At 36.8% G+C, this 144,179-nt stretch overlaps 5 protein-coding genes across 8 annotated transcripts; 4 read left to right on the top strand and 1 right to left on the bottom strand.

The window, feature by feature from the left end:
- Positions 1-6,203: 6,203 nt before the first annotated feature.
- tacr3 (tachykinin receptor 3) lies at positions 6,204-38,731 on the top strand. Its single transcript, XM_005807189.2, has 5 exons — positions 6,204-6,832; positions 11,851-12,039; positions 13,806-13,956; positions 37,762-37,958; positions 38,390-38,731. Exons 1-5 carry the CDS (start codon positions 6,465-6,467, stop codon positions 38,712-38,714), a joined length of 1,230 nt encoding a protein of 409 aa, XP_005807246.1. The 5' UTR covers positions 6,204-6,464; the 3' UTR covers positions 38,715-38,731.
- Positions 38,732-59,542: 20,811 nt separating this feature from the next.
- Positions 59,543-66,484, top strand: bdh2 (3-hydroxybutyrate dehydrogenase 2). 2 transcript variants are annotated; one of them, XM_005807162.3, is made up of 10 exons: positions 59,543-59,620; positions 61,018-61,097; positions 61,711-61,789; positions 62,759-62,855; positions 63,145-63,253; positions 63,588-63,648; positions 63,765-63,878; positions 64,654-64,712; positions 64,849-64,941; positions 65,088-66,484. In XM_005807162.3, exons 2-10 carry the CDS (start codon positions 61,026-61,028, stop codon positions 65,139-65,141), a joined length of 738 nt encoding a protein of 245 aa, XP_005807219.1. In that variant the 5' UTR covers positions 59,543-59,620; positions 61,018-61,025; the 3' UTR covers positions 65,142-66,484. The 2 variants fall into 2 exon arrangements, with proteins under 2 accessions (XP_005807219.1, XP_023188979.1); XM_023333211.1 differs by lacking the exons at positions 64,654-64,712; positions 64,849-64,941; positions 65,088-66,484 and adding an exon at positions 64,226-64,371.
- Positions 66,485-66,668: 184 nt separating this feature from the next.
- On the top strand, positions 66,669-77,960 carry LOC102220359 (sodium/hydrogen exchanger 9B2-like). Of its 2 annotated transcripts, none has more exons than XM_014471803.2 (13): positions 66,669-66,835; positions 68,924-69,188; positions 69,480-69,681; positions 70,020-70,190; positions 70,860-71,002; positions 71,376-71,503; positions 72,377-72,552; positions 73,015-73,121; positions 74,073-74,222; positions 74,426-74,534; positions 76,079-76,215; positions 76,414-76,636; positions 76,974-77,960. In XM_014471803.2, the coding sequence occupies exons 2-13, from the start codon at positions 69,066-69,068 to the stop codon at positions 77,033-77,035; spliced, it is 1,731 nt and encodes a 576-aa protein (XP_014327289.1). In that variant the 5' UTR covers positions 66,669-66,835; positions 68,924-69,065; the 3' UTR covers positions 77,036-77,960. The 2 variants fall into 2 exon arrangements, with proteins under 2 accessions (XP_014327289.1, XP_023190148.1); XM_023334380.1 differs by having other exon boundaries at positions 66,670-66,835; positions 76,414-76,597.
- A 584-nt stretch (positions 77,961-78,544) lies between these two features.
- On the bottom strand, positions 78,545-85,726 carry cisd2 (CDGSH iron sulfur domain 2). The gene is made up of 3 exons (XM_005807163.3): positions 85,545-85,726; positions 80,007-80,221; positions 78,545-79,807 (listed from the first exon to the last, which is right to left on the bottom strand). The coding sequence occupies exons 1-3, from the start codon at positions 85,645-85,647 to the stop codon at positions 79,718-79,720; spliced, it is 408 nt and encodes a 135-aa protein (XP_005807220.1). The 5' UTR covers positions 85,648-85,726; the 3' UTR covers positions 78,545-79,717.
- A 1,986-nt stretch (positions 85,727-87,712) lies between these two features.
- On the top strand, positions 87,713-110,787 carry suclg1 (succinate-CoA ligase alpha subunit). Of its 2 annotated transcripts, XM_005807165.3 has the most exons (10): positions 87,713-87,802; positions 91,256-91,356; positions 94,225-94,341; positions 94,536-94,748; positions 95,119-95,176; positions 96,683-96,766; positions 100,609-100,760; positions 103,533-103,721; positions 104,270-104,288; positions 110,380-110,787. In XM_005807165.3, the coding sequence occupies exons 1-10, from the start codon at positions 87,769-87,771 to the stop codon at positions 110,385-110,387; spliced, it is 975 nt and encodes a 324-aa protein (XP_005807222.1). In that variant the 5' UTR covers positions 87,713-87,768; the 3' UTR covers positions 110,388-110,787. The 2 variants fall into 2 exon arrangements, with proteins under 2 accessions (XP_005807222.1, XP_005807221.1); XM_005807164.3 differs by lacking the exon at positions 104,270-104,288.
- Positions 110,788-144,179: the final 33,392 nt, after the last annotated feature.

Here is a 144,179-nt window from a genome sequence, read left to right as displayed (position 1 = left end):
CTTTGTTATGACAACTTGACATTAACCAAGAAATCATGATCTGACATAAATTTGTTATAAAAGTATTATTGATTAAACTTTAGCTTTAATAACATAAAGCTACATAATCTTTTCTGTCAAGTTGTCATAATGAAGACATTTTGAATAATGTCAACTTTGTATCAAAAGTGTCATGATTTACCAAATGGCACTTTATGACAACAATTATAAATATTCATGGAGACTTACTCATGTTCATGACAGGTGTCATGACAGTCTTATTCACAAGCCGTCAAAGAAAGTGTTACCAACTTTGATTATTCATTGAGAAGGATAAGCAAATAGCATTTCATTTTAAAACATGAAAAAGTTTTCTGTTAGACCACGCACACCTACTTCCCCAAATTCTCTGCACCAACTTTTTCAATGCCCCGTCGCTATGGAGACCTACTGGTCCATGGCACATGAAGTTCCCCTCTTTGTGATTTTACAATCTCCTGGTCCTTTTCAATCAAGGTTTACACACAACAAAACAGCTGAATACTTACTCATTAACTGCACTGAAATGTTATCTTACAGGAGGTACAGGTCTGTAGAATCTCAGGTATTTCGACAAAATGGACTCAAATGTTATCTTTGCGCTTAACTCTTGTGCTACAGTTTTTGTTCCTCCTTGTCAGACAATTTTGTTCATTTTCTTCCTTTGTTTATCTCCAGCCTCTTGTCTGATCTGTCACTTCTTTCTCTGCCCCCCCTGTGAACATTGTACATTTACCTATTATGTCATCAGACTTATATAGCACTTTTCTGGACCCTCCAAGATGCTTTATAATGAAACCAGTCATTTCCGTTCATGCACACATTCACACACTGATAATGGTAAGTTACTAGATTGTAGCAACAGCTGCCCTGGGTCAGTCTGACAGAAGCAAGTCTGCCAAGTCTCATCGTTGGCCCTTCTGACCAACACCAGTAGGAAAAGTGTGGGAAATGTCTTGCCCATGGACACAATGACAGAGGCGGACAGACTGGGAATCAACCCAGTGACCCGCTGGGTGACCCGCTGGGTCACTGGGTTGATCAATATTTGACTCCTACTGTCAAATATTGTATCAGAAACAATAAAAACTGTGCCTAATGACTGTGAGAGACCAGTAATACACTATTTGCTTTTTAAGCCGTATTATGCTGATTGTTAATATATTCTCTCTTTGCAGGGGACTGGAAACAGCATGAAGCAATCTCAGCTTATCAGAGTTACAGCTACATGAACAGACAATGATGGGCTGTCTATGATTGTGCTGTGGCTAACTGTATGATTAGGAAGGTTGCCAAACTTAATAAGTAAGCAAAAGGCAATTCATAGGAGCTCCTGCATTGACAGTGCTGAGAAGCGTTCTTTAAATAGCACAGTGTAGGGTTTGTTAAGTGGCCAGCTGCTAAAGTGGCAGCCAACAATTAAATTAGTTCTTGACAAAATGAAGTTACTGATTAATGCTCACAATCTCCAGTCTGTCAGTTTATATGGACTGTCATGGCTTGGTAGGTTTAGAGTTGTCCCATATTCTTTCCACTTTTTGAGAATGAAAGGTTCAGTTTGGGATATTGTTTTGTAACCTAAATCTGCTTTAAACTTCTTCACACCTTTATAAATGATCTGTCTTTTGTATTCCTTGGTTTTCATAATGCTGTTTTTTCATTAATGTTCTCTAGCAAACTTTTGAGGGTTAAAACAGAAGAGACGTGTGATTTAGTTTTTGTTTATCGGAGTAATTGAGTCTGCGGAGTGAAAATAAAGGCTCAGCATTTCTATTAGGCACTTTTTCATTATATAGCCATATTTCACATTTCAGAAAAATAATAAACTTGTCACAAACAGTTCACAAGCACATGTCCCAGACTTCATACAAATAGCAGGGATTCATTTCGTCTAAACATATGACTAATTGCTTATTTGTGATATTTATTTTCTGCACTGGTTTATGACTAGCAGTGGTTTTCATTAACAAACTCCCCCAAAGTTACAAGTTTCTGTTATGAAATTCATCTGGAATCTACGTCAACTAATACTATTTCTTTCAAGCAGGCTAGATCAGAATATACATCTGCCTTTTTCATACAGCGTCTCTCATTCCGACATCTGATGTGTTTCAGTGACTCTTTAAATTATAGGTATTACAGATTTTGCTTCTGCAACAGAGCCCTCCCGCAGTTGCATTTTACTCCAGCATAATTGGTTACGTTCTGTAGGTGGAATTCAAAAGTGTGATTTAAACAGAGAAACTAAACTTGTAGAAAGGAAATGTAATGTATAATTCTAATGGCCCGGATGATTTGTGTAGCTTTCTACTGAGGTAATTTCCACAGAAGCGTACTGTTCCTGCAGCACTGGGTTTTGCAGAACAAATAAAATGTTCTGGCTGATGATAACCCCATGAAATACAAGTCTGTGTTAGATGCAGTCCATTTAAGGTTAAAGTTGGTGAATAAAACTGTTAGAATTTAATAATATAAAACTGGTATAGCAATCTGCTAACTTTTTGGCTGACTAATTTTTAATCAGTATTTCTGAGTGGAAATGAGGCAAGTTAAACAGCAAAAAGACAAATAAATATATCAGATACATTCAGGTTTATATTTAAAACTATTTTTGACCAAAAAGTCTGTTAAAAATAAGACTGGCATCTCTCAGATGATAAAGCAATGCAAAGTAGGAATCAATTTTGAAAAAAAAAAAAAAAAAACAAGAACATTTTGTTTATATTCAGTTAAAGAAAGGTATGTCAAACATATGTACACCCTATGTTTGTTGACATAATCACAATCAATCCCTCCTTGTAATTGTAGTAATTGCACTTGCATATTCTAATTGGTATTTTGTTGATGAAATCCAAGTCTTTCAGGTTGGTCCTTTTGGCCATTATTAATATTTAGCTCCCTCAACAAATTCTATATCAGTGTCGGGTTCAAACAGCAAATGGTACACTTTTGAATGTTTTCACCATCTCCACCCAACTGGCATGCACCTCACGAAGAATCAAACGCACCTATCCCTTTCACTTCTCAAGCTCAGCAGCCAAATCTATAAGGTAACTTGGCACACCTGTGCTCACAATGATCTCTCTTCAGACAAAGAACCTCAACTTAAAGCTTCCTCAAAGACACCACTGGTAGGAATGGACATTATTCTCAGTTTACATCATTCAACTTGCATTCAGAAGGCCAAAATAGATGCTTGATGCAATGCTTTTCATGTGTTTGGAAACAAATTAATTGCACTGTTTGGAATAGTTTATTTTATTCATTCACTGTTAACTTACAAGTAAATTATTAAATCATCACTTGAGAAATGAGTAAATTATTTAAAGTTAAAATGAACTCATTGTTATTTGTAATTAATATTTCTTCTATTTGAAGGGTTTTCAACCTACTCTTTGACTACTCTGAACTACTCATGTGAACCACTGCTCATGTGACATGTTTGTTCATATGCTGTCAATGAGATCAGGGGTCTCAAACTCCAGTCCTCAAGGGCTGCAGTCCTGCAACTCTTAGATGTGCCTCTGCTGCACCACACCTGAATAGAATAATTAGGTAATTAGCCAGGCTGGGAGAACTGATCTACACAAGGAGAAGGTAATTAAGCCATTTCATTCCAGTGTTTTGTACCTGTGGCACATCTAAAAACTGCATGACAGCGGCCCTCGAGGACTGGAGTTTGAGACCCTTGATCTAAAGAAAAGAAAAGATAAAAGATGTCACTGAGATGAGTTGTTCCTGCATCTCTTTGGAGGAAGAAAACCTTTTCAAGTTTGGGCAAAACCTGAGGTGGCTTAAGAGAGCAAAAAACTTGACAATCAGATTCAAGTCAATTGTCAACTTGGATCTTGCTATTACAACCAGTCAAAAGAAAAATGTCACATTAAATTATTATTCTAAACCTATGAAAGTAGTTTGGATTTTTCTCATAGACAAATGTATAGTAGAAAAAAACTGGGATGGATGGATTTTATTTTATTTTTTACCAAAATAAGAAAGGTAATGATGTTAGAATTAAACTTTTACCTACAATACTTTTGAAAATGTACGTTTGATTTGAGTAAAAAATTACCTTCCAAAATTATTAGTAAATTATTTTTACTTTTTACCTTTAAATTAACTTTCACTGACATCCTCATTCACTGCGAGTCACCTTTGAATGAAAGCATGTTTCTTGATGTGGCTTATAAAGAGTAAAATCACCTGTGGGCTGCAGTCAAAAGCTTTACTTGACTGACTGAATTTATTCAGCCTGGAAAGAAATGCTGGTAACCCACACTATTTATTCCGGTTGCTACGTAGGCGGATGAAGAGCCTTTATCTAATGTGACCAGTTTGGTGTCTGTAGGGGACTTCAGCTTGTTTATGTGTGCTGCCCTGGCAGAAAAGGCTTCACTCCTGCTCCACCATCAGTTGTACTTTTAAGATGGCTCCATACTAAAATTGATACTGCAAGTTGCATACAAATACAGTGTCTTGAAAAGTCTTTAAACCCCTTGGACTATCTCATATTTTATCACTTTATGTCCATAGAAGTATTTTTGTGGAATTATGTGTGATACACCAAGTCAAGGTATCGCATAATTATGAAACTGAAGGAAAATTACATGCTTTTCAAGGTTTTTTACAAATGTGTACCTGAAGGCTGTCACATATGTCTTAAGTCTTCATTTATCAGTACTTTATAGCATCACCCTTTACTACAATTAAACCTGAAAGTATTTTTAGTTATGTCTCTACCAGTTTTCTTCATTTAGAGATTAAATTGTTTACCCATTCCTTTTTGAAAACTAGCTCAGATGGATCAGCTGGAGAACATCTGTGACCAATAATTCTCAACAGAGTAACAGAATCTCAATTCAATTCTGGTCTCGACTTTGACTGGACCATTTGGACATATGAATGTACTTTGATCTAAACAATTCTACTCCAGTTTATCTGCTTCTATAATTGTACGATTTTCTAGCACTTTTAACAGTTTATCATCTAAATTATAATTTGTTCTCATCTGTTAATTTAATTTGACATGTTTAGTGTGGCCCGTGGTTCAATGTCTCCTTTAGCATTAAACCTTTGTGTTACACCTAACTTTAGGAAAATAAATGACATGAATGAAATGAAAATATATCACAAAGATTGATTAAATGATTGTAGAACCTGGTTTCCAATTTTTCTAAAGAGCATGATTCTGCCACCATGTTTACATTTAACATGGTCTGTTCAGTATGACAGTTTTCCTCCACACATGTTGTTTTAGATGACTTTTGGTTTCATCTGATCAGAGAACGTTCAACATGTTTGCTGTTTCAACTACATGACTTCTGGCCAGTGTTAGATTCTTCCACCTGTGTCACACTTTTTCCATATCTGGATAATAGATTGAACAGTGTTCTGTGAAATTATGCACTCCATTTAGATGGACTCCGGTTACTAGTTAGATGACTTCTGAACATGGATGATTGAAATGGATTTTGCTTGCCTACATACAAGCACAGCTCAAAAGAATAGACTATCAAGAAAAAGTTCAACAATTTTTCAGAAAATGAAACTGATGTATAAATTCATTACACAAAGCATGAAATATACTGCTCAAAAAATAAAGGGAACACTTTAAGTGTTAAACACCTGTTTAAGTGTTCCCTTTATGTTTTTGAGCAGTGTATTTCAAAACCTTAATTTGGATAACTGTGGATTACAGAAAATGAGAATCCATATTTCAGGTCTCAGAAAATTAGAATGTTACATAAGAATAAATAAAGGATATTCAAAGAGAAACGCCAGGATTCTGAAAAGTATGTTAATTTCTCTGAACTCATTGTTTAGTTTGTGGCTGTAACTATGTGAAAAGGTTCACATCAATAAGACTTTAGCAAGGAATAAGGTGTAAATTTACTTTGTGATAATAAATTAGAGGATTTCTACCACAATTAACTGTTCAAAAGGTGTATTAGAAAAAAAAGTATTGCTGCCACATTTCATATCCTGTATCTGGAACTCTGCTGTCACAACATCATTTTGGAGATAAAGAAACCTCAGTGTTCCGTGACAGATTATACACTGCGGAGACAGACAGCTCATGTTGTTTGTTATTCATGAAGTTTGAAACAGCAGCCACACAACTATCGATCAATCTGTTTCACTGTTCGGCGCACTTGTGCGTCACTTCGCCTGTTGCTGCGGACGGAGAAGGCTGTGTGTTCACACCCACATTCAACAGGCACCGGATCACAGCTGGTTTACGCACGGATTGGAGAGCTGTCCAGAGCGACTGCAGACCGACATCGAGGAAGATAGGGACTCTTTAATTTGCGCGCAATGGCGCCTATGCGCAAATCCTCTTCTGCCAATCCAGTTTTGCGCTTCAATAAATAGATTAAAGGACAAAAAAAAAACAACATATATTGATAGATTAGATCTTAACTGAGTTCGGATAAAAGCAGAGGAGGATGGGGACGCCATACAACGGATCCAATGTAACATCGAATTACACCAACCAGTTCGTGCAGCCGCCGTGGCGCATCGCTCTCTGGTCGGTCGCTTACAGCTCCGTGCTGGCGGTGGCCGTGTTTGGAAACCTCATCGTGATATGGATCATTCTCGCCCATAAGCGGATGCGGACGGTGACCAACTACTTTCTGCTTAACTTGGCCTTTTCGGACGCGTCGATGGCCGCTTTTAACACTTTGATAAACTTTATCTACGCTGCCCATGGAGACTGGTACTTCGGGGATGCCTACTGTAAATTCCAAAACTTCTTCCCAGTGACATCTGTGTTTGCAAGCATCTACTCCATGACTGCAATAGCTGTGGACAGGTGGGTCTATGGAAATTAACATTAATAATAGTTCAGATAATGCAGTGATTCTTAGTCTATGTTGTATATTAGCAAGTATGGTTGCATTAAATTTAATTATGTAGGGCTACACCAGGGCTGGTAGAAAATTGAATTGAATTAGACTTGATTATTTCTCGTATTCAATTCTTGAAGATAAACTGCGGTTTATTCGGCTTTTATGTCTTTTCCGAGACTTCGGTTTGAATTGAACTTCCCAATTATCTTCTTGCTCTCTTCATTAGCCACCCTGATGTTTATTTTCCACTAGAGGACATCCTCTCATGTTTTTTTTTTTTCGGTGTTTTTTTGTTTGTTTGTTTTGTTTTTTCACATTTTCCCCTATTACTACCACAAACGTAGAGTGGTTTTATTGAGGTTTAGACAAACATAACATGTTGAGCAAATTGGAAGTTTAAGTAAATTATTACTTTTGTTTGACCTTTTTCTATAAAGAAAAGAAAACTGAGAAATGCAAAACTCTTTACTATAATACCCCTAAATAAAACCATGCCCATCAAATTGCTTTCAGAATTCACAGAGTTAGAGTCCGCCTGCGTATTATTCATGTTAACACAGCTGTTCCAAGAAGGCCTCAGAGGTTTGTTAAAGAGCATCACTAAAGAAACAACATCACAAACACCAAGAACCACAGCAGACAGGTCAGGAACAAGTTGTTGGGAAGTTTAGCTCTTAAATCAATATTGCAAGCATAGAATAGAGATCTGGTCAGTAATCTGAAAATTAAAAGTGAATGGTATAAATGTAAACCATCACAGCTATGACCGGGCAGGTCATGGTTGTCCACCTAGAAAGATTGGCCAATTAAGGTTTACATCTTGGGATTATAATCCGTTCACAGCAGAACAATTAGTTGTGCTCTCTACAATTAAGGCCTTTATGGAGGAGTAACAAGAACAGAGCCATTGTGGAAACAAAGCCATTTGATTGTGAGGTGTAAGAGACTCAGTGAACTTGTGAAAGAAACTGCTGTGGTCAAATTAGACTGAAATGTTGCTCTTTGGCATTCGTACAAAATAATGTGCTTGGAGTAAAACCAACTCTGCACACAATTCCTGCCTCAACACATGGTGATGACTGTCGGTAGGCTTTCCTTCAACTTGGACAGGGAAACTGGCTGATTGTCAAGTAGATGGAACTAAATACATGAAATCTCTGGAGAGAACCTGATGCTAGACATAAATAGAGGTTTATCTTCAAGCAGGAAAACCTCATTAAGAGCCAGAGTTACAGTGGGAAGGTTTAATTCAAATCATAGAAATTAGTTAAAATGGTCTAGTCAAAGCCCAGCTCTAAATCCAACTGAGAAAATGTGGCAATTCTTGATGCTTGCTGATGCTCACCACATACTCTCACTGAACTTGAGCTTTGTTTCAATGACAAATGAATAAAAAAATCAGCAAAGTTATATCAGAAGGTGGTCTTACAAATCTTAAGTCAGGTGGGCTGCATACATAGGCATGTCATACCTTTTAGATTTTTATTAGACAATAAATGGTTACAATAATAGTTGAGAATATATTTATTTTTGTTACACCACAATCAGGCTGAATCAGTAGCTTTGTGAATGGGAGTTTGTGCCAGCATGTTAGAAAAGATTTCCCATTTTTAACGCTCTAAGCTTTTTGTTTTCTGTCACATGCAGTCATCCTTTCTTCTCTGTTTCTTATTGCTCTGTGGTTTCCAGTTATTTGGAAATTCAACACTTTCAGCTGGGCTTTAATTACTAAACTATCATAATTTCCCCTATAGGGGACAATAAAGATCTATTCTATTCTATTCTATGAAAGCTTCATCTATTCGCCGAAGATGAAGACAAAAGATGCAAAGAAGGAATAGCAGTGTTGTTAAGTTTGCATGTTGAGCGTGCTGTGATGTTGTGTGAGGTGTCTTCTCAGCACAGTGCTTCCCCTTGACACAAAACAATGTATTTCCTCGAGCAAAGCCTGTTTTGGCTCCTCTACTGCAACTACAATTGGTATTTTTGGCCTGCAGTGCCCCTTGAATCTCACAGTTTGTTTACTGAGAAAGAGAACATTGCAATGACCTAGCCTACATGATGCAGATGTAACCTCCGGTCATGCTTTCCTTAACCCTGGTATGGCGCTGTCTCCGCTCTGATGTCTTGAAATGGCAGAAGCCACAGTTCGTGATCATCTGTGAATTTGTCCTTCCTGAAATCTCTCTGCAGGCAGGCGCTTTTATGGGGACTGCTGCAAAAGACAAGTTTTTGCATAAAGAGTGAATTTACAGCCGGTATTCCAGCTATTTATTGCAACAAAGTTATTGCACATACATATACTGTCGGCTTGAGAACAGCACTCCCTCCATAAATAGTGATGCTTAAATTGTTTATAAATATAGGCTTAATTATGAGTGTTTGAAGTAGATGATACTTATAGAATTAAATAAAACTAATACATATTGAAAACATTACAATGTAAAGTTTCTAGTGAAACCTAATCAGTCATGCACATTCATATTCAGCTGTGCGGAACAGTTTCAACTCATATGAACCGTCCGCTTCAGTTCCCTCCACAACCTTTCCTCTGGATTTAGGTCAAGAATTTGACTTGGCCATTCCAAAACATTAACTTAATTCCTCTTATCTATTCTTTTGTAGAACCACTTGTGTGTTAAGTCTCATGTTTCTTTTACACGACTCACATTCTGATGAGATTTATTTCCCAAACAGATACCATTTCTCTTTCTATCTTACCAACACAGCTTTGAATTTATGCTTTGGCTAATGCTCCCAAACTATTTTTGGACAAAGCTAAGTTTTATCCAAAACAATGACACTAACTCTGTAAATTTCACAAATTATACAAAGTTCTCCTCCTCTACTCTGTGTTGAACAAAACACTCAGAGGCAAAAGGTTGTTCGTCCTGATCTGAATACAAAATCATTATTTTGAACATTCCTCCGATATGAACACTTTGTGATCAGTAATACCTTTTATTATTGTTATCTTACTGCTTTGATGTTGTTGCTTTTTTCACAGTCATGCACAGTTTGGTCCTGACGTTAAATTCATGTTTTACCATTAACATGACACTATGTAAAAATGGAAATTCATGGTCCTTAAGTAATTATTAGGGATGACCATAAGTTTTGATATCATAACAAACTTTGTCTTTGGGAAAGATATCTCTAGTTGTGGAGTGTCACTAATGTGAAGTTTTTCTTTTATTTGTGCCTAGTCAGCCAGAATGTTCATTAATGAGCTTCACACACATATCTGGATGTACAGATCTGCAATACTGAATAATCCTGCTAAAAGTATAACTATTGCATTTTTTTAACAGCACTTACTAATTAAGTTCTCCATCTCACAAGGAAATCAATGAATGGATTTGAATTAAAACAGTAAATTGTAGAAAATCAGTATTTCAAGCTAAAACTAAACCATTTCTGTTTTTAGCAGGAACGGCTAAACCAATAAAAATGTGCATCAACATTTCAAAGACGACTTGACCTTTTAACTGAAATGTTTATTTTAAAAAATGCCTTTATTTTTCTTCGACAACAAAAATGTCAGTAAACAAAACAATTTGACTAGAATTTGAGAGATGAATAATATTTAAGCAAAGGAACCCATCTCATCAAATTTGTCACTGATTTTAAATAGACCGTTTTTTTTAGAATTGGACCAAAACATGACTAAAAGTGACTAACTTTGCAGCTGTTTTCAGTCCATCCAGATTGCTTTTCCACTATCCCAAAGGAAAAGGGGTCAATTTCTGGTCAGTGATCTTATTCAAAGTTTAATAAATATTCAATAATTTGCCAATTCAGGGCTTGTACAGAAAATATGGATAAAAAAGGGGACCATTACTACAATGTTTTCCAGTGTGAAAATCTAAACCAGGGTTGAGTCTTGAAGACTTAGATTTTAACTGATTGCATAATGTTTAGCTGCTAGAGTGAGCATCTTCCAAGGTAACTTCTTCTAGGTTCACAACATCGTCTTCTTGAATATTTCATTCCCACTGGCCAAATTACAAATTCAGAAATATTTGCTATTCTACTTGGTGAATATAACTTATTAATGTCCTGCAGCCTAAAAACAGTGTAAATCAGTGTATGTGCTTCTGGGTGTTTCTGCATTTTATTTCAACTGAAACTCTAAAAGTTACCAGTTACACAAACCCCATTTTGGACGCTGCATGATTTTCAAACTGCTGATCAAAAAGCTTCAGAGCTGCAAATTCAGTTTCACTGAGGAGGTAAAAAAAATTGGCTTTTTCTCTGTTACCAGAGCAGCTCCCTGAGGGGCAACAACAAAGATGCTTCATCCAATCACAAGCAATTGTGTGAAACTACATTACACTGGCCCCGACACTAGATCCCTAATCAAGTATTTGCAGCAGGGTGATTTATGAACTAAGATTGAAAGACAATGTTGGCTGATGTGATGGAGTTGAAGGCACTGAGAAATACAGCAGTAGTTATGCAGCACCAGTATATGTAATGTTTTGAAAGGAAAGCCTCGTTTATTTTCCTGAAAGCAGAGCAGCAATGCTTCTCCCCACTGTGCTGCACAGAATAAAGCACTGTTTTAAAATACACTCCAGGTGTATTGCACCCAATAAACTTGCATGTGAAACCTTATGAAATAATCATTTTTATGGAAATTATGTAGCTTCTCAACACAACAGACAATGCATACAATAACTACAACAAACAGATCCAACATTTTTCCTTACAGCTCAGTGAAAACTGGTACATTAGGTCATTCCACCCGGTCAAAACCTTACAAAATTACATCCGTAACAGGCTGCTCTGTTTTAATTTCCTTCTTCTTATTATATTATCATTTTCACACAAATTTCTTATTTCCAGAAGACACAATTTTGTGTGTGGAATATTAACACACATTGAGTTCAGTAAGATTAAATCCATTAATCAGTAATTAACTATGTTGTGTGTCCAAGCACAAAGACCATCTTTAAAAATGCCAACCTTCTTTCCGCAGATACATGGCCATCATCCACCCACTGAAGCCCCGTCTCTCAGCAAAGGTCACCATGGGAGTCATCGTCAGTATCTGGAGCATGGCAGTGGTACTGGCTTTCCCTCTGTGCTATTTCTCCACCACTCGAGCTCAACCGCACAGAACCATCTGCTATGTCGCCTGGCCTCGCATGGCAGATGACCACTTTATGTGAGGAAATATAATTTCAGAAAGATTATTTGTTTCTCTCCATGTAATTTTCAGAGGTTTATAGGTTTCCGCTTGAGCTATGGTGGTGGCTTTAACTCAGCCACCACCATAGGGATACCTGATATTTTTTTTAATCAAACTGGTAGAAAGAATGTAATTATATTACATATGATGATAACATATAACGCTATTAGTTTTTGACATTTGTCTTTTTCTTGTGAGAAAATGTTAAAATACAATCTTAATCAAAGGTTTGACTGAACAATATGCAACATTAATTAAAATTAAACACAAATATTTGGTGCACAGTCTTAAATTTATTGGTAATTTCTTTGCTTGATCCACACCAGAAGGATAGTTTTATGTTCAGTGGGAATCATTGTCTCGTCGGAAAGTCCATTTACTGTATGTCCAAGTTTCAACCATCTGGCTAATAATTTCAGGTGATGTTGAAGATTGTCATCTTTCTTAATTATCTTGCCATCTGTCTGCAATGCACCACTACCACTGATAGAAAACACACCTCGTCATGATGCTGCCACCATCACAATTAAGCATCAACTTTGCTGCTCAGCAAATGCTTCCTGTTCAAATAGCTTAACCATTGTATCCTCTGATAAATGTTTTTCTGAAAAGGTGTTTCACAACTCCTTCTGGGAAGCTGCAAATTTACTTGAAAGGGTTCTTTTTTTTCTGATGCCATCTAATTTAGAACTGCTTTGATGTTAAGCTTTCTTCACTACGACACTCATATTCTAACATCTTTCACTTTATGGTCAGCTTATACTTGGTGAATCATGGATTATTCTCATACTTTCTTTCTGAGGTTGATCGTTTTTGATAAAGTGGCATAAAGAAAATCATCAAAGCTAGTTTTAGAATAGCTGACCATGTTGGTATTAAGAATGGAAATGCTGTTATCAGAATCCCTACTCAAAATAATTTGTGCTCTATGCCTAAAAGCTGTGCCAGGAAACCTGGCAATTTAAATAAACTACAGAAATGATCAAGAACAGTGGTCAAATATCCATCTGCAATTATGCCAGAAGCTTCTCAGTGGATAAAAAATGTGTGATCAAGATGCCACTTGAAAAGGAACGTTCAATCCAGTGACGTGCAGTTAGGGGAGGCAAGTGAGGCAGAGCCTCACCTGTCATAATGGAAAAATATAATGATAAAATAGTTTATATTGCTATTTTCACCCTGTGGTTTGTACTGTAAAGTATTATTTTTTTATTTAGCTGGCATGTAAAGAATTGTCTTTTTGCCCTCCAACGTTGTCCGCATGCGCGAAATTTCAGGTGCAGTTGGTCTACATTTGTATATCTGATTATGATTAAGTCAGTGCCTCACCAGCTTTGCAGTGCCTCACCACACGTCACTGGTTCAATCAAATAACCGTGAGGGTTTATAGTCAAGATGAAGTCTTGTAAGCTTCTGATCAGGGCTGTAACAGGGCATTGTTAGGTGTGAGTGAATTACTGCTTAAAGTGGAACATAAAAAAAAAAAATCTAAGCCAGGAACAAAATTAATTCTGTCCCACCCGCCACGTACTCTTGGTGCTTGGCTTGCTAAATTGGATTGCAGATTTTGAAATGGGAGCTGAGTTCAAAAGGATTGTAACCACTCTGTAGCAGTGCCATCTGTGATTGCTCTACACTTAAACTGATTAGCCAGTACTTGCAAAGGATTAACCGCAATGTTTTAACATCAACATTTTTTATGTTCTCCTACACCCTGTGACATTTCCTTTCTTTCCCCTCAGGTATCATATCATAGTGACTGTGCTAGTATATGTGCTGCCCTTAGTGGTGATGGGCATCACTTACACCATCGTGGGGGTGACACTGTGGGGTAGTGAGATTCCTGGAGACTCATCTGACAATTATCATGGACAGCTCAGAGCTAAAAGGAAGGTAAGCAAGCTTAATGATGGTTTTTGCTTTTGGATGGAATTGAAGCATGTCTTGTGTTGCTTCAAACGGCAGCGCAACTGAAAGCTAAAATGATGCAAACGGGGAATAAACTGTGTTTATTTGCCTGTAACAGACTTTCAGGTAACCTGCTCTTCTAATCTTTAATCATAAAATGAGCTAAGATCAAGATATTTGGAAGCAGTACTTTGACATTTTGTCATGATTCAAGCATACCGAATAATTACAGGTCTCTGGACAATCCCTTAGGAATTTGCATTTAAGCTTATTTGTCTGAATGCATCTAGTGTGGCTGAAAGCATTCATTCTCCATTACCTTTTTTTGCAACATGTTTCATGAAAGTCAATCCTACAGATAAAGACATGAATACAAAACATCTTAGTAAAATTAAAGGTTAAACCTTAAGGCCCTATGTAAGCTTTTTGTTACGTCGTTAATTGTGTTAATATTTCTTATGTAAAAGCACTAAGATTTTATTAAAACTAAAAAAAATTACTGCACCAAGTATATTCTAGACTTTGATTGCTTCAGCTAAATTAAGCATACATCATCTCACGTCCTTTCAGGCGTATTAAAAAGAGCTGTAATTTAGTAGACTGTGCTAAAATATTTAACAATGCAGGCCACATTGACGAATGTTCCCACCTAAAAGTGCAAATGTTGGCTCTGGCACTTTATGGCAATCATAAATCTGTTGAAGAGGCAGGTATTGCTCTGTCAAAATTTCAGAGAACAAAAGCTTTAATTCAACAGACCCCAACTTATATGATTGTCATTTACTGTCGATGCAACTGGACAGGCCTGTCTTCAGGGTTTATGAGTTTGTCTGCATGTCTAGCACCTTCTCCTCTATCCTGAGGAGTCAGCATCTGCTTACAGACATGTCTTCATTCTGGAGCTGTTGGCAACTATTACAGAGAATAAACACATGTGAGAAAACTCTGGAGCCTGATTAGGATAACAAATAATCGTACTTTCAGCATCATTGTTGTACTCTCTCTTTAAAAGTCATTGTATGAAACCATGTTCTTTCATGTCTTCTATTAGATTAAAAACAACATATTTTTCTTTGGTTAGCTTAATCACATCTATTATTCATTAAATTTTAGGTGACATTATAAAGGACCCTGATTTGTGGCAATTATTAAAACTGAAAAACTTCAAAACAAATGTGTTAGTTTTGTGTCTTAAGGGGAATGTTTTAGGTGTGGTGAGAGAAAAATAAAGCTCATTAAGCTTCATGAATATTTGTAAATGACTAAGTCAGTTTATGGCGGAAGCATAGAAACGTTTGAAGAATGATTTATTTCAGCTGTGTGAATATATTAGTGACTGAACAAAATGTTCCATAGGTCCAACAAAGTCCTGTTTGTCACTCTCCTGACAGCGGCAGCATGACTCCCTTGGCCCCAATACTGAAGTCACAATAGGTGTTGGCATATTGCACCGCAAAATGGGATAATCCCCAAGAGTGTCTTAAGTCATCAGTCAGTTATGTTTATTTAATCAGATGTGATATCTAGGTGGTAATACATATATACTGTATATATATATAAAGTAACAGAACACCATATAGATATTCTGTTTTATCAATAGTTGCTTATGTGTTGATTTCAAAGTTCTTTTTATTTATCTCTGAACAAGAAATCTATTTATAAGCAGTTAAATAGCAACAGCTAACCATGTTTTACAAAAATAAACTGATTTATAGCATTCCACCCACTGAGGTCTGAGTGACGTTGTTTCATTTAATCCAAGATGTGCTTTAGCGCAGGAACATGAAATCATTTATTATATCATATGTGCTTCAGGCACCCCAAAGGACTAGCAGCAGCTCTGCACTCATATCTTGGTGGCTTTGCTGCTGTACCATACTGTTTCCATTTTCGGATGACTAGCCAGCAGTGCTCTTTACTCTTAATAAGTTTTTTTCTTACCTAATCTTGCTTGAACATCCCCACTACTTCATCCATGATCTGACTGCTGTGTGCTAAATCTTCATGATGCCTTTTATTCACTCCAGTTTACAATTATTGTACTATGATTTTGTGTTGGCCTGCCACAGAAAGCTGCTATAAAATATAATAAATGTCTCAAGGCACCATACAGAGTCTAAACTTTTATCACCCTATGCCCGCTTTATGTTCTGTGGGAATCGTTGCTTGTCTCCTCATGGTGTCCATTACGTTTTTAGAGAATGGTTCTCAGGGGACGTCTTGCTGAGAGACTGAGCAGATCAATAAGTGACAAGAAATTATTTTGTGCCTCGATGTGTGTGCTGCTCCTTGTAGAAAGGGTTTTGATTTAATTCCATTTTGTGTCAGCAGTATATGCCAAGTATAGGTAGACGTATAGGTCAGTAGTCAGGCTCTGAACAGAAGAGGCTTAAGAAAGAAGAAAACAGCAGTAGGCAATGCTGTCAAGTGTCAACAAATTAGGCATGTATTATTTTCTGGACTTACAGTGACGTAAATTAATTTGTAAAGAAAAATAAAATTCAATGACTGCTCAAGGCAATTTGTTTTATATAGTTAAGCAGTCAAAATGATTCATATTCTGGGTAACTGGCAATCTGTGTACTGTCTCATGGTTCAGATTCCTTCATTTATAACTGGTTTTTCTAATTATCTGTGCTATTTTGCCGATTTTTTTAAAATCATTGTGACTCATTTATTGGAGAACAGAACATGCATTGAAGAACATTAATCAAACTGTATCTTTTAAAGCCATTTTAAATAACATAGAACACGAGGTTAACATTCTGATGTTAACCTTCAGAACCTCCAGGGTTGTCTAATGCACTATTAGGGTGATTTTATCTTTTGCATCTCTCAAAAGATAAAATAATGTAAAAGAAATGTACATTTTTCAAACAATAAGTTCAGCTTTTCTTTGCATTTTATTGCATTTGGCATGTCAAAAGATATTTTTTGTTGTATCTCATTATTGATGATCAATTCAAATAATCTTAATTAGCATTATAACAACCAGACCTTTTTTAAAGTAATTTCTCACCAACATTTTGCCTGCTTCACTTCAATCTTGAAACGTTGGAAGGTCATTACCGTAACCCTCAGCTGCATCTACTGAATCTCTATTAAAGTCTGTACTTCTTTTGTTCCACTCTGAAATTTTACCTCTGAAATAAAAATTCAAATCCAAACTGAAGGAACATGACAATATAATGTTAAAAACTACCACTAAAACAGGCCCCAGTGTGAAAAATGTCAAACTGTAATATTTCTTCAAGTTGGCAATAGTTCAAAAAAAATTATAATTTTCTCAGCTATGACTTCTGGAAAACAAAAAGCCCTTTGCAAAGATGCTTAATAGAATAGTTTGTTTTGTGTAACACACTGTACTGTTTGACATTTCATTGTTTCACCATCTTAAAAATATAAATTTTGTATAAGGTTTCAGAGGACTAGTTTGTTTTTCTGGGTGTTCTTGTGTAATGACCTCTCAGTTTTATATGTGGTCTCTAAAGTTCATATATTCTTACCGTACAATGAGATTTACTAAGGAGGCATCACTGCAAACAAGAGGCGATAGAGCTTCACAATCAGAGCCTGATAGTAATGGAAAAAGCAGCCTGATGAAATCAGGTCAGCCGTTACTGACTTTGTGGAATAATATTGATCAGCTTTATTTCTCTGTTTAATACTTCTTTCAGGCATTCTGTTACTTTTTCTATGAATGTACTGTGATAATAATGAGCTGTGCCACAGAAAGTCTGTTTCACAAATAATTTTTTGTGACGAATAAGGGACTGTGGGGCTTCTTGTTTGGGAAGAGATCAGGTTAGGCAGATATATTTTCTGTTTGTGCCTCAGTTGCTCTGAAGCTCAGCAGTACACAGAAACAGCAGTGCTTTGGGCCAAGTACCAACATCGTTATCCTAACTAGTACACAGGAAAAACGCTAAAGATTAGTTCAGACAGCAAAATTTTGTGTGTTGGAAGTTTGCTAATGCTTAATGGAATCACCTTTGTTTCATCTGAATAATCTGTAATAAGTTGATCTTTTGTGATTAACTCAATGGCAAATAGTCATTTGATATAATTTCTGCAAAATTCCCTATAAGAATCTCCATTTTGGTGCAGCGGTCAGTCAGTGCATCACAAAATAGAAAAACTATCATTCTACCTTTAAAGTCCTTCAAGGCCAATGCAAATTGTCTGTCATCTATTTAGATTTTTTTTATTTGCAGTGTAACCAGATCAATTACTATATTAGCACAGTGATGTGTAGCATTGTGAGTTGGCAAGATTTATGCAACATACCCGATTTGAATCAACAAAACTTGTCGAAATGCTGATTAGAAAATTAAGCCATTAATTAACGGGAACACATCCAAGTAGGAGGGCTGGTAAACAAGGCTGCTGAAGAATCTTACATTTAAAGAACTGTCCATGGCTCCTACTATGGGAGGAGATTGTGCGGGTGAGAGGCTGTGGAGTTAAATTAAGCTATCAGCTGCACATGCAAACTTTTTAGATTACGTTCAACACTCGTGCTTACTGCATGTGCAATTTTTTTATGCTCTTGCAAAATTAGCACTTTTTATTAGGAATCAGACCCAAAGGGATTGTGTTTGCCAACTCCTTATATTGGCAGAGCAGAAGATCTGAGACTGTCTTTCATTGTGGATTGTGGCTGGATGATATCTTGGTTCAGGGGTGCCAGTGGATTTTTGTCTGGTTTTCTGGAGTTGTGTCTGCCCTGTCGCTAAGCTTCATTCCACCTGAGTTGTACTAAATCTAAAGAGAAAGTTTTGAATCTAGGTAAACTTGCTTGGCTCTCTTAGATACTTCTCTCTGCCCTGATGTACCTTAAGGCCTGCCTCAGTGGGAACACACCATTAAGCAGACCAACATCCCACCTGTGGATCTGATACACTTTTGACATATATATTTTTTACTTTTATAAAATAACATATGGACTTCATCAGTGACTATGAGTGATAATTAGAGACCATTAAATAGAAAAGGAAGAATACCTGTGGTATTGACAAAAGAATATTAGGCAACTAGAAAATTTCGGCAGAAATTTAGCCGGGGCCTGCCAAGGCGTGCCCGTCGGTTTGGGCCCGGCGTTGTCACGCTACAAATTGGCATCGATGCTAAAGAACGCTGCAACGTAATCAATAGCATGCTGAGAATCACAAGAACGTTAAGTAAGGCGGACGTGCACCATTCAGTATGATTTAAAATGTTGTCAAGGCTTTTATTTTGGAAGTTTTGTTAAACTTCATTTCAAAGGGCCAAACTAATCCCATACGTAATAGTCCTTGGGTTAAAATAGTTATATAATGCTCAAAACACAAGTAGTAGATGTAAAAATATTAAAGGCTTTTATTTTGAAATGTTTGTTAAGCTTCATTTCAAAGCGCCAAACTAATCCTATGTTTATCAGTGCTTTGGATGAAAAAGTCAAATAAAGCCAAAAAGAGCAATTACGTCATGTAAAAATATTCAAGGCTTTTATTTTGAAATTTTCAGTATGCTTCATTTCAAAGGGCCAAACTAATACCATGTGTAACAGTGCTTTGGATGAAAAAGTCAAATAAAGCCAAAAAGAGCAATTACATGATGTAAAAATATTCAAGGCTTTTATTTTGAAATTTGCAGGATTCTTCATTTCAAAGGGCCAAACTAATACCACGTGTAACAGTCATTGGATAAAATCAGTTATATAATGCTCAAAACACAAGTAGTTGATGTAAAAATATTCAAGGCTTTTATTTTGGAATTTTTGTTAAACTTCATTTCAAAGGGCCAACCTAATCCCATGAATAACAGTCATTGGATAAAATCAGTTATATAATGCTCAAAACACAAGTAGTTGATGTAAAAATATTCAAGGCTTTTATTTTGGAATTGTTGTTAAACTTCATTTCAAAGGGCCAAACTAATCCCATGTATAACAGTCATTGGGTTAAATCAGTTATATATTGCCCAACAGAGCAAATATCTGATTTAAAAATATTCAAGGCTTTTATTTTGAAATTATTATTATGCTTAATTTTAAAGTTCCAAACTAATCCCATGTGTAACAGTTACTGAGTTAAATCAGTTATATACAGCCCATAGCAGAAAGTAGTTGTAAAGGCCAGTTCAGTCCTGATCTGTTTCAACTGAGGGTTCCACTATAGATAGAACTACAGTGATGCGTATTTGTAGTCCTAACCAACAGCCAATAGCCTCTTGAGTTCCGTTGCTATGGTAAATAATGGTCTCAGCAGGGTGTGAACTGGTAGTGACAGAGCCTGAGACAGCCTAGAGAATCCTGTCGCATGACTTTGCTCTGAAGCACCGTGACAGAAAACCGTACGGTCTAGATAAATTTCGAAAACATTTTACCGGAGCAGACATGTGTATCAATGTGAGGACCGACTTTGATACCAATCGTGCGATATTTGTGGGCGTGATGGCGATTTCAAAATTATTTTGGGCTCAAAAAAATCTCTTCATTTCTCACTCTAGCCGAGATCTAAAGGCCCTGGCTCTCACTCTAATTTTCGGAAAAATGAGAAACTTTGGGTCGCTTAGAGACAAATTGTGGACAAACCGTAACTGGTATCGACGAGCCGTCTTCACTTTCGAAGAGATCACAGACGTATCTACAAAATGAAATTTGAATGGCATTTCTACGTGAATTCGTGACGACACAGAAAATCCTCAAAAATAGGGTATTTCTAGGATTTTTCCCATTGACTTATAATGGGGTTTTTTTCGTAGTTTTTTGCGAATTATGTCGCCACGTTAAGCCCAAATCCCACCAAAAGTAATAGCTCCAATGGCGTGAATTTTCTGCACGTTTTGATACCTCATTTGTAGGTGTGCACGCAGCGGTATGAGCCGCATTAACGGTTACGGATGAAAAATAAAGAATTGGGAGAATAGTAATAGGTTTCTGCCATTGCTTTGCATGGCAGGCCCCAAATATTACCACATAAGTGCCAGAATTTGTTCACTTTCTCACAATGCTGACAAATTCCACTTGCTTGGATTCATTTATTTTCCATGAAGCAATAGAAGCCTTCATCCTTTATTTATTCTCACTGATGTTGGATAAAAGAAAATCACTTTTGATTTAATCCACTCTGCCACCATCACTATGCCACAGGTGCTCTATTTTAAGCTCATGCCTGGGGCTCTGCAATGGAAATGTCATTTTAAGAAGGAGTAATAATGAACCGTCTTAAAACAGTTCTTTGAGGTGTTCTGCGTTTGAGCTTTTACTGCAAACATTTCTGATTGCCCATTACCTTCCTGATTAATTTTGCCTATGTTTGAGGGGATGGGTGGAATAGATTACATTCCTAAGAGGATTTTTTTTCTCATAAGAATTAAAATGCTAAGCCATCATGTGTGCCACTATCAAAGCAGGACTGACTGTAATGATACATTTCTTACTGACAGGTGTTAGTACATGTCTGTGATGAAGCATAGAACTGTATGAATGACCGGTGGCTAAGGGTTTTTTTTCTTTACAGGGAGGTTGATCAAAGTACACTAATGTGACAATATTATGAACTGCGATTGTTACATAACCAGCTATTCGCCGCACCAGAAATTACAAGAGGTGAAAATAAAATAAGCCGTATTTTAAACTTTAAGCACAACAGATTTTAGCAACAATGGTTGGATTTTTACTCTCAAATAAATCTGTCACTACATCATGCAGTGGCTTGCACATATGATTGGTGCGCCATGAAGCGAAGGTATTTGAATGGATAGCTTCATCCGTGTGGAGTAGTTATGCTGATGATTGCACAGGAAAAGCCCAGGATTTGGGTGAACTGAAAATTGTAGGCAGACTAACATGGTGGAGAGAGCGAACAGCCAGGCAGAATAGCTGCAGTGGCAGCGGTCCTGAACCCAAGAGATAAGAGTTCATTTTCAATCAAAAAAAGCACAAAAATGTTCACTGCACAGTTGAGCTCTACTGAGTCCAGTGTGATGCTCAACAGAGTTTAACGGCAATTTGGAGACGAGTGGTTAGAAATCCAAGGCAGATATCCTGCAGGGGCCAGGTAGATTGATAACCGCTGCTTCAGTATCTAAATACCACACCCCCACAACATCCCCGAGGAGCACAGCGGTGGACAGACAGACGACACAGGGGGAAGGAAAGCTGAAGGGATAGAAATTAGGAACCCTGGAAATAAACTGCTGTGACTGTGATAGTATTTCCTCCCCAACCTGGGGAAAGGCTCAATTCTGTGCAGTTCAGCTGAAGCAGCTTCAGAGAGTATGGAAGATATTCTAACCATATATCTAAATTCTTTTTTGTGTGTGTGTATTTTTTTTTTGTTTTTATCTTTTTGTAGGTAAATGCTGTATTCAAGCAAAAAAAAAAACTATTCTGACTATCACAATTCACTCAAAAATCACTTAAAACAAACTCTAAACTTTACCAGTGGGAGAGTCTGGAGATGAAACAAGATTAAGTAAAACTACCAGAACTCCAGGGTATCACAGTATTTGCACCAAGACCTAAAATATGACTTTGATTTTCTTTAATGAGAGAAGCAACAAATAATTTAACTGCTGCCAATATGATATAATGATTAATGTACAATTTGAAATGTAATCAATGAAACATTAATCAACAATCCGACGTGTAATGACGGCACTTGACAAAATGTAATTCTTCAATTGTTGACTCTACTACTACTTTGTATGTTTGTGTTTTAATGATATAAAGCACTTTGAAATGCTTTGTTGCAGAAAGGGGCTATACAAATAAAATGTACTAACATTCAGAAATGTTAATTCATTAAGCTATGATATCTATACCACTAGCTTTATGTGAAACATATAAATTGGTTTGTTTTGGTGAGTCACTTCAATATTTACATAGTTTCTCTGACATTATGTCAAGTAGATGGAAAATTTTAGCCGTTTTGAAACTTTTGTACACTTCACATGGATAACAGACCAACTCCTGGTGAAGGGTTTGTTGCTTCATCCAAAAGTTATTTCATACCATAGAAACAAACCATGTACTTTAAATATTTTGCCTTGCGGCTTTGCTCTCTATTAAACCTAATTCACAGAAAAGAGTAAAACTAGACTACTATTAAAGAGTGCCTGCCAGAAATCATGGCTCTTCGTCCTCTAAGGCGAAAAGGAGAGGCACTTTCTTGCTTGAAATTCACCCATAGCTCAAAAACCATCCTCAGTAATAATATGAACAATTTTTAAATCCACCACTGAAGTTTACTGATGCTTGCAGGTTTTCTACTGACTTGTATTGCTGGACTGACAGCTACTTTTCCAGGAAAATATTCCTTATTTCTGTGAAATGAAGCCAAACTTTACTAGAACAACAGGACCGTCCAGTCCAGTTTGATCCACTGAACATATTAGTTTAGTGTTTAGTGGATCAATAGGTGTTACAAAGAACATAAGATAGTCATTGTTGTTGTTAATTTTATTGCCGAGTGCTTTTACACGTCCGGTTAAACTGTAAATAAGGTAAGAAAAAACAAAACATCAATACTTAGTATTGCAGAATTCAATCAACACAAACTTAAACATAGATTTATTAGCTAGGCTTGACTAACCAGTTATAAGGCAGTTTATTCTTAGAACTCTTCGTCATATAATAAACATCGGCATTCAACTATCAGAGCAGCAAACACAGCTAGCATTGGGCTAATTAGCACTAGCAAATTCAGCAAGCTCACGCTTAGAACAGATAACAAAAAAACTCATCTCCCCACAGCTTACAGCATTAATATAACTCACCACGTTGGGCAACACTCATGAACGCCAGTAGAATATGATTTTTATTTTAGCTTCAGCTTGTTAGCTTCAGCTAACGGCAGTCTCGGTGTATTACTGGCCTGCCGTAAGTTTCTTCTCTTGTTTCACCTCCCCTCCACAACCAATGCAAAAACAACTACAGAGCCCCCTAGCGGAATGGGAGGAGTGAATCCAACAAATAGGCAATCATATAAAAGAAACTAATCAGAAATGCTTTAAAAGTGACTAATTCTAACAGTTACCAACGCCAATATAATGAATGTTAAATATATTTAGGTGGTTAAATAAAATAATAAATGAATAAAAAATAATAAATAAAAATGCTTTTTTGTTTTCTCAAAAACTAAAACAAATCCTGGTATTCTTAAATCAGTTGATGTTTCAGTAAATGTTATTTATACAGTGCTCCAAATTTTTTTGTGCAGTGATAAACTTATTAAATTTATTTGACTGCATGTCTCTCTTGTTTTAATCTCTGAGAGTTTAAAGATTTGGAACAGAAACGTTCCAAATGTTCCAAACTAATCGCCAGACCCATTTTGCTTCCATGTGAACTAATGGGTATTGATTTACTGCATTAATGAGGAAACTAGTGATGGGATTTTCGGCTCCTTTTCGAGATGCGGCTCTAGTGGCTCTTCTTACTGTGGTGAGCCGGCTCTTTCGGCTCCCAAACGGCTCCCCATATAAATTTTTGACATTATTAATTAATTAATAGCTTAAACCTAATTTTATAATATTTTGTTTCATTATTGACATTGTTAAGCACTTATGATGAGTAAAAATGCTGCATAACAATGCTATAGCAATACCGATGCGTGTGATGTCCGCATGTGGCTGTGCAGGTTGTTTGTCGAGCCTGCACGATAGGAAATGCTGACTTTGCACAGTCTGCACTGCCCTGGAGCTTGATGTAGCATTAAAATGAGTCCAAATCTTGCTCCGTTTTCTGTCACTCATTTATTTTCACCTATTCAGTTCTCACACTGACTCCCCTTCTTTCTGTGCTTCTTGACCGCTGAGTGAGTGTCTGTACATAAACACCTGCCGACGAACGCTATACAGCTTGGCCAATTGCCTGCCGTTTCCACAAAAAAAGTGGAGATAAACTTTTTTTTCCAGTGTTTTCCCGCCACATTATTAATTGAAACTATGTGTGATTGGTCAGATGTGGAGCACACGCTTGACATGAGGGCAGTGGACCAAGGGAAAAAAACTCTCCGCTGTAGCACTGGCAGAAGAGCAAAACGCGCAAGGAGAGGGAGAAGTGGGGAGAGACAGCGAGGCACCGCAGGACAAAAAAAAAACAATGTGGGGAAAAACTATCGGCTCTGGCACTTGCAGAGCACAAGTACAACGGCAGGGAGGCGGAGAGACAGCGATGTACTGTAGAAAAAAACCCGGCTCCCAAATAGGATCCTAAAACGGCTCCAATTGTGGAGCCGGTTCCAATCATTCACTTCAAAGAGCCGGCTCTTAGAGCCGGATCGTTCGCGACCAACACATCACTAGAGGAAACATCAATCTAGTAATGTGCCAAGCCTCCAGACTATACTCTAACCAAGTACAAAGTTAAGGCATTAAAAAACTCATTAGCATGTCAATGACATTAGTTTTTGTTTTTCTAAATTAGAGCTTCAGTAAAATGTTCCTTTATGTTCACAAATTTCATTCCCACTCCACCTTTCACTTTGCTTCCCTCCTCCCAGCAGTGACACTAAACTAATCTATTGCCGTGGTGAAAATGTCGTTTAAAGCTCTACTCAGCCATCCACACCATCATTTAGTTGTTGAAGGGAGGCAGATTGATAGAAAACAGAGACGTTTTATGTACATTTATACCTGCTAATTGTCTTAGATGATACTGGATGACTTTGACTGGTTCTGAACACAGGCTTGAGTATTTTAATCAGTATAAAATCATATTCTACACATTATAATCATATATTACACATTATACAGCCACACACTTTAGAGTATTTCGTTTTATAGGAGAGCAACACACAAAAAGGCACAGAATTCTATGGAAAGAAAACTGGACTAGATTTTCAAAACTAAAAAAGAAAAAGAATATATAAAGATGTGCGAGGCATATATGTGAATTCAGCTCCCTGAGTCATGACACCTTTTTCTGCTATTATAGCTGGAAGTCTTCTTGGTACTTCTCTACCAGCTTTACACATCAAGAGACAAATTTATTTTGCCCATTCTTTCTGGTAAAGTAGCTCCACCTCACTCTAAAGCTTAATGGAAACTCATTATAAAAGTATTACTACAGATTATCAGGGGTCATTCTGACAAAAAGAATTGCTTTGATTTAAACCGTATGTTTAGAGTTGCTAGCCTTCAGGAAAGTGACCACCCGCACAGTTTTGTTTTTTTCCGATATTGCCCTGTATTAAACTGCCTGCATCCTCCTACCGACCATGTAGTCGTCTCTGCCTGCTAAGGAAAAAAAGCAGACAGAGACGTCTCTGTCAGCAGATTCTCCCACTTGAGCTGTGGATCTCTGGAGCTCCAGCAGTACCATGGTTCTGCCATTTTATGTCATTTTCTGCTCTCAGGCTGATTCTCAAGTGTCACTGAACTATTTTATGCCATTCCCCCCCTCAAGCTTTGCACAAACAAACAACTCAAGTCCAGCTACTCAGTGAGGACCTTGACATTTAATACAAAAGTTCATACCATAGTCATTTCTACTTGCCTTTCTCATGCAGCAAATCTCAAATTTAGCTTATAACTGCACTTTCATCTTTCAAAGTGCAACTTTGAAAGATGGAATTGCATTAAGTAAATGCAATTCCAGATTGCATTTACTTAATGCAATCTGTGAAAAATATTTTTGCCTTCAATTCAGAAGCATAGATAGAATTAGATTGTTTTTTTTCACAGGTATTTCACCAAACACCATGTCACAGCGTGTCTGCGCCAGCCACTTATACTGAGAAAATTGGCATGAAAAAATATATTTTTTTTTAAATTACTAACTTGTAATTCAGTTTTGTTTCTTGTCTGTGCTCAGAGTGAACCTAATAGCTGGTGTTTTGTTGAAAGACTCTATTTCACATTTACATTTAGAAGATGTTGCTGTGAGACACCAGCATGAGTGCAAGCTATAACCCTGGGCGACAGAGGCTTTCCTAATTTTCAGAGGATTTTGTTTACAAACAAAAGTGTCCTAGTGTTTTTACTCATTTAGAATAAGCCTCATTAAGGTGAGGCTCATTTCCTCGTTACGAAGAACACACCAATTAAATAAAGAACTGGAGTAAAGATAAACTAATTAAAATAAATGGTGAATTTCCTTTTCAATAGAAATAGTGGCACCGGTGCATTTAATCTGTGGAAGGAAAGGATAGATGCCAATTGGAGTAATACGATTTTTATTACTCAGAGAAAGAATTTGCTCTGAGCTCAGTTATTAATTCTCAGGTTTTCTAGTAATGTGAGAGGTTTACGCTCCTAGACCATGACTGCCTTTTGCAAAGCTGAAATTATCTAATTATAGTAAATATGTTTGATATTCATAAAAAATATCTGTTAACTGTGAATGCTTATAATTATACAGAAGGCTTTAAAGAACCTAAAACGGAAGACAAGATTGATATAAAAAATCTCATCTTCAGTTTTGTACCCAAGGATACAAAACACTTTATTGCTTTCATTAGTTTTTTCCAGATTCCACTTAGGCTAAAATTTTCCTTTGATTATTGCTTTTAACTTCATTGTATTTCAATACATACAGAAAGACCTTGAGCCACATACAATTTGCCTTCTCCATGAAGTCATATAGTGTCTTGGTTCATGTTTTCTTATTTTCGCTTGATGCTGAAAGCTATGCCATGTTCCAATAAATTAAATGGACAAATTTAATCTCAGAGAGGCCTGTTTTTGGAAGTTTCTCCTGTGAGGCAATGCCATTTCAGAATCATTTAGCTTAATTAGGCTTTCTGTTCTCTAAATGCCAGAAAAACGAGACACATTTATAAACTGTAAGTTTGCTAAGCCTTTAAACAATTTGGAAAAGCCCAAATGATTATGTCATGGCTTTGTAAGCTTAGATGGAGGTACACACGATGCATGTAGGCAGCACCTCAACCCCATCATTAGAAGGACAGATTTTCAGAAGTGCCTCAATCTTTTTATGGCCTGATGTCTTTAGGGAAAAAATACATTTTCTCTACTCATTGATCACTTCTGCACCTGCTGTGTCGGTTGCTGAAGTGAGTTACAGTCATCAAAATACATGCAAATTGTTCATATTTGCTGGACGTCATGGGCTTTGCATCCATTTACTTAATGCAATCTGTGTTGTGAATGCAGTGTGTGTGATTATTTTCAAAAAATGGACATATAGTAGCATAAGTTCTCCACCTAACGTAAAGCTTTTCCCACAGAGATATACATGCTTAGAGTTTGGACAGTAACTTGCAGGTTTAACTGTAGTTTGTCACTTTCTCTAGACACTTCACTTTCTTGAATTTTTTTTTGTCTCTGTTAAGCTCATTGCAAAAATATTATGGATATGTCACTGATCAAACTTCAGCTTTGAATAATTGTATATTTAAGTTTATTTTTTTACATAATTCTATCATCAGATGTTTTACAGCACCTCATCCTATGCTTTTTAAAGATACTTTATCACATCTGAAGTCCCTGGCTGGTTTAGTGGGACAGAGAGGGCGTTTCGGGTTAGTAGCTATTGGGACATTCACACTTGTCATTGAAGTCACGTGTCACTGACCCACCTGCTCATCCTGTGGGTCGTATGGGTCATTGACACCCATGAATTGTTTACCTATCCAGCCAACATGTGAAATATATTTTGTCACGTTTCAAGGTGTGAATACTGCTGGGAAACAGAGGGGGAGCTACATTAAGCATTGAATGGATGTTTCAATCTCCACAAGATTACCAGGCTTTTCCCAATGATAAATTACTTCCTTGCCTGCTCAGTTAAAGCATTTGTCTTTTTTTTTTTTTCCTCACATGAAGCGAGGCCTTGAGAAAATAATTCTGTTATTTTATGTGCCTCTGCATTAGCAGTTAAGCATCATCAATCTAAAGGTCAGGGCATTCCTTCCATTCTGTAGGCACCATGAGATAAGTAAGTGAAATGCATTACCTTATGAGAACTTCATGAAGTCTATTACAGGATAGCCAAAACCTGCATAAAATATTTCCAACAACAGTACACTGATTCTATTGCCCTTTAGCCTATATGTGACTAATTTGGTGTTATTGTTCATTTAGGAGGCCTATTTGTGCCCAGGCTTTGGCTTCTTGGCAGATTTCTTGAGGTGTCGTTTCAATATTTCCAAATAATGTTCTTTTTGTCTTGGTGCAATCTATTTTGGGAAGTGTGCCAGCCCCTCCTTCAGCAAAACAGAACAAGATTAAGTATGGCATAGAGTTTAAATCGGGCCCAAAAAATCCAACCTGACGCAACACTGTGTCCAAGCCCGATCCAACAGGACTACTTAATTCTAATCAAAGGCGAAAGTCTTAAGTAAACTAAACAGGAAAGAAAAGTGCCACATTTGCTCACTTCTGTTTGAAGTGACCAGGGCCAAATTCAGGGTTCAGGTCGCTTGGTCTATAAATCTACACTCTAGACTGAGAAGCTTCTCCTTTCATCCTTTAAATGTAGAAATGGCTAAACAGTTTGTTAATATTACAGTTGATAATATTGCTGTAACTGTAACACTAGCAAAGCTCCTGCTTTGCTGTGTTACAGAGACCAGAGGCGGTCACTGGTCACACTTGCTGATGGTTTGATTTCTGGGTAGCATCCCATAATTCTCATAAAGACCAAAACACTTTCATTATGTCCAGATACATAAACCTATAGTTTATGTGTCTGTGAAAGGGTAATGACCTCTTCATTATGACCATGTTTTCTAGCATTGTTTTCTATGAATCCACCCCAAAGTTTTAAATGACACAAACTCATGAACTTGGTTAAACTGTTCAAATTCTAACAATTAGGAGAAGCGGTTGTCTAAAGAGAGCAATAAAAGAAATTTAGGCACTTAACAGTATAAATGCTTTAGTAATGAAGTAATTATCCCTGTTCATCATTCCTGAGTGTGAGTGTCTAATTATTAGCTTTTAAATATTAAACTTCATGAATTAGTCTGAGCTGAAGTCTATCAAATGAGACGTGAAGGATCCTCAAATTCAGCATTGCCATGACCTCAATGACTGACAACCTACACCAACATATTGCTTTGACATTTCCTTTTTTTTCTTTGTACAATTTATCGTCACTGGCTTTAGGATTCATAAAACATGAACATAGTAAAAGAATGTTTGACACTGGCCCTCTGGGTTATGCTCCACAGTATGTAAATTTCTTTTTATTTGTTTGCCGCCCATCTTTTATTCTCTGTGCTCTGACTGAACTCATTTCATCTGAATTTAAGGACCAATTTAATCACAAGATCAAGGAAGCACTCTGAAGAGGCACAGAAATATATTCAGAGGATCCTACACTTGCAAAGCAAATTAGTGCATGAAAGTAAAGTGGAAAAAAATTATACATGGTTTTCAAAATTTTTTAGAAATAAAATTCTGAAGTGTGTCTATAACCACATTTTGCTTAAGTCTTTGAACGTGTCTCCATCAGCATTTGTGCATCTAGGGACACATTTTTTTGGTGATTGTTCTTTGGAAAAAAGCTCAAGTTCAGTCACATTTTAAAGAGAAAAACTGTGAGCATTAATATCGCCAAATGTTTTCTAAGAGGCCAAGGCACTTCTTGTTGATTAACATGCTTTGGTCTATTCCTTTCCATCATAGCTTCGGCTTTATGATTAGTGTTATTATCCTGCTGGAAAGTCGACCTCCACCTCGGTCTCAAGCATGGCAGAGGTTCTCCCACCAACATTTTTAAATATGAGCATGATGTGTTCAAGGTTGTTAGTTATCCATCACACAAACTGGTACGACCACAGCGATGCCTTCGACATGCCATCAAACCTTAAATAGGACTTCTGATGCCTTTTTTGTTGCCACTATTATATAAACGATTTGTGGAATGTGGATCTGTGCAGCTTCTCAAGAGTGCCAAGTGCTTCTTGGCTGCTTCTCTGTAAATAAATATCTACTTGTGCTGCCTGTCAGTTTAGGTAGATGGCCATATCTTCTTAAGATTGCAGCTGTGCCACACTTTTTTCATTTTTAAAAAGAGAATGGCAAAACATCAATGTTAGGATATTAGTTTATGAGCTAATGTTGCTTCAAGCTTCTGCACAACTTTTTCCTCTACTGTCCACTGAACCATGAAGCTGCTGTGACACAAATATTGTCATATCTTTGTGCCAACAAGACTCTGCTAGAACTCTCTATAAGTCAGGGGTCTTAAACTCTGATCCTTGTGGACCAGTGAACTGCAGCTGTTAGATGTGGCACTGCTTCAACTCACTCGCATCAAATAATCAAATCTGTATGTGTGTCGATGGTGAGGAGGAGGCAGTTCGGCCATTTGAATCAGGTGGGTTGGACCTGAGACACATTTAAACACCGGAGTTTGATACCCCGGCCATAAAGAATATTAGAGACTTCTTGCAAACTACTTTCAAGAACAAGTCATGGTGATTTATCTAATGGCCACCATTTTAAATTTGAATGTTTAAACCATTAAACAGTTCACATTGAAATAACTGACCTCCTTAGTAGATATAAGTAACAAATTTTTGTTAAGTACATTGTTTACCAGACTGGTATCATCTCACACAAAATAGTGTAGTTCTCTATCAACATGTGTTGGCAGATTTATTTGACCTTTCTGACCATCTCTCTGTATGTCTAAAATATTTTAAGTATTGTTCGTACTGTAGATATGGGAAAGGTTTTTGCAAACAGCTATGAAAACATAGATGCTACTTGAATGGGCTCAAATCTTTTCAATTTTGAATAGTGGAAAAGAGAAACAGTTCTGTGTCAAATCGTAGTTATACTGAAGGGAACAGCATTCTGTGCATTTCTAATTAAAAGTTCCCTAAAAATGCTGATCAGCTTGAAAAAAATATATTACATTTATTTTATAGAATTTGTTGGGGTGCTTTTAGCTGTGACACTGATAATTTTATAGAAGCAAACTAAATCATTTATAATCTAATGTACGATTATCTTAAAACCTAATAAATGTTCCCAAATGAGGTGTTTTTTTGTGTGTGTAAGAGAGGTAAAGGCACTATATTTACTTTTAATATCTCCCCCCTTAGGACAGATTTCATAATTAGTGAAGCAGCTTCTGCAAGTTAATTAAACTGACTAAATGTAAAGTACCAGTAGAGCTCAGTTTTCAGAAAAGGACTTGAAGCCAATTTTTATGTCTCCATCACCCATGAACTCCTCCCCTTTGTCATGTGGACTATTGCCTCTTAAATACATTAGTATTTCACAGCTGAAGTGACAGCACTACAGTCCTGAACAATCGTTTGCTTTCCTTTGACTGAATAGACCACGTTTCCTGACGAAAGGCACATCTTGCTGTGAAATTGAAATGCTGGTGATTGCTTGATGAAATTTGAAGTCGCTCATAAAATGAAGGCAGAGTTTCATCTTATAGGGTTTTCTAATTTCTGATAGCACATGTTGTGCTTCTTTGTCTTTGGTAGCTTCATTAATTGGAAAAACTACTTCCTTTGTCGAGAACAATAAAGTAGATGAATTCATTTCAATTTAACTGTGTAATAAAAAAAATATTGAACTGCTACATGTCACACTATTCAGGAACAAGTAAATTGTGGGTTTTCTGTCTCAACCTTATATGTGACTTGAGGCAGTAGATCGAAATCTGATTTTATATCCTTTAGATTGTAACACTGTAATTCTGAGAGCCAGCTCTACAGGAAATTAAACAGGCCTGAACAAGGCCTTGATCTTATTATAATCTCTGTACTTCCTTTTTAGCTGTACAAACACACAGAAGGAGAATGTTGAATGCTTCAGACAGTTTAGGCCATTGCATGAAAAAAGATGTAAGAAATAATAAAGAGTAACAAAGTGGTAAAATACTGATCTGATCAATTAGAAGTTGATCTGAGAGCGTTGTTCAGTTTAATAGGGACTTCAGAACTGTGTAGTTTTTAAACTTATGAGAATGATTGTTTTCAGAAAAGCAGGAGAAAGTAGTGGAACAAGTCCCATACACTATACTTGTGAAATAAATAGAAGCTAAAACACATTCAACTCTGCCAGAGAACAAAACATCAACCAGTTCAATCAGATAAATAGAGGTAATGGCAAAATATGTGTATAAGTAAGTGCCTTGAGTCCTTAAGCATTATATCAATTTAGCTCATAAAAAAGAATGAACAAACCTAAGCTTTCTCTTCTGCAGAGAGGGATGAACCAACAGGATTCACATCTTTTTTCTCTTCTACTCTCTCCATAAAAATGTCATGGTTTTCATCTTAGAGGTCGACAGGTGCAATCGTTTGTAAAACCATTCAGACACCTTGAACATTCTCCCATTTTGTCACATTAAAACCACAACTGTAAGTGTGTATTATTGTGATTTTGTGTTAGACCAACATAAAATATTGATTACACATTTTAAAAATAAAAAAATAGAAATCTGACAACCATGACTTAAATCTTAAAACCCGTATATAAAATTGAGTGAATCCAATTCTTTCTGGAATTCTCTGAATTAGTAAATTATGTGATTCATTTATTTTCAACATACATCCAGCTCTTCTGTGAAAGGCTTGTCACAAATTTCGTTTGAACATTGGTGATCAAACGAAATCATAAATATAAAGATACACAGCAGACAAGTCAGGAGTAAAGTTGTGGATAAGCTTAAAGCACGGAGAGGCTATAAAACAATATCATACAGTCCAAACATGTCACAGAGCAGTGTTAAACCTTTTTTTCTTTTTTAAAAGTTAGGAAGAACTTCAAAATTTTCAAGACATGACTGTCCACCTTTACTAAAGGCCTGGTGAGGAGAGCTTTAATTAGATAAAAATCAGAGGTTTCCTATTAAGTTTCATTAAAAGCTGTGTATTCTTTACAGTAACCTTTACATTGTTTGTTCATATAATTTCCTTCCAAAATCAAAACTCTTCTTCTGCTGCTTTTTCTTCTTCTTGTCTAGAAACCTATGCTGAATATAGTTTTTGTCAGTTTGCAACACCAAACTTCAGTTCAGGTCAAAATAAATTGTTTCTGACCATAGTTGATTAAGAACCTTAGTTGTTGTCACATTTGCAAAACTCCAGAATTCAAACCTCTTGCATGGCAACAGTATTGACCATCTTGTTGTAAGAGTTGGCTGCATACAGTGTTTCAAAATAGCTTTTGAGATTTACATATGTCCTCTGTTTTACATTTGGCTTATATGCTTACTACATAAATTATATTTTATCTACTGTACAAATTGATGTCTTTAAAAACTGCAGTTTGCACTAGTATCTTATTTATGTAATTTATCTTGATTATGAGTTAGTCTATGGCTTCTTTACCTCTTGAGACATATTTAGACATTTTTTGTATGCTCTGTGGTTAGTGAAAAGATGATTTTCTTTAAGCTCAAGACAAATTGGAATTGCCTTAGATAAACAAAAAAGATGAACAGAGGTTTTCTTTTCATTGAGGAAATAATAAATCCTAGACAGCTGAGTTTATGTTGAAACATGTAAAAGCTCCCCATTTTGCATTGAAGGATGTGATAGAGCACATTCAACTCCACTGTTTGGCTGTACCAGTTCACAGAAAGCAAGGTGGTTTTGTAGCTGACACTTGGTATTTTTAAAAGGCCGACGGCAGATGACCTGAGCGAACTGGAAAAGCATGGATGAGTGCTTCAGATAAACACTATGTTGGGACAGAACATTCTCAAAAATGAGTTGTAGCTTTATTAGCTAGTAAAAGATAAATAAAGGTTAGCTGGTGAAGGTTTTTTATGTATCACTTTTTTCACGTTTTGTAAACCAATTATTTGCCAATATTTTATTTCACAACACACACAATGCAATAGAACCAAAGCTCTTTTCACACTATTAAATATAATCAGCACAAAAAGCAACATCTTTTTTGTCAAGCTGGTTTTGTTTGGTAATTCCCACATACCAAAATGAGGTGATTCAATCCTATGTGGTTACACAGAACAATCTGCCATCGTAGAATCAGCTGGATGCCAACAGTACTGTTCATTAGACTGCAGCACATACTGTTTCCTTTTTTACACACCCACTGTGAATGCCTCTGTTGCCAGCTTAGATGTGTTTTTAATGGTAGTTCAGCTTCCACCTGTCATTTTACCTCAATACGTCCACACAACACCTTGATGAAAGCATGTCAGCCCTTGTGTTGGGGGCAATAAGTGAAAGGGGCCTGAAGTTGGTGCTGTAATTCTGTGGGATTGCCTGAATGCAAAAGCACCACTGGGGACCTCAAATCTATATCCTAGTTAAGGCCTTGGGTTTATCAATCAGGTATTCAGGCTCAGACTGAAAATGTTTTGACTTGTCTTTCTCCTGCTGGCAGACTTTTAAATGTTAGGGCATTTCAGTCTGTGATCTGAATAGAAAGCAGAGAAAATTCACATTAGTTTATGTGGCCTATTGGTTTCGCACAAGGCTGATCCATTTATTTTGGGTGCCATAATTAGCATCTTTCATCTTGGGGAAATCTTAAAAAGAAAAACTTTTCTCATAACTAAATCTCAAAATTAGCTGCATAAATATCAGGAATTATAATTTGAGCATGAAATCCATGTCTATTTGAAGACTGTACACTAATGTACAGACCATTAGTGACCAAGTTGAAACCTGCAGAAATTCAGATATTAGGACAATAAACAATGATGGCTTCGATTTCTTTCACATGTATGTAACCACATCAGAGAGGAAAATTCCCCTTTAATAGGGAGAATTTATATATATATATATATATACATATATATCCCCAACAGCACCTAGCTCAGTATGAATACCGATCAGCCACAACCAACTAGGGCTTAAACAAGACATAGCATAGACACAAAAATAAGGAACACAGAAGTACAGACCTAGGAGTACTTTCTGTGAAAAAAGTAAAATAAATAAATAACTGCAATAGCAGTTGTTTAAGGCTTCGCTTAGGAAAAAAACTTAGCAAATAAACTCTAAGCCTGTTTTCAAGTGTATAGGATGAAAAAGCAAAAGTTTAGTCATGGTTAAACAATGACATATGTATTTGTGCATATGTATTAATTAGTTTTATTTTGTAACCAGGTTGCTGTGTATTGCAGACTTCTGCCCAGGTTCCTCTTGAAAATAAGATCTAGATCTCAATGGGGTTTACCTGGTTAAATAAAGGAAACAAAAAAAATGAAGACAGGGCCAAACGCATTATCCATAGAAGGAGAACATTAAGTGTTCTCCTTCTTAAGAACACTTAATGTGGCTCATCTGAGGGTCCTCTCCAGAAAGGTGTCACAACTACACAAAATGTCAGGCCTGATGTGGCTTAAGAAAAAACAAAGAACTTAATCTTAACAAACTTGATTTTTCCCAGTAACAGAAATTGGAGCTACACGTACCAAAACGGCACATGTCCGTTAAAATATACAGATGTGTATTTCTGTGAAAGTTCACTGCAAATGCTGTAAAAAAAGTGGGGTGAGCTGTCAACCTAAAATCTTTGATCCCTTTCCCCATAACATTGGATTATATTGTCCTGAGTGCTTCTATTTTATGTCCACACAAAAAAACTAAATAAAATACCATTTTATGACTCTCATGGAGCCACACAGTGCAGTTTACAACATGACTTGTGTTAAACCATAAACCTTTTTGAAACCTTCACTCAAAACAAAGACCACTGTTTAGATTTCAAAGTAGGCTGCTTTGTCTCTAGTGGTTCCTCTACAAGAATCCCTGCTGAGCACTTCTGAGAACCAGCCTGCGTCACGAGAACCGCATTCCCATGCAGCGCTTCGAGACAATCCGTGACTGATCTTTACAGGCACATTTGTCAAAAAAAAGTAGACTTAATCCAAACTGTTCATAGGCATAGTGAAGGTGAATTAGAATCAAGTAGTGATGAAAATGAGAAGCTGCAAGAGCTCTTGTCAGGAGGATGTCGGCCTGATAAGGATGAGAGAATCCTTAAAATCAGGATGAGGGCAGTGAGGATTAAAGTAGAGAAACGTGCATCTTTAGCATATTAAATAGTGATGGTATAGAATAAATTGCTTATGTTTATATGTTTTTGCTCTGTACCTGTGGAAGATCTGAAAATTCAGGACAAATTTTCAGAAGGTGAATTGTTGCATTTAGCGAGATCTAATTTCATCTGAATCTACCAGGACAGATATTAGTATTAAGTATTATGTCCACGGGGGCAACTGATGCTGTCATGTTAACACACAAGCAGCACTGCAGTAGTGGGTCTGTTTTGCATCTGACTAGTTGTCTAGAAGGACCTGGCACATTGTGTACTTAAATAAATAATTAACAACACTGTCCAAACATTTTCTGTTATATTTTACTTCAGCGTACAAAATGGATTATAATAACATCTGAGGTAAAGGGGAAAGAAAAGCTTAAAAGAGGAGTACAGCATTTGTTGAGTGCCCAAAGCTTCCCATTCTGTAAGTGTCTTCCACCGCTGCCATCAACTGTTTTATCTGACACAATGTAGACTGTGTCACTAAGGTAAAATTCTGTCAGCATGGGATTTTTGTAATGAGAAATCGATCTCTAAAAAGAGTTTTGTGTTGTTTGAGTCCTTGTCTGACAAACAGGAATGAGGTTCTCATATTTACTGACTGCAGACAGCTACCCTGTTATGGTGGGACAAATAAATTAAGCAAAGATTAAATAAACTAAACAAACATAATAATTTACAAAATAATTTTTTTCTGGTTTTTTACAATCGTCCAAGTGATGGCCAAAATGATAAACTGATGGACTTTGAGAGATGCACATGAACCATTTTTCATTTGTAACTTTTATAGGCATGCAGAATACTGTGTATGTTCCTCACTGCTGCCCTTTGTTTCTGTTACAGGTGGTAAAGATGATGATCATTGTGGTGGTGACTTTTGCCCTCTGCTGGTTGCCGTATCATCTCTACTTCATAGCAACCGGTCTCAATAAACGTCTGATGAAGTGGAAATACATCCAGCAGGTTTACCTGTCAGTGCTGTGGCTAGCCATGAGCTCCACCATGTATAATCCTGTTATCTACTGCTGCCTCAACAGCAGGTGGGTTCCCATAAGATATTTCAAGGTTTATAACTTAAGCTTCAACTCAGCTTCAACTTTTAACACTTTATTTTTCAGGAAAATTACATGTTACTATGGAACATGGGCTGAATAAACTACAGTGTCTCATAAAAGCATTTCTTATGTCCCTTCCTCAATCTTGAAAGTGTTTTGTAGGGATTTAATTGGACAAAGTAAAGCATAATAGTTAACGGAAAAGTTAAAGAAGTACAATTACTTTTGCAAAGCACTTTAAAGTCTTACCAAGAAAGCTACATGCCTCCAGTATCAGTAAACAATTTAAGCTTCAATATTATTGAAGAAATGCCTCAAAAATGCACATCAAACAGATTTTGTTTTGTGCTTCAGCTTCTGCAGCTTCACCTTCTTGTATAGTCAACAATTATTCCCTTCTCCTTGTCTGGTCCCAGGTTTCGAACAGGCTTCAAGAGGGCATTTCGCTGGTGCCCCTTCATCAAGGCATCCAGCTACGACGAGCTGGAATTACGTTCAATACGACTGCACCAAACGCGCCAGAGTAGCATGTACACGCTGACGCGGATGGATACCACCATGGTTGTGGTCTATGACCCTGCTGAAGGCAACGGCGGAGCAGGAGGAAGCGAGCACTCCCTGCCTGTCAGGAAGAGAAGCTACGTTACCTCACGCCAGTCGGAGATCATTGCCTCCAGTGGCACTGGTGTAGGATCACAAAATGGGGTCGCACCGAAAGCCGAAATTGAGGAATTTTCTTGAAGAGCACATTTGCTGAGATTCACATAAAAACCTAATATATATATATATATATATATATATATATATATATATATATATATATATATATATATATAAATGTTTGTGTGTGTACGTAAAGAACTTTAAGCAGCATAGGCTGTTCAAAAACCGGCACATGCTGCAGTAGCTTGGCTCAGACACTGCAGTATGTCTAGGATTAAAAGTGGACTCTTGTAGAGAGGCTGTGCAAACCATAATCATCTGCCTACTTTCTCAGCCTGACATGCAGTTCTGACTGCATATTTACATAGCCACTGTTGTTCAAATGTTAGTTTAAAAATCTCACAGTAGCTGATTAAGGAAGTTTTAATTGAGGATATTCCTCAATTAAAACTTTCTTAATCAGCATTAGCACCTATAAAAACAAGTAATCTGAAAGTACATATTAGCAATTATGTAAGAATGAAATATTTTATACATGCCATTGTAAAACCATAAGATAATGTGATTTACAGTACACCCTCTCCAGCTGTTCACCCCGTGGCCATGCATGGCCACACATGGACAAGCCTCTGCAGAGTTATCAGTGGAAAAGCTGTTGACTGAACTCTGCTTAACTCCATATGTGGCTCTGAGTTTAACTCTCGGTTATGTAACAATTGAACGGGATGTGCCCCACTAACTGTCAAAAAGCCAGCGGTGAAATCTAGTATTCATTTGCAGCTTATCAATACACAGGCTGAGGGATAGTCTTACTGACGGAAACCTAACAAACCAGTTCAGAGCCGCGTTTTCCAATGAAGTGAATTTCCTCAGTTAAGTGCAGCTCGTTTCTTTCGGTGGTTTTTACAGTGAATTCTCAGAAAGCCTAATGGTTTTGGCTTGTTGTTGCAAATGCAGTATTACTAGAATGTGTTATGCTAGATGAATAGTTCAGTAGTTGGAACTTATATTGAATCATGTTAAAAGTAAGACAATTTTAACAAGATTTTTGGACAATTATTGTTCATGTTTAGGTTTACTATCATTTTTGTACTTACTATAAAACAGTCTTGGGGCAGTTTTGATATTTTTCTTCTACTTGTTTGTATCCAGTGAAACATGTTGGCTTTAACAACTTGACTGGATATTTCTTTCATTTTTTTTTTTACTAGTAATTACCTATTTACCACGTTTAAAGACATTTATCTAGTTTGAAAGCTGGCCAAACCTCACAATGTTTTTATTTTTTTGCTTTATTTTTCGATTAAAATTGATTAGTCAAAGTAAAAATGCCGCTTGGGGAAAGGAAGGATTTGAGAATAAAAGAAGAAAAGTTTACATATAGATTAGATCTGACTGAAGACATTATGCTATCAGGCTCAACTGATGTGAATATAACATGAGATTTTTTGTACACATTTAACCTTTCTGCAGTCTTAAGGAAAGGGATCACTTAGACTCCATGGGTTTTTTACTCTGTGTGTGTTTTAGTCTGACAGGATTGTACTCACCCTGTGTGTGCTTTCTTCTTTAACGTTTTATTGGCTCTATTGGTCTTATTTGAAAGTGGTCAGGTAGGAAAGCAGGTTGTGAATTTGCTAATCCAGAGCACAGAATATTTAAGGCTGGCTGTTTCTTCCTTCATTGCCACTCTCATCACCCACTCTGCTTCCTCATGCATGTGGTGCTCTGCTGCTAGGCCTCATCTCACCTCCTCATTCACATACGTCTTTGTTTTTGCATCTTAGCACTTCCATATACATACAGCACATCCAAGTATATGCATTACGCCACTGATAATGACATGCACATTCTATTATAGTTTTTGTTAATAAATCCTTTTTCTGTTATGACCCTGAGCCAGTCGTAACAAATCTTATAAAAATGAATATTATATATTATTTTTTATTTTACTTTTGGAGCATTATGGTGACCGAATTCTAAAATTTACTTGGAGATTATCTGTTTTATTTAATATGTAGGTCACATAAACAAATTTTAATGTAAATGTTAGAATGCAAACAACAATACATTTTTTTTACAGTACAAAACATAAAAGAAACCAAAAACAGCTTCTTTTTTTTTTTTTTTTTAACATGTTAAACTATTTGACTGAAAGATAACACTGATTTTATTGTATTGTATTATATTGATTTACTTGTTGAAGTTTTACTTTTGTACATTATGGTTACAAGTCAACATAAATTTGAATGTTTGGAGACTTTATGAAAGTATTACCATAAGAATGTGAGGAAATAGAAATGCTCTGTGCATATGAGTGTTTTACATTTCTAAGCTGTTGTCAGATCATTTTTGTGCAAGGTGTTCAACTTCTTATTGATGGTAATGTAAAAGGCGTATACCATTATTTTTATTTATTTCTCTTCCTAATTGTGTTCAGACTCATAGGTCACAATGACTATAATCTCAATAAACGAGATTTAAAAAAACAACAAAAAAAGTAAGCACAAGAGATTGAATGTTGCAGGTGAGTGATGGAATTGAGTAGAATGCTAGCATTAATGCAAAATAGTTAAAACTCAAGATATAGAAGAATTTAGATAGACATAGTCTCTGTTCATATTGTGATCATCGGAATTATCACTCTAATGCTGATGAACATCAGTTCTCCCATTTCTGAAAACTGCTGAAGCATCATAATACTTGATACTTCGTGCCATGGAGTTTATGAGAAAGTCTTAATTTTCTTGCATTAGATCAATCCCATACTTTACTCCTAAGGTTTTAACGTCACTAATATTAATATTTTGCAAAAAGGTCCACGTCTCATTCCACTCAACAACTTTTAAGTTCATCTCCTTCAACGCTGTATTTCCTTTTACTTTATTTAAAAAGCATTATTTTATCCAATAAAAATTGTGCTCACAAACAGCTGTGATCACCCATTTTTACCCATCTGATGTTTTTGTTTGTTTTTGGTGGTTGAGGAGATATTCATCGTCTTTGCCTGTATTTAGTTCCACAATGCTCACCCACACTTCCACAGATTACAATTCTAACAAAAAGTGCTAACTCCATTCTTTTTGTAATTTTATTAGTATTGACACACCAATTTTCCATCCATTGTCTACACCTGCTGTTCTCCAGCAGCCATTGGGTGAGAGGCGGGGTACACTGTGGACAGGTCCATCACAGGGCAACACACACAGGACAAACAACCATGTACTTTCACACTCACTCACCAAAGGGCAATTTGGAGAGACCATTAAATCTAACATGTTTTTGGACTGTGGGAGGAAGCTGGAGTACATGGAAAGAATTCACATGTGCACAGGGAGAACATGCAAACTGCATGCAGAAAAACCCCAGGATGGGATTCAAACCCAGGACCTTCTTGTAGCAAGGCAGCAGTGGTACCAACTTAGGCATTGTGCAAACCTCACCGTCCCCCATTTCTCACAGTTCCCTTAAAAGTTTTTGTTTTTTTTTTCTGATCAGTCATAGAGTGACAGACTTCAAGGCTTCTAGGTGTCTGCACACATTACAGATCCAATGCCACCCTCCATACACAATAGTGCCTTTCTGTTGTAGTTGACTCAAAAGGCTCTTTTTAGTTCAGAAGAGGGTTTTTAAAAATAAAAGCCAGTGTAAAGGCTGGTGGTAATTCATGCATGTTTCAAACATTAAATATTTTTAGGTTATCTGGCTCTAAAATATGGTGATAGATGCCCTCTAAGGCATTTGAACATCCTTCTTTTTAAATGTGTTGGAATGTACAGTACGATGTGCCTCTATCTGTTGAAGGGTAACTGTTTTTGTTGTTGTTGTTGTTGTGCGTTTAAAGGATAATGTGTTGATCTCAGCTCAGTTTCATTTGGTTCTCATTTTTTTTCCGTGATGCAATAAACCATGTGATCTCATCTGAATAACATTTATGTTGCTTTTGCAAAACTGCAAAATAAATGGAAACTCAGATTGAAAGTAGCTGTATTATCCTTTTAAGCAAGTGCTCAGAAATAAATAATAATAATTATTATATTGTAGAGTGAAGCTTTACATTAAAATAGAATTAGTATTATGATTATGTGGAATGGTGAACTCATGTTTCTACACAATTTCAATGTTGTATCATACTACTTTTACTGAGCCTGAAATGTTTTGTATTGCTTTGCATCAGATAGTATTAATCTTATCTGCTTTATGTAGGTTTATTGCAATGGTCCTCTGCATAGTTTCATGTTTACATGTGTCTTGATATGTCTTATGACAACATAACTGTGGCTTGTTGCAGTATCAGAAGAATAAAAGAAAATGTAAAGTAATTATTATTTGATGTTGGTTATCAAAAACAATGGGAGATATTGTAGTAATTCACAACATTTATAAATCTCAGAGCACCTAACTCTTCAAATTTGGACTTCCACTGAAGAATCAATGAAAGATAATTCTGTAATGTTGGGTCTAATAAAAAAGAATCCTAAGCTTGCTTTCTAATTTCTGTAAATTCAGTTTTCCTTTCAGTTTTTCTGTAAAAAATAATAGAAACATGTCATGGATTAATTGGCACTCCCTTCTACTAGTAAACTGCTGTGACACAACTGTATAATAATGTTGGTTCGATGATCGATTCTGTAAGTACAAATGCATGTCATTGATTCTGCCTGAACAATAAAGTAGTCACAATTGAGATTATACAAATGTTGTGTATTATACAATTTGACCTCGTATAAAGTGCCAATATTTCTTCTTTTCTATGTATTGATGTACGAGATTACCTAATAAATTCAGCTTGTAAAGGCTATAACATGTCCTAGGACAAGCATATGACGTTGCTTTGTTCAAATAAACACAAATTTGTGACACTCAGCGCTGTCAGCAATGTGACCCAATTGAAGAAAATAACACCATCTAACAATGTTTAATGGCATATGCCATCAGCCGTAATGTTTTTCCTTCCCAGTTGTGTTAGTAATAGTAGTTTAGATTCCCACATATAAACAAAATCAATATTTTAAAAAGTATATATATATATATATGATTGGTTGTTCTGATTGGGAGCGGTGCATTTCTGTAGTTAGCTGTAGGACCACAGAAAAGACAGTGGAGCTTGATTTTTTCCAAAGATTTTATGTTTCATAATACACTGTCAAGGCATAGTGACAGTTTTAACAAACATGTAAAAAACAATTTTTTACAAAACCTGCAGGTTTTTAATAAGCTATTAAAAACCTAAATCATTGTAAATCAACAATGAGAGATACTCTAAAAAGTTCCCTTTGGGGGCATTTTACTCTTTACCATTTAGATGGAGATTTAAGCCTTTAGACACAGATTTCTCAGTGGATGCATGAATGTTTTATTTACTATAAAATAATTTATTTTATCTTACTTTGGGGAATGAATTAATTGTTTTCTAAATTCTTTCTGGGCCTAATATATTGCATTGAGAACATTATTTCCTTCACGTGACATGGGTGTATTTATTTTTAAGAAGAATTGTTTTGGATTTTTTGCATCGCAATCAGGCATGGTTCGCATCACTAAATAAGGACATTGTTCCACAGAAATCAGCACCTGCTGCACGCATTTTAGGAGTGCTGGTCTGTGTCAGTCATTTTTAGAACTGTCTCTTATCCACCACAGTGACAAGAGCTTGGGGAACAAAGCTCTCAATTTCCCTGAGCGCTGCTGCTGGGGAAAAATAAACACTTTATGTGTGGTAGTTTAAATTATTTACGTCTTCCTTTTTTATCTTTGAAAAAAACACTTCAGTCATTCATGCTCTGGTTTTTATGTTACCTGAACACTGAGAGCAGTTGTTGCTATTGCTTGTAAGTGATGCTTAGAATTGTCCTGGATGGCAGCAGAAGTTGTGTTTGCTGCTCCACATTTCCTGTGGAATATGACAAACAGCTTCTGTGTGGCTTTGCAGTCCTTGTTCTCTTTACAACAGTTTTTATCCATTTGCATGCACTGTCACAGAAAATTCATTGGTTTTGAAGTGAAAGAACTGCTTTTTTCTGTTCTGAGAAATTACACATCAATCTTATAAAAATAGTTTTCTGAAGTTGTCAATTTTAAAATGTAGCCATCCAAGGAGACAAAATGCACGGGAGCAGTTGTTTCATCAATACATTTAAATCCTCCGGGTTAAGAATCAAACTGATTCTTATCATTTGTAGTCAATACTGTGCATATATTGAATGCAAATTAAAAATGAAGTTGTGTCAGCTGAACTTGAAAATACAATCATATATATATTTCTTAGTTTATTTGATGGTACATCAAGGCAGGAGAAGTTTGTAAAGCACCATTCATAAACAGGGTAATTCAAAGTGTTGAAAAAGAAAGTAATAGAGATAAGATACAAGAGATAAGGCACAATATAAATAAGGGGAAAAACACAAATTAGACAATAAAAAGGGTTGATGTGTAAGCTACAATACACAGTATTGCTTTTAGTTCTAATTTAAAGGTTCACAGGTTTTCTGCATGTCTCAGGTTTATCGGCAAGATTATTTTCATTAGAACCATTTTGTTTTTTTTCTTTCTTCTTGACAAGAAATAAAATGTTTGCTCCTGGTTAACATCTGTTTACTCCACACTTGAAGGCATTTTGATTCACATTATGTTCACTTAATTGGAAATGGATGGTGGATCATGACTTTGATCCATCATCCCTGGCCAGATTTCTCCCAGAAGACATATGTTCCTCTTCTTATTACAACTTGTATCATTTTTAAGTCAAGTATCCAGTTGCCTTATATTTAATCTGGAGAATTTTACTTTCTTTCTATAAAGAGACTTTTTAATATTCAAGAATTGTTGTGGGTCCACTGCTCCTCTTGGATATTGTATGCACCAGACACTGAAGGATCTGACGAGAGCTTCTGCTCTTGTTGGATGCAGATGGCTGCTGCTGATGATCAGGTAATGTAGCACAGTTAAAATGTAAAATGTCATGTTTCATTGCCCAGCTAATCTTGCCATTACCTTTTTAATTGACCAAATTAATTTACTGGTAGTCCCTTGCGCCACTGTCTGTAACAGTAACCAACCAGATGATTAACTATCAAACATTTATGTGGTATGTTTGGGAGCTGGAGAGCTGGAGACAGGTTTCACTAAATGAAGGTAAGTCACAACTTCAGGTTCAGAAATGGCTCTGTAGAAAATACAATTGGACTGTTTGGAAAGAAAATGATTTCTGACAGTTATTGGTTACACTAGATTTTAATTAGGTGAGAAGAGGGGATGAATACCAATGTATACCACACTTTTCTTCAGAAAAAAAAAATAGAAATATATATATACAGTATATATACAGTAAAAAATATAGATACTAAAATGCACTATACTGCCAATAGTACCTACTCATATTTAAATTTTCATGCCAGTATTTTCACAAGAAAATAGTGAAATTTCCTTGCCACCAACTATTCTGCATTGAATTCTGCTATTAGTGTATATTTAAAAGAAAGCGTTTGGGAATGACACCAAGTTGTTGCAGATTCAATAGCTACAGACCTCCAAACTTCATGTGGCCTTCAGATTAGTTTAAAAAACCATTATAACGAAGTAACCGAGCTGAATCAAAGCCTAATATCACACAGTGTGCTATGCAAAGCGTTGGAAACAGTGATTTATTAGACTGCTGCGCTGTAGAAGAGTGGAGCTGTTTACTCTAGAGTGACAGATCATGTCTCTCTATGTGACAATCCATTTGTGGGGTTGGCAGTTGCCAGGAGCTTAGAGCCTGCATGATTACGTAGGTTGTAACGTTTGGTTCAGAGGAGATTAGTGTTGGACTGTTTAATTCAGGAAGACCCCTGAATTAAATTCATAATGCTTCAGCATTAGTGTTTTTAATACCGTACTTGTCCAATACAGTTCAGACAATCTCATTCTCCAAACTTTATAGGAACACTTCCAACATGATCAAGAAAGGGTGGACTCACTGTGTATCAGTGCTCAAAGCAGGATTGTATCTAATAAGTGGGCATATTGTGCAAAAGACATTTGCAAATGTCCCTGGAGTTTAGAAGTTTCTTTCTCTCTAATGTAAGTTACTTCCATGATCATAGTGCAAAAACAACTTTCTAGTTAATTTATGCAGAACTTAAAAAGCTTCATGAGTTTGGTGTTTTGTTAACAAAAAGACACGTGAAATATCAGTCCAATCACAAAGAACAAGGAAGTCTAGAAGTGTGGTCATTAATCAAATCTCTAGGTTCACGCTTAGCGTCAACCCAGCCTGTACGGAAACTTGGCTGAAGTAGTACTGAACAGATTGTGCCATCTAAACCAGATGACTCCAGATTGAACTGTGCTGCAATTTGTAATGGAAAATGCTCTTGATCATAAAGACACAAGGTTATTAAAATAATTTGTGGGTCTGTTCATGGCAAGTACTTAACTCACTCATGCTTCTCCTAAGAAGCATCATGAACATTTGTTTTGGGGGAAGATTGTGAAATGAAGGATTTCCTGTAGTATAGATGAATCCTGAGCTACAGGACAAAAAGGGAACTGATATTGTTTCATTAGGACATAACAGATTTAAGGTTAAGTCTGCACAGCTGTCGCTGCCCAATCCACCCACAGCAGTCAACAGGCTCAAATCCATCTTTTAGAGTGCTTAGTATATATCATGCACTTTATTTAGCCACATAAGAAAACGTCTGAAAGTTTGTTCAGACAGAAGTAATGAGATGATTTCTGGTTAATTTGTGGATTTTCTCTGTTTCTGACCATACAATTTGTAATTTGTTTTCCAAGTCACTTATCAACCAGAGACACAGCCACGTGTATAAGAGCATAAAATTCAGTCGCTGTTCTTATCTCTGGTTTGCACTGGTGTATATTTAAATAAGAGGTAGACATGCATTTATTTAACAAATAAACTCATAAACTCAAATGACACATACGAACACACGCAGTCTAAATACTGCAATACATTGCTGTAATTTTTGCCATGTGATAAATGTTAAGCAATTTTAAGGTGACTAATTTCTATCACCATTACAGTCAGTAGCTTCCTCTGATTTAGTATCAAATCATTTTTGTCAGAAGTCTACAGAGACATGATGTTTGCAACATTTACTATCTTCATAACAGTGTATGTCTAAAACGGAACACATTGGTAATACTGAAGACAACAAACAGCAAAGCAAAAAAGTAACACAAAATTTAAAAAAAAGGTAACAATTCTAAAATTATCAATTACAAAAGCAGTGTAGAATCCACTGAATATGTCCATGATCCAAGAAAAAAGTGTCACGGAATACACTGACATCATTTTCTATGTTGTACCATTTAATGAAGACTTTTATAAGAAGCAAAAGTATAAATGTATTATTCATCAAAAAGATGAAGGAAATAGCAGAAGAAACAGTAGGCGGTAAATGCTGTGTTCCTCTGAATGCGCCACACTAATGTTAAGCCAGTCGACCTTTACGCTACAGCCTTCTTGTTCATTAAGCAATCAATGTCCCTGTTGCAGCAAATTAGATCCTTTCTGTTTCAGTGAGTAGATTTATAGTAAAACACCTCCTCTCTTGGTTTATCTCCATTTTGTCTTGTCTGGGGAGAGTTGTGCACTTGCAAAAAGGAGGCAAACACATAAATATCATATCCTACAAGTGACAGTGTAATGAGATATGAGCACCACAAACTAAATTCCACTTACTTTCAGTGTGTTGACAAGGCATTACAGAAGAGGCACTCATATGAGAAAGTAGAAACACGACATTTTGCCTGACTCTGCAACATTGTAAACTGTCTTTACAGCACATTTCCTGTGTATTAGTATGTGTATTAGTAAATAATTGTATTGTTCTGGTTACCAATTTATTCCTCTTTTCATTAAAATTTAGTTAAACCCCATCAAAATGTATCATGATTCAATATCAATCTTTGGAGAAACGTTGTGTCTATCCTGTATTTGTGTGTATTGCTTGCGCCAGTGCGCAAATTCACTATGTTATCTATTGTTTTATATTGTTCTATAATGCCACACCTCAACAAGTATTCATAAAATAACTGATAGAGACTGAGAGAAGTTTGATTGTTATTTCCTGATAATCAGGTGATGCTCCGACTGGGTAATGTTCAATAAAATGGATTTTGTTAATAATTGGCTTAATACTTATTCATAGCCAAAATAAACCTATTGTTGTCAAACAGGTTTATGGGGGCTTTCACCCATTTATCCATCAATATAGATCAAAAATGCAGTTTTGCAAACCTATTTACTACAACCAAGTTTTCCTAATACCTTTATTTAATCATTGTCTTTTTTTCTACAGGCAAAAGGAGCCATCAAGCTCTCTTTTTCCATCCCTTATTTTAGCTGTGCCATCATGACCTTTAACATTTAACTTGCGAACTGAGGCATGTCGAGTCTGATATATTGGTCTTAGGTGTGGATTCTCTCAGCATTTTACATTCTGACCTCTGAGTGAACCTGCAGACCTGTCCACTGCTGCACAGATTGGTACATGCCCTGACTGTTTTCTGCTCCTGATTGTTTAGAAATGACCTCATAACCCCTTCTCATATACATTGTTTTATTAAAAATCTATTAGTTCTATTGCAAATGCAAATGCCATCCATTTTCTTTTGACACTCTGTAAACAAAAACATGAATACTGTAGGGAGTAAAGCTTCTGCTCTTGTTGGATGCAGATGGCTGCTGCTGATGATCAAGTAATGTAGCACAGTTAAAATGTAAAATGTCATGTTTCATTGCCCAGCTAATCTTGCCATTATCTTTTTAAAACCAGGCAGGATATCACCATAGTTGTTGCTCTTGACCACACACTGTTAGATTCGTAATAGTTTAAGTGCAAAATGAAGTACTTTCAAATTTACGAACAATTATCATAGTTTTTTGAAAGATGAATTCATCAATAAAAGCATTGATTGCACCATGTTTTGTTCACTTTGTCTCTGAACAGCAACTCGGACCAGTTTCCCTCCAAAGCAACAGTAGTTGCCAAGCGTCATAACTCATAGACTGTTTAAAATCTTTACCCTTTGTACATTGAAATCCATTCGTTTGAGCCATAGGGCTTCTGTGTAGGACATCCAACTGTGCTGGCTTAGAAAAGAAAAATACATACATTTGTGATAGACTTTCTCTAAACAGTACTCACTGTTGTTCTAAAGCTGTAAAAAAATGCCACTAAAGGAAATCTCCTCTGTGTGTGAGAGGAATAATGACTATAAGTACCATCATTATGAATTACTGCAGAGTAAGAGCAGAGTGGTGCATGAAAAAGAAGTAGAAGTTCAGCTTTGCTAGTTTTACAAGTAAATAGCTTTTTTTGCCCAACACATAAGAAATTGACCAGCAAAAATGCTTAGTTCTTGTCTGACAGCACAAATCCCTCTAGCAGACATAATTAGGATCAAAACCCAACATAACACCTGGTTGCTAGTTTAAATGGCAATAATTTCTACTGCTGAACAAGTTTGTTATTTATTTATTATGCTTGTTTGTCTTTCCATTCCCCCCTACATTCCAAATTCCCTTTTTGTAGTTCCAACCACAGGGATTTTCCAAGCATTTTATGTGACAGGCCAACATAAAGCAGTGGACAATTGTGAAGTGAGGAAAAGTATGCACAACTCTGAATTGTTTCTTTGATAAGACAGAACATATAACTGTAATTATAATCCAGTGAATTTGAGTCAGTTCTCTGTGGCCCCTCTTTTTCTGCAATTACCACTGAAAATCTTCTTGTTTAAAAAAACATTTTTACTCATTCTTCTTCATGAAGTAGTTTAAACCCAGTCAGATTAGATGGAGAGCATCACGTTTCAGGCTTTACTTCAAATTCTTAGCAAGTTTTAAGTTTGGACTTTCTAGAATACATTGAAACATTTTGATCTAAACCATTACATTACATGTTTGGTTGTTTGTTTAGCTCCATTGTCTTGCAGAAAGATTGACCTCTGCCTTGGTCTAAAACTATTTTCTTCCAGGGCCTCCCTGTATCTATCTTATCCATCGTGCAACCAATTCTGACCAGCTTCCTTGTACCTGCAAGAAAGCAAAAAATAAGAGAAAAAATATATATTTTAGCTTTCACCTGACCAGACTCCCTTCTTAAATACGTCCTTAAAGATTTTGGACACATTACAATTGCATGTCTTATGGCTTTCTTTCAACAATGGCTTTTTCATGACTAATAGTTGTCATGTTAACAGATTCTCCCTGCTAAGCAGTGCATCTTTTTAGCTTCCGCAAAGTTATCTCTTGGCTGCTGTTCTTATTATTGCTTTCCTTGGATGGCCAGTACTCCAATGGTTTGTTGTTTCAAGTTAATTTAGCCTTACATTTTCCACTTCAGTTGATGGATTAAACAGTGATAATATTTCACGAGCTCAAGATGTTCTTTTATAACCTAATCCTTTTATGATCTAACCCTGCTTTACTTCTCTGCAACTTGTCTGGAGTGTTTCTTGGTCTTTGTGATGCTGTTTGTTTACTGATGTTCTCTAACAAACCCCTGAGGTCTTTTCAGAAAAGATGGATTCATATTGAGATTAGATTATACACAGGAGTACTCTGTCTACTACTTACGTGACATTACTTACGTGACATATTACTTACTTACTTACAGTTAGGGGTATTTTATTGTATTTTACTGAATATCTAATCCTCTCCAATTTTAGAAAAGACATGGTGTCTTTAAGCCACTGACCGCTAGAGGGTGATTAGTTAATTTCCATGAAAAGGAAGACGACGTCTTGCCAATAAGGAAGTAAATGCTAAAATATCCAATTGGTTTGAAGTGAAGTGTTTGTAGTCAACTGGGAGCCCAAATATGGCAGCATGGGGAGAGGGTTTAATAACCACTGAGAGTATCTTTGACATTGTATCAAAGTAGGTGTGCCAAAAACTATGGAGTGATGAACAGGAATAAAACATGTGAGTTAAATTACAGGAAGGTGCATGACATTTATCACAATTGTCAGAAACAGAGGAGAAGAATTGAGACAAGCGAGTTTTGGCGAGATGAACCCTAAAGAGAACTTTAAACTGTATGAGTGAAAGTCGAGCACAGATTGAACTTGTATGAATTTTCTTAAGAGCATTGTTCCACCAGTCCTCTCCTAAATTTAGACCCAGTTCAAGCTCCCAGGCCGCCTTGACCTTGGTAATTGGTGAAGAATCAAAAGACAGAATTTCATTGTAAACTTTAGAGATATATGACCTTTGAAGAGGATCCCAGCTCAGAAACATCTCCCAGTGCAAGTTCGGAAAACTGGGAAACAAAACTTTGGCACAGTGTCTAATTTGAAAGTACCGGAATAGGTGAGAAGAAGGGAAATGAAATTCTAGTGAAAGGTCTGTGAAGCTGCGAAAGATACCTTCCTTGTAAAAATCATTAAAATATGTCAGCCCTTTATTACCCCATGATGAAAAGGTTGAATCTGTGAGTGCTGGTTGAAACAAGTGATTCTTCATTAAAGAAGCAAGTGTACAGTAGATGCTGAGTTAAATTTGAAGTGCCTCCTAAACTGGCACCAAGTTTTTAATACAATACAAACTATAAGATTGTTTGTAAAGCCAGAGGGGTTGGATGTCATAGGGGAAGTGAGAAGAGCAATTAGTGAGGATAGGGAGCACGATTGTGCCTCCAACTTGCACCATGGGAAGTCCACAGATCGAAACCAAAATGAAATTTTATGGATGTGGGCTGCCCAATAATGCAGCTGGAAGTTTGGAAGTGACAATTTGCCGCTGAACTAAGTCTGATTTTGAAAGCAAGTTTATCAACTCAACTCAATTTACATTGTTGCCTGGCAGACGCACTTGACCTCACTGAACCTATCAGTCTTGCTTGTTCAGGCAAAGAGGAGATGCTCACTTTTTTTTGTCATCTTCATTATTATCCCAGCTTGAGGTGCAGATTGTGCTTGACATAGCAAGTGAAGGTCAGACAGGAGGTGGACGGTGCAAAGAGGAGAAGATGAAACGGAAATAAAGATGATGAGATGTTGGTCGAGGTGTTGAACCGACCAAAGCAGAGTTTTCATAAGACGCAAAGCAATGTCTGAAATCAGATTCATGAGGTAGTAATAAATTACATTAGTATGGAGATTCAGAAATCTGGTCAAATGTGATCTGCATGCAAGCTCCATGAAAGCATTTATTAAATAATTTGTTGTTCTCAGAATCTGCTGTCAGTCAACGACACAAACATTCTGAGATTGGAAAATAATTATCTGCTTACTTCACCAGGCTCACAGACAGATTGTGAATCAAAGCAGGTTTCAAGTCGGCATGTCAGAATCTTTCCAAAACACATGGATTCAGTTGTTACTTTTCAGAAAACTGTCATATCACTATGATAGGTTACTGTCTTTACTGTACAATATTAAATGTTAATTCAAACTGTTTATGATATTATAAGAAAGCATGAGCCAGCATTTTTGAATATTTTTCTAAAACAGTTCTAAAACTGAGCCTGTCGATTTTACTCCCTGATGAATAATCACATCTGATTACAGTCTTTAACCTTTTTCCCAGCCATAATCTGCTTCATTTGCCACAAGTTCTTTTTGTAATGTGACACTTAAAGCTCTCCTTGATGCTGGCTGTGTGAATGTAATTTGTTATGACTGAAGGGGATCCTATCACAGCAAATCACAATTAAGACCTCTTGAGCTCATGTTAATTAGGGCGCTTCATCTCAGGGCCTTTTCAAGAATAGCTCTGACCTATTCATGCCCACAAGCCCCACAAGTTCTATTGTGTCATTGCCTCGCTGATACGAAGCCAGACACTTTTGGCACAAGGTGTACAAACCGTTATCACATGCTATTGTGTGTTTTTGTACCATATTCCCACAACACTACTTTGAAATAAGATCTGGTTGGCCAAAATTATCCCTTGTGGCAGCAAACTATATCCTCCGGCAAGGCTTTGTGAAGAAGATTTTGTGCTAGAAAATTCTATCAACTTTACACAATTTTGAACAAAAGCTTATTTTATTTCTTATAATACAAACAGTATAGTATAAATGTGGCTATCTTTGCAGAACAATTAGATCAAGAGTAAACAAGAGATTGACTTTTAGTATTTTTATTACATTACATCAAGTCATTTCCAATACTAGAGCTCTGAGAAAACAATTGTATTAAATATAATTAATGTCTTTCAAAACATATGTGCCTTGCTTTGGACTTGTCTTCCTGTTAATGCTGTAAGCAGGAGCAGCGCAATAGAATTACCTGGTGTGTTGCCTTAATTTGTAACATGACAAGTAATGTAGCAGATATCATCTTTCTCTGGGTCCAAATTCAATGAAAATGGTCAGCGTCTGCACTACATCTAGTGTAATAGTTTCTTTAATGTCTTTTTCCCTACACAAACATCCTCACCTACTGACAGCTAAAAGATTTTGAATAACGTTTGCCTGTCAAGCTCTGTTGCAAACCTCTTGAAAGCTTATTTCCAAGAACTCTTGGTTTTCTTTCTTGCTGGGAGCACTTGGATTGCACAAACTGAAGTAAATCGGTATGTGCCCATTGTGAGTTCTCATCACACAGTTGAAAACAAGCACCGATCAGGTCACAATAAGAGTAAAGACTTCTATTCCCTGTTTTATTTTAGCTACACTTTTTGTGCCTCAACAACACAGCTCTACAATGGGTTTGACTGCCTTCAGCTCCCTTTTTATAGCATCTTTTCTTGAATTTTCAGGGAATTTCCAGGTAATAGCTTCACTTAATCTGCCGACCAGACATTTTGTAAATAACCACATCAGGCTACAGAGTGATAGCAACAAAAGAACTTGACAAATTTCTGAAGTTAGTTGCTGCTGGTGTTCCTTCTTTGAAGTCTCATTTTTGTTTCAATGACTTTGTTAAAACAGCTGCCAGGCTGAGAGTAAGTTAGTTGGACACAGCATTTACTACTGAGGTACGTCCTGGGTCTCTTTTTATTTTCCATTTGTCAGTTTCGTCCACTGCTTTACACAAATGCAATTAAAAGTCTGCCATTTAATCCTTCTTTTTCTGTTGGTTATCATATATTCAGAAGGCTAAAAAGTCTTTCTTAAGCCCTTCTTTAATATTTTCCAAAGGAGTTTCTTTTTCTTTTAATGAGATATTTTTTTATTACAACGTTTGGCACAAAAAGTAAGGAAGTTTGTTCTGTGGATTTTTTGTCTTTCTTTGCAATAATAAAAGAATCTGTGCTGTGACTGCTGTTGGCAGTAACATTTGATTCTCTTTAAAAAGTGCAAAGCATTTGTGGGTTGAGATGAGTATGTGGGTTGCACTGATGGAAAACCTTCCAGTTCTTTGTACAGCTCCAAATAATCTCATTGTACAAAGGTAAAACAAAACCTTGTAAAACTGCACATCAAAAAAGATCTTAACAAATATGCATATACGAATATGCACGAATCTTTGACCCTGGCACATAAACACAAAAACTGTATTTATTTTTTGTTCCTCAACAAAACCATGCAAGGCTGCTGTAGATACGCTTGAAAATACGCTATTTATGAATCTATGAAAGAAGTGCTGAAAAGGAGTTTTGTGATGAATATCTGAAAAATAAAGTATGAAGGTTTTGGGCATTTCCAAAACCAACCATCATACATTAAAGTCCTTAAAAGACTTTAAAGTTTTCATTGCCACTTTTTTATCTGTCTAGAAACTTTTATTCAACCTGCAAAGAGACATAATAATTTCTGATATATTAAAGACTCCCATGCGGTACATTCCAAGAAATCAGAAAAAAGTTTAAGATGTTCACTTTACAAGACATTGAGTACTCTGAATAACTGTCCACAGTTGTTTCTTTCTGAGCAGAAAAAAACTGAATTAGAATGGCTTGACAAATGGCACTTGCTGGTTCAGATGAAATCAGGGGAAGCCCGATGCTGATTCCAGAGGAGCAGGTCCAAGTAGGTTTTTATTCTGAATTAAGATATAAAATGCTGATTTCCAAACACATGTTGGAAGGCAGGTAGGCTGAAGAATAAGCTCAGACCTGAGAGGAGGAGCTGCCAGGGTGTAGTTGTGGGTTATGGTAACAGACTTAAGTTTTTTGGCTGCACCCCTCAGAAAGTAATGATGGAGCAGGGAAGTTTCCATGTAGGTAAATCTATTATGTGGTTTGTTAGTCATGGAGAAACTTTCCCAAACAGGTCCCTGAGGAGATCACAGGAAGAAGTCTCTCAGTAGCACAGAGAAATGTTAGAAGTAAGTCACAGGGAAACAGAAAATGCTCAGAAAGAATTCATATTTGACTGGGTACTAATACTGAAAGACCATCTGTTCGCTTTTTAAACCCAGCCTGGCTGACGAGACATCAGCGTGGCAACAGCAGAAGGCTTGAAACGTATCCTTTAGGGGGATCAGTAGCTCAAAATGGAAAAAGCAACACATACTTTCTTCCTTTCCTCTGTTAAAAAATTTGACTTGTTAATGTCTTGTTAATTGTTATTAGATTCTTTGCATCTTTTTGTTAAGATGATAAGATGATGGTAAGATGATCGTTTGCAAATATTTCATCTGTTACCATCTGTTTATAACTTTTTGCAAAATTACACTGAGCAATTTTAATTTTAATTTACTTCAAACTTTAATTTGAAGTAAATAATAATCACTATTGAGATTTTCTTTCTATTCAGATGTTCACAAAATAACAAGTTGAATGTGAAAGAGGAAGATATTTTTGAAATGCAGTGCGTTGTTGGTCTGTTATACCAGACTTTACCCTGTTGGTTTTAGTCTTGACATTATAGAGGCGTTAAATTCACCCAATGTATTCTATGATAAGTGGTCAATTGTACTGATGGACAATCATGGCTCCTTTGCTCTCCTCTTTCATCTGCTATAAACGAGAAAATGACTGGTGGATTCAAGATATTTCAGATGGCAGTGTGACAGATTTAACAAAGAAAGATCCAACTACAAGGGTGATTATTTATACAAGCTGGTGAGGGATTTATGTTTGGTCATTAAACAGTGAAACATAACTAACATTCTCCCCCAGCAGAGCCTTAGTTCTTATGTAAGCATGAACCATTTGTTTAGTTTTAATTGAGAACCAAACACATACATTCTGTCCACAGCTTTTCTGTTTTCCTTTTATGACCATTTCAACACTGGCTGACTAGAAAGATTTTCAGATAGAACTGTGACTACAAGATTTAAATCTTCCTGGATTTAAATAAAAATTTACAGTTGGAAATAAAACAGAACAATTTCTCCAGTCATATATCTTTGTACTTTGTGAATGTGGATTGAAATTCACAGAATCTGCAGATACAAGTGTCAACCTGTGAATGAAAATGTATGCTTAGGATGTTTAGATGGAATATAATGTAACTCTTTCCCAGATATAGCAGCCCATTTGAGATACCGTCTTGGAATGTGTGTGTGTGTGTGTGTGTGTGCGGGCGTGGGGTTGTGCGTGTGAGAGAAAGATTTCTTCCTAAATAGAATATCTCTGCTGGCCTGCTGTAGATCACACACCTGTCAACAATCACCCCATTTGAGTCTGGAGATCTAAGCAGCTGTCAGAGAACCAGTCTTCACCTTACAATTGACCTTTTTGGTAGATTCAACCGCCCTTTCTTTCTTTTTGTGTGTTTATATCTTCCTTTGAAAAATGTTTTCATTTCACTTCCCATTTCTGCACTACTATTGTTACTATGCCACAAGAATATGTGTCTGTAATATAACAAAAAGTGAGAGAGTTCAAGAGTATGATTTTATTTATTTATTTAGCAAATTGTTGTAACGGATGCAATCTTTGCTTTGAAATGAACTCTTTCGATGCTGGTAATGCACTATATTGGTTCAACACCCATTAACCTGATACATTTAAACTAACGTAGTTGGCCATATAGACTTCCTTGACAGATCTCCTTGGATTTAATGCATATGCTGCCTCCAGGAGGGGAGTTATTTCATTTTCTCTTTTGACTCAAACCAGTCAATAAACCATTAAGGAGCTGCAACAAGTAACATAAATGTAGCGTTTACTTTGCCTCATTCTTGAAAGTGTTCCTTAACAATTTAACTTTGCATTCATGAATTACACAACGACTGGTCTAAATTAACTTTACAAAGGCTAATAGTAAAATCTACAAGAACATCAAATTCTTTCCCATCAATACCTATCCGGCAACTTAGGTAGAATCTCTTATATTTTCTTCTCTATGGATTCTCAGAGTCTGTTATGCAGCAGCAGCAGCTGTGTACTGCTTATTAAGCATTCAGCGTTCATTTGAATCCAGCCCCTGAGTTGCAATTTGTCTCACAAAGCTTGTGCAGAGAAGATAAATCTGTTTTCATAGTGAGGACAGAAATCCATCATTATCTCCCATAACTAAATACATGCATTCTACGTTTTATATTTAGGATTAGTTATGAGGTTTGTCATGTGTAATTAAAGATCAAAAAAATTAACAAATGTAACACATCTGCCATTTACAAAAGTTTAGCACTAATAATGAATTTTCTTTAAAACTGTTTAGCCTAATTTTAAAAACAAAGAAGATTTTTGTCTCTTGAATGTAAACTGTAAACACATTCCTCCACTCTTCCTTTAGAAATTTTGAGGCTCTATCAACTCTCCAGTCTGTGAAAAGTGCTTTAAATTTAACCAATATTTTTCATAAAGAATTGAAAATAATTTTATTAAAATGATATCTCCTTCCATTTTGCATCCAAACTGCTGGCACGGCATTTAGGATTAGCTGGAGGCTTTTCAGAGCTTTTGGAACATAGTGTGTTCTGGTGTTCTTTAATCACTATGATGTTTCTCGTTTTGGATGTAGTAGCCAAGAGATTTGTGTTGTGCAGGAGATAAAAAAACATCTTGGTCCAAAATATCTCTGGGGCATCTAACAGGAGAGCTGGAAGACAAAGTCATAAGACACGTGGAAGCTTAAAATCAATTTATTACAGTGAGAATCGTGTTGATGAATTGTACTGACAAAATGTTTTGCATGTTTATATATTCCTGAGGGTCACAAGCGTTGAGACAAACAGCTGAATGAGCATGGGATAAAAGAAGAGCATGCCAAAAAAGACATATTATATATATTATTATATACATATATTAAAAAGACATTTTATTTACACTAAACAATTTTAGAAAATTCCAGAAAAATATTAACTAGAATTTTAGTTTATTAATTAGAATTTTAATCAAAGAACGATACAAGTTGATTGATACGTTGATACAAGTACAGGTACTGATACTTAAGACATTTATTGAACTAAAGGTGTTTTCTTTGCTATTAAATTTTCAGGGCCTTTATCCCCATGCACAGCCTCATGCAGAACTTTGACCAGATATCAAAGGTCAGTTTTGACAAGTGTCTTACCGAGGCCAATGATAAGCTCTACAGCAAATGAATGTTTCATTATATATTGTATGTTGGTGCCTCGGAAAGCAAATGACACAGATGTACATACAGGTCACCGACTGAGATTATGTTTAATTAGACTAGAGACTCTTGGAATACAGATGATTTTCTGTAATAATGATAATCACAAACTAAAACAAGAAGAAAAAAGAGAAACATAAATTATCCCCCCCAGAAAAGAAGAATAAATTATGTAGCTCTCAGTAACATAAAAAAGTAGCATTATTCCTTCATGTCATTCAACTTTTTAAACAATTTTCTTTCTTACTTTTCAGCCTCCAAACTAAAAGAACAGCACTGACTCCTGCTGGCTACAGTTTGCAAACATTGTTAAAGACCTAATTTACTATGCTAAGGGCCTCAATAGCTTTGAATAATGTGTAACAATTTTTACTGTGAAACACCTGCAGACCATGCAGTAAGTCTTTCATGAGAGGACTTCGGAGTTACTTATGGAGGGTTTTTTTTTTACCTTTACAGTGCCACTTCCGGCTTTTCAACCAATCACTGCGCAAGAAGGGAGTCACGTGTGGCTTTGCTTAGTGCAGCTGTGTCTCAGTCGAAAAGACGACGGTGAGTTTGCACCAAATGTTCACGTCTCTTTGAAGCATTTGCTTTCTTGTTTCTTCCAGTAAAAGTTATTACATATCCGCAGACTGTTGGCACAATTCGGCTTACGTTTTTTTTTTTTTTTTTGCGACGCTGTCTTAATGTAGGCGAAATCTACGTGCAACAGGTTGCATGCTGTTCAAATATGCTGTTCATGCTTTCCTCTGATTAAGTAGCAAAATGTTACATTAATGCATGAACATTGTGATACTAGCTCATTTACCATTTTTAAATAAGAATGTTTATTTGGCTATCTACTTTCTTCACAGCCTATAATATAACTGAATCCAAAGCCAGAAACGTCTTCAGAAAGAGTAAAAGTCTGCTTAGTAAAGCTTTCTTAATGTTCTCATGTTATTCATTAGAACATGTAATGTAATGTTCTAATGAATAACATTAGAACATTACATTAGTGACCACTAAGGTCACTAATGTGACCATCAATATGGTGACCACTAAGTATTGGTAGAATTTACAAGTACAAATCCAAATGTGAAAAACTTCAATATTTTTGTCACTCATTTAGCAAGTGAAATTATATGTTTATTAATTTCACATAGTTATTAGATGCCTTTATTTCTTTTGGGACTTTTGTGATGATTGTTGCTTAAACATGAGAAAAACCTTACATTTGGTGTCTGAGTAAAATAGAATATTACATAAGATCAACAAAACATTTATCTTATGTTGGCGAATGAGTGCTGACCAACCACTTGACCACTCTGTTTTTAAAAACCATCTAATGTAATTTTTTTTTTCCAAAACTAATTTTCAGTTTCTCATTACCTGAAAGCAGCAATCTTCGCAATTAGTAGAAATAAATGACTGAAAAAAATAGATTTATGTCTCATAAATCTATCTGATTTTTACTTTGGGACATTTTTGTGCAACATTTTCAAAGTGACAGGCAACTTAATTCACATAGAGATAGAAATATTAAATGCATAAAAACAGAATAAAAAACACATACAGTTTACTTTTCAGTGGTGTACTAATTTACAAGTCACAATAAAAGAAGAACATCTCACTGTTTGCCAAGAGCTTATAAAATTGGTGATCAAACCCTTTTAAATGGGTGCTAACCTGTGAGGATTTTAAATTACTCTTTATTTTTCTTTTTGTTCAAGTGTCTAAGATTTTCAAACTGCAGTGTTTAAAAAGAAACAGTGTGTCACCCATTACTTCTTGGTCAGCAGGTATTCTCTTCACAGTTTACTACAGGCTTAGGTATTACATAAGACTTTCACAGACAGTGTAAGGAATCCCACAGGTGCTTGACGTTTTGTGAAGAATAACAAATATCAAATTGTGCTCATAGTTGATCAGTGCTCCTCGTTTTGTTTGAATTCTCTTCTTCACAGTGAAAACTATGGGCCGTCTGGATGGGAAAGTGATTGTATTGTCTGCTGCCGCACAGGGGATTGGACGCGCTGCAGCAATAGTAAAGTGCTTTTATTTAAAAAAATAAATAATGTCTCTCTTTTTTTTATTATTTTTTTCTGAAAATCTGTTCGAAAAGTGAAGCCTTTCCTTTGAAAAGACTAAAGCTCCTGAAAGCAAAATCGCCTCATTTGAGCCCATTTAATGTCGGTGGGCTGTAAATGACCGCTCTAACAGCAATCCCAGAGATGAGGTAAACATATGTTCAGACCAATCTTCTTGCAAAACCCTGATGTCATACTCTCCCCAGAGTGGTAATAAAACACTTGAATTTTCAACTCTATGGTCCCTGAAGGTGTGTCGAAGTCTTCTATCAGAAGGTTGTTTTCTGGATATAATGGAACATTGAAGCCATAAATTCACTTAGTTGCAACTCATTACAGTCACTTCTATAGATTCAAACATCCAGTGTGCAGAGTGCTAACAGTTTCAATGTGCACTATAAAATGTATTTACTAATACAAATTTAAACGAGTTCAGGTTAGAAATCAGTTATGTGTTCTTTTCATTGCAAATTTAACTGTAGATAATCTCTTTTTTCATGTATTACTGATCTGGAGATCAGAATGCTCTAATAATGTCGCATTAGTGATCCAAGTTTTTTTTAATTACAGGCATTTGCAAAGGAGGGAGCTCGTGTCACAGCCACGGACATAAATGGAGAGAAGCTGAAGGAGCTGGACGCCTTTGAAGGCAAGAGGTTTTTCTGTAGGTTGTGATTGCCACCTGCTGGAAAACTGGGGTAAAACAGACTGGAGGCATTGCAGTAACTCCTTTTTTAAATTGTTTTTTAGTCCTTTAAAGGATTTACTAACTACCCTAAAACTGGCAGCATAACAAGATGTTTTGTTCTTGATCATTTTACATATATAAACAACACAACATGAACTGATTAATTGGTTACAGACTTGAACTCAAATTGCTTTTTACATAGGTGCAGAACTATTGTAAGTTTCATTAGCTGAAGAGTGAAGGATTCCTCTGAATCCACATCAGAAAGGCTTGCATGCTGTTCTTCCAAAGATGATTTACTAAAAATTTAAACAAACCAAGAAGGGTAAGGAACATTCGGTTCTATCCCACAGAATTAAAGTCTGAACAACAAGCAGATCAGATAAAGGTAAAATCAAATTATTATACAATGCAAAGTACAATTACACAATGCACATTTTTTCCAAGTTTTTTCTTTTAGTTTTTTTTTTAAAGGCTGAAACTGCTTTTTGTTGTCCCACCTTTATTTTTACTTCTGGCAGAAAAATAATGTTTTCTATCTAGGGGACATTTTTATTCCACCCACATTTTTGATCTTGGTCTTCATGACCGCTTCTTTAACTCACAAACAGCTTTAAAGACATTACAAGAGATTTTGGTTGGTAGAACTGTTGCTTTGACTTTGGAGTATTTTTGTCTGCTTAGATTTACAACACAGAAAGTTTCTCCAAAAATGTTACTATGATAATGCATTTGCTAATTTTTTGTTTGATCTACCTAATTTTGACCTAGATAATTTGAACTAATCTTTTCATCATATATGGAGGAAATGCAGTTAGTTTCTTAGTAACTGTGGTATAATAGACATTTTCTTTGCACAAATCTAAATTTGGGCACTATTGTATGTATAAATCATTTTTAAAGATTTAACTAATATATTTTTCTGACCAGGAATCAGGACTAAAGTGGTGGATGTGACTAAGAAGGACCAAGTGGAAGCTCTGGCAAAGGACCATGATCACATTGATGTGCTGTTCAACGTTGCAGGGTACTCTACCTGTCTTGTGATGTTAATCAGTGAATATAACCATTTAAACACGGAGAACAAATTAACTCCAATGAAAGTATGTGTACTCGTCTTTTGAGCTGCACTTTAACAGCATTCTACGATGTTTATCAATCCCCTTACTAAATATCCAATGTTACCTTTAAGAGGAAACCCCTTTTTTAATCTGATTTATTCATTTGAGTTGGATGTTATGCTCACAGCTTCAGCTATGACACCAAAAGAACATTCTCTACTGCAATCCGGGTCCATTGTGGCTTCTTGCTTACAGGTTCGTGCACCACGGCACCATCCTGGACTGTGAAGAAGCAGACTGGGACTTCACCATGAATGTGAACGTGCGAAGCATGTATCTCATGTGCAAAGCTTTCCTGCCTAAGGTGATTCTTCATTTTCTATATTCTTAACACAGCTCACTTCATTGCTGAGAGAACATAGTGTAGAATGTTGTGGAAAAATAAGCGACATATGCCTCTAAAGTTGTTCTCAACCTTTGTCTGTTGGGATTAGCTGTATTACTCTGAGCCTGTGACATGACGAACTGTGACTGTCCAGTTACTAATCCAGCCTCTAATCCAACCGCTGAACTTGCTACAAATCAGGATAGCATCTTAATGATTTTTATTTCGTTTTTTGCTGAGATCGAAGCAAATTTGCCAAAATGGAACTTCACTTAATAGATTAATAAAAGATTGCTTTATTTTTTCACTCTAGATGTTGGAAAAAAAGTCTGGAAACATTATTAACATGGCTTCTGTTGCTTCAAGCATAAAAGGTAAAAAAAAAAAAGTCAACGTCACTGAAGTATGATAATTTTTTTTTAATCTTCTTATCTCAGATATTTGCTTGGCGTCTGTCTAAGTGTAAATGACATGTGCTTCTTGGTTGTAGGTGTTGTGAACCGCTGCGTCTACAGTACCTCCAAAGCTGCTGTCATTGGCCTCACCAAATCCATAGCTGCTGATTTTATTGAGCAAGGCATTCGCTGCAGTTGTGTTTGTCCTGGTCAGTGTTGGACAAAAAGAATATTTTCTCTGTTTTTTTTTTTGCTATTGATAATCTTTAATTGTCCTTCTGTTGTAATTGAGAGTAAGTGAAGTGGAGTTCTTGGAAATTAGGAGCCTTATCATATAAAATCTCACCCCTTGCTTTTAGGGATATATTGTGTAACCCTGTTTGTCACTTCAAAGGCACAAGTGAATGCAATCTCATGCTTATCTATAATAACATTTATGGAGCAGGCCTGCCCTTGTCTTCCTTATCAGCATCCTCCAGTTAGCCACAGAGCTGACACTGCATACTAAAAACATTTCAGATGAATATCTGACCTGCTGTTTTATATATTTTCTCAGGAACTGTTGATACAACCAGCAGCCTCAGCAGTTCATGTCGAGGCTACTGTTTCTATTCCAGGAAAATCTTTTAAAAACACTTTAAATCCAGAACCAACTTTTCCCCCCACTATTTCAGTTTAATCTGAACCAAATGAAACCGATGTTTGTCTTTAATTGAGAGTAAGTGAAGTGGAGTTCTTGGAAATTAGGAGCCTTATCATGTAAAATCTGACCCAATGCTTTTAGGGATATATTGTGTAACCCTGTTGCTTGTTGCTTCAAAGGCACAAGTGAATGCAATCTCATGCATATATATAGTAATATTTATGGAGCAGACCTGGCCTTGTCTTTCTTACCAGCATCCTCCAGTTAGTCACAGAGCTGACACTGCATACTAAAAACATTTCAGATGAATGTCTGACCTGCTGTTTTATATATTTTCTCAGGAACTGTTGATACACCGTCCTTGAGGGATAGGATCCAGGCCCAGCCTGACCCAGAACAAGTATTGTATACCCTGAACTTAGAATTTTTGTGTTTATTTAACTGTTATCCTGCAAGTTATCTCAAGTTTCACAAGTTGAAATTTTGATTGCTGACTGTTAAAGATAATGAATACCATAAATCTTATTGTTGTATAGGCTTACAAGAACTTTATGGCTCGACAGAAGACCGGAAGAATGTGCACAGCTGAAGAGGTGGCTCACCTCTGTGTATACCTGGCATCAGATGAGGTGAGTCAAGTCAGACATGGCAGACTGGCTAACAGGATGTGGCTGTAGTCTCTGTACTTGTATAGAAACAGTCTTATGCTAATGAATTTTGTGTGTTTTGTGAAGTAATGTAGTTCATCTGTGATTTGTATCCATGTCCTTCACAGTCAGCCTATGTCACTGGAACAGAACACATCATTGATGGAGGATGGAGACTGTGAAGAACCGGTGACATTCTCAGTATCAGTAAACTGAGAAAAGTTTTAGATCAAAATAAAGCTTAGATAATTGTTTATTTTTGCCCTGAATGTTTGTTATCTCTGCTAAACTAGCATTTCAAATTAAACATGTCAGAAGATTACAAGTGCACTGTGCCATGCAAAAGTAGTCAGGCCCCTTGAACTTTTTCCTTTTGGACACTTCAAAATCACAATCTCCCTCCGCCTTATTTTATGTGGTAGTTCAACACAAAGTTGAAAGTTTTCAGACTTTTTTTATTTTTTTTTTTTACAAAGAAAAATCTCAAAATGTGCAACATAAATTTATACTCTGCTCCCCCCAGCCAGTACTTGACTTGAAAGATGAAGCCACCTTTTGCTAAAAACTTTTTGGAATTTGTCTGTATCGGCTTTGCACATCTGGAGTCTGCAATTTTTGCCCATGTTTTTTTTTTTTTTTTTTTACCAAACCAGCTTAAGCTCACTCTAATTTAATGGAGAACATCTCTAAAAGTAAATTGTTCCAGTATCCCAGTTGGACTATGCATGAACCTAGACTAGGTCATTTTAAAACATGCACATATTTTGATCTAAAGCATACTTTTGTAGCTCTAGCTGTTCAACTCCATCCAACACATGTTAACTGTGGGTGTCAATTTTCCTCCTTGCAGTATTTTGCATGTAAGATAAAATGTTAAAATTGTGTCTCAAGTGAAAAAGGAACCTTCAGACTTTGCTTTAAATGGGGCTTTATCCATTTAAAGAGTGTTTCAGAAAGGCTAGATTTGTGAAGGGCACAACTAATGAGCTGTGGATCTCTGCGGCATCTCCAGAGTTACCATGGGCTTTTTAGCTGCTTCCATAATTAATTATTTTCTTGCCCAGCATCAGTTTCGGCAAACTGCCATGTCTTTGTAGATCTTCTGTTATAAACAGTTAAATTTAATAATAACTGCAAACATTGTTTCCAGTTTTGGGTGATGATGTCAAAACTTAAAATTTTCTAAGTTTGGTATATTGTTCTGTAAACTAAGCCTGCTTTTTAGCCTACTTGTCCCCAACTTGGACTGACCTTTCTGCTGTGCTTCGTGGTCTTTGTAATGATCACTTCAACAGAAAAGATTTATACCTAGATTATTTGTGTACTGGTACCATCACGTTTTATTTAGGTGTATCAAAGTAAAGGAACACACACATGTGTGTGTGTTCCTTTACTATTAAGACTTTTATTTGTAATTTGTTGTCAGTCAAAATTTTGCTGAGTGATTAAATGTTTCAAAAAAATTACTATTGTGGTAGTAAAGTCATGTTGTCGTCGTTTAAATAAACTTTAAAATTCATAAAGATGTTTTTTTTGTTGTTGTTTTGGTTCTCAGTACAACATGCACATTATACAAAATATTCTAAGTGAAAAGTGCATTAAAAAGTAAACAGCATAAAAATCCATATTTCCCTTTCGTTTTGTGAAAAAAAAAATTTGTAGAAGCAAACAATGCAAAATGTAAACACTGAAAAATGAATGTTTCCGCCTCCCACTCCTCCACCTCCAACTTGCGTTCGCACTATATATAAACAGTATTTGCCTGTCTATCACTAATCCGCCTCATTCCCAGTTCCCAGCTGGTGTTTGTTCCTCAGCACTACCACAGTCGCCGTCTGTGACACTCTGCAAACCATGGCTGTGTTTACGGCATGAGGTGAGCGGTTTTTCTCCTGCAATATGCTTATTTAGAGTTTTGACAGACACTCTAAAAGGGGGGCAACCGTGAGTCTAGAATGGGACACGGGGTTTCAAGAGTCTGGACGGGAGCATGGTCGATTATAGCAGCTGAGGAGGCGCACGATATCGGACAAGAGCTTCCTTGTTTTTGTGTTTATATGTTAGATTAGTGTTGTTCTCTGAAATTATGTCTATTATTTATTCCGGAATGCTTTTTTTCAACATGCGAAGCACGTTGTAGGACGTCAAAGCGCTGTCACTGACACGGTCACTTTGCAAACTGACCAATGAAATAAGACACTTCAACTAATTAACAAAAATAACCTTTTAGCAATCACAGTTTAGATAAAAATGTCCGATAATGTATGAATGTTGCATTGTTAGTCGATACCTGAAAGCTTCAACAGTTTATAGTGGCTGTTGCTGTGTGACCAGACCAGTGTAGGCTGACGCTACAATACTACACGAACAAAACCATCAGTGACCCCTGCGTAGCAACAGACACATCTGTAATGTTCTAGTGTGCTATCTGTATTGTTACTGGTAGTCGTTAGTTATCACTTTACCTCCTTGAGCTAACGCTAGCTAGGTGTGCCATATGGTCGAGCTGTAAGCATTGATTAGTGTGCTTTTTCACAATTGGATTATCAAACGTCTGTTGCCCTAAGCAGCTATCAAAACATTGGAGTAGTTGGTATACAGCCTTTATTTGTAGTGTCTGTATCTTCATTTGTAATTATAGCAGACTGCAATGTCACAGCAACAATTGGCTACTTACAATTTATTAATATTGGTAATTTTATTTCACTATTCAGCTGTGTAGTTTATTAAATTTTGTTTTGTTTGGGCTAAGCTACTATAATTTTGTTTTAAGTGCATCATATAGGCCTAAGGATATATATTGAGCACAAGATTTTTGTCTTAATGCATTGGCAGAGCAAGATACACTTTACTTTAGCATACTATCTAGTGTTGGATGTTTCTTTTACTCCGACAATTGTACACAGCTGATTAATTAGGTATATATCTCCGTTGCTGGATTTTACAGTGTGCGTTTTTAAAATAAGTCGTTTTTTAAAGAAGAAAATTGTCCTTCATGTGTAATTTGATGTACATCACAATAGGCTTAATATTGGAACTGGTCAGCTAGTAAAGACTCTTTAAAGACTTTTTCCTATACTGTTTCAAATGTAATACCAAAACATAAGATATGTGGATTGACCAATACAAGGCAGTACATTAGCATGAAGAAACTTGGAATCAGTTTAGATCTTAAACAAATATGAATCTGGAAAGTGTGGCGTGCATTTGTATTTAGACACTGAGGCAATACTCGTAGACTAATTTTTGTTGCTATTACGGCTTGCCTATTCGTACTTGCAAAACACAGTCTCGTGTATCTTGCTGCCGCTTTGTAATGCAGTCTGAACTGAGACCTTAGCTTACCTAGACAACTTCTCTCTGACTGCTGAGTAATGGGAATTTTTACCTGCTTCTTCCTTCTGTTGACTGGACGAGGTTAATGATGGAGGCATGATTGTGCTGACTGGCAGGATTTGGAGCATTAAAGCCCTTTCTGCCTGGTGGTAGTTTTTCATGAAAGTTGTCAGCCAGAAAAAACAACTTGGCATAAATAAATCGTTTAAGTTTTTTTAAAATGAAATCTGGTCATTCCTGTCTGCTTGGACCCGCTTCATAAACTGTTTTAGTTTGTTTTACTGTAGTTGTATCAGATAGGGCCAAAAAGATTTTGCCTCAAGGATATAAAACATAAGTAGGCTACATAATTTTTAAAAGGAATATTTTGATTAAAAAAATAAAGAAAGTGGGGGTAAAAAAAAAATAAGAAAAATTGACATAAAGAATACTTATCAGCTGCATTATGCCTTATTGCATAATTTTTGAAAGAGCAAACATTTATTTGATTAAATACTGGCTTAAAGCTACAAACACTGACCATGACATTTTGTTCTGAATGTAAATGGTTTGCTTTTATAGTAATAGTTTGCTATTTACTGTAATGTTTATGTATTAAAATTTTTTTTTCTTCTCTCACTGTTATTAGAACATGAGAGGTATGAACAGGAGCACCAGGTGAGAGGCTGGACACTAAGAAGTGAAGGAAATTCAAATGGCTGAACTCAATCGTGAGTTCAACCTGCTGTGATAAAGAAGCAAACGGATCAGAAAAACAGTGGAGTACAACAATGGAGGAAAACTCTGAGAAACCTGCAAAAACTGAACCGAGTCCTACACACAGTCCAGCACCCAGCCCAGCACCCAGCCCACTGCTGGAGAGAATCACTCTTCCTACTGCAAATCATGTTGAGGTAAAAGCTAAAAGAAAAGGGAAAAACTGGAACCCACACAGCCAACTGAGTATTTCATTTTAGAAAAACATCTGTTTTCTAATCTATTAGCATGCTCTCATTGATGAAGAACACAATACACGGTCATAATAAGCTGTGCTCTGTTGTAAATATTGCGATGAATCATTTTTACCCAAAGGTAACTGTTAAAAACATCATATCTCAGCATGTTTACACCATAATCTAGTTTCTAAAGTCTATCTGCTATGTTATTGACACTCTTTTCTTTGTGTCTTGATTCTTCCCTTAAAGCATCTCAACGTGAACCAGTTCCAGGTGGTGGTGCGGCGTTGCTCGACTCCAAATGTAACAGAGGAGACGACCTATTTTATCCCTCGCCACCCTGTGGTGGATGCTGGCACCAACACAGACCCACCAGTGGTCTGTTGCCCGCTGCTTCGCAAGTTTTGCCCATGTCCGCCACGAGGCCTTCTAGCCTCTCTCATTACCAAAGGTAACCACAAGGATTCATTTGTAGGCTAAGTGTTTTTATTGTTTTTTTCTTTTTGGAATTTTTTAAAATTTATATATTACATTAACTTACACTTTTGCCCTTTTATACAGTAAACAGTACTGATTTGCAAATTATTTAGTTGCATACATATTTAGATTTGTATTCAAAATACAAAATTTAAAGCGTTGCAGGTTTTCAGTGGGTTAAAATATTTGGCAGTGTTTTTTTTTTTTATTATACCTTTCTGTTTTTCAAAAAACTTTAGAGTCATACTGACAAAAGTGACAAAACGGATCATTTGTCTTTCAGTGAATGTCTGTCTTCTCTTCCCTCTTCAGTTCTTTTGGCAGCTGTACTCTTTGGGGTGATTGTGTCCATCACAGAGGAAGAATGTCTTCCTGGAGGGAATCTGTTTGGCATCACCGTAGTCTTTCTCTGTGCGATCGTCGGTGGCAAAGCAGTTGCCCTCATCCAGCTGCCTACACTTCCACCATTTCCACCACTCCTTGGTAAGATAAATTAATGTCATTTAGGCATCAATTTCTAATTTCTAACTTCCAACTATACACATTGCATTTTTTGCACCTCAAAACCTAAATGTGCGTCATATAACATGATATATTTTTCTATAATATCCCTTCAAAATAACTTGTAGTTGTAATACTGTGTTTGTGATGGAAAAAGCTCTGTAGTTTTAGCTATTACTTCATTCATGCGTGCTTACATCCTTTAGTGTAGCTGCACAAGGGCCTCAAGGAGCTTTCCTGTTATGAACGATTGTCATTGATCCATATTAAGAGCAGAGGCAACAATAGATTCTGTCTGAGAGGAGTTTGTTTCACTTCGTTCTGTTAAACAAGATTCCCCCACTTTGGTGTGCTGGACATATAAAACATGCAGGACAGTGGTCCCTGAGGCCCAGGGTTGGGAGCCAGTTTATTGCTTCGATGTTCAGTTTTTTCACTTTTGATCAAGAAGAGTTTTTGGTTAGCAGCTTTGATTGAGTCTAACCTTTTCAAAAAACTTTATTTTTCTTCTGCTTAGTCTTCAGTTTTTTTTCCCATTTAGTCACATTCACCTAAAATCTGTATTGTGTGATAACCCCAAATAAAATAAACGACATTTAGGGTTAAAACAGATCTTCTTTCCTCTTTCCCACCCTTTCTGCTCCACTGCAGGTATGCTGCTGATGGGCTTCCTGCTGAGAAACATCCCAGTTGTAACAGATTCGGTGTACATTAACTTCAGATGGTCTGCTTCTCTGAGAAACATTGCTCTGGCTGTCATCCTGGCCAGAGCTGGCCTGGGGTTGGATCCCAAGGTATGACTCATTCTTATAGAAAAGTTTAGTGGTTAAATGAAATACGAGTACGGTATTTAAAAAACTAAATAACTATTAATAGTTTAACCTCAAATCTTTATACAATGGCTTTAATTGAGAACACAGACTTTACGAAATAGAGGCAGATTCTATTTACATCAGGCCAAATCCGCAAATCATTGCAGTTATTCTAAGTTTTAAAAATTCTCTGAAATAACAAACAGCAAGTTTGGTTCACAATGATAGTTAATAAAAGCTTCTTATTTCAGTTGAAACTGTTAAAGTTATTTGATGCTGAAAAACGTGGGCTTTTCGATGTTTTCTGCAAAATAGAAGTCATGCATCATTACAACATGTACATTTCTACCCTCAGGCTCTGAGGAAGCTCAAAACTGTGTGTATACGTGTAGCAGCTGGGCCCTGCCTGATCGAAGCCAGCACTGCTGCTCTCATCTCTCACTTCGTCATGGGCTTGCCCTGGAAGTGGGGCTTTGTTCTTGGGTAAATGCAACACTTTGCACTCTGTGTTAATATATCTAGATTTATGGTAATTTACAATTTTGTCATTTATATATATATATATATATATATATATATATATAGATATATATATATATATATATGTATAGACAAGAGGAACTTTTGACAGATTTACTTGTCAAAAGTTGTAAGTAAATCTGAAATACAGTGCCTTGCAAAAGTAGCGAGTGCCTTATATTTACCTCCATTTTTTATCAACTCTGACTAGCTGCCATTGAAGAACATCATTCACTCACCATGATCCTGTCACCACCAGTTTTAAAACTGGGTGATGGTGAGTTCAGGGTGATGTACAGTGTTAGTTTTCTGCAATACGCTGTGTTTTCGCACTTGATTGAGTTATTGTGTCATCTGACTAGAAATCCTGGCTTCAAAAGTGTGCCGTGGATTTGTATTCAGCCCCATTTTGTCTGATACCATTAAATAAATCCAGTTCAACCAATGAAATTATTTACATTTTGAATTGATTTTCAACCACAAACTTCCTCACACTTTACTGAGAGTTTATTTAGTAGAAAAAGACAAGTATAGATACTTTTTCAAGGCACTGCATTTTAGAATCACTAATAAAATGTTCCCCTGCTTGTGAATAAATAGTATTCTCTGCTATCGTTAGACCATGTGAAAGTTTCTGCTATTCTAGTTTTTAGAGGTTTGTTTGCAGTCATGTTAAAGATCTAAAAACATACTGCGTGGCCTGTCTCCTTCAGTTACGGCAAACATCATTCTTTTGTATCCAATTAAGTTGTTTTCATTACCTTCATGTGCAGGAAAAGACAAATTATTAATTTCTTTCATTTTTGCAACAGTAAAATAAATCCATGTTTCCTGCAGCTTTGTTCTGAGCGCTGTGTCCCCGGCCGTGGTGGTGCCCTCGATGCTTCGGCTGCAGAAGGACGGATACGGCGTGGAAAAGGGCATCCCCACCCTGCTGATGGCGGCTGGAAGTTTTGATGACATTCTCTCCATCACAGGGTTCACCACATGCTTGGGCATGGCCTTCGCAGAAGGTACCGTGTGTTTCCAGAGTATAATAATTCAGTCTTGTGCTTTTTGAAACAAAACACCTGCATTGTCTCCAGAGGAGACGCAGCTGGAAGGTCAATAATGAGGATCACTCTGAGGGAGAAAAGAACATTAATATTGGCTTGCAATTTATCAGCAGCACAGTAGAGGGTAAATGTGCAAATTATTCTGATTAGTAATTAGAAACTTTTACATTTATGAGGTAAATGCCTATCAGATACCCCAGGATTGACTGTATTTTTATGTATTTCTATGTTATTAATTAAAAATAACTTTTTTATATTATTTAAAACAGTCACAATTTATAATTCTCTATGAAGGGCTTCATATTGTTTAAATTATTTATACTTCAATGAAGTATATATACATATTAAAAAACAAACATTTATTTAATTAATCATAATAATTTACTGCTTAATTTGCTTGTAATTTTTTTTTTTTTTCAGGATCCACTCTGTATAATCTCCTGCGAGGCGTCCTGGAGGTTGGAGGAGGGATGGTTGTTGGGATCCTCCTTGGCTTCCTTATTCAGTACTTTCCAAGTGTCGACCAGGTATGCAACCTTATGCTGCTTTGTCTTTCTTAAAGGGATAGCTTAGGATTTCTAAAGTTAGCATCCGTTAAAAGGTTAACTTCCTACAGTCGACACAGGACATGCAAAGCGTTACTAATGACCTATTAAAAAAATAAAAATAATATCAAAGTAAAAATTATTATACGTGCTTAAGTAAAGGTTGTTTTTAATATATTTTGCTATCAAAGTAAAAATTATTATAGCTGTTTAAGTAAAGGTTGTTTGTAATATATTTTGCTATAGTGTATTTCTTCTTAGTTGGCCATGCTAGCCACAACTACTGTGTAGGACTGTGGCAGATCCAGGCTTTGACATCAGATAAAATGTAAGTTTTAGGTGGGCTATGTTTAGGAGCTCGACCTTGCCTTAAGATCAGCCAGTTAGTGGACAGACATGATGGACAAATTAAAATACATTTTAAAATCTACCTAGAGTTTAACTTATTAGCTGTGCAGGTTCCCATCAATATGGTGCTTCGATTTAATGTTGAGAAAATTATGTTGTTTTTTTTAAACAAATAAAGATTCATACTGAACAAAGACCCAATTAAATTTTTCCAAAACATAAAGTAATAGAACGTCACTTAAAAATCTTGAACCATCAATTTAATTTTTTCAAATCATCCTTGCATAACATTCTGTGGAAGACAAAGTGTGAAGAGTCAACAAAAGCTCAGTAAACTAAACCTTCTGCACTCTATAATCGCCTTAGTGGCTCTTAATGTATAATGTAATAATGATTATGCCCTAATATTCATATTGCTTAATGCTTCCGAATTTTAAAAAACCTGGTCCATGTGATTTCATTCAGCTAATTAAGAACGAGTAAAAACGAGTATTACTCTGACCTCTCATGTGATGAATGAAGCTTTTCATTTTGCTTGATTCGATTTCTTTAGTCTGTTTCTTAATCAGTTACATTCTCTTGTAGAAACACCTGGTGATGAAGCGCTCCTTCTTGGTGCTGGGTCTGTCTGTCTTTGCTGTGTTCGGCAGCAACATGGCAGGGTTTCCAGGCTCGGGGGGCCTCTGCACCCTGGTGTTATCTTTCCTGGCTGGACTTGGCTGGGGGGAAGAAAAGGTAATAGAACGTGGAAACCATAGTCATGCACCAATCCTTCTTTTCCACTCTTAGTTTGATACCATCCAGATTTTGAAGAGCATGTTACCACAGCAGAAGTGTGCAGTTTGCATGTTAATTATCAATACAGTGTACAAGTTATTACACATTTCTTTTTGCTCTGTGCTAAACATACTATTTTCTGTCTTCTGTTTGTCAAAAAGGCCCGTGTGGGGGAAGTGATTAGTTGGGCTTGGGACGTGTTTCAGCCTCTGCTGTTTGGACTGATAGGAGCTGAGATTCGAGTCATTGAGCTGGAGGGACTTACAGTTGGTGAGATGGATGCCCAAAGTCTTCAAAATAACAGTGTCATCATTGTGAAAAATTCAAATGTGACTGTATGAATGTATGTAAATATATTTGCATATCCAAACAAGACATGACAGATGTGAGCATTCTCACCTGTCCTGCAAGTACTAAAATCATTTCATGTGTTTATCTTGCTGTCATTTACCTCCAGCTAGTCTCTAGAGCTTCCATAAGATATGTCTGGTTCTTGCAAACTAAATAGAAAACATTGAACAGTGTCTTTAGAAAATATCTATATTATCTGAACTTTTTCACATTTTGTGAAATTACAACCACAAACTTCAGTGTGTTTTGTTGAATTTTATATAATGATGTACACAAAGTATTAGATAATGGTAAAGTGGAAGAAGGAATATAGAAATATGACTTTTAAGGAGCTTTTATTCTGATAGCCTTAAAAAATCAATTGCATTAAATTACTGCCTTTGTTAAATTTAAATATCTGTATCAAATTAGCTGCCCTATGAACACCTGAGAGGTTTGTTAAAATGCATTAGTTAGCAAACAGTATTACAAAGAGAAGAGAATGACTGGCTTTGTTCATACCTCAATTTGTACCCATTTCATCTATTTTATGCCCATTTGTATCTCAGTTTATGCATCTTGCTAGAAAATGATTTAAAGGTTGTTTATGGAGAGAATACAGAATGACTGCAAATCAAGTAGGACATTGTCCAACTAAACCAACAAGACATGCAAAGCTTTAGTTACAGAAGCAACCGATAAGCCTTTTCTGGAGGAGTTGCAAGAAATCATCAGAGAATCTGTTTAAAGGAGACCTCCACAAACCTCACCTTGCTTGTGAAATGGTAAAAGAAGCCAATGTTGAAATAATGTTGGAGGTTTTCCAGAAGCCATGTAGGACACAGGAGACAATCTAAGGGAGGTGCTCTGGTCAAATTAGAAATTCAGAATTTTAGCCTACCTACAAAATGCTGTGGCAGAGAGGTACACTGCAGATCATACTGAACAACAGTAAAATATATTTGTTGCAAAGACATTCCTTGGGGGATCAGGAAGCTGATCGGAGTTGATGGGAAAATGACTGCAGCCAAATAAAGGTCAATTCTTGAAAAAAAACGTCCATGAAACTGCAAAGCACCTGAGACCAGGGAGGAAGCAGGACAATCCTAAACATACATCCAGAGCTACAATGTAAGAATGTACCTCAAAGTATTGTGTTAGAGTGGCCCAGTCAAAGTACAGACCTAAATCAAATTGCCCAGGTGGTTTCGACATACTCCTGAAGACTTGAAACTGATTGTCGACTCAAGTGGCTTTTTGGATTTTTAGTTGTGAAAAGAAAAAAAAAAATAGGAAAGGTATGAATCATTTCACTGACACCTTGAATCCCATTGAAATACACTAAAGTCTACAGTAACAATATGACAAAGTATGAAAAAGATTAAAGCAGAAAGGAAAACGTCGGCCCTAACCAAGTATGCATTCTTCAGTAGAAGTGTCAGTGCTGTGCCGTGCCTTTGTAACTCTTATTTATGTCCTCACAGGTCTGGGTATATCCACCATACTCATTGCTGTTATGGTTAGAGTGCTGTTCACTTTTGTGTGTGTGTTACACGCGGGCTTCAACTTAAAAGAAAAAGTGTTCATAGCTCTTGCATGGACGCCCAAAGCAACAGTGCAGGTGAGTCAGTGCTGGGAAATGTCAGTAAACTTTTCTTGAGAAACCGTTTTTCTTGTTGTGTGCTTCTGCAGGCGTCATAAAAAAACAAATTAAAAGTACATGCACTGACATGTTTATATTTCAATCATTACTTAATGACAGTAAAAGCTATCGGCGAGTAAAGGGACGAATCACAGCTTGTCTTTGGGTCTTCCTCAGGCAGCAATAGGCTCCACGGCTTTAGACATGGCCAGAGCAAAGGCTAACAAGGAGCAGATGAAGTACGGCATGGACGTGCTGACTGTGGCCGTGCTCGCCATCCTACTTACGGCCCCGGTAGTGTCTTTGATTATTGGGATCTTGGGGCCTCGCCTGCTGCAGGGACCGAAGACCCCCACCTGTGGTGAGCGAGTCAAACCCAGTTTATCAGCATTTTTCTTAGGTGGGTAAAATCTGTTATCTGAAAATTCATCTCAACTCGACAACCCTGTGTGACCCAGTTTCCCCATAGCTACCTTCCAGTGGTGAATACAAGTCCTCTGCTTTCCATATTTCACCGTTGCGATATCTTTGCAGGAATTTGCATATCATTAGATCCTATGTAGTTTTCAATGTTTAGTATAACACAAGTGTAATATTGAAAAGTAAGTAGCTTAAAAATTCTTCTTTTAGTTACGCTTGTCTTTACCTTTTCTACTTTTTTTGATGAAAAATGTAAGCATCATCCAGGCACTACTTATAAAATCTCCACCATCTCCCCCTCCTTTTTCGTCCCCTAGGCACCGAGGCAGGAAGTGAAGATGACACCGAAACTCCTGTCACCTTCGAGAGTACACTCTGACATCTTGATCTAATAGAGACCTTGATTGTCAGTTGTTTCAGCTGCTCTTTAGCCACTGAGTGGCTCTCTTGTTGCTCAAATCAGCCTGTATTTATAGCAGCAGGTGGTTTCCAGGCACTGAACACCAAACACATTTCCCTTGCCCTGCTGTGTGCATTCATGCTCTATGAACTTTACACCAGAGCTGCTTTAGTGTCGAGCTTAAACTGAACATTTATTTAGATATTCTGTAATTAGCATGAGGCAATTAAACAGCAATTTACATTTTTTGTAAATTGGTAATGTTTTTGTCATATTCCAAGTATCCAGTGGTTCTAGTCCCTATTTTCAGCAAACAGTACTTAAACTCAAATGGTAGTGCTTAACATAAGGATGTGTTTTACAAACTGGTGAGATGGTGTGTGATTGAATGATTGAATGGATTTTTAGAGGAAGCCATCCAGAATCTATTTTTAAATCTTTTTATTTTAATGCTGCATGTTTATGATGTTTTTTTTTTATGTTTGTCATTAGTGTGTGTGTGGATAATTTTTGATTTAGCTTACAACTCAGGAGATCTAGATGTCCCACTTTATTTAGATCTATACAGAATGCTGCTTACATTCTGACAGACTCAACCTCATGCACTGTGGTATAAAATCCCACATCAACTTTTGAAGTTTATCTTGAACTTTAATGTGATTGTATTTTTTTAGAGATTATGAACAAATTTTATATGACGGTTAAGTGTTAGTTTGTTTTTTTTACTACAGAAATATGCAGTGTGCTGTTTTTAATTTGTTTACATTTTTATTATGTAAATGAAAAGATTACAAAGACACTATTTATGATGAATTTGTAGTATTAGATTTTTACCAAATAAATAATCACATTTTCACAAAATTGTCTTTTTTATTTATACATATAACCAAAAAATATAGCTAAATATTTTATTAATTTGACATCCTGTGCAGCTGCAGATTTGTTTTGATTTTTCAGATTTTTTTCACATCAATTTATCTCTGAAGCCAAATTAAAATCCATCCAAACTGAGAAGCTAAACAGCTGCTTTATAACTTAAGCTCATCCATTATGTCCCAAAAGGCATGCACACAGGTGTCTTTTCTTTCAAAATTAAAATCTATTCACATTAGAAAAACTCCTGGAGCATTGTTTTGTTTTAGTTTTTACGTTGTAATAAAAACACTCTTAAAACATTCCCAATTATTGCTGAGAATTTTCAACTGTGTTGAAATGTCCAACAGCTTCTCGTTAAAGCCCCACCCTAAGGGTTTAGGGAAGAACTACTTTATGCATTACCCTACCAACTGTTTTTGGAGAGGCAGAACAGGTTGGGAATAAAACCAAAATAAATTATCCTGACTTCTAAATTGGAAATGCAACCAACACATTGCTCCCCAATGCAATGGAGCAAGAGCCAGAATGTTGATGCAAACTCGTTATAACAAAAGGCTGAGTCTCTATTGCCAATTATACAAAGTTCTGCAACTTGACAAGTTAACGACAAGATGATTCCTTTCTATTTATTCCATTACCATAACACATAATGCTTTAATGTTCATGAAATATGGAAAATACCATGTAAATCTGAACTTTTGACTGGTGGTGAACATGAAACCCATGAAGCACAAACTCTTTGTATGTTATTAAAACTTCCAGAGCACCTAAGCTGATTATGTTAACTGTTGCAGCACAGACGCCTAATGCAATTTTAGAATGAAATTAAATAAAAGGCAACAAGGACATGAGTTAAAAGGGACATTAACTTAAATTTTCAGCTTAAGGTACGTGAAGATTTTCAAAGTATTGAAAAAGAAGGTGAGGTTCTGCCAACTTAAGCAACTGAATTACTCATGATCGGTTCTATTAACATTTAGTATGAACAACTTAGTCTCGCAAACATTAACAAACATGAAGTTATTTATAAATAGAGAACTAACTGTAAAAACCAACATTAGGTGTGAAAATAATTTTTGCTTCATACTACAGGAAGTATTCTGCCAAAAAGCCAAATGCAGTGAATACAGCAACTCAAACAGAAAAGTCTTGTTGCAGTTCTGAAACCTCAACAGCACAGTGGCTTGAAATGTTTCAACACAACAAAACTCATAGCAATAAATGTCTATGAACAAATCAAGAATCTACAGTAAGTATCCCATACAGTATGAATACATACATTCATCATTACATACATGATCTATCAGAAAATATATTACACCTCTAAAGTGTTGTGGTAAAAACAATTTGGCACTCAAGCTGGCAAATGGTCTAGAAACAACTAAATGAAGGCATACAAGGCAAAATGTTACATGCAAGTTGGATTAATAAATTGGGTATTTCATTTAAACAACCATTATACCGAGTGGAACAAACACCAGCCGTCACGCTCCAGGTCACATTATAAGAAGGTATCATAAAGTTAACGCTTTGGGTTGTTCCATTAAAGTGGTCCCAGTGAAATTGAATTTAATCCCAACGTATAGAGTCAAACACTTTTAAAGTCATATATAAACAATTGTGTATCTAAATTAGAAAATCAATGAGAGCTTGACTAAAAAAACAAAACACAAAAAAAATCCACAAAACTACCCCAACTAGAAAAATTCAATGGACTGCATTTTATAAGGAAAACAAAATACCAGGAAAAGATGAAGTACAGACTAGTCAGATGTAAATGGTCAATTATAGTATCTTCTTTTTGAGGATAAGAGGTCCCACGTTGTCCCCGGTTAATTCGTTGTGCTTTAAGTGTGACCTGTCACAAACAGGAAACTAAAAACAGGAAATAACTTTATTTTAGTGAATCAGAAAGTTGCATAAACTCCTAATGATACTATATCTGTCTTAATATGGCAATATAACAGCTTTTTAACTTTTATCACTTCAGAATGCACGACAAAACACAGGCTCACTTGTCACTGCAGGTTAGCTTGTATAGGATTCTACGGTCAAAGCCAAGAAGTCAACTCACAGTTTTGGAGCGCCAGCATCGACAGTAACACACATTTGCGCTGTTCAAGTCCTCAATGTCTATCTCGTTGACCACTCTGGGGTTCTCTTTCTGGATCTTCAGGTTGATCAAGCTGTCTCTCTGCTTTTTTTTCTTAGGCAGGAACGGACGAATGGTCAGGTAGCCCAGCAGGGCCAAAATGCCAAGGAGAGGCAGCAACCGGAGCCACTCAGACACTGTGGACATACATAAGTAACTGACTTCAGCATTCAGGCTGGAGCACAACTGGAATGTATGCTAAAGCCAGTTTTTATGCCTCTCTGTACCTTATACAGGGCTGTAAAAACCCCCCTCTCTACCCCTTGAGATTGCTTTTTTTTTTTAATCAAATGGCTCAGATCGTCTTGCAAATATTAATGGAGACACATATAAACCAGCCTTACCCAATAAACAATTCAGTTGCACCCAAATAACAACTGGTTGTGCCACTTTTAGGGGCAACAACTACAATCGTTTGAGTCTTTACATTTCTGTGTAGGATATTGGTTCAGTCTCTATGCAGAATTAGTTTTAACTTAACCACATTTGAGTACGCACAGATTGTTTAAGATAATGCAAAGGCACTCAATCAAGTTAAAGTGGCCTAGTCAGACTGAGCAAAACTTCCCTTCTGTATTTTTTTTTTTATAACCACTGACCCATTTCATCGCATACTTGTGCGAATTAGATCACTGTCCTGCTAAGTGCTTGAGTCATGATGAACTGATGGCTGGATAATCTCCTGGAGAGCTTTAAAAAATCAGTCCATCCATCCATCCATTTTCTGTACACCCTTGTCCCTAATGGGGTCGTGAGAGGTGCTGGTGCCTATCTCCAGCGAACGTTTTGGGCGAGAGGCGGGGTACACCCTGGACAGGTCGCCAGTCTGTCACAGGGCCAGTATGAAAAGCTCTGTTCAAAAACTTTCTAATATTTCTTCACTAGTTTTTGCCCATTGAGTATCATCAAGATTTTTTTTTTTGCCAAATATGAGCTTTGGTGTTCTTTTGTTCTTTTTGGTCGGCAGTGATTTAAAATGGCTTGTACTTGTATCACACTTTATCAAGTCTATAAGACCCCGAAGCATTTACACTGCATTCAGTCACACACCCATTCACATGCTGCTGAGCTACTAGTCTAATACATCTAAAAAAATAGAATATTGCATAAATGTGCAATATTTCTTGCCAGTTATCTTCGAAAGTGAAATTATATATTATCTAGAATCTTCACACATAGTGATATATTCCAAATCTTTTTAAAAAATTACATTACTTTGAAAAAGGTCAATATTGTTAAGCTAGTGGTGTCACACCCTAATCAGCTAATTAACTCAAAACACCTGCAAAGGTTTCCTAAGCCTTTGAACAGTCTCTTTCTCTCTCCAGGTCAGTAACCTACACAATCACAGAGAAGACTGCTAACTCGACAGATGTCCAGAAAACATTCTTCACAACCAAGAGAGGCCACAAAAGGTCCATGGTGAAGAACAGGGGTGGGCACTCCTGGTCCTCGAGGGCCGGTGTCCTGCAACTCTTAGATGTCTCCCTGGTCCAACACACCTGAATCCAACAGCCGAATCTCCTCCTAAGTGCAGTCAAGTTCTCCAGAGTCCTGTTAACGACCTCATTATTTGACTCAGGTGTGTTGAAGTAGAGATGCATCTAAAAGTTGCAGGACACCGGCCCTCGAGGACCAGGAGTGCCCACCCCTGGTGAAGAAGCTGGTTGTTCAGAGTTCTGTATCCAAGCATATTAACAGAAAGTTGAGTGCAAGGAAGAAGTGTGGTAGGAAATGGCGCACTAGCAAAAGGGAAAACCCCAGCCTTGGGAGGATTGTTAAGCAAAATCGATTCCAGAAGAGCCACCATACAAATACTAAACATGGGTTAGAGATGCTACATTCCCTGTGCCAAGACACTCCTTAACCAGAGACAATGTTAGAGACATCTTCCATGGGTTAAGGAGAAAAAAAACTGGACTGCTGCACAAAGGTTCCAGAAGTAGTTAGGCAATATGGCTGAAAACTTATCACGATATAAGCATTTCACACAGGTCAAATTCAATAATTATGGATTAGTTGTTTGTTATAAATATCTGAAACACTGCCAAACTGGTGACATGACCTATTTTGAAGCAGTTATGAGGCACAAACCTTGGGATGTCCAAGTATTTTCTTTTGACGTTGATCTTTTGTCTAACGTGATATACATTGTTATCGATTTATTACCCAGGCCTAGTCCAGAGTCCTGTTTCCAGGCAAACTATGTAAATTCTGCATTTAATTTAGAAATCAAGATCCTAGAGTATGAAGGAAGAGGCCTAGAATCTATCCGCATTGCTTCAAGTCCAGTGTGAAGTTTCCACAGTCAGTGATGGCTTGGGGTGCCGTGTCACCTGCTGGTTCTGGTCCACTGTGTTTTCAGTCAATCCAGCCGTCTGCATACGGCATTAGATCATTTGATGCTTCCCTCTGCTGACAAGCTGCATGGAAATGCAGGACGTGGAACCTGCCCACACTCCCAAAGGTACCAAAAGCCGGTTCAATGACCATCAAAGTCACCTGACCTGAACCCCATAGAAAATCTAAGGGCTGTTATCAGGAGGAAAATGAGAGGCACCAAGGCAGATGACCTGAAGACAGCTGTCAAAGCAATCTAGGCTTCCATTACACTTACAAAGTTCCACAAGCTAATTGCCTCCATACCACAATGCACTGATGCAGTAATTCAGGTAAGGCGAGGATTAAAGTACTTTTCAGAAGTCTGACATTTGTTTCTAAAACATCATTTTATTGGTCTAATAGGATATTCTAATTCACAAAAATTTGGGTTTTCTTTACCTATAAGTCATCCATCCATCCATTTTCTAACACCCTTGTCCCTAGGGGGGTCGGTAGTGGTGCTGGTGCCCATCTCCAGCTAACGTTTGGGGCAAGAGGCGGGGTACACCTGGGACAGGTCGCCAGTCTGTCGCAGGGCACCTACAAGTCATAATCATTAAAACGGCAAAAAAATAAAGGCTTGAAATATTTCACATTATGTGTAATTAATCTCTATAAAATATCTGTTTCACTTTCTGAGATAGCTGGCAAGAAATATTGCACTTTATGCAGTATCCTAATTTTTTGAGATGTAGTCATTCACCCTTTTCTGCACACATTCACACATTGATGGCTTTCTTGCAGCCACAGCTGCCCAGTGGCAGTCTGACAGCAATTTAGACCCTGAAGCTCTCCTCGTCTCTGTCTTTTTGCTGAATCCTGAACACTGACCTTGACTGAAGCAAATGAGGTCTGCAGTGTTTCAGACGTCATTCTGGGATTTATTGTAATCTCTTGGATGAGTCGTCAAAAAGCACTTGAAGGAGTTTTGTTGGCCAGCTACTTCTGGGAAGGTTCACCACAGTTACATCAGAACAATGACTCTTACTGTGGCTCAGCGAGTGGTTTTATAACCCTCTCCTAAGTGAAACATATCAATGACTTTGTTTCTCATCTGTTCTGGAATTTATTTAAATAAATAAATTCTATTTAAGAAGAAATTACACATTTTCAAAGAAGAAGAATAAGCCATTACTTTTTTACCTAACACTTTGCTTAGCTAAACTTTTTCCCCTTAATGATTAAATCAGCATTTAAAATCTGATTTTTGTATTTACACAGGTAATGTCTGTCTGACATTAAAACTTGCTCGATCTGAAACATTTGAGTCTGTAGCTGTGCATAACTAGTGGATACATGCCCACTAGTTATGTACTAGTGGGCAAAACTACATCTGGGCATAGCTACATCTGCAGATCTGGGCATAGATACATCTGCAAAAAAGATGCTTCTACATGTTCTATTACAGAACTGAGGTTTGGGGCAGAGAGAGGGGGGTATGATGTGTTGGCATGCAAACAGAGGCTACTTCAAGATTTTTTTTTAACCAATTCATCTATGTGACGCAGTAAAAACAGCTAAGTACTTGTGGAACAGGAAAAAATGTGAATTAATTTTTTCTTAGATTTGAAATGTAATACCTGTAGGTCAAATAACCAGCTAAGCAGATAAACTGTGGGGTTAGTTTGACGAAACCTACTTTTCCCTTTCCTACACTGAACAACAGCTGATACTGACACAAGAATAATATTAGAACTGAATGCCTTTTTTTTTTAGCTTTGAATATTTCTTTTTTCTTGTTTTATTTTTGCTTGCGTTACCATTTCTACTTATTTAAATAGATGCTTGGAAGATTAGTACTTGTAGATCTGACTAAAAGCTGCATGTTGTCCTGGTTTTAAAGATCCTTTTTTTGTTGAATAACTAGTAACTCCATCAGCAAACCATTATGTTTGATGTCCTCCATTTTGCATTTTTCAACACCATGAATTGTCTAGGCCAGGGTATTACTGTCTATAATAACTCATGATTTGCATGCCAATAATATATTCAGCCTGTTGGATAGAGTCCACAGAGTCCTGACTGAAATGATTGTGTCCAAGATGCTGAAGGTCACAGATAGTTCTAAGCATTATTATGACACATTGAAATCATAATGCGTTTTTCTTTTACATTAAACTCTAGGTTTACCTATCACATAAAGTTCCAGTTCATTTTTAGTATACACATTTTAAAGAACACACTACAGAAAATTGCAATTGCTATTGCAAATTTAATATTGCAGTCAAAAAGGACCAATTTGCTGCAATAGATAGGATAAAATATTTAATGATCTATAATATATTTTGTCAGTTGAATAGGATTTTACTGTCCTCTGTCAAAATAAACTGTCTAAATAGATTAGACGCAGTGGTGGAGAGATTGTGGTGATAAGGAAAAAAGCATGTGGTGTGGTGATGACAAAAAAATGTCTCAAAAATTATCAGATATCACACTGTTATGTCCTCTTTTCAGCCCTACTTTTAAAAAGAATTGAGGTAAAAAAAAAAAAAAAGTTATGCAAAATATCTTAAACAAGGACTTCTTGAAACACACATTTGTGTAATTTAATGGGTTGGCAGTCAGTCAAATGGAAATGAGATATAAATTTACAAGATCAATTCCTAAACTTTTAGTCAAGTCTTTCCCTCACTTTATAATGCATAACAACACACCCTGCGAGTCTGCCATCATGTTCTTACAGGATATCAAATCTATTCTTTTTAACGAGCCCAAAAACAACTATTGCTAGCCAAAAGTGAAATTTAAACCAAAAGACCCAAAACGGGGCAGCAAAGTCTCTACGTTGCAGATCATGTTAATTTTTTCATCGTTACCAACAGAAGCTGCTTTAAGTTCCTCAGCCCTGAGATGAAGTTATGTAACTCGTGAGATAAACTACATTATGCACTACTCTTCCTGTATTTCTCTAAGCGCTGTTTAGGGTTTGACATTATTGGACACAGCGTAAGCAATGTGCTGGTAAAGTTGTGATGCCCTTGCAGGCTACTGATCAGAGCTGAGTGCTAAGTGTGAACTGCCCCGAACAATTCACGAGTTCATCCTCACGTTACAACCACCGCGGCTGCCGTAAATTACCTGTTAACCTCGCGAAACCTCCAATAGTCTCCGGCAGCGGCAGCTTCTTCAAGTAGGCCGGAAGCTGCACTTTTATTATCTTTGAAATTGTTTCTAAAACCATCTTGAGTTGCTCGGCAGGGCCGGGTTTTGAGTTTGACTTGGGCAGTTCCTGGGGATCGTTTGTGTCACTGCGCTGTTTTCTGAGCGCAGCGCGACGCCGGTACGTAAACTTAGGTCACCAACAACAAGAGAACGAACAAAACTGGCCGTAAATGGGTTTAGAAATTTGCGTAGAGGTGACACGTGATCTTAGTTGCCGGCCAATCAGCGTCAGAGGAGTTGGTGGCTCGTGATTGGGTAAATTGAATTGAGCAAAAAGAGGAAGGGTAGGTTGAAAATAATTTTTACATGAATGTAGAACATAACAGAAAATTATAGAATGTCAAAATATTTAAATGTGTTAAATATAATATCCCAATAAATTAGGATATGATCAATAATTGGTTTATTTATATTGCGTATGAGGTCGTGTTTATTTTTTTGAACATGGATGATTATGACTTTGTGAAAAGCCCAAAATTTGGTTTCTCACAAGGTTAGATTTTACATCGGAACAATAATAAAAACGGATACAGAAATGTGTTGTGATCATGTTATTTCCCACTCTGTCACAACTGACAGTTATATTACATCTTAGCACTTAATCCAAAGTTGAAAAGCTACAATAGTGTTGTAGAAAAAGATACAGCAGGGCTAAAAATGACTTTTCCTTTCCACTTAGCTTTTCATTATGCGGGGAGAGCTCTCTGGGAACTGCTTGCGTCTTCAGAAATAAACTTGGTCTCAGTGTCCTTGTGAAGGATGTCAATGACCGTGCACTAGAAACTGTTAAGTCATCAGTCTACCCAAAAATTGTTTATGCAATATTATGTTCGTAACACATCATTTATTTTGTTTATTTTTAATCCTATTTATTAGTTTTATGCTATATATAATATAATGTATTCAAATGTTCTATGAAATAGAATTTTGAAGTTTTATTAGTTTCAGTGACATAATCTAAACTGATGGTAATTATCATGCAATTTAGTCAAACTCTGTTGACCAAATTATGCCATGTAGTTTCTTGTGGAAAGCAAATCAGCACATGCAAATCTACTCCTAAATGTTACAGGTGGTAATTTCTTTATTTCTGCTACGTTTTGTTTTTTTACATGATATATTGTCAGTTATAGTGCATAGTCTTCAAATTGACATGAGTTGTTCCCAATTAAACTCAGCTTAGGACTGTAGTAAATGTCACACACTAGAATGAAAACTGTTGCTCAGTGCCTAAAGACTACCTATAGTAGCATATGTGAATACTGTACATGAACAGAGAAGTGTTCTAAAAAACAAACAAACAAAAGCAATTTCATTGCAATGTGTTTAGCCAGTATAAAAGAGATGACAAAACTTTATATATGAGTTATTTGGAGATAATCTTTGACCCCCTAGGGACAGCCAGTGAACTACATAGGTCATGCAATAAGAAAATAACAAATTAATGCAACTGATGAGCTGATGCACAAGAACAACCAAGAGATTCTGAGAACAATTGAGACTAAAAATAGATTTAGAAAACATATATTAAGATAAACATTATCGGTATAGGTACTTGTCAAAAATTAAACCTTTAGAATATATTATTTACTACTTAGAAGTGGCATTTCATAGGTGTATTAATAGATTTTTTTCTGCGTTTATGAGTATATTTTAAATGTATTTTGCCTGCTTCAAAGACAATTAAGGCAAAGGAGAGATAATCACCTGAATATCCGTTTGTTCACACACACAAAAAATGCCACGGCTTAGTTATCCGTTTCACTGTTATTCATGTGACTTTTACTAAAAGTCGTCTATGAGGTCGAGGCGCCCTCTAGAGCTGAAGTCGAATTCTCTCTCTAATAATCTGTCACGGACTTCAATACCCAGAGTGCACCCTGAGTCAAAGACTCGAACTGTCTTGCCTGTAGGAAAAATTACAAAATTAATGCTTGTGTTCATTTCGATATACAATAAACAACTTTTTAAAGAAATAAAATGTTGGTTATTCATAAATAATAATTTTGTGTTTATTGTGATTAAGATAAATCTATTTTCAAGCTTATTGGTACTATTAAGTTTCACTGGATCTTTTGAAGTCAGCTAAATTCTACGTACGAAGTCCTTAGCCTGTGGTGTCATTGCTGAATGACCGAAGATGTCTCATAGCAGGTTGTTTGCCAGGCTGCTTTGTAAGTATTTTATTTAAGTGCGGGTTTGCTCGCTTGGGAGGTTTGCGAGTTTAGTTATAGTACCGCAGAATGTGTGCGCTGGTGTTTTTCTGAGGTTTACGGACAACTCTACACTGACACCTGGGTTAGCTTTCACTGAGCCCTCAAAGTCAGACACATCAGCCGCTGAAGTAATAAGGGGAAATCTCTCTTGACAGTTAGCCAACTTGCTTAGTGGTCAATTTGTAGTTAAGAAACCCAGATTCACTTCTATAACAATGTTGTTTCTATTTGCCCTGACATGTTCTGAAAAGTCAGCGGGGTGTAACTGCTTTGTTCCAGCAACTCTTGTAGAAATGGCAAATTTAGCCAGATACTTAGCTGTTTACAGCAGTATTGCAGCAACTCTTTATGTTAGCCATAAGGTTTGCTCAACAGATGCATATAGTTTGATAGCATTACCAACATACAACACTGTGTTTGTCAAAGTCATAGTTATATTATCAAACTCGCATTGACTCTTTGAACTTTGCACAGTGACATTGTTCAGCTCTGCATGAGACTCTGGAAACAGAGCAAAGTTCAACCACCGAGCTGCAGCAGCTGCTGCTGCTCTCTGCTGCAGGCAATTAACGCGGCTACACACTCAGACTTCAGAAATACGTTTTGTAAAATACTGTTTATAACCCTACCTGTTTTTCCACAGTTTGTCGCCTCAAATTAACCCACTTATCTAACGTCGCACAAAATTAGGACTTAATAGTGAAGTACAAGAAAAAATTATGCATGATACATTTTTCAAGCCTTTTTTAAGCTTAAATCGAAAGCGTTGTATATTTTTATTCTGTCAATGCTGAGTCAATATTTGTTGCAGCCAACAAGTATAGGTGCACGTTGTTTGGTCCTCATCTCTACAAGCACTTCACATTCACTTAGGCAAACTTTCACACATTCTTCACCTAGTTGAATGAAATTGGATGGAATCTGAATTTTTTTAAAGTTGTAATATTTAGGTGTAGGCATTGAATGGGTTTAACCTTGGACACTGACTGGGTCTTCCATGCACATGAATATCCTGTTATCTAAACCATTTCATTGTTTAAGGCTTTTATCCTGATGCCCATCAACTGTGACCAGGTTTCCTGTTACTGTGAAAGACAATCATCCCCACAGCATGATGCTAACTTCACCATGTTTCACGCCTTGTGTTTAATGTGTTCAGGGTGATGTGCAGGGTGAGCTTTCGGCCTTCCCAAAGCATTTTGTAAGTAGGTCAGAAAGTTTGATTTTAATCAGACCAGAGCAGCGTCTTCCTCATATTTTCCATGTCCCCTACATGGATTGTGGCGAAGATTAAGTGGGACTTTTTGTAGTGGGACTTTTTTTAGCTTTCTTTTAACTGTGGCTTTCTTCTTGCTTATCTTTGATTAAAAATACGTATTTGTGCTGTGTGTTACTGATAGTTATCCTGTCAACAGATTCTCCCAGCTGAGTCATGGATCTTTGTAGCTCCTCCAGTGTCAGCATGGGCTTCGCGGCTTATTCTCTGTTTAATACTCCTGTTGCTCTACCTGTCAGTTTAGATGGATGATGAATGTGTCTTAGTGGGTTTCTAGTTGTGCAATGCTTCTTACCTTTCAAGATAACAGATTAAACAGTGTTTATTAAGACGTTCAAAGCTTAGTTCTTTATTATAAACAAACTTTGTTTTAAACTTCTCTGCAGTGTTATCTTTGACCTGTGTGCTATGACTTCTTAAGACGATTTATTATACTTTGTATTTAGGGGTAAGACTAAATGCAAAGGCATGTCACACTTTTCAGGTTGAAAAGTTGAAAATAATAAATTGAAAAAACAAGTATAAATTTTATTCCACATCAGAGTCATGATGTGGTTTGTCACAAAAACCCAATGATTTGCATCAAGGTTTAATGTGGTAATGATATATCACATGGAAATGTTCAAGGAGTTAGAACACTTTTTAAAGGGACAAATATCAAGTGCAAAGAAGAAAAAATATTGATTGTGGGAGAAATGACATAGTGACCATATAATGAAAATAACTTGAGACATTTGAAAACGTCTTCATTGATACAGAAAGATTGATATCTAACTTTATGCTTGCAGCCACCTGAGTCCTTCCTATTTTGGTGATTGATTGATATATTTTGCTTAATGCCTAATCTCTAAGAAAAGCTGGTATAGCACACAACTGCAATCACAAATACTTAACTATATAACATTTAAAACATTTTTAAAAGTCTATATTTTTTCTGCTCTATTTAGTTCCACCCAGCTGTTGTAAACACTGGGGCTGACCATTAGCTTCTGTTTTGGCTCATTGAGTTTATAGAGTGGTTTGGTCAGAGTGAAAACTTTTAGGCTGCAAAAAAATATTTGTTTTTTTCCAATATTGTTTAATAAAGTAGTTTATGAAATGTCAGGAAGCAGGGGGGGAACAAAGGCCAGCGCTCATTCCCAGAGGTTACAATGACATTTCAGAAGCTCATGCCGACAAATGGGTTTGCTCTATAAGTAGCTAACATGATTAACTGATTTAACTTTATTTTGCTGATTTCATTTCATGAGTCAACACATGTTATCAAGTCATGTGCTTCCTCCATTCATTAAAGCATCACATTATATGCATTGAAATGGTTAAATCAGTTGAACTGGTGGACTGCAGAGTGATGAGGTTAGGTCTACCCCACATCAGTTGTGAAAACATCTCATTGCTTCAGAATTAAATGGAGCAGTTGTGAAACTGAGCTCCTGTTACATAAACACACATGCACACACATACTTTGTAAGATCAGTAACTCATGCTCTACAGATTTTTGACTTGTTAGCAGCTCCACTGCAAAAGCAACCCAGTAAATATGTTCAATTCTAAATACTAAAGAAGAAGAAGAATTACTTCATTCATCCCAGCAGGGAAATTATTTCGCAGTTACAGCAAGAATTTTTTTATACACAGATTAACACACACACAACAGGAGCTGCGTCTGCAGGCAGCCAGCTGAGCCTGCGCCATTTTTTGAAGGAGGACACGCGGCAAAGGTCGTCGGGACCGGGAGTCCGCGGGTCCAAGGCCTCCAAATGTGGGGCGTGCTAACCCCCTGCGCCACCACAGCACGCCCAAAAAAGATGGTTTTGATTATAGCTTCTGAAAATGGGAGCCATTAAGTCTGCAGAAAGCTGGTAGTGTTGCTCAGAGAAAAGCAAGAGTGATTTTTGTTGAAACACTGCAGAGTATTCGGGTTTGATTATTCTCCTTGAAATGAAGTAAAACTTTAATATTTTATTGTTAAACAAAACGTGGACTGTCTGAATGTTGGATAAACTCTATTTTATTGAACTGAATGTTTTCCAACCAGAGCTGTGAAAAGCTTTGTTGAATAATGTCAGCTTGTGTATTGATGTCTTTCACCTGATTGCTCCCTGTGTTGCTTTTCTTCTGTATTGATCCAACAGTGCAGCAGAGTGGAGTCAGACACTGTTATACAGGGAGCAGAAAGAACCTCTACATCAACAAGAACACGAAGGTCATCTGCCAAGGTTTCACAGGAAAGCAGGTTTGTAACCACAATTCGTCTGGATTCTCGTTTCACATCACTTTAGTTACATGCAACTCTGTAGTAAAGATTCAGCTTTTCAAGGGAGCACGAACCTTTAATATTTGCATTTTAAAATTAGTGGATGGAGATGATTATTTTTCCCTCACTCCTTTGTGTTTCCACTCACCAGCTGGTTGTCTATTTAGCAGCTCTGCCTTTAAAACAAGATGTCTAATGTTGCACACTATCAAAGGTTTAATTTAGTGTCAAACACCATTGTTGCGCATAAAATCAGATAAAATTGAAGGAGGGTTTTTGTTTAATTTTTTAACAGACTCTGTGATTTAGCTGTCAACGAGAGTTAGAATCATGTGGGCATTGAATCTGGGCTTTATCGTGTTTCCTTAATCATGAGCAGGGTTTTTTTGCATTGATATGAGGTCATGTTTTAAAAAAAAAAATCATTTTTTACTCTTGTCTTTTTTTCTTCCCAGCAACAAGCCTTGAGCACGCTTTCAATTCATAAGTCGATGGTAATAAATCTGAAACGACAGTTTGTTTATTCCTGACGTGAATCTGTAAGAGAGGAAAAGCTGAGGAGAATCTCATTAAACAAGGCGGGGATGATAAAAGTCTTGACAAAGTGTGCTCAATAAGCCAGAAACCTGGTTTCCATAGATTCATATCCGCCCTCTGTCCTTTAGCACATTTGTTTCTCCAGCTTCTCATCTGGGGTTGTTAAATATAGTTCCAGTGAACACTCCTGGTAATTAAAGGAAGAGACCAAATGAAGCAAGTGCTATTGGGTGCACATGACCATGTCCTTCTGCCTTGATAAGCAAGCAATTTTTCAAAAATTATTATCCCAACATTTTGGATAGTAATGAGTGCCAAAAACAGCAGCGTTAGCAGGGTGAAGGAATCTATTACACATGGAGGTGAAAATGCTGATGCATGGCTTCCAATTCTACATAATAGGCCGGTTATCATTTTTGAATTAAGGTCATTTATTTCCACTTGTAGTTTCTGCTCGTCCTGCTTTGCCTACATTGTTTCATCTTTGCTTCTATTTAACTGACTTCATCCTCTGAGGATTAGTGTGGCAGAAAATCAGCTTCGATCAAGTGCATGCACCAGTTATCTATGCACATAATTTATGGACCAAACATTTTTTCTATTATATAGCTAATTGGATGCTTCTCTTTATCATTTTTTTAAATTGACTTTTAGTTCAAATGATCTTTCAAAGTGCTAATTATTTGAGCAGGAAGTAGTAATGATTCCCCAAGTTTGCAATAACAGCCTTCACCTCATGCATACATCACATCTAACTTTTTTCGGCAGCCTTAAGGTGTAAAAGATATTTTCCTCAGCAGAAAAAATGACTGACTTTCTTACAATATGTTGTGTTTTTTTCTCTTCAGTAAGCATTTCTAAAAGCTATCTGAGGTTTTAACCAGACATGCACTAATCTCTGGCAGATGGATTGATGCATCTCTTGTTGGAGGCTACTTGTTCTATTCTATTTTCTGTTGAAACTGGGGCTGCTATCAAAGAATCTGCCATTAATGTTTTATTTAAAAAAACATTTTTTTGCATCACAGTCCTTAGGAGAAAATAGGGAATCAGCAAGTTATACAACAGAAGTAAGAAAGAAAAAGAAAAAAGCTTGGAAAAGCTTGATACTTGTCTCTCTTTTGTTTTTTCTAGTAAAGTACAACAGATGATGAACTGAGTCAGTGTGACAACTTCTCATTCTGATACAAGGCAACCATTTTCATAAAAAGTATTTTCTTACATTTGGTTTGACTGCACTTTAACATTCAAGTTCCTGATGAATCAGGAGGAAGAGACTGAGAAGGTGTATTTGAGGTAATTGCTACCTTTTTATATTCAGTAGGTAAGCGTCAGAAAATTTCCCCCTGATGTGTTCTAATAAATAAATAAATAGGTGATATTCTGAAAAACCTATATTCCCCTTTATTTATTAAGTGCAGTTGAACTAAGAGTACAAACTGTTTTCAGTCTAATATATCAACCTGCAGCATGTGCTTTGACACATACTGCAGGTTGAGCTTTGGTGAAGAACATGCCTTAAAAACATAAATAGGGATATGTCAGCCGGATTCAAAACTACTACCTGTAGTAGTTATTATTTGTTATTTGTGTTGTGTCCCTCACAAAGAAAATCTGTCAAACTCAGAATTGACAGATCAGACCTCAAAGTTAACTGGAAATCCACATCAGTCAGGATGACACGAGCAGGGTGTATTGAATTCTATTGAAAGACGACAAAACCTGAAGCTCAGCTGAGTCTGTGTGACAGATATAAAGACAAATGGGCTTTTTTTTGAGTTTCTTTCCAGACTGAGGGAGATGATCTCACATTGCTACTATCTGTTTATTTTTACGCAAGGAGAAGTCCTTGAGCTGTACATAAACTTTTAAAGTGTCATGAATTAAAATTCCCCAAATGTTGCAGTACTGCTGTGACTCTTCCTCTCCGGCGTCTACGATAGTGACAGCATGTGAAATATTCTCACAAAGTCCCTTTGGTGTGAAATATTTTACAGCCAGTGCCGATGGGGAATATCCAGGCTGCTTTTTTAATTTGTTTTTCAAATGTTCTGCCAGGAGATTAAACTAATATCGCACCATTATTTATTTGTGAAGGACATTTCGATTCCTCCTCACTAAATAAATTTTCTGCTAGCTTCATCTTCTCCTGGTTGTACCCAGCTCCTCAGGTGATTAATCCTGGGTGGGATCATATTTTCTCCTAAACATGTCTGCAATGATATCTCAATGGGGACGCTCTAGAAGTGGCTGCATCCCAGTTCATCACTCACACCTGCACACTAATTCCTGCTTCTTCCTGTCTGGTAGGGAACATTTCACAGTCAGCAGGCTCTCGACTATGGCTCGCACCTTGTAGGAGGAGTTTCTCCTGGGAAAGGCGGGAAGACGCACCTCGGCCTGCCAGTCTTCAACTCAGTCAAGGAGGCAAGTCATTTTTTAAATAAAAAAAAAGAAAAACAAACAAAAATATATTTTAATCATATTTTTAACGAAAAAGCATGGTTAATATGGGCAGTAAGCCTCCAGCCCATGATGACTTATTTATACAAGTATGTAACATTAGGTGGCACTGTTTGATAACCTCAGAATTTCCCAACATCTTTCATTCATTGTTTCAGGCAAAAGAGGGTACAGGAGCCGAAGCGACTGTGATTTATGTACCTCCTCCGTTTGCGGCCGCCGCCATCATCGAGGCAATAGACGCAGAGATACCCCTGGTGGTGTGCATCACTGAGGGAATCCCCCAGCAGGACATGGTGAAAGTCAAACATAAGCTCCTGCGTCAGAGCGCCACCCGCCTCGTAGGCCCCAACTGCCCAGGAGTCATCAATGTAAGCGCACACACAGACGCTCGATGATGCCAATGCCTTTTTATGTATACGTTGTGTAGAATAGAGATACAAGTACAAACTGCATCACATGGATTGGCAGGTGCTTTATATTCAGTGGATAGATGGGCTTTAATCTAAAGTTGAAATCTGGTGACTTATTCATTTAATTTATTGCAAAAATCCGACTAAGGAGATAAAATTTGCTTCATGTAATTTTTAAGACAGAAAAAATACTGCCAGCTATATAGAGAAATATTTTTTGTGAAAAAAAATGAAACTTGCACTTGAGAGCTTGACATCAAGTTGGCATTTTGAATTTATTGTAAAAAAAAAAAAAAAAAAAAGGTAATTTCTTCTGCTTTTTTTACAGCCTGGAGAGTGCAAGATTGGAATTATGCCGGGACATATTCACAAAAAAGGAAGAATTGGTGAGAGCAACATACATGTATTTTGTTCCTTTTTTTAATTGGTGTGAAAATGTTCTTGATAGAATCTTTGACGTTTGGTTTAAACATAAAAATAATCTTTTTTTTTATTATTCTAACAGGGTACTGGGCTCAGTTAATAACACCCCTGCTAAAAATGTGTGAAAAGCACTAAACTAAATATTTATTTACTCTTGTTGCATAATCTCACACTGAGAACAAAAAAATCCAACAATTTATGCAGTGTGGGAAATATTTCCTCATTAAGAAATGCTTGTTTTAAACTAAATAAGCAGAGGTACAATAATCTGTACTCCTGCTGTCAATACATCTTACAACCCCCTCGTGCCAATTCGACAGCTCAGTTTGTATTGCATTTGAAAAGGTTGGAGCATTCCCTGAGAGACGGACCATTGTCAGTCCTCTATGCACAATCTTTCTAGATTATTCAGACCCTTGGGTCTTCTCTTATGCCCTCTTCTTTTCAGCTCTCCTCTAGGTTTTCTGTACAATTTAGATCTGGAGACAGAGAATGGAAGAAGGTTGATTTTATGTCTGGTGAATCATTTCTGCGTTTATTTACACGTGTATTTTGAATCCTTTCATGTTAAAAGACCCAATGATGGACCCTATTCCTAATGATGGGCATGAGTTGCCCTTTCATATATTCATCCTGGAATGTTTGTTGGTTCCAGTTGAAGTCCCACCAGAGTTTAGCAAAATCCAAATGTTTAAATATTTTGGTGGGACAAAAAAGACTTTTGACAGAATCTGGTGGATACTATGGAGATGTGGCGACCGCAAGATGCCACTCTTTGCTTCAGTTTTCCAACACTGAAGTTTGGAGATGTTTTTTTTTTTTTTTTTTTTTTTTTTACCTCCCGTACCATTCAGATCGCTTTGAATGGGTCCCAAGATAAATATGGGTACTCAACAAGCCTAGTAGCTAAAAGAAGCACTTAACAGCACCTTCAGGGCACTTTTTAATGCCCTCATTTCTCACATATCCTTTTCCTTAGTAGAGAAACTTTTCTTTCCTGTGTGAAACCTTTTCTTCTTGTTAAAATGCGAGCCGAGACGGGGAAGTCAGTGAAGTGGACAGTTTAAAAGGTCATGACCCAGACATGTCCTCCTCCTGCAACAACCTTTAAATGGCTGGCATGTGAAGGAAAAAAAAAGAAAAACACTCAATGCTAATATTTTTCTTTATACACCCCTGTGTAAAATCCCTGAAAGATCTCCTGCTGTTGACAGCTTGATAAGCACCATGTGCAGCTGCTACCCGGTGAACCTTTACAGCATGTTGGTTTTATTAAAAATCAACTGGCTTCTTTCCAAAAACCAAACAGCAGCTGTTACCAAGCTCTGGTAATAAAAGCATTTGGTTTATTTTGACTTTGTTGCTTGAAACAATTCAGTCAAAATTAGACTAAAATAGAAATAAAACATACACATTGCATTCTGAGAAATGTTTTTAAAACTCTGTCTAAAACTTTGTGCTCATTCTAGGCATCGTTTCCAGATCAGGTACCTTGACATATGAAGCCGTGCATCAGACTACACAAGTGGGCCTGGGCCAGTCCCTCTGTGTGGGTAAGTTACTGCTGACATCATGCATTAAATGTGAATGGATTAAACTCACATCTCCTAATTTTATTACCAGTTAGCATTCAGATCTGTAGCTTGGACTTAAGTTTTCTGTATGGCATCAAGGTGAGGTGAAAGTGGAACTCTATAAACATTTTTATTAGAGCTCTCTGTATTTCTCTAGAGTTATGAAATAACTTCTAAAATATCTAAAATCCTAAAAAATTACTCAAGAAAAAATGGATAGAGAACCAACAAATTTGACTGGTGTTTGAAGTGGGGCATTAATGATTTTCTTTGAAACTAAAAGGGATAGGAGGAACACATGTTCATATCTTTCATATCATTGTACCAAAGGCATTGATTTTTTTTGTTCATTTAAAATGCTCTTGCCAACTTCTTTTAGCCCCAAATTGAACACTTAAATCCCTCTTAATGTTCAAGGAACACAGTTTTGATTGTAATGATTGTAATGATTACATTACAATCATTACAATAATAAGGCTTAGATTATTTAATCTAAGCCTTTAGATTAAATAATCTAAAGCCTGAAATTCTTCACTAATTTATATTAAAACCTGTGAGCTAATTTTTTGTGACCCAAAGATACATAATTTCACAAATGTTTTTACAAAATTGCAATTATGTAACAAACAAACCATGCGTGATCACTGTTTTGTGTTTTTAATTATTAGAATAAAGTACTTAAATTGACTTTAAATAGCGCTTTTTATAGGTCACAGTAGTTCTTGTTTAATATGGAGCTAATGTTCCATATTTAACACAATACCATTTGAAAGTTCTCGTTCCTTTGTTTTTTTATTGTAAAGATTTTAGTTAAATCCTATAATATCAAAAGATTTTCAATTCTGACAGAAACTGAACCATGACCAGGCTAATAAACATCTGCTCAGGTGTTAAATCAGTTGACCTTTCTGTATACAGATATTTGAAAACATCAACTAACAGACTGCTTGCTCATGTTGTTATCAGAGGGAATTTTCAATGCTGCAGTCTGCAGTAGAACCCTATTTCTTAGCCGACGTCACATCGAAAAGCGTAATCACAAATCAAGCAATTAGGGCACAAACAATATTCACAGACTCGTTAATGGTAACATACTTTTGAAAACCAGAGGCATGTGCTGTCAGTCACTCAGGATGTTGTAAATATGATTCTTTTTTTTGTGTTTTTTTTCTGTGTTTTTTTTCTGTAGTTCACAATAATCCCTTTAGATTTTGTGAGTTTAGATGTAAACAAGCACGTAATATTTGCACAATGCTCAGGAAGGCATGCCACATAATCTGCCATGCAGCATCATGCAGATGTTCATGCCCAAATTACATCTGGATGCAAAGTTTGATGCAGCTCTTTTCATCATAACAACAAAAATGAGTTTTTATTGATCCAACATCTTTTCCTCTGGAAAAATTGCATTATGGAGCATCTTGGACATATTTAGTAAAATCCATCTGGCTTCCATCATTATTTAAACAGTTTAATTATTGAGTTTCCCTCCAGTCAGACTTTATGAAATCAGTGCTGCAACAGTGTTAGATATTATAAAGTTCATTAAGACTATGGGGCTGTTGAGACTGTTTCAAATCTTTTGACTGTCCTTTGGGCTGCAAATTATAGTCAGTGCAAAACTTAATATCACTCTCATCTTCTTTTCTGGTCATATAATTAATTTTGTAATTAATTTTAATCACAACATTTTTACAATTTTGGATATAAACACTTTTTTCTCACAGTAGTTGCTCACAGACCCAGCAGACCAAGCTCCACTTTAGATAGAGGATGAAAGTTCAGAAGAATAAAATGAAAACTTAACTTTGCTCATCCTTCCTTTTATCTAAATATGTCACAGATTCAGAGATGTCTGGACATGTCATTAAAAACACGGTTTCCTTTTAAATAGTTTCTTTGCATCTGTTTCCTCTGTCCTCATTTATAGAGTAGTTAAATCCCAAATCAACTTTTTTTGCACATAAACTGTCTACATTGACTTTTAAGGGTGTTACCTTCATGTTTTTGTGCAAATTTTGACATTTTCTTGTAAATTTGATTGACTCTGCAGCGCCTTGCCAAAAACCATCTTAGTGCTGCCCTCCTTGGTGGCTACTGCAATTAAATGTTCCCATAAAAGAATCGCTAGATTTGTCACTTGTCACTTTAAAAAAAAGTTAATAAATAAAGTGATAAAGTTGTTAAGTTGGGTGAAAGTTTTCTACATGTGTCACAGAGGGGTTATAGTTACACTTTTAATACTACACTGATACTGAAAATAGCTAACTTTCAGTCTTCTTCAGTCAGTAGCAACTTCACACCAAAGAGTTGTGTTGCTCCCCTTCAGAATCCTCATGTCTCAAAAACACTTAAAAAACATAGGTACAATTTAATTAATTAATTGTTACAGGGAAGAAAAGCAAAACATGTAGTATTGTTTTAAATTTAATTTATTTCTCATGTTATTTTCTGTTTTTGTTGTTTACTGCAATTTTTTAATTAAACTGTTAAGTATACAGTACACTTTGGTGAAGTAAAATATACTGAGTTATCTTTAAAAATAAACATTTTATCATTTTACTGGCCAAATGTTCAGTTCCTTCATTAGTGGAGAGCTGATGTCACTTTATCCCAATTATTAGACTATTTGACTTCAGCCAATATTGTAAGATACTGAATATTTTTTAAAAAGTGGTGTCTTTGAATAAATTGATGTTTATTATTCCTATAGATGATTATCTTCTGTTTTATTTTTGTTTTCTTATTTTGCAGACTGGTGGAAAATTGCCTTTTGTTTTTTATTATTTTTATTGCTTATTTATAGTTTCTATTTGTTCACAAATGACAAAAGCAACTAGAAATGGACTTTTTTCTTTGTAGGTTTTTATTTTGTCAAAACAAAACAGGAAGAAAATAAATAAGCAATAAGGGAAATTTAAAAGGAAACTGGCCCTGAGCTGCTCATGCTGGCAGACAAACATGGAACAGACTGACTCCTTTTTACACCTTGTTTTGTCACCATGGAAATCTTGATTTGTTAATAATGCATTATGGGAACAGGTCCACATTATGGGAACAGGTCCATATTAAAATCTTTCATTATTCATTATTTTAGTTTGGAAAAAAAAGATTATTCAATAATAAATATCATAAAGCATCTTTAACCCTACATTGTTGTTTTGTGTAGGTTTTCTCACATTTCTTAGAAAATGTGGTTTACGCACGCTTTGTAAGCTCTGCTGCTAATATAAAAGCATCCTCAAGGTGCCGTTCTAAGAAAAATAAGGTTGTTATTAACAACTGAAGTGAAACAGAAAAATAAACAAACATCTCTCCAGATCTCTATTTCTAATTCTTAGAAAGGACAAGGTAGCTGCTCTACCCAGCAGCTCCACAAGCTATTTTTATAGCTGCTCTAAGTTAGTGCAGTTCTCTTGTCGTCAATGCTGACTTAGAGCTGTATTCACCATGGAAAGTTCTGATAAATCAGCTGTGAGTTTCCTACTCGGGGCAGTAAGTATGAAGCCAGGCTTCCATCTTTGAAGCTCATGTTTCTTTTTAAGAGCTGAAATAAGAAGAATAAAATTAAAATATATATTTTTTGCTGGAAGTAATATTCCAAGTAATCCTCCCCCAATCTGAAACAAAGATAAATTGACTGTTGTTAACAGCTAATATTAAAAATCCACAGTTTTGCCCTTCCCTGTTTTATTTCAGTGCCTTTTCTCAGGCCTTGTTAAGGTAAAGCAGGCTTTTATGTGCTTATTTATGATTGCACTTATCTAATTTATCTTTTGATATTCTTGGATGCATAAGTGTTTGTTTTCTTCTCCTGAAAGGTATTGGTGGTGATCCATTTAATGGCACAAACTTCATAGATTGTCTGGAAGTGTTCCTGGAAGATCCCAAAACAGAGGGGATTATCCTCATCGGAGAGATCGGAGGAAATGCTGAGGAGAATGCTGCCGAGTATCTGAAGCAGCACAATACTGTAAGCAAATAACATACTAACACTCCTTATTTACACATGCTCGTGTGTGTGCGTGCTTTTTAAACTTTGCTCATGATTTTTTGAAAATCAGCAAAAGATTTACTAAAAAAACATAAAAAACATTCCCCAAATCTTCCAGTTCTTGTGAAGAAAGGCAACCATCACACACTAAGAATATGTTGAAGTATTACCTTTGTATCTTTGATCACAGCCTCAAGCCTTCTCCCATATATTTCTGTTATTTATGTGATGAAGGTAGAAAGTGACAGATGAGATGAAGGTGTGACTCACAGGTCATGTTTTAGAAATCGGCCGCAGTGATGAATTGTGAAGCTTTTCTGATGTTCACTTGTGAGGGAGGTGATGATTGGGTGATGTGACGAAGCTGCTGACATTTACAACTTCTCCAGGGCTGAACTCTTGTCCCGTGGATTACTTTTACTGTGTTAATTTTGCTCTGTTTGTTTCTGTATATGGGTGCTCGGTGCTCTTGAGCTGAGGAATGGATTTGATTTGCCCTCTGCTGCTCTAATGCATGCAAATCTGCCGCTGGCGTCTCAGGAGAATAACTACTCTGACTGAACAAATAAAGTACAAACAATCCCCCCACCCAATCACACTGAGTGTTGACAGTGAGGGGCAGTTCAAATGAAACACAAGCATGAAAAGCCCAGCAGAGTGTGGGAGTAAGCTGCAGATTCCCCTTTGAAAGTCATTTGTGTAGGAAATTGTTCATAAAATGGTGCTCTTAGACCTGTTTTTAATAGTCAGGGGGAGTTGTACAAAGATGTCAGGACACAGTGTTTTCACTTTGAATTAAACTGAGTTTTTCTTCATTTGAGGCTATTTGAATTAGAGTTTCAGGCAGAGTAGCTGCTGTAATCCAGGCCCATCACAGAAGCTCTGTGTTAGCAAATAAATGATCTACCTGCACTTTTTAAAATCGCAAAATCTAACTGATAGAGCTGCACCATAGAAAACTAGGATTCTAAAAATGAAAGTGGTGCTGGAAAGATGGCGCATAGACTAGAATTGGTTTAATAAATAAAACTAGGTTTATTTTTTGTCTGTACCTAAATTTAAAAAATATGTTCTTTTTCAGAGATAAATACATCAAAGCTTATATATCGACATGTAAATGTTGATTTTGAAAGCACTGAGTGTTTAATAGGATGTCTTCTTTTTTTTTCATAACTGTATACTTTCATTATTGTACAGTTTTCCATCTTTGTAAGTAGATTTGAAAATTTAGCATTCAAGCTAACATAATATATCTACGGTATTAATGTTCAATACATCATTCAAGTTTGTACGGAAATGACTGATAATAAAATGAGCTTGTCTTCTGGTGCATGAGTTTTTAAAGCTGTGTTATATGTAAGCACATTCCAGCTACTCCTACCAGCCTGTCATGTTTATAGGAGCCTAAAATAGTCTGAGTTCGACTTTAGTTTGTGTTTATGGTGCAAAGCACTTCCCCTGTCATGTTGGCAAACAGAAACTGTGAAACTCCCCTATTGGTCCCTTAATGAATGTAATAAATCTGTGCTGCTAACAGTGAACGACAGAAGACGGCTGGAGCGAATAGCACAGCCCCCCTCCCTCTTTGAATTGTTACTTAGTGCCAAGAGAGGCAGGAATTAATAGAGTAATTAAACCTGTTTTGCTTGAGGTAGATTTAAGGCTGGATTCACATGAGGGCGGTTTGTGTATTCAGAACGTGCTTTGAATTCTGAGTAGACTGTTTTCTGCTAATTTGGTTTTTTTTTTGCTTATGATCTTTCATTGGTTAGAAGAGATGCTTGTAACATATTCAGAGCTCTTTATAGTGATATTCCCTCCCTCTCTGCGTTTCCTGGGTAACTCTGCAAAGACTTAACGCATCTAGTTAGTGATGCTTTTTCATCCAGGGCCCTTGACGTTCCCTTGGTTGATATATGCCCTGCTAGTCTCAATTATCAAACGTCGTCTTGAGCGTATGCGTATTAAGAGGTGCCATCTCGTTCCTGCCAGTGTCATCTTTAAATCTGGTGCTGAAATGCTTGCAGGAGTGCGTGTCTTTGAAGGACCTCGCTGTGTTGCTTTGGCTGTTAAACATGCCACATTCGCTCTCTGGATGCTGTCTGCCAGATGAGCGTCAGCCTGAACACACGCACGCAGCCGTCCCCAGCAATTATGTTGTTATCCCTAAGTATGAAATATTAGCTGCTTCACACACGCACAGCCTCTGTCCCTCTTTCTGGTTATGATGTTATGACCGAAGATGAAATATTAGCTCTCTTCACCTTGGAAATGATCTTAACTGTTGAATGTAGCATCCATCAATGAACAAGTAGCATAGACAAGCGCTGAGCTAATCACTGGCTGCATGACTAATTACCAATTCAGAAATGAGATGATATGAAATGGCAGGAGCCTGAGCCCCTATCTGGTCACACTGCCGCCCATGCAATTAAATGGCTTGATTGACCCTTTGTTTTAATAATGCTGTCTCAGACAGAGATGACTGGTTAGACTTGCGTGTTATCATGGAGCTCTCTAATGGGAGGCCATGAGGTGCATTGTGTCTAATGAATGAATGAAATGCAAGTGCAGAAAACTAATTCCTTCCATTTTTGTACAGATGGTGCTGCTACTGCTGTTTTGCAAAACAAATATCAATTTTTCCTCAGGTGTTTCTCTCTTTATTTTTTTTAATTTTTGGTTCATTTTTTAAATTTTAAGCTCAATTCATTTTGCTTTGTTTTTCTCCCTGCACTCTCCATCGTCCAGGGAGATAATGCCAAGCCTGTGGTGTCGTTCATCGCTGGGCTGACGGCTCCTCCAGGCCGCAGGATGGGCCACGCTGGTGCCATCATTGCTGGCGGGAAGGGCGGAGCCAAAGAGAAGATCGCAGCTCTCCAGTCTGCTGGAGTTGTGGTCAGCATGTCCCCTGCTCAGCTGGGGAGCACAATGTTCAAGGTGAGACTTCACTAAACCACCACGCCAATAATGGTGGAAACTGAATTAGTGTTTAGGTTGACATACTCTCTCAGTTTACATAACCTTACTGTGTAAATTTATTAATTGTGATGAATCAGTTATTGAAATGATCATCAACTGATTTAGTAATTAATAAATCGTTAGAATGAACAACATGCTCAGAGCAGTAATTAAGCCTAAACTGTACAAATAATCATATTCATTTTGCATTTAAGGTTAACAAAAATGCCAGTTTCAGCTTCACCTGGTACTAATTCTGTGAAAAGAAAAATCTCCTCTTGAGCATCTTTTGCAATCCAATTATTCATTTTACTAATTGGTTAATTTAAAAAATAATCTGCAAATTTAATAATACAGTACTTTTAAAAATAATCAATAGCAAATGAAGTCTTTGGATAAACCTTTACGCCCAAATCTGTTTATCTGGAAGACTGCCCTGCTTGTACCTGCAAGAAAAGCTGCAGTCTTGTGTAAGGCCCTCATGCATTTGCATATGTAATTAAACAGCTGTTTTATATTGTTACCAGGTGATGAGGTCTATGAGAGGTACGTAATGTCGATTGGTTATTAAGCTAAATCCCCACAGTTGGCCTAATTCTGTGCAACATTCTTTGATGACATCCAACATTTACACTAAAACACTTTGAAAAATGAAGAGCTCCTTATTAAAGCTACTTCCTCTAACTTGATTCACTGGTTCATGATTTCTTTTACAACAACGCATCCGTATTTATCAAGCGGAGTTTAAACTTCCCTCGAAGCATGTTGCAAATCCAGGCATAGACTTAACAGCCTAGACTGTTCCATCTGTTGTGTGCTTGTTGTTTGCTCCGCTTCATTTTGCATTTTTCTATCCCGGTTTGTGCATGATGATTCAGGAAGACGGATCTGCTTGTCAATCTCATATTGTCTGTGGAAAGTGCAGCTCCAGTCAGAGAAGGATCCATCTACAGTTTGTTTGATGTTGACTTGTCGCTGTTGTGGTTCTTTCGCTTTTGCATATTTGCTTTTTATTAATTTAATATTTCCCCAGACTTTCTGCATTTTTGGTCTGTTTACTAAATGTTTTTTGTTTTCTTGATTCTTGAATCATAGCATGTAACGTAGGTATAAGCATGTTGTGTGACAGCTATTGGTGTCCTGGTAAGACACAGTGATAATAGTACACACCACTACTATAAATTAAAGAGTGCTGGGGTGGTGTGTGGTGTAGAGGTGGAGTGGATGCTCCTTATAGGGAGGCTATTAATTCTCAACGCAGCCATCCAAGGTTCGATTCCCAACCCTGGGACATTTGCTGCCTGTCCACCGCCCTTCTCTCTCTCTGCCCATTTCCTGTCTAATCTATTGCAGATAAAGGCCACTAGTGCCAGAAAAACCTTTAGAAAAAAAAAATTAATTAACTATTGCATCAAAGCACAGATTTAGCCTCAGGGATTTTTTGAAATTGAAACATCACCTACTGCTTATACAGTGGATAAAAAAGCTAAGACAGACAGTTGGAGTCAAGCTTATTTTTATTTTGGGAAGTGTACATGTAATTTACTGCAAACCTGCATATTGTCATCATGCCAATGGTCTGACTTTTCATTATTACGTAAAAGCAATTTTAAAATGCTCAGTCTCGGAGTGGCATTTTGCAAATGCCCAAAATGATAACATAATTTGAGATCTGTTGAACTGAAATGCTTCCCTTGTTTTTGCTGCTCTGCACCTGTCGTCAGTCTGTTTTCCTGTATTGTTTTTTTTTTTTGTTGAGGTAGGTGTATCACATTCAAATGGTGGAAAATGCTTCCCTAATAAATTGATAATAAATCCATTAATAATAATAAATATTCAAATAGATGGGGACAGCATATAACCAAACAGCCACATCTGTGCTGTGTTAATTTAACTTTTTCAGACATTTACAATACAAAAAAACTAAATAAATGCACAGATCACATTTCAGTTGAACAAGTGAGCCAATAACAGTGTCTTGCAGACATATTTCTGTTTTTTGAATAAACACTGCTGCAACTAATTGTGATATGGAGAAATCCAGTGTAACCAGTAGCTTCTAGAAGTAATCCAGTTAGGAATTAGTACACTGTATGTAAACGTATCTCAAGGTAAGCTTACATACATATGCAGCTGTTCTGTGAATTTTGCTGATGTACAACTGGGAAACTATCAAATCTGACCCAACAAAAATGTAGAAGATGGTTTGGTCAGAGAAAACTGAAATTGAACTTTTGGGTCCACATACTAAACATTGCCTGACAGAAAACTAACATTGTACTCTCCAGAACCCTCTGCCCCTATGGTGACACTAGAAGCTGCCAGCATTATCCTGGAAGGAGGATTTTGTTGAGCAGGGTCAGGGAAGCCTGACAAAGTTGAAGGAAAGATGGATGGAGCTAAATACAGACCTTCATGGAAGAAAGCCTGTTAGAGGCTGCAGAAAACTTGAGACTGGGGCAAAGGTTCCCCTTTCAGAGCAACCCAAAACTCACAGTCAGAGCCTCAATGAATTGGTTTGGATTAAGCCATGTTCATGGGTTAGAATGATGCATGAACCATTTTCTAAAGAATGATTGAGTTGGAACCAAGTTGATAGCCACACTATTACATCTGCCGTTCCAGTTTTACATTTAAGTATGCTGGAGTGTTGGTCACTTAGTGTTAGCTTTAAATTAAGCACTGTTACACATGTGAGGAGATTTTTTTTTTCATAATTTAATCGGTTTTTCTAGGAGTGTTGAGGTTTAATTTTTAATGTCCTAAAAACAAAGAACTGCTGAAAAGAGGGGCAAAAATTAATAAACATGTGTGGAACTGAACTGACGCTACCACCTCTTTATTTAGGTTTATCCCAAGGGAGGCACAGTTAACAAGATGTATAAAAAGTGAAAGCATGTATTACACCCATTTATCATCCTATACTTTCATTACCACTGCTGGCACTACTGCACACAGATATAGATTTACATGACATTTTTTGCCACAGTTTAATTCATAATCATTGCGTGTAATGATGAAAAACGTGCGGCGTGGATGCTCATTTTTCCCACACGTTGCATTCATACATCTCTCTTTATCTCATTGACCGCTGTAATCGAAGTAATAACGCATAAAAAGAAGCAAGCTCACACAATGCTTCGAGTGTGGCCTGAAACTGTGGTGACCCCAATAACAGCTGCTCAGCTGCCGGAGTAAACATCTGCATCCACTGACCCTGATGGACTTTGCTGGGAGTGATTAAAAAAAAAATCATTATGCAAAACAAGAATAATGTGTCATCACATTTAATCAGCTGGAAAAATAATTAACGGGGCCTCCTTGTCTCTGTCTTGACCGTCTTCTTAATTTGTCTTGAAAAGGTGTCAAGCACTAATGGGGCTCCTTGCATCAAATAAAACCACTGCTCAACACAGTTTGTTGTCAGGTTTGCATAAATGCATCCTTAAATGTTGAAAAAGACTCCGTATTGTCAGAAGACTGACAAAACTGAGCCTTAGATGGGAGAATATGTAACTGTAAACAGAAATCGAGTAAATTGCTGTGAACTGGCGGTGCTAAGTTTATTAAAGATGCTTTTCAGCCTTGGACCACAGCGCTGTGGCCACTGGGACATGCAAAGCAAATGCTTGTTTTGAACATAAAAGTAGAAATTGGAAGATATGAACTAGATGATCAGAAGGGAATTGGTTCATCTTATCTGGAAAAACCTTCATGGTCTAAGAAAGTTTTATCCAATTTAGATGCTGTATAAGCAGCTGTTTACCCTTCAAACTAAGAGGGATCTTTGCGAGCTTTTTTTTCTTCCCTCAAGGCTGAAGCAAAGTAGGCATACTCAATGTGATGTTGTTTTCACCTGGACAATCATTTTTAATTAAGCTTGTTCTAACAGTTCAATTTTCTAATACCTTCACAGGCCACTTAAGTCTTAATGTGTTATGGTAATTGAGATTTTGTTATTCTAGTAAACACTTTGAGTCTTTTTTTTTTTTTTACACAGCGCTCTTTTTTTCAGTCATTAGTGTTATAATTGTCTCCAGTGTTGGTGCTTGGATTGGTTGTAGCTACCTGTGATTGCAGTACAACATGGTCACATTATGAACATATTTCTTTCTTGTTCTTTTCATTACGATTTGCTGAATTTTCAGTTTCACTGAATATGATGACTTCTCTCCCTCAATCTCTTTTCTTTTGGTCTGTATAGATCAAAGAGACTCATTTTATAAAATATTCATCTTGAAATTTAAATATTTGTGGCTTTTATATATTTATAGCTATATTAATACCACTGATTTTTATTTTATCTCGTTGCATTGATAACTAGCTTTAAATACATTGGAGAGAACGTACATGTGCGAGATTGATGAAAATAACATTTTAGCAGTTCTGCTAAATAAAAACAAAAGCATTTGATCAGTAATGTGTCTATAATTTACGCCAAAATCCTTTGCGTTCACAAAATTCTGTTTGAAGCATGGAAACACATAAAACTTTGTTTAAAAGAATTATCTATTAAATTAACTTGATTTTTGTAATATGGGTTTTTGACTGCCAGATGGCCTCAAGCTTATGTGTATAGTATAATATGGTGTAGCACAGCATAAAATTGTATAGCATAGCATAACATAAGATTGTTTAGCATAGTATTGCGTAATATTGCATAGTATAATATAGCATAGAATAGTATAACATAGCATAGTATACCATAGGGCAGCACAGCATGGTACTGCTTAATATAGCATAGCTTAATATAGCATAGCATAGGGTGGCATAGCGTAGTATAGTACAACATAGTATAGCACAACACAGCATAGAATAGTATAGCATACAACAAAGTTTAGTTTAGCATATTATAATATCATATAGTATAATTCAGAATGTAGCCACGTGGTTGTTAAAATGAGCCCAAATTATCAGGCCTCTATGTGCTAAACACTTGATATGAGGCGTTTGGTTTTTGTCATCTTAAATCTGTTTTGTTTGGATCCACCCACCTGCAGAAAGCTTCACGCGGCATGATACTTTCACATCTATGTTCTAACTGGGATGGAATGTTGATGTTGGCTTTCAGTGTTAGTTTTCCTTAGAATATATATTTGAATCTCTTACCAAACCTCTGAGACATTCACAGAGCAATTGGATTATTACTAATACTTGTGGACTCTATTTACTGCTAGGTGATTTCTGAATGCATTTGGTTGCAGTGGACTTTATTTAATAACATCAGAAAAAAGAAACTGAATACAAATATATATAACCCGTAGGATTTTTATTGGTGCAAATAGTTTTTTTCTAAGCCATTTATTCTTTTCACAGTTATCCGCTACTTTGTGTTGCTTTTGCACAAAACCCTTTATAATTCAAACCTAATAGGTGCAGACAAACCGTAGCCTTTAGATTTTGTTGCTCTTATAAATTCAACAGTTGAAGCAGAGTTTACTGACGTTGTTTACTGTGCCTGTCGGCCTCATATATCTGGGGCCAAGGCGTCAAAGCTGTTGTCGTTGCTCGCTTGTAAATGTCTTGCTTTTCTTTCATGTCACATTTCCGTTTGCTTTTCCCTACTTTCGGACCAGGGGTATTTTCACTTGTCGCCTTTGACTGACAACCTCTACTTTTCTCATTTTACTCCTCCCCTTGCTCTTGACTTGTCAAACGGCAGGCTCAAGCAAAAGTGTTTTCTTCCCCTGTTCTTAGGGAAGAGCTATGCAATCTTTCCCTGGAGCATCTATTTGTTTTGTGACCTTGGAGTTAGTGTCTTCTGCTTGTCAGAAGCACAATTTTTGGAATTCACTTTTGTCAGTTTTTACCTTCCATTACTTTTCTTTGTTTGCCTTAATTTACATATTTGCCTCTAAACCTTCTTCAGTTCTTTTATAGTCTTCATTTTAAGGAAAAATACAGCAGATGGCAAAAAACACTCCAGTTTCTAAGAAATGTATCCAAATTTAATTTGCCCATCTTTGCAGACAGATTTAGATTGCGAGGCGGCATCTTAACCATTTTGGATTTTTCATGTTTTTATATTCCTGCCTCAGGGTGGCAGTATAACTTCATGCATTCACAAGCCACAGAGGAATGGTTTGTGCTCGAGTGCTTGTGTGTTCTCTAGACCTGATAAATGACATTTGCATTAAGTTACTCTCCCCCTCGGAATGGAAAATTCTCTGGGAACGACGTATTCTATCATCCTGCGATTTGTGTGATACTCTGCAAATTGAATATGTAAATAGCAACATCCTTTTTAATGGCTAACATAATGCCTTCTCATTTATAGTCACATGGTTGGACTGCACAGATAAACACAGCTAGCATAACCTCACATAAATCAGATTTTCACAGATGTACCACTCCCATCGATCACAGGAAGCAATCTGTTTTTTAATGTTGACAACCAACAAGTGAGCTGTTAAAGTGCTCGAGTTTTCCCACATGTATGTGCTGAGCAATGTAGACTCTCAAGGAATGAAAAAAAGAGACTTCAGAACTACTCAACACTCTCCCCCCAACAGCATATCTGATGCACAGGATCAAAACAAGTCTGTATGAATTCCACATGAATAAATCATTCATGTCTTTCTGTCTCACTTAGTTTGACGCTCTGTGTCTTCTTTCCCTTTGTTGTCTGTCTTTGCAGGAGTTTGAGAAGAGAAAACTGTTGTAAATTGCGCTCTAAGACACCCGACTTTTAACCCATCCACCTCACAAACGAGATGATTCTGGAGCTGGACATGCCCTGCAGTATCTGTGAACCCCGACTATCTCATCATTGATACGCACATGCGGTGTTTCTGTTGTAATTTCTGCCATGAACTTGTACCTTGCACATAATGAAAGAAATAAAACATTAGTGTCTTAGTGGTGTTCTAAACATCTCTGTTATAAGCTGTGCAGGAGTTTTTTAATCAATGATTTCTTCCACACAGTGCTACCAGCTAAAAGGGAGATGCCACAGTTTCATTTTGTAACATTGTAAGATGTATTTCATCATCAATTTTACTGGCTGTCCACTTGAAAAAGAAAAAAAAGTTCTCATATTATTTTCCCCCTGTGTTGTGTGTGTGTATAATTTCAAAACACCATGCACAACGACTCTGTCTGTTCGTGCTTCCCAGTACGAAAGATTCAGTAACAACCTCCATGGACAGAACGACTTGGTTTAAGAGTTAATGGGATCATCTTTTTTGTTGAAGTTGTCTGCAATCAGTATCTTACCTCTGGTAGGCTCAGACTCGGTTCTGACCAGCTACAACAAGCTACACATTGGAATAGAATGACTTTCCTGCATAAGCATATTTGTAATCTGAAAAATCAAGAGATATCCAACCTTTAGTTTGTGTAGGGTTTAGCTAAATCACTTGTGGCACATTTAGCAACGTCTCTGCCAATTTGAGACCAAAACCTGTTTCTGTTATGGAGTTTTCAAAGTAAGAAAGACAAGCAAACATGCATTGATACAGACGGCCATTTTTCTGAGCAACTTTTCAAAATTTGTTGGTTATGAAAGCAAGCCATTCAAATAAGGCAGATGTACAGTATATTTCTTTCATTAGTCACAGAAGACCAAAAAGATAAAGGGATTTGATAATTTTTTTTATTACAGTCAGAAAATTCTGAAAACCTGAACCACGGCAAACGAGGCTGGATGGAGGTCTATGCCTGTTTGCACCACGCAGAGTAAGAAAAGCGGTAAGGGCAATATATAAAATCTCTAAAGGAGGAATCGCCAATTCTGTCCTGCATGTTTGTAGATTCATCCCTTATCTTGCACACCTGAACCAAATAATCAGCTCATTACCGACTTCTCCAGAACGTGACAACATGCTGAGGATTAAATTCAGCTATTTGATTCAGGTGTTTTTGAGCAGGGCTGTGTTGCAGCCTTCAGCTCTCGAGGATAGCAGCATCATGGTGCTTGTAGAGAGTGACGGATGCTACAAATGCATTGAAAGTTAGTTACAGCAGACCAAACAAACCTAGGGTCTGATGTACAGTGCCTATTGGACACCAATGATCCACTGAAGGCAAAGAGTTACAAGCTTCAGCAGTTGAGATGGAGATGGAACAAATGCCAGAGTTCTTCATCAGTTAAAGCTGAGGAAGCCACTGTTGAAGAAACCTTAAATCCTGTCCACTTAAGACCTGTCTGTCCACACAGACTCTGTGGTGTGATGGCAGCGCAGGATAATGTATTTAACATTAAATATTTATATAATTATCTTTTTATGGGAATTCGTTTTCACTTTGACATTAAAGAGGCGTTTTTAGTCTGGAAACTTACGTTTTTTTGCTCATGATTGATTTGAAAAAGAAATGAAAAAAGGTAAGACATCCAAGGGAACTTATATTTTATAGATAATGTTAATAGCTATCAAATACAAAATTATGGTGGGTTAAAATGTTGTTTTTTTAAAGCTGTTTCTTACAACTCCTAAATGTTTGGAAAAAGATGTAAGCTCTGTGGCGAGAGCGCCACTTTTTCTAACACTTAGCTTGACTCAGGTGAGAAATTCTCTCACTTTTCACATATTTCATTACTGTGTGTAGTTTCTATCTTTGAGAGGCCAGTTATGTGAGGGTGAGTTAATTTAGCATTATACAATATAAATCAAAGTGTTCTGCGGTGAAATAAAGGAATGAATGTGAAGATTAAATTAAAAACAAGAAATGCATTAAAGCAGGAACAGAAAATTAAAAATTATAGCATGTCTCCATCCTTAAAAGGGTATATCCTTCAGTTTTTATAATAATTAAACTGTTATGTAAGGCTTCAGTTATTAGTCATTTAAATAATTTCACACCTGCATACACACAGTGTGTTGACAAAATATCTTCTGAATACTGATGTTTGAATAAAGCTAGAATGAAAGTTTTTCTGACTAATTTGCTGTGTAACTTACTGTGGTGATATATAAGCTTCTGGATAATATTTCACTTAGTTTTCATATAAAAATCTCATAAAAAAAATTGGACAGCATAGAATGTTACTATACGCTTTTTTGATTTTGTCTGTACACTTTCAAGTCTTCAACTGTAATGAAAGCTTTGTCCTCCAATCCTTAGTATTCCTCCATATGAAATTGTTGAGTCACCAATATACAGGTGCAAATCAATAAATTAGAGTAACAAGGAAATGTTAATTTACTTAGAAATTTAAAGGAAACATGAAATTAGTTTTATGAACACAGTAATTTATTTCTGCACCTTCTGATTAGTTGTCCAGCTGTCATCAGCAATCTCTATAAGGAGTGGAGGCTACCAGAAGCCTTTGCCTAATAACTGGCAGTACTATAACTAAGCATATTGTTGAAAAAATTGAGTAGAAGAAGAAATGCACTAACCACAGATAAGTCCAGCCTTTAAGGTGTGAAACAAAGCAGATTCAGAATTTGGTGGTAACTCCCAATGCGTGGACTGTGGCTGTGGCTCAGATCTTTGATAGCCACCAAATGCAGCTATGACCTATGACTCTTGTAGGCCATTGACCTCCTTCAACCACAGATATCAGAAGCATTCCCTCTGCTCTCAAGGTTTATATAAATGCTGATTTCATTCTCCAGTTGGACTTGGCATCTGCCCACACTGCCAGAAGTGCCAATACTTGGTTTGATGACCCAGGTGTAATTGTGACTAATTGGCCAGCAAACTGGCATGACCTAAACCTCGTATACAGAGTCTTTAGAGCAATATCAAGAGGAAGGTGAGGAACACCAGAGCCGACAATGCAGACAAACTGAAGGTTTTTCATCAAATTTAAATTTCCTGGTAAACCAGGTGTTGGGTTTTCAACGGCTGTAAACCACAGTCACCAAAATTAATTTAATATAAACTTCAACACATTCATATCTAATTGAATACTTGACATAAATCAACTTAATCCTGGTGCTCAAATTGGGGCATTTGTATGTTTTACGTCATTTTTACTCTCCTGTGGAAGAACGAATCAGATGTCACTGAACATGTTTCTGACTCAGCTTCAACAAGGTCGCCTCCATCGAAGTCTCTTGATGTTTTTATTTTTTCATCCATGAAACAAAACCAGAGGAAACCATTTTTTGCTCACCATTTCCAAACAGTGAAAGAAGGAAGTGAATTGCTTATTTAAACACATCCTACAACTGTTGTAAAGTTTGTTGTGCTTCTTCCAGTGGCATAATTTTAGGGGGGCTGAAACCTCCCTAAAATATCCTCAATAATTAGGTGGGGTTTTTTGTTTTTGTTTTGTTTGTTTTTATTTTTAATTTTTTACAAAAGTTTACCAACAAATTCAATATAATGTGGCCACAGGTAAGTAAATAATCATATAAATTATTAGTTTTTACTCAGATATGATCATAAATATGTCAGTTTTCTTTTACTTTGGTGTAAAATATACATAGAATTGCTCAAAAGGTGATCCAAGCCTGTCACCTTTTGCACATGTTCTCCATAGGGTACCTAACAATTTTAGGAAACCATTTTATTATGGTGACTAACTGTTTGCTCACATCTTGTGCATCTCCTGGAGGCTAAGCTCCGCTCATCCTTAAAACCTAAACACCCCTGGCTTCCTTCCTCAGTTATTTTTGGTATTTTAATTGATCACGCCTCTACATCACACCTTTATCTTTAATGCGCTCTTCCACATTTTGTGCTATAAATGTGGAGACTACGTGAAGAACCACAGTGGAGCTTCAGGTTAACCTCTGATTGAGCAGGCCCAAGTTCAACAGAAGCTAAATCCTTGCCTTATTACTGTACACAGGGTGAAATTAAACTGAGTGGAGGGAAAATGAAAGCAGCAGATAAGGTTACAGTTTGATCTGCTCCCTCACAACCTGTTTAAATTAACTCAGTAGAAACTAAAGTGTGTAATGGAGCGTGTAATGCCCTGTACTGGACATCTCTGCAGCGTTTTCTTTTCTTTATCATCTCCACAGCAGTCAGCTAGGGCAGATTATTCTGTGTACACACAGTTAACAATTACTTTTTAATCTGCATTAGCAAATTAACATACTGACTGACTGGTACAGAAAGCTTATTTGTTTATGGGCTCAGATGTTCGTGCTTGCACTGAAGCTGTCGGAGTGGGCTCTGCCTGGGTTGGATTTGGACTGCAACGGGAAAAGGGAGCCAGAGTTTGGTTTCTGCTCGTCTCTAGCAGCTGTGTTTTGCTTTTTAAAATGTCATCATTCATCATTAACACAGTAAAATTAAGTCTCGAAATGTAATACTGAATGATAACTGTCAAAAATTCTCCAAAGGTTTTATTTTGTGAACCACATCCACATTCATTTCAGTAGAGGAACAAGATGATTTTCCACAGCTTAACTCATAATTTATGACAGTCTGTGCTGATCTCACTGTACTGTGCTGCATATGTCCCAGTCCTACCAGGCATGTTTCTGTGATTGCAATAGGACACTCGACATGGCTTGTTAAAAAAGGTCAGACATTTTAAACACTGTCGGAAGCAGCCGCAGCTCCCTCTGCTAATGCAGGCTTCCGCACCACCCTTGAATTATAATATGCAGTGGAATTAAAATGCAATTTGTACTCCAAATCTGCTCCAAATATGCACACATTAAAAATCTCCACTCTGATAGAAGTTGTTTAAATGCGTGTAAAGTGACATTAAGTGGCAGAATGCCAGTGTTGCAGCTGGCAAATGGATAAATGGCACTAATTTCTTACATCAAGGTTATTTCCCACAAACCTGCGAAACATAAATCAGATATGTGAAGAAAAATCATGAACACTGAAAGGCTAAAAAACATTAAATATTAAAAAGTCTAAATAAAAACAGACTGATAAAGAAATGACAAAATGTTGCTTGTGGATAAAAGTAAAACTTTTTCTGCATAACTGTTCATTTTAACTAGGAAGAATTACATTTATGAAGATCATATTCTCTCATCACAGGCATCAATATCATTTTTGTTATTTTATTTTTTTTGAATGATTCATTTGAACTGTTCTTTTCTCAAGTACATATATAAAAATATTTTTGATGCTTGTGCCTGTAACAGACGCATTACGGCGACCCTTTGCACGTGACGTCACTCTCTTCAGAAGACGGCCTACTCCGCCATGACGGACGCCAAAACTGCGTTCCTGTAAAAGCCTGTCAACAAACAGACATTTGGTAGCATAAAGTAACTTTTTTATTTATTTAGCTGATTGAACAATAAGAATCTTACTAGGGTGCTGCGCGGTCAGCGGCACAAACTTTTCATTTTATCGTAAAACTTTTGATGAGGAAACATGACACGATAAAAGGTAAGAAAATTAACGTTAGTATATTTATAAGTAGGTAAGATTAGTGAGATGCAATTTAATATTGCATTAAGGAGAGGGTAAGTGTCGTATTAGTAACCATGGAGAAAATGTCCCACTATCATGTAGCCTATTATGTCCGAATAAAACTGGTAAGCGTCTAGACTTTTATACACTTTTAAGCCTGCTCCGGTGTAAGGGGAAATGCCGTTTATGACACAGTCCTATAAATCGTTGTGCGTGGATTCAGGCAAAAATCGATTCGATCAAATCAACAAACCTGTGAAGGGAGACGGTAGGGGTCAGTTTCTAAGCTAGCTAGTAATGGCCAAATGAAGCCTCATGAAGCAAAGCCCATTGCTTTGCCCAAAGGTCCATTACTCAGTGCTTCATTTATTGCTGACTAGTGACATCTGCTCTTACACTTAAACTGTGATGGCCTTGTCACTCAAATAAATCATACTTAAAAAAAAAATATTAGAACATGGTTGTGTGTGTATGCAATAAATATTTCACATAAATATTGTTATCACACCCATGTAGGGCCTATTGAACCCAATTTGACTTAGTCGTGATTTGCACCCAAAGTAGTCCTGCTGTTGACTGTCAGCTAAAATTGTGTTTTCTTTTATTTTATTTTATTTGACAATAGAAATATTTGTTTTATTATGTTGATAGTTGGAGCAGACCTAGTATTTTATGTTTGTGATTTCCTGAAAATCCAAAAATTCTTCTAACTTTACTTTCCTGGGACTACTGTTTATGATTCGTTATCGTTACAGAATTTTTATCTTCCATTAACTTTCAGTCTGTTTCTGCTTTGTGAGACTGACATGTCTTTGTTTATCAAACAACAATTGTTGGAAATTTCTTTAAAATTTCTGGAGGGTGGGAATTAATTATTTTTATTTAAATAGAACCTTATTGTGAGCGGTCATCTCAAAGTCTTCCCAGATGGGAGAGGTTTTTCTCTTTATTTGTTGGCTCCATTTTAGCTACTGCTGATGAAAAATGCTGTCCTCAGATCTCACTATCTGCGGCTGATGCATGACCAAACTACCTACAACAACCCACGTAGCACCACGGCTCATCGGGCTTTTATTTTGAAAATGCGCAAAATGAATCTGTGACATGTCCAATGTGAAATGAGGCATCGTTTTTGTTGTCAGTCAGGTTTTCAGCAAGACGACACAAGCATCAAACCGGGGCTTCATCCTTTTTAACAACTTGAGAAAACAATTGTCTCTCTGTTCAATCCTCCCATCCCTCACTTCCAAGGTCTGTCATGACGCTTGGTATAATTAAGTGACCATGTTGCAAAGGTTGCGACATGGTTAAATTTTAAGTATATGAAAACTTTTGTAAGGCACTATAGTCTCCACAATATGGACTCAGACAGAAAGGAAGTCAGTAAGTGCCTACATTTTTGATTCAGGCAATTTAGTTTGAACTGACTGTTTATATATATTTTTTCCAATAGGCAGTTAGATTTACTCAAAAGGCTTTGAAAGAAAGTTGAGAATTCACAAAAAATATCCAACGCAAAGTCCTTATCACCTAGAGAGTGCAGTCAAATCAATTGTCAGAGTGGAAGACATAAGAATATTCCTCAGAGCAGACGGGAGTCTTAATGAACTCAACAGGGTACTCTGCAAGCGGCCTTGCACGCGCTCTAACACCTTATGAGTAATGCATGAGTAGAGAGGTGTTGAACACTGCCAAGGTGACCAGCATGTAAATGATCTATTTAATTGAACAGTTGCTAATGAAACCGATAAAAATAAATCTTGTGTTAAGAGGCAAGAGCTTTTGTTTTGCGCCTCTAAAACTTTCATACTGTGCTCAAGGATGTGTATCGACCAACATGCTGTGTTCTGTGGGCAATTATCATTGGAATGTTACAGTAGGTCGGACTGCCACCTGTCAACTTGGACAACATTCTCTTTCTGGGCCAAAAATCTATTTGGAGGATGAGGAGGTTGAAGTCAGATAAGTTGCCTTGTTTCTGCGTGCCATCTGCAGCCACGATTCACCTGCTCATCCATTCAAAGCCGTAAATGTCTTTTTTTTTTTAACCTGAGAGCGCTACCGATTGTTGCCAAGGAGTTTTATAGATACTATTGATCCTACCTGATGCTGCTTGGCCCGGCTGGCATAGTCTCCATTAAAACAGTGGAGAGCAGTGGTAAGGACAAGAAATGAAACCAAGGGGCTTGACAGTATCAATTTGCATGAGGCGATATTGTTTTAATAGAACTACTGGCTTGAGATTGCTTTGGGAATTGAGGGCAGAAACGAGGACAGAGAAGCAGATGTACGGGGATCCTGGAACAGAGCCCCATTCTTTTCTCCTTTTATTTTAATCAGGTGTAGATTGGTTTCTTCTTCTGATGGAGGACATTGTTATTTGTTCGGCTCATGATAAAAGCAAGCCAGAGAACAATGCTTCAAACAGCGGCTGAAGTACTGCTAATCTGAGCCATTTGGTTCTTGGAGGGTTGTTTTCCTCATGCTTAGGTTTAATTCTTAGCTGGGGTCATCCAGTAGAGGTTATGCAACCGAAGAACTAAAATATGATTTTGTCTAGGCGACTAACTCATTATATGGTTTGGCCTTCAAGCATAAAGTGACTAGCAATGTTCATACATAGATGAATAATATATTGCACATATACTGTCTTTGCAATATCAGTATGCAGAATATCAATATAACAAGGGACTGTTTGAAATACAGCACTTGCAGGGTAATATATTCCAAGTGTCATGAATGCACATGTTGCCAATAAGATATTCAGCCTGGTGGATGATGTCTTACTGCAGGAGAGGTTCACACCTGACACGGAAGAAAGTGTTGAAGAGCCCAAACGTCACAGAAAACAGTCAAAACACAAACAGGGTGTGGTAAATGTGATTTTCTTTTTTTTTTGCAAGCAATATCATTATCATCTCACTATTTAACAGTAATACTGCTATTGTCCAAATTCATACCTATACTCACCTGTCGTCATCTCTCAGCCATAAAATTCAATGCACTTTATTCAGATTTCAGATGTAATATGCCCTTTCTCTGCTGAAGAAAAGTATCCTCACAAGATGCTGCTGCCGTCACCATGTTTCACAGAGGACATGGCATGTTCGTCGTCAAGTGGGGTGTGTTCTACTTTGTTGATCTGTTTAATAAACACTTCAATAGGTTCAGGATAAGAACACAACTATTTATAGAAAGAACAAAGTAAATAATGTCCCAAAAAATGAATTTGTAAGGAGAGAGTCTCCCCCTCCACCAAGTCCTCTTTCCTAAATGTTTCCAATCAAGTGAACATTAGTTTGGAGCTTTCGTTCAGCTATACCACTCTGTTTTCACACCAATTAATATAATACACAGCACAAATATTATGGGATACTAAAACATAATGTTACTTTAATCCACATATTTTCCAATTAGTCTGTTTACCTTGAAAGTGCTGCTGCTCTAAACACATATATAGGGCCTTAGACTTTATTGTAACTGAAAATGCATGAATTCGCAGCACAGTTAAGCCGCTGATGTTTTGGGCCTCTGTTTGGATATAGACACCAACTGGCGCAAATCTTCAACACTTAGAGGAATTAATGAGTCAGGCAGACTAGATTAACATTTAAACTGCCCCTCTGCCCCTTGCAGTGCGCTCGCTGCGCTTACGGCAGGATGCAGAAGAGGGGTCGACAAGCAATATACGAATAATTACACTAGAATAAGCTGAACACTTACTGTTGCTCAGATTTTTCTTTGTTCTTTAGTATCACATTCATCATTTTATATGCATTTGTGTTCCTAGGCTTGATTCTCCTTGTAATTCCCTTTTATTTTCAAGATAAAGCACACAGCATTGCCTTATTTAAAATGCTACACTTCTAATGGCTTATTAAATGGTTTATACCTCACTTTTAAGCTTTAGTCATTGAGATAAAGGCAATAGACACAACTTCTTAATCTTGTTAGAAAAGCGTCCTATTAGATAGTTGATGGCTTTACGCCACGTGTAAAAACAAGATGTGCTCTTTGGAGTTTGCAGTAATGCAAGCTCACGTGTTAGCTTCTCAGGCCCAGATCAGTTTGTTGTTTTATTATACAGTAAATTATGTCTCCTTCAGAGAGAAATATCTGACAATGAGGTGTGTTTCATGATATGAGCTTGGGCAGAAAATAGTGAGAAGAAATATGAGTTATAAAAAACAGAATTAGGTCATGAAAGGTCTATTAGAATGCCTATCACGCATGCAGTGGGATTTCTCTGTAAGCAATATGTCCCCAAAACAAACCTTTCTTGTTATTTTTAATGGCAGCATTTGCTCATTTTTCTCCAACAGACCAGGATGTAGACTTTACATTGAGCTTTGTTGTTTGAACTCTGTGGAGTTTAGCTAAAGAAGTTGGCATATGAATATTCATATGATCCTTAAATATTTAAGCAAAAATTTTGCTTTCTCCCCATGTGCATCTCCATGAAACGCAACTGAACATTTATGCTGCTAAATGTGAGTCTAAAAGGCATCCAAGAACGTTCTTTTGAGATGGTCTGTAACAGTGTCTGGGGTTTATCGATTGCCCTTTTGTTGTCTATAACTTCCAATCAAGCCGAACTGTACCTTTCACCTGCCGTCGTCTTTGAACCTGCCCTTCATAAACAAACAGCTCCAGCGAGAACTTCACTGGTTCATCTCAGTAAGCAGCAAATTTAATTTAATTCAGTGATTTATTCCAGAAAGTAAAAGCAAGCTCATTATATGGATTCATTATGCAGAGAGAGTGACGATGATTCAAATCTTTATCCATATTAATTTTGACTATTATGGCTCACAGCTAATGAAAACCCAAAATATAGTTTCTCAGACGATCACAGTGTTGCATCAGACAAATAATTTTTTAAATAAAAATGTTATTTTCATCTTTTTATGTACTTGCTTTTAAAAACCATTGAAGTGCACGTCGTAGGATCAGTCCACAATGGTTCAAAGAAATCATTAAAAGACCCAAAGTAAGGAGACGTTCATGCCGATAATAAGTGAATGCAGACTTCTGAGAAACCTTGCCAACTACGCTAGTGATACAGACACCTAATGTTTTTCCAACTGTAAGGATGATTAGAGGAAAGCTAACTGTTAAGAGTTCTCTCAATTTAAAATTTCCCCTGAATGATAAATTGTTGCAACCACACAGCTCCTCTCTGCACTCAGGTAAATTTACCTGCGCCTCTGATAAGAAGAAGATTGAGGAATGCAGCATTTTGCTGCATAATGGCTCACTAACAGCCTGGAGTCTCATCAGAAAGGCAGAGATCTCCTCAGGCAGCTCATTCAGTCCCTTACTGCAGAGTGCTGTGGAGAAACCTCCCCCCACTGCCTATCCATCATACCCTGGGTGAACACAACAGATGCCGCAATGTTAGACTTAACGCAGTTTAAGCTTTTCTCCGTGTTGTGGCTTTATTAAATTTAGTGCCAGTGCAGGTATGGTGGGAAGTCTCTGAGGACAAGCTGATGGCAAGAGAAAAGTCCGATGAGAAAAAAGCGCCTGTATATCACTACTTTGAAAAAAAAAAGGCAAGGGGAGAATCTCCTGTGATTTAAAGGTTACGCATTTGATGCTCGCAAAATGAAGAAAAGGAGAGCATTTTCGTCGACCTTAAACCCTGTGGGAGTCTCATAAAACGTAGCTGTTAAAGTAAAGCTGAGGAAAAAATGCGGGGAGTAGGTAGCTTTCTTTATAGTGCTTGCACGTGTATTTTAGGGTGTGTAGCATAAAAGTCTACTGCAGATAGTTCCTTGAAAAATTTAAGAAATTAGATCAAGTCCCTCTGAAACCTTTTCTCTAGGTTTTTTCATAACCAAGGTAAGATTACCACCTCAAAGTGGCATGAGTCTCTGGGAGCTTTGCATGTACTATAAGAGAATTGGTTTGTGGTCATTTGAATAACTGTAAATGTGTTAGAGAGTGTGGGAATACTTCCTCCTTTAGAGCAAAAACAACTGACTTTTGCATGTATGATGTATTTCTACCTTCGACTGAGTCAGTTTTAAAGGAATGCAACACATTTAGGAAATAAAATTTCTTACAGTTTTCAAGTTTTTATTGCAAGGCAACAAGAGTTGAAGAAGCATAGTACTATTGCACTACCATATTTTCCGGACTATAGCTCGCACCTCACTATAACCGCACCCGCAAAGTTTTTTATAAAAAACACTGGAAACATACATATATAAGCCTATAAGCCGCCGGTATCTCCGCCGCTCTCGGTTTTCCACAAGGACGCAGCAGAGGGCTGAGGGCTGCGTCCACAATTAATAAGGACGCAGCCCTGCGTCTCCAACGCCGAACCATGGATTCGTTCACGCCAATCTTACGTGCAATGGCTATTGATCTGTACTGCCAGATCGATAGCCTTCAAATTAAAAGCGGCATCATATGAACTTCTTCGTGTGGTTTCCATGATGAGGGGGTATGAGTTTTAAAACATTTCTCCGTCGTGACTGCTGCTAGCCTGTGCTTGTTCTAAATGAAAATCAGCACTTTCTTCTTTGACTTCCAATTTTGATTTCCAATGATTCACTTCCTGCTAAAGAAAAATCCACAAAAAATCCGCACCGGGTTATAAGCCGCATGGTTCAAAGCGTGGGAAAAAAGTAGCGTCTTAAAGTCCAAAAAATATGGTACTCTCTTATAACTTTTGTATGGTAATTTCAGTTAATCTAAAAGATAATATTACATACAGACAACATTAGTTCAATTACAAAAGCAGTTTTCAAATGTTGGGTTAATTTAGGGAAATGGGAGAAAAAAAGCTATCCAAAATGCATTACAAATCAGCTTAGGCTAAAAAATGAATTCAGTGGAATTAATCACATTTGGTTGGTTCGCACTCATCTGAGTTAAACTTTTCTAGTCACTGGATCTAATTACTAACAAACTCGTAGAATCAAAAAATAGAACCTGTCAGACAACATGAAGCATGTTAGAAAATTCCAAAAAGCAACACATCATTCTCCAATGCAATGAAACTCGAGAATAGATGATAAACCAAGTCAATAATATCTAACAGTATGCTTAAGGCTTAGGCAGCCACTTAGGTTTTGGAACTCTAGTGAACCATAACTAGACCAATTATACATAAATAGATAAAGCCAGAAACAGGGTTGAACCTTCTCTGCAAACCAGACAAAAATAACTAAATATTAAAGTAATACTTTTTAGGGGTTAAAGTCATAAACAGGTTCCCCAATGAGAAGATCCACAAAGTTCAGTCATCAATATGATATCAACTGCGTCAATATTGATTTTGTGAAGGAGCTACTCTCATCACTTGTTTAAACTCTGGTCTCTCAGCAAGTCTTCCTGAGAGGCACTAGTATCAAATCTACCATGAAGAAAAACCAAACTTAACAACATGAATACAAGTTTAATGTAACTGGGGCCTTACTCTGAGATTTAGTTTGAGTCCTGAGGATAAGGAGAGAGCAGCAGTGTAAAAAAAATAAAAATAAAAAAAAATAAACAACTTGTGAATTTATCCAAAAGTGCAATGAGCTTTGCCACGACCTACTCTTTAAATCACTTCCAGTGCTTGGTATGCAGATACCAGATCTTTTTCCCAATTTGTCATGTGAAAAACAGGTTTTAACCACAAATTTGAATGTATGCTATTGAATTTTTTTAAGAAACGGAGACACAAAGTAGCACTTAATTGTCTTGAGGGGAAAAGAGTTCATGGTTTTTACATTACTTACTGATAAAAAGCTGAAAAATATGGTGCTTTTGTATTTATTCTCTGGTATCCCTAAATTAAATCAATTGCAACCAATTTCCTTCAGCAGTCAGAGGCATCTTGTGTGTGTGATCATTTATTTTTTGGACAAAACAACTATTATTCATGCACTCGACACATTTGACCTTCATAGGTGAAGAAGAAAGCCATTACTGAAAGTAACATACAATTTACATTGTGAAACATGGTAGCATTACACAGTATGGGTGCTGTAAGGAAAGATAGCCCAAAATCATTCGAAGATGGTTAACATACAAACCGAACTATAATTACATGGTTCAAATCAAGGCATATTCATGTTTTAAGTAATGTCAAAGTAAGGACCTAAATCCAAAACAGACTCTATGCCCAGATGTTTACAAATGCTATTCATTTAATCTGTCTGAGTTTTAGCTTATGGCAAAAATTGTCAGTCTCTGAAAATCAAAGCAGGTAGTGGTATGCAACACAATATTTACACTTGCAATTGCAGTAACATGTGGTTCAATAAAGTACAGATTTACGGGTGCACTATACACATAACATGCCACACTTTTCAGATTGTAATTTACAAACATTCTGAAAACGTGGATCCTCTAAAATACCCTGGTTCTATGTGGTTCTAATGTGACAAATTGTGGAAAGTTTAAGGGGAGTAAATAATGTTAGAGGATTTTATGTCTACCTAGACTAAAAGATTTAAAGTAGCCATTTGTATGTATATTTAAAAGTTTTACAACATGATGCTGATAAATATTCAAAAATGCAGATTTAAAATTGGACTTGAAGGACAAACAAGAGAGAGTAATAAACAGTAGATAAACTGTACAAGATAATATATTAAAAGTAGTAGAAAATACTGTCATATTTTCACATAGCCTACTTCTTTTTTTGTCATTCATGTTTGATCTAACTTTCACAGAAACACACATTTTCATTCTTTAGTTTAAAACAAACAGGCTGGCTTTGCAAAGACCTTTTCATTTTACCTAGTCTGAAGTCTCTGTCTTTGCCTCGATATTTTGATTGCACATGTTGGCCCTAACCTTTGGCTCTCGGTGCCAAATGTGACATATCTCTGAAATTTTTCTTTTCTTTTCTTTTTTATTTGCCTTGAAGGGAGGGTTGAGGAATTGTTCTTTGCAGCTTTGCCCTACTTAACATTCATGATACAGTCGCAAAAATTTTCTTCAGCCGTTGACCACTTAGCACCAGAGGAGCAGTCCAGGGTAAGTGTCTTCGCTAAGGGCACCGAGTTAAAATTGGTGGCAAGTCCTTCAAGGCTTGACCTTTATCTGTTTACTTTTGTTGATGCAGATTTTTTATGAAACGGATAAACATAAATACTGGAGGGAAGGAGAATATATATTCTGCTTGGCAAAGAGTAGAAGGAATAATTAACATTAGTATAATTTTAAATTCTTGTTGAGGGTAAACTTCTTGTTCTTGAAGTTCTTGACCTCCACATAGTCTTTCTGAAGCATGCCTGTTTATTCATTGTTTTCCTGTGCTATGCATATCTTCCATGCTGTACAGTCCCCAAGGTGGTGGGCCTAAATTTTCGCTCTCCGTCTGCAATAATCATCTCTATGGTAACTCGCGGGGAATGGTTTCACTGCATTTCAAAGCAGAGATGACAACAAGTGGGAGTGGGGCAGTGATGCAGGCTCCGGGCTTTTCGTTTCATTTTCAGCTTTTTTCCAGCCATCGGTCACTCATCTATGTTTCAAGTCTATCACTCAGACTCACTTAAGAATTCCCAGATTACATCAAAAATGGAATGGAGTGGTGGTGTTTTGCACCCGCCAGTTTTCCTCTACAAGTATAAAAGGGTGAAAAGAAGTCAAGTTGAGCTTTCAAAATGTATTAATTCCGCGAGCATTCCTGACCTCTTCATGTCTGAAAGAGGAGACAGAGCAGCTCGTCTCTTCAACCAGCCCGTGTTTATCGATTGCAGTTAGGAGGGGGGATACACGCTCTCTTTCGCAGTGGATATGTTGTCATATTTTAGGACAGCGCATTTGCCTCATAAACATCTCTCACTCTTCATCAATCACCAAGCTTGTCAGTTTCACATTCGGCTCTGTTGTTGAGATATGAGGCTGTAAGTGCTTGTGCTCGATCTGCAGATGAATTATCCATGTATCTACTAAATTCTGTCTCCATCCTGCTGGGAAATGAATACCAAACCAGCAGTGCTCAGTGAGGTGTGGGACTCAAATCCCCAGCACTTTACTTTTATCTTTTGGTGCAAATATTTGTCTCATGAATTTCTGTGCCAAGTGTTCCCGGAGATATTATGTCCCCAAGATATAGCGCAGGTTCTCCTCAACATTTATTCAAATCTTTATTATCAGTTCACAACTTCTCCTTAAAGCTCCTAGCTTAGGGAGTATTGCATTCATCCTTTTGCTGTTGGAATATGTGCGCAGGGCTTAAGCACACTCTGTCTTTGGGAAATGTATTCATCAAAGACGACGCTGAGGGCTGCCTCATGTGTAGCATGTTGGTTCAGCTTCTGAATGTATTGCATTAATTAGTGCTAAAGGAATGACTTAAAGGTCGTAGCCTGGGGATCAGTCAATAGGGCCTTTGCTACTCTGAGACTCTGCTGGAACTGTTGAATGCATATGTGAGGATTGAACAAAAGAGCGAGACGCATCGAAGCGTTTTCCATGTAAGCAGATGTCTGTGTGGATATGTTTTAACATAAGTGGTATCGAACACCAGGTGGAGAATGTTTATTAGCACATTTCCAAATATGTAGTACAGACATCATTTAGAAGTGTAACAAAACATCCAACGATATGTTACTATCTTAGTGAAAATTTAGAATCCACATTTTTTTGTAGCCACAACTATAGAAAAGTTTTCCAACATCACAAAAACACATTAAGTACCATGCATTCAGTCTATTTTTGCCTGTAATATATGTAGTGATGATTGTTGTTTATTGAAGCAGAAAATAACTTTGGAGGGAATTTCAAATTTGACAGTCCTCAAGAAACTACAGTAAGTTACCAAAACAGCAGATATAATCCTTTTTTCAATAAAATAACTCTCATTAGCAAAAAACAGTTGAAACCAAAGGAAAAAAAAGTCACACCTTTTAGCTTTAAATGCGGCACACATTCGCTCTTTCATTGTTTCGATAAGCTTCTGCAATGTCACAAATATTTCCCTTCAGCGTTGCATTAATTTTTCACCACCACAGTCTTGTATTGAAATGGGAGCGCGCGGCCAGTGTGCAAAGCCTTCTTCAGCACAAAGGTTCTTGATGGGGTTGAGTTCTGGACTTTGTGGTAGCCGGTCCATGTGTGAAAATGATATGTCCTGCTCTCTGACCTACAATGTTAGATCCTGGCATTGTCTTTCTGAATTATCCCTCGTCATCATGGAAGAAACAATCCATTGATGGAATAACCTGGTCATTCAGTGTATTCAAGTATTCATAATGCTGTTGAACTTTGACCTGACCAACTGTAACAACCCCAGATCATAGCGCTGCCCCAATAGTCTTGTACAGGGCATGATCAGTTCATCTGCTTCGTTTCCTATCCTGATGCACCCATCTCTCTGGAAGAGGGTAAATTTGGACTCTTCAGATCACATGATCTTCTTCCATTGATTCAGAGTCCAATCTTTATGCTTCCTTGCAAATTGTAGCCTATTTCCCCAGTTTGTCTCACTGATTAGTATATTTTTTAAGACTACACAGCTGCTTAGTTTCAATACCTTGACTTCCCTTCAGGTTGTGCGTGTGGAAATGCTCTTATTTTAATTTTTAAACATAACTCTGAGTTCTACTGTTGCTTTTTCTTTGATTCAATGTCACCAAACGTTTAATTGATCACCTGTCTTGGTCATTCAGGAAATTTCTCTGTCTACATTTCTTCCTCAGACATGATGGTTCCCCACTTTCCTGCCCCTTTATAATAAAGTGCAGTTTCGGTAATGTCCTTTCTCTGCCTGTTTCCAACCATTTGACCCTTCTTAAACAGACTAAGGTATTTTCCATGACCACATATTTTCACATGGTTGTTTAAGAAATATGAAGCTACTCATTGCACCAGCTGGGGTTAAACATCTTGTTATCTGGACGACAGTTGTTCATGCAGTAACAATCCAATAAGAGGCTCAAACCTATTTGATTAGTTAAATCCAGGTGGTGACTATTTGCCAGGCAGTGTATGTTGCTGTGATGGAAATAATTATCTTTTTCCCAGCATCAAAATAGATTACTTTTAAGTCTACAGAAAGTTGGCGACCTTGACACAAATTGCACTTCAACATTTGCTGATCTCATCTGTGTAACTTTCTGTTACAATAAACTGTTCACTGTGAAATACTGTATTTAGTCCAAGAAAACTGAATGGCTGGACTTATTGCATAGTGATTGTAATAACTGAATTTAATGATTTTGATGGGTGAATGAATGCTTATGATAATATCATGTATTTGGGGAAATGATAAGGATTGTGACATCCCAGGGAAACATGAAGAGCAGGTTGTGCAAGGCAGCAGCCCTGTGTTAATATTAAAGAATCATCTAGCACCTATTGACACAAATAAATCAAATTCTGCCAAGCTGTGGCTGGAATGCTGTATGATTGCTGTCATATTGGATAAGACCATCACAGAAACATGATGGTCCCATTTACAGCTTGGTGAAGACAAAACGACTGCGTCTCCTGAAAAGCTGCAAGAACGTACATGGCAAGTAGAGTGCTATGACTCCTACTAGCAGCATCATGACTAATGGAGAGTTATTGTTATTTTTAGAATGAAATTTGATGTCATCCAGCCATGTGTGAATGGATTGAGAAGGCCACTAGGAATGGATTTTAGTCTTAATACAGCGGAAGTTGGTGAATGTAGATGTATTAGTTGTACAATGAAGGGTCTTTGTGCCATAAACATTTTTAGATCCGTTTTTTTTCTTCTTCTTGTGTGACTAAGATTTTTATTTTTAATATCTTTCTGCGAAAGGCAGCTCTTGGATAAACTAGTGTTCTGATAAATCACTTTCACCCTGGTACCAGGAGTTCTAAGTTCTGTCTGTGAGCATTGTCTTTAACTACCTCCTTTTAGGATTCCATTTAGTTTTTTTTTTAACTGTAGTTTACAGTTATCTGGTTTATTTTACGCCTCCAAACTACTTGTGATGCCTTGCAAAAAAACTGCAGATTGCATACATCAGATGCTTTGGTTGCCCAGTAGTTTCCACAGTGCAAAACCGGAAAGAGATTCCTTTGCAAATGAGTAGTTGTGATTTATTGTCACGTGATTTGAACTCAGAAATACTCAGCATAACTTTCTATATTCATCATTCCTAAATGTTTCTTCCTGTCTTGTTAGAGACAAATCATTCCACATTCACGGCGGAATAAATCACTGCTTTTATTATCTTTTTCAGTGAGCTGCAAACCACACAACATAAACACCATGTTTTTTCCCCTCCCGCTCTGCCCATCACCTGGCACCTATATTAACATAATGATGCCAGAGAAAATGCATAGCTGCGCCCGAGTCCCAAAGTGGATGATTATCTCCACACATTTTAACACTGACATCAAAAGATGACTCCTATTCCCAGAGGGGTATTTCTGGGTCTCTGAGTTTCCTTTTTTGTCCTGGGTTTTGTTTTCACTTTTTCTTTTTATTTCATCCCGTCTGAAGTAACAACAGGTTTGACCCAGTGTGTCCAGCCAGGTGTTGAATTAATTTAGATTTTCCACTTCTGAAATGTTGCATTTACACAACAAAAATAAAGTGCGAGCGTTGTTTTCTGGCGTGTTGTACAAAATGGGCTAATTAGGAGGACTGGCTACCACGCACATTGTGCTTTAATTTGCTTCTTGCTGCGTGAGGAGTTTGTCATATTTTTCCTGCGCAGTGTGTTTACTGCTGGTGACTGAAATGCTGACATTGGATGGGAACATTATTAACAATACCTCTGCTGCCATGCTTGGTGCCCACATCTAGATAATGGCATTCAAATTGTACCTGCTGTGTTCTTCATAACTCCCTGCAGGAGCCTCAAACAATATGAGCACAATCTAAAAGTGACAAGAGAGCAGTATTTTAATTAGATAACTGCTGCCACTACATATCAGCCCTGCAACAATCGGGTTATGCTTTACGCAATCTGTTTCACGAACAGAGTGTTCAGGTGATATTAACAAGGAAAATGTGTTTGAGGAGCATGCAAATGTCTTCTGTTTTATAAATCACTTCCTGCTCTGAAAGTGACAAGGAACTTCACACATACCAGCAGGCAGAGTGCAACATGGAACAATAAAGACATATTTTGTGTTGCGGGACTAGAAATGACACTTTTAGGGGGATCAGGGGAGGCAAAAAAAACAGGAGGCAGCTCAGCTCATGGAGGGATTTTTGGTTTGTGGGGTTACAAGCAGTGAGCATGAATTGTGAATGAGCGAGCTCATGAGCTGCACACTTGCATAACAACTTAGCCAAGAGAGAAATGTGGCTCGCTGAATCCTGAAAGGGAAGTGCTGGGTGTTTTGAAGACATCTTGTCTTGTTCGCATTAAATAATGACAACCTCTTGGCAAGATTGCAGTTTACTCATTTAGGTTAGCCGTGAATTATTGAGCTTTCTTACAAGTGGAGCATTTTTGCTCCATCGTATGTTCCTCTTTAAAGTTTAGTTGTGTTTGTGGGGCTCATTAGGTAAGCTAGTGTTACGCCCCCAAGGTCTAGGGGTTCCGGGGTGGCAACATAAAAATGTGTCCAGACAAAATAAGTATAATGTGAAGGTTTTTATTACAAAAGATGGTTTCACAAAACCAAAACACAATACAACTTAACCCAATTAAAACAAAAGGGCTAACAAATTCAAGAATGGTTAAGTGCAAATTAAATTACAAAATGTTCAAACAAGTCGGTCTAAAGTAAACTCAAACAACCCAAAAGAAAGGACAGAAAGGGAGCACCAAACCTCCCAAACATGAGCTTCTAGCTTGTATAAAGTCAATCTAAAGCAGATTCAAACTACTTAGCAGAACAAAATAGTTCAAACTGCCCAAAGCACTTCTAAACACCAATGGTGGGGACAGCTTAACAAAACCTCTTCCTACTAGCTGCCCCACTGGAGGAATTATTTCAAGAGCCTTTTATAGGGAGCAGGTGAGGCTCATCAACGTCTGATTGGCTTGCAATTCTCTGCTAGTCCAATGGGCTGGCTGCTCTCCTGCAGTCTCCAGGCAGCCAATCAGGAAGGTGTGCCCTCACAGCTGAACCTGCATAACAAAAAAAAAAAGGAGCCTGCACAGCCTCAAGAGGCCAGGGGCCGTAACAGCTAGTTTAACAGATTACCTGTTCTTTGTGTCAGTCTGGAGAAAATACAGCAGGCAAAGAAAATGTAGCACTTTATTAGCTTAGAGGTTAACCTTTAATGGTGATTGAATGGGAGGTTTTTGTCTATATTTAGTGATATGTAAAAAACAAACATGCATTCTAGGGAAATATAACTTATGATACTTTTATAACATAAATCATACATAAATATTTTTCAGGATATTGTAAAACACTTTGGTTTTTAAACTTACTTTAGGGTTCTTGCACAATTTAGGAAAGTCTGCATTTTTATTTGATCATTTTAGGGATAAGTGTAAATAAATACAACATTATCTAAAAGATAGAAATCAAAAAGATAAAAGCAAAAAAATTATAGGAATCCTTCTATGCCTTGGAAAGTTACTTACTTTTGCACATCTTATCACTATGCAACCACAAGCCTCATCTTTTGAAATTGGAATGCTGTGACCAGCCCATATAACTAATCATGTTGGGCTTTTCTGTGTGTGTTGTCTGTTTTTCCTCCTCTCCTGTGCAGCTAATTGACTGAGGGTGTGGCTACTCTGGATGTGCGCTTCATTCCCAGCTGCTGCCACTGAGCTCATCAGCCACTCTCCTTTAAAAGGACACCAACAGTCTCATTAGTACCAGTTCTCATGGTTTTATGGAGCAGCAAACAAACTTACCATCTTTGTTATGCTTTAAATATTTCCTTGCTACTCTGGGTTTCTTTGCTTTTCAGATCCACTCACCTTCAGCTCACACTGACTTTTGCCCCTTCCTCAGCTTTCATACTCAAACCACATTACAGTGTACCCTCACCAACTTGTGATTTAGTATTAACAGATTCATCTATTCATGGAATTTTCTGTGGAACGTAACTCCAAATTATTCCAGAAAATTCACCTGTTTATGGATTTTTTTGTTGCGCAAATATTTTAAAGAAAATGCAGCTTGGGAAGCTGCAATAAGTGGACGCTATGGTACTTGGACCTTTATTATGTACCGCTTGCAAAGCAGCCAATCCAGGCCATTTGTTTTCACTGGTGCTGATTGGCTGTTTTCACAAGAGTGGAAATAAGGAATACTGTAAACAATAAGCTTCTGCAGTAGTACAAAGACAATTTGAACTGTGTGTATTAATGCATATTAGGTATTTGTTGTTGAATTATTGAAATAGGCATTTATCAAAGGTATTTGCTGATTTTACCAACTCGTGTGCGGCTGTGGTCCCCAACCATCTTGAATAATCATTCATAAAACATAATAAGCATGTTTCATTTTGCTTTCGCATTACAATTATGTACTACCTTATGTTGGACTATTAGATAAAATCCCAGTTAAACACACTGAGGCCTGTGGTAACGTATAATTCTCCTTAATGTTATAATTCACTTTCTCCATTAAGATTATAACCTAAAGAAGGGCATCAGTGAGGCATCTGCTTGGTTCCCAGCTTATTCAAGTAAATTATTCTAAACATGCAGCCAGATTCCTAATGACTCTTCCACCACAAGAGAAACAAGAGGAGCAGATGGTACGGCCCACACACATCCGTCATTTCCAAACTGTTAAATCTTTGTGGGATTAAAAGACGAGACAGAGGCTGGAGACACAGTCTAAATCCACAAGAGGCATGTGGTGAGTTATTCAAGATGCTCAGGAAAGCCCAAGTCGGCTCATGGTCGGGTTTTGTTCAGAGGCTAATTTTAACAATGCTTCTACAGATAAGGCTTTGTGTCTGACTGAACCATAATGTCTGTTAAAACTAAAATGATTAATCCACCAGATTAACCTGTGGCCCTGCCACTTAATAGTCAACAATTTCATCAACAGTATGTACAAAGCAAATTGTACAGCAGGCTAAAGGTAGGCGTTTTCCTACACTTATATGTAGCAAATATTGCTACCATTCTTAAACTGTTTAATTAAGGTAACAATATTGCACAAATATGCTACATGCAGCATTTATGTGTAGCAGTTTAAAATTTCTTTGAACAAAACACCTTAATCCATTTTGCATTTTTAGAACTGTGTATGAAATACAGATCTGCTACAGACTCCACCTTACAGTCTTTTACACAGGTTTTATTATAAATTCTGCATTGCACTGCATTGACTCCAAACAAAGAAAGCATAATTATTGATAAATGTTGTATTCATCAGGGTCTTTCTTGAAACTGAAAATACAGTATATCAAGAACTATTATACAGTTGCTCAGCAATGATAAAGATTCATTTATCTGGGTTTGAAGAATTGTCAGAGTTGATCCATCTGATGGCAGGCCTACTTGATTTCTCCAGGATTTAACAAATTTGACCAGTTGACGTGGTGTCATAAAACAGATGGTCAGCTGATCCTTTTACATGAAAGCAAAATATATGAATAAAACAAGGTAGTAATGTTGCAGCAAAAGTAAGGTATTTCATTCTGATGCAGTTCAGCACTTAGGCATGGGGGGCCTCTGCCTCTGTGGGAAGATTAGTTATCTGATAATAGACAGGTTGTGAGTTGGAGTCTAACTTTCCCAGACCGGGAAAAGACATGCGGTCCGGGAAAAGACATGCGGTCTTTGTACCAGTGCTAAGTGATAACCAGTAAAATCACTTCTAAATTTTACCCCTAGCATGCCGGGACTTTTTCTGGTGTGGTAGCAGGGTTTACATTAGTCTACGTCTCCCCATCAGTATCCTGCACTGGTTAGGCTGCTGTATCTGGTTCATCTTTGGGTAAAAGATGTTTGTTCTTCATTTAGTGAAGTTATGACAGAGATATGTCATAGAGATATACCCAAGCGATATTACCCAAGAAAAACTGAAATGCACAATGTAGTAAAACTACTCCTATAAGTACTTTTATTATTTTCAAAAAGTTGCTCAAGTAAATTTGACAGAGTAAAAGTAATCAGTATGCGATCCAAGACACTTTGAAGTTGGCTCATGTGGATTTGATTTAGAAATGGTTTTGTTCTTTGTCATTTTTGAGAGAAAAGTTACTGATCTACAGATCGATTGACAGATTAGGAATTTTTCCTCTTAAAGTACTGCATTGTACCTCTTGGCAAGGAGTATATCCGTGAGCGTATCAAAGTGCTGCTTGGTGACCGAACCTCTTTTATGAGTATCAATCTGGTTTTGTCAAATGGAGATGTGTTTTTGATGATAGGTTGTAAGCCTTTGAGGTGAGAAGACCTCCTTCTTCTCACGAAGGCAAGGATTTACTATCCTTGCCTGTGAAGGATTGTAATCCTACGATCCTTCACAGACCCTCATTCAAGTTTGGGCTGTGGCTGAGTCACTCTAAAACGTTTTATTGAAATGTCGTGTTTGTAGCTTTTGGGTTAAGCATTTCAAGCAACACTTAGATCCAAGTAGCTTGAGTAAAGGGTTGTTTATGCTCGATTTACCGACAGAAAAGCAGGCATTTCAGTAGACTGAGATGGTCTGCCCAGCCGTTAAATACATTGTGGCATGTGGATGTAAAAGTACTGCCATTACTGTCATCGACTTCGTCTTTGTTCCCTTCGCTGATCATAGATGAGCTTAACTGCCCCACACTTGCTCCATCTGCTGCATATGGGTACCCATCACCCAGCTCCCTGATGGGATACTAAAATCTGCCTGAAATGAGCGCAGAAGACGAACAGAAGACTCCGTCCGTATGCGTCTGCATATTTAATGTTGAGCATAAATGGCCCTTTAGCCTGATGTTGGTTTTCAGTTTGTTTTAATATCAAAGTTATTAAAACAAACTGTTTTAATAATTAACTTATTATCACAGTAATGATAATAACAGTTATTATCATTACTGTGTTCTTTGTTCCCTAATTCAAGTGCTTGGCCTGTGTATTTAGACTGAGCATATTTACTATCCACCCCCTGGTCACTTCGTATTTGTGTTTCACTACACACCCTCAATGTATGTTGTTTACTCAACTAACCTGTTCCTTAGCTCTTGCAATCGTTTTTGCTCTGTTTAAGCCTCAGGTCTCTGATGTTACTCATTCTCCTACTGGTTTTACTCATTCTGGATGTTCCTGCATTTTCATCATTAAATCATCACTCCATCATGCACCTACTCCTACCTATATCCTGTTTACTTCTGGATTCTCAACAAACATCAAATGTGAATAAGCCCTTGTCTACTTTCTGCCATAGATGCCCTGTGAAGAGCTTTATAAAACTCCTCGTAAGTCAATCAGACAGCTGCAGCTGATCCAGAACGCTGTTGCTCACATTCTTACTAAAACTAGGAAAGTAGAGCAGATCACCAAAGTTATAAAGCCTTTACCCTGGGTCCCTGTGCCTCACAAAATAGACTTTAAAAGTTAGTTTATAAATCACTGAATGGCTTGGCATCAAAGTACATTATACATGATGTTGTATCAGTCTTCCAGACCATTCAGTTCTATGCATCATAAATTTGGAACAAACTTCCGGAAAACTGCAAAAATGTTGAAACACTTAGTTCCTTACAGAGGCTAAAACCCAATTTGTTTAGAGTTGCCTTAAATTAATAAGTAGAACATTGTTATTGTAGCCATTTTTCACGACTTTTTATTTTGCCACTGAAGTGTGAAGTAATGAATATGCTTTTTTTGTTTGCTCATAAGAATATTTTAACCATATAAAGCATGTTGGCCTTGTTGCTGGAATGTGTTTTACAAGTAAATTTGACTTAACATTCAGCAGTTGTATGTAAATATAGAAACTAAATATTTTCCTCACTGGAAGTCCTGGTTTATTGCAGCTGTGGTCTGCAAAGCAAGAATATGCACATAATTCATGTCCTACAGCATGAGCCTATGTTTTCAACAGGGTTATTTCAGGATGAATTCTCATGAACTGTTAATAAAGCAGTTATTTTTAAAGGCAAAAACAGCTCCCCATCTGTTTTTGTTCTGCAGCTGGCAGACTGCAATCCTTGTATTCATTAGCAAATATGTTTAGACTTCTCTTTCATTTTTATTTACTTATTTATTTTTTTACAAGGACTGCCCTTTAGCAGGCAGAGAAGTGTCGCTGGAGGAATGCTTACTCCTAAATCCTTTAGCACTTTTTGTGGATCAATGATCCCTCCTAAGTTCAGAGAAACAACGTGTATTGGATTGATGTTTCCCAGAGCTACACTCTGAGTAAATATATCTGCATTCATTGAGCTGCCCTGCTCAATCACACAGCTTTGGCTGCAACACCACAAGATAGCCAGCACCCAGAGGGAAATGTTGGCAGACTCTTTAAGGCGTCTTGCTGACTACTAAAGCGCCTTTATCTGTGCATTTCCTATTGGCATAGTGCTCGCACAGATTTCCAACTAAAAAAAAGAGACAATGTTCAAAGTGATTTTTTTCCCCACATGACTTAATTAGTGATAATTACACCACAGAAGTGAATGTTTTCAAACTAGAACCGACTCTTATGTTATTCTTTTAGGTTTGCTTTGACTGAAAACTTGAAGAATTTTCTTCAGTTTTGCTTTGTGTTTGAATCGTCCGGCATCTTTCATCCTTGCCTTCAGCAGCTGCGGTATCAGTCAAACAATGTTCTGTGATTTTTGTTTGATTTGTTCATTCAGATACAAACTTGATGTAATTTGCTGGATGCTAATTGAACACCCCGCTCCCTGTCCCTTCTCTTAAACCCCCCCCCCCCCCCAACAAAAAACAGCAGAAATCCTCTTGAGAATAGCTTGTTTTTGCAGAAGTCTACTGCGCTCAATATAAGATTGCTAAGATTAGATGACCTCTGGCTCTTTACTGTACATTTGTTGTTGTCATTGGATAAGTAATCAATAGCCATTGTGAGGACAAAAACATCCCAACAGGCCTTTATAATGTATGCAAACACTCAGTTGTTTAAACGCTTGGCTTTTCCAAGGTTGCTGCCAAAAAGGGCAATACAATCGGTTTTAAATAAGACGTGTCCATGAAAGGCTTTATATGGTGTTGCATAAATCAATCAGACAAGGAATGGAAGGTACCTCATTATTGTTATTATTATTATGCCCAGGAATCACTCATTATTCAGCTTTCCCCAAAACGTTAGTCCTCTGAGCATTGTCTGATCAAAGATTTATTAGTGGCCATTTGAAGTAGATTGAAAATACATGGTTGTGATTTTTGATACAAATAAAATCTGAAAGGTGTGATGGCCATTTGTGTTTAGTTTCCTTTCCTCTTATACCCCAAAATAAGATCCAGTGCAGACATGTTTTCAAGCTCATTATAAATAGATCTGTTCTGTAAAGGTCTCAGAGGCTTGTTAGAGAACATTTAAGAATAAACAATATCCTGAAGACCAAGGAATACAGCAAACAGGTCAGGAATGGAATTGTGAAGAGATTTGAAGCAGGGTTAAGTTATAAAACAATATCCCAAGCTCTAATAATCTCTCAGTGATCTGTTCAGTCCACCATCTGGAAAGAAAACATTATGGCTGCTGATTCCACTAACGTGAATATGAATGTAGGCAATACATGTTGCTATGTTTAAAAATATTAAGTCAAAGTTGTAATTTCCTCTGGACTTGAATTAAGCAGGTATTTGTGTAAAATCAGCATACTAGTTTAAATGTTGGTTTTGGTCATCACTGAAAGCAAGTTGAGGCAGACCACAGTATAGTTTGGCACAAAACCTACACATGTTTATTGCACAGGCGATAACAGATGTATTTATTTGAAGGCACTTCTGAAATCGTTCCCAGAGGACCAGCGCAATTGTCCTCATCTGCGTCTGTCTTTGGGGCTCAATGTAGGCATCAATCTTTTATTTTATTTTTAATTTTTTTTAATCTTATATCTTGAATACTTTTAAGGCTATCAGTTAAATTGATTTCTCAAGTTAACAACCTCTGTGTGCGAGAGTGGAGTAATGTTTGAACAGACTGTTACTGCCCTGCAGCATGTAGAAGCCAAAACAATGGGGGGCAATTCTGTGTTCTCCATACTCAGATTTGTGTATGGAGAACACATTTCCTTTATTTATTTCAAAATAAAGGAAATGCATTCCTTTATTTTGAAATGGAAATCTGACAACATTTATACCTACGGCTGTTTTTGTCTTAAAGTTCAATCAGAGCATCATTAGCCTGTGAGCAGCATTCAATGGTTTTACAGTCCGTCTGAAAAGTATTCGCAACACCTCACTTTTTCCTCTTTTTGTTATAATAGTCTTTATACCAATTGTTTGAAATGAGTCTCCTTCCTGAAAATAATACTCACAATTACCTCAAAATGACAATGTGGAATAAAGATTTTGAGTTTCTTTTTTTGTTGCAAATTTATAAAAAATAGGAAACCAAGAAACTTAAAACTTTGTTGATACGAAATGCAAAGCTGAATAATGGGAACGATAATATTGGGCAGAATAAGAAATAAGCCTTTTCCATAGGTAATGTTATTAAATTTCACTTTGGCTTGTATTTTATATTTGTCTCCTAAGTTGGTCAGATGTTATACTATACTTAGTTGGAACCCATTTGAAGGACCAAAACACTTGAGAAAATGCACCAAATTTGCAGAACTTAACATTACAAGTAACACATGGGAATTGTAACAAAGTTGCTTAAAAACAGCAAATGAATAAATGAATGTAAAGATCAAGAAGTATTTTGACTCCTTTGAGAGTCCAGAGACCTATATATTTCTTTTTGGTTTGTATCCTCATCAGAACTACAGTGAAAAACTTTGTTTGAGAATGATGCAAAATATAATACAACATAATATACTGTCTTGAAAACGTTCACTATCTGGGAATGGATAGCTTTCAAATACAAGTAGATATGTGATCTATTATTAAAATTATTCAGAAGACAAGTCTTACTTTTTACAAGGTTGCTCTACTTTACTTGCCTTCTGATGTCAGTTGCCTATAAATTATTTCGCACTCACACAAAGGTATATTTAGTGTGATTCATAGGAAAAACAACACTGCCAATGTAAAAAGACTGAGCTCAAATTGCATGACATAAGATTAAAGCAGCCTCCTTTTGACTCCCAGAACAGACACACAAGCACACCCTTGAAAGTGTACAAACATGCACACAATCACACCAGGGCTTTGGATAAAAACTAATAAAAAGCCTGGCAGAAGAAGAATGTTTTGGGCCTCGTCTTGAAAGCGATAAGATTAGGGGCACATAGCGGGTCATCTGGCATGCTGTTGCACAGATTCAGGGCAGACTGACTAAAAGCAGCTTCACCAGATTGTGATTCCATTCTTGGAGCTATAGAAAATCCCCCAACTAGATGTTTAGAGCAGTCAGGTGCTGTTAAAAAAAATGTATTATTGACTCGGGTCATTCTGTTCTTTATAAGCCAGTAGTGCACTTTTAAACGTGACTTTAGCAGGATTAAAAGACGGGCAGATTAAAGGCCAAAACCTGAGGAGTGACGTCCTCAGTTCCTCATTCAGCAGCCTGTGTGGCAGATTGACTGTTTACTCTGGGAAAACAGGGGAGAGGGAATTTGATCTAAGCTCAACACGATGCCGTGGCAGAGTAAATGTATACTGTAAACTGTTGTTGCTACCTTGCACAATTCTTGTATGTTTTGCTGTTTTGTCCCACTTCATTGTTTGACACAAGTGATCAAATCAATTTGTTTTTATTCAGTTTTACTAACCACAAGCGGAATGACTGCGAGAATTGCTCAAACTGAACCTACCTGGTAAATGAAGTCGACTAAAATATCTGAAAAAGAAACATATCATACACTGATCTAAATACATTGTAGAACAAATAAAAGTAATTGATGACTATCCAATTAGAAAGAGGTTCAAAAGCCTTTCCAGGGGTTTGAGACTCCAGAAAACCAGAAAGAACCACTAACCATGACTGGAGAAAATAACAAATAAGGTTAAGTGGCCGAGCTTACGCCAAGAGCTCACCAACATCTCATCCAAGAAGTCACAAAAGTCACCAGAAGATCTTCAAGTCTCTCTTGCCTTAGTCAGGTCAGTTCAATAAGAATCAGGCAACAATTGCATATCCACTGCTGACCAAAAATACTATGAAATTGCTCTACTTGCCAAAACAAACCTCTTTGCAAAAATATCTGTGGATTGGTGAGACAAAAGTACTTTTTTTTTTTTATTTAAAAAATAAAACATTATTTCAACCACATTAGTTTTATTTCTAATGTGGTTGAAATAAAACTTCTTCAAGAGGAATGGTCCATAATTTCTCATGTAAAAATCTAATTTCTTTTGTCAGATTGCTTGGCTGTGGTTGTTGCTATAGAAGCGGCAGAACAATTTCTTAGCTTGCTGTTATGATTCTTCGGTGTTTGGACTTTTTGTTTCAGTTATTTTCTAGGTTAATCATGTCTTTATTCTTTTCTTATAGCTTGTCATTTTAGTTTATTTCTTGTGTTAGTTCAGTTATTCTCATTGTTTGTATTCTGGATTTGCTTTTCTAGATTACTATTTAATTACACATGCCTTATTTACCTCTACCTGCTTCCCTCCCCAGCTGCATTCACTTATCTGTAATTAGTTCTTCTTTTTTTGTCATTTCCACTCTCTCCTCTGTATATTAAACTCCCCAGTCTTATTGTTCTACACGGCTCTCCTTCCGTTACTCTTCATTCTTCACCATTTGTTACCCTTTACTCAGCCCGGTTTTTGGTCTCAGCTTAATCTCCATAAGTTTCTTGTTAACTTACATGCAGTACTTTGCTTCATTAAATTCTCTCCTCTTGGGTTCTCCTTAAATCACCATTATGACAGATGGGGCAAGAATTTTTTTTCTTCCCCTTTGTGGCAAAAATAGAAAAATCTGTAAGAGGGCAATACTTTTTTAAGAGCACTGTATTAAGCAGTGAGAAAATGTTTACCCATAATACTTGACTGTCATTGACTCAGGTAATGCGTTTTTAAATAGATTACATTGACTTTTTTTGACATAATCAATCAATAGGCTTTCTTCTTCAGAGCCGTCAGCAGTTTGTTGGCCAGAACACATCACCCTGCAGTACGTAACTGTAAAAGACTGTGTTGTCCTCAGGGAAAGGTACACCTTACCAGCTACAATTCGTGATCTACATGCATCATAATATACTGTGACAGGTGTTCTGTGGTCAATTCATGGCACCTAGGTTCTGTGAAAAACTTCAAAATTTCTGCTCATGCTATGGCTGAGCAGCCTTTGATTGAAGCTGAAGTGTGAAGGACCACTCCTTCCTTTGGGGGCCTTGAGGCAGTTTTCCACTCTCTGAGACAGGCAGAGGAGTGTGGAAGACTGATTTATGAGAAGCTGTAACAGCAATTAAGTTACTGCCCAAGGAAAATTATGCACTTGAAGTCTTTTTATTCCCAGAAATTCAGTGCTACTGGCAACTGTTAACTTCAATTTTAATTATGTACTACACACACAAAAAGCTTAAAAAATGTAGTTGGAAAGAAGAAAGAAAATAAATAGATAAAATGTAAATGACTTAAATAATAGCTTATGCCACCATTCAGTCTCCTGTAAACACATTTATTGTCGCAAAAGCCAACACTGTTCAGATAAGTAGAACTTCCTGGTTCTATTTTTGTTTCTCTGTAGCATAGCTTCTGTTAGCTTGTAGCTAAAAGAAGGACAGATTTTTTTTTATGGTTTAGAAATGAGACTTTAGTGACTAAGAAAATCAAATGTGTCTAGTTGTTTACAACTCTGCCTTATAAGAGACTAAGACCGGTGTTCCTCTTGGAACCAAATATTTTTTTTCTTACTATTCTTTTGGGGTATATCTAGATCCAGCTATGGCTTGCTATTACATTGCTATTATATTTCTAATCTTCAATAGACTCTCTTCACTCTGCATTTGACCTTTTTCAAAGTTTATTAAGCTAAAATTAGTACCTACTTACTTGTCCCTGCACAAAGGAAGTTGTTACTTCCTTTGTAACAGAGCCATTTAGCTTGATTGTATTAGGACCTAACAAAATAACAAAAGCTTAGATAAAAATTGTGTTTTTTTTTTCATTTTCATTTAAAAAATGCTTGTGTTTTGCTACTAAAAAAAGATTAGTACACTACTGGGGTTTTTTCAGTTTATGCTGTGATGATATATTGTTTAAATTAATGCACATAGATTATTTTAGCTGTTTTTGTAAAATTGTTGAACTGAAATGTCTAAGATGCGGTATAAGGAAAGATAAAGGTACAAGCTAACTTAAATTGCACAGTATTAAGAGAAAGAAACCAATAATTTATAGTTTTGTCCATTGCTGTTTGTATCTACTGTCATGGGAACGTGGTGTAAGAGCAATTATTCAGCAAAGAGAAAATTCAGTTTCATGGGTTTTCACCCTTATGTACTCATGTTTGTGTGTCATAAGGAAATCTGAGTAGCAGTAGAGGATTAGGTGACTGGACTGAGATTATATTGACTTCAGTTTGATTATTTACTTGCGATGCAAATTGAATTTCATTAGGATCACAGGTGCAAGGGAATACATCATTCTATGCACAAAGTCTCCTGTTTGTGACTGAAAAAGATTTTCTACTAGAGGTAACCAGTGACTTTTTAGGTTAGAAAAAAAAAATCTACTTTCTACCTGAGTAAATTCTCTTACTACTGGTGCTGAAGGGATCAGATTTTTAATCATCATTTATAATATCCTTTTATTTGCTAAGATTACTTGCCTGGATGGATGTCTTTGACAAAATATTAAAAAGTTAGCTAATAACAAACAAGCAACCAAATAAATCTGCTTGCCTTCTTTAAAAGCAAGATTTTTTTTTTTGCCTAATCAGGTTTCATGTTACACTCTTTAGCTTCATCCCTTTCTACATAAATGCCCATATAATTAGACTCATAAAATTATCCCATAAAAATCCCATAAAATTAGTGAATACTCATTCAACATAATTCATTATTCATCACCATTAAGTATTATTGGTTATTCTCAGACAAGAACTCTTAATCAAGTGAACCAATGTCTGAAATAACTTTGGGATTAGTCTGACTTCCAGTAAGTAAAACGGAATGCTGATTACAGAAATGCAGCCTTGTGTCTATAAGAATACACATCCATATTTGTGTTTTTCCTTAAGCACTAATTTGTCAAATGAAGATAGTTAAAGTAAAAATTAAGCCCAATTTATTTCTATAGCACATTTCAGCAATGAGGCAGTTCAAAGTGATTTTACATTATAGATTTTTTTTTTTTACCTTATTACAGTAGAAAATCCTTTTATGGACCATGACTTTTTTATGATGTTCTTTCTGGTTTGGGTTTGAGTAATATTACTATTTGAACATATTTCCCCAGAATTGGTGGTGCTATAAAAAGCTTCATCCTTGCACAAATCCATCCTCACCCATGGTCATGGGTAAGGTCATGGGTAAGCATGGCTGCTCTTGTGATGTTGGAAGACCTTGCTTTTATGTATAAAACCATTTCATTCTTACCATCCAGAGTCCTTGCTCTGAACTTACAGGGCTGCAACGTAATCTTTTTTCAGAAGTTTCTTTCCTCATGTGTGACTACAGAAGTATGAGCGACACATAAAAAAGAAGTCCTTTTTTTCATCTGCATAGACAAAATAGTTAATAAAATTATTTTCTTGGAGATGTCTGTAAGCTTTAGCAAATACTGACAAATTCTTAGGTTGCCAAAAGAGAAAAAAAAAATCTAAGCCATGCTTCATAAAAGTAATGAAATTTAACAATTTTGCATTACTTTTAACCAAGTTTTAATTTTTGGGCACTAGCCCAGTGTGTCACAAAAAGTGTGTCATAATCTTCTGCTGACAAAATAATTAGCTCTTTTGGTCTACCATAAGAAACATGTACTGTGAATTTCTAAAAAGTATATATCCTAGAAATTTTAGGTTTTTATGACACAATGAAACATAAGAAAGTGAACAGATGAACAGTAACTGCCGCAGTTAATACATCCTTGCTGAGCACTTTATTATGTACCCAGTGATAGCATCTGGTAATTAAATTTCTTTAGCCTTGAGAATTGTCTTAACGTAGATTTGTTTACCTAATATGCATGATGTTATGTTATTTTCATGCCCATGACTTGACTTACTTACTGTATATCCAAAGGTTTCTCAGTAGGATTGAGAGCGGTAATAATCCTGCTG

Source organism: Xiphophorus maculatus, chromosome 5, assembly GCF_002775205.1.
Source record: "Xiphophorus maculatus strain JP 163 A chromosome 5, X_maculatus-5.0-male, whole genome shotgun sequence".
NCBI lineage: Eukaryota > Metazoa > Chordata > Actinopteri > Cyprinodontiformes > Poeciliidae > Xiphophorus > Xiphophorus maculatus.
The sequence above is the reverse complement of the archived record's forward strand: the minus strand, read 5'-3'. Positions and strand labels throughout refer to the sequence as shown.

Bases quoted from the DNA above. Each gene is read 5' to 3' on its own strand.
- tacr3 (XM_005807189.2), top strand. From the start codon at position 6,465: ATGGGGACGCCATACAACGGATCCAATGTAACATCGAATTACACCAAC. The intron at 6,833-11,850 runs GTGGGTCTATGG...TTCTTTCCGCAG, and splicing joins ACTGCAATAGCTGTGGACAG to ATACATGGCCATCATCCACC. The intron at 13,957-37,761 runs GTAAGCAAGCTT...TTTCTGTTACAG, and splicing joins AGCTCAGAGCTAAAAGGAAG to GTGGTAAAGATGATGATCAT.
- bdh2 (XM_005807162.3), top strand. From the start codon at position 61,026: ATGGGCCGTCTGGATGGGAAAGTGATTGTATTGTCTGCTGCCGCACAG. The intron at 63,879-64,653 runs GTCAGTGTTGGA...ATATTTTCTCAG, and splicing joins CTGCAGTTGTGTTTGTCCTG to GAACTGTTGATACACCGTCC. The intron at 64,713-64,848 runs GTATTGTATACC...ATTGTTGTATAG, and splicing joins CCCAGCCTGACCCAGAACAA to GCTTACAAGAACTTTATGGC.
- LOC102220359 (XM_014471803.2), top strand. From the start codon at position 69,066: ATGGAGGAAAACTCTGAGAAACCTGCAAAAACTGAACCGAGTCCTACA. The intron at 71,003-71,375 runs GTATGACTCATT...TTCTACCCTCAG, and splicing joins GCCTGGGGTTGGATCCCAAG to GCTCTGAGGAAGCTCAAAAC. The intron at 76,637-76,973 runs GTGGGTAAAATC...TTCGTCCCCTAG, and splicing joins TTTATCAGCATTTTTCTTAG to GCACCGAGGCAGGAAGTGAA.
- cisd2 (XM_005807163.3), bottom strand. From the start codon at position 85,647: ATGGTTTTAGAAACAATTTCAAAGATAATAAAAGTGCAGCTTCCGGCC. The intron at 80,222-85,544 runs GTAATTTACGGC...GTATGTCCACAG, and splicing joins AGGTTTCGCGAGGTTAACAG to TGTCTGAGTGGCTCCGGTTG. The intron at 79,808-80,006 runs GTGAGTTGACTT...TCCTGTTTTTAG, and splicing joins GATGCTGGCGCTCCAAAACT to TTTCCTGTTTGTGACAGGTC.
- suclg1 (XM_005807164.3), top strand. From the start codon at position 87,769: ATGTCTCATAGCAGGTTGTTTGCCAGGCTGCTTT. The intron at 95,177-96,682 runs GTGAGAGCAACA...TGCTCATTCTAG, and splicing joins TCACAAAAAAGGAAGAATTG to GCATCGTTTCCAGATCAGGT. The intron at 96,767-100,608 runs GTAAGTTACTGC...TTCTCCTGAAAG, and splicing joins GGGCCAGTCCCTCTGTGTGG to GTATTGGTGGTGATCCATTT.